This window comes from Netta rufina (assembly GCF_964035555.1).
Source record: "Netta rufina genome assembly, chromosome: 2".
In the NCBI taxonomy this organism is placed as follows: Eukaryota; Metazoa; Chordata; class Aves; order Anseriformes; family Anatidae; genus Netta; species Netta rufina.
Genome location: NC_140124.1, coordinates 89,802,882 through 89,911,193, shown reverse-complemented (window position 1 = coordinate 89,911,193; position 108,312 = coordinate 89,802,882). Strand labels below are relative to the sequence as shown.

Sequence of the window (108,312 nt, the reverse complement as noted above, 5' to 3'; positions counted from 1 at the left end):
GGAGAATGTTGTTTTTTTTAATTAAATCCCTGGAATGTAAGCCTGTACTGCACACATCTTTGTGTAATCGAACATGTCTGTCAAAATTGTGATTAGGATTTGTGTGCAAGTTTGCACAGGGTGGTTTCTCTGGTGCTGCATAACCTCCTCTGACGCGTGTGTGTTTCGGTGTCGCGCTGAAGGTCACCCACTATTTTCTTCAAACTGCATGTGGTCAGGCCATAATTTTAATTATTTTCAAAGCAATAGTACATTAGCATTACAGAAGTGAGTAGCGAAGGACAAAGTACTGGAAAATGAAGTGCAAATAAATGACATTGCAATGTGTGCATGTCTTCTGATTTGGCAGAATGAATGCTGGCAAGGCTTTGCTGTAGCTCAAAGTATATGTTTATTGCTTAATTATCTCAGTTACTGAATATGCTCATTGCATAATCTGGGGAAGCAGTAATTGAGTCCATTACTGTAGATAAACAATTGCCAATTTATAGTGCTTCAAATAAAATAATCTTGACTGTAAACAGATGTTACAAAACCTAAAATATTGATGCTATCTTACTTTTACCATGATGAAATCTTAAGTGATTTTCTTAATGTGCACCCTGCCAATATTGAAAATTGCCATTTTTTTTTCTTTTTATTTCTTTGACTAAGGACTCTGCTCCAGTTATATTAAAATATTATTGCTTTTCACACTTGTCTTAAATTTTGTCGAGCTATTTTGTTGTTGTTGTTTTTTGTTTAATGTTGCTATTAGCTAATGTCAAGAAGCCAGTTCTTTTTAATAACTTAAGAAGATTGGCTTTTGATTAAATGAGAGCAATTCGGGATGCAGTTTTAACTGGCGGAGCAATGATGATTTCGTAGGCGTGTAGGCAGTTTTCAATCTCCTACTTAAAAGGTGTAATAGCTCCATCCTCTTTGAGGAATGTTTGCATAAACCTCAGTTTAGTGTTAAAACAACCAAAAACAAACAAACAAAACCCCTACCTGGTAGGAGCTCAATATCAATATCAAAATATAGGTTTGAATACCTAGCCAGAGTGTTAACCCACCTAATCCTGAAGCAGTAGTCAACGTCAGTTTTCCCACTTTCATAAAGCAGTAGCGGGTTAACACTGTACATAGGTTAGCAAGAGGGAATTTTGATAGAGATTTTAATGTGGATTTATTTAACTGGAAGTCACATATATGCACACACAAACATACATGTATTTAAAAAAAGAAAGATAAAAGTCCTATATACATTTTTATAGGTGCGTGTGAGTGAGTGTAAATGAAAAGTAACCCAGAGGGCTCTCCTGCTACCGTTAAAGTTTTGCTGTTGCCCACAGTAAGGCTGGGTACGTGCCTCCTGTTAGGCGGTATTATTCTCCCAGTCTCCAGGGGCAATTTTGTGTCTTGTGTCTGCAAAATGAACTTGATCTCGCAAATACTTAGCCCAGAAGTGTTCATTTAATCTTGGATGTAGTCCCACTGAATTTAATGATCCCTTAGATGGTAAATTCTTTGGGGCTTTTATTTTCCTTTCTGCCTTATTCAGTGGTAAGCGCAACCTCCATTAGCTTTTACATTAACATCTACTGTTACTTACAGTGAAATGCTTTCAGGTTTTGGCTTGAAAATGATAATTCAAACACATAGGCTCAAAATCCACGTGGCAAAAGACAACAGTTAAATTAGAATTATTCCAAAATTACTTTTGAATAATCAGAGTTGCCTCTGTGAAATTTTGAGAGGTACTTTTTTGTGTTGCTGCAGGGCTCGTCTGATTTGGAAAAAAAGTCTTAAAGCCATGGGGAGTTAAGAGAGGGGAAGGATTGTGGACCGTGGATAGTAAGTACTCCAACCTGCTGATGAACACCGATAGTCAAGGTAACTCTGGCTTGTGTTGAGAGTAAATGCAGAGAAATGCAGCTTTTGCTAGCTCCAGTGGCGATGACCAAAGGTATCTGACCTTTTCCCACCGGGGTCCCCTGAAATCCGTCCAAGTCAATGGTGTTCTTCCAACTAACTTCACCAGCTGTGGATTGGCCTTGTCTTCTGCATGCTTCCCAAATCACACTCCTACAATGAGCTTCCTGCAGGCTGGATTTGGTCGGTAGACCTGGTGAAGCCTGACTGTATATTTATTAACGTATGTATACTTGAAGCGAAATCTCATTTCCAGATAACTGAGACATCATTTTTTCTTCCCAGATGGTTTCAATGTTTAGTTTTAGGTCAGAGGACAGTTTAACCTTGCCAGAAGAGAGTTTGTAAACTCTGTAAGTACAGCGATTTAGTCAGAACTGCATTTCTATTCTGGTGCTGTAAAACGATGACCCGCACGGCCCAGAGCTCAGCGTGGGGCCGACACCGTGCGACCGTATCGCTTTAGCAGCACGCTTGGGAAGAATCCCTGGGAAATGGTGCATGCTTTTTTAGGTATTTTTATCCTGAGGGTTGCTCTGCTAGCATCTCACCCTCTGATTATTTTCTCTTCTTAGAAAACAAAAAAAAAGAGAGGGGTAGGAGATAGGAGGAAGAGACAGTAGTAATAAATATGAACGTAGCCAATAAACCCAAGCTGGTCTATTATTGCAACGAGAAAATAAGGTGAGATGAGTTGATTTGTGCATTGGTTTTCACTTTAAAACAGTGTTTGAAAGGCACGTTACCTACTGCATTGGTTTTCATGTTAAAAAAATCGTATTCTGGCTCAGCAGTGCTGTCAAGAAGTACAGTATGTCCCACCTCATTAAGTACCATCTTTTTCCTCTCCATCTGTCTAGAACAGCAGGAAAACTAGTTTTCAAATGGAAAAATAATCAGTTTTGTACGTTTCCTTTCTTCACCTCTGTATCTGTATTCATCTAAAAATATAACCACATTTCCAGGGAAGTGCCCCTGGAACAACAACCCTAACCAATGTGCAGTTCAGGACATCAGGAGCTGTTGTTTGGGATGAGCAAGGTGAGCAACCATGAGAAGTGAGAGCCCAAGCAAAAATATATATTGGCCCCATTAGGGAAGGAAAAGCTGCTTATTTAGTAAAAATACAAGCTGTGGTTGATTGACAGCAGAAACTTAGAAAGGGAGGCATTTCCTCCTTTGTTTGCATATGTGGGCAGGAACTCGCTGCTCTTTGCGCGTTAGAAGTGCTGTGCTTTATGCCTTAAAAAGCACGGTCTGTATGGAAGTAAATAACTGTGAAAGAGAAATGCCCTGGAGGTTATTTGATTCATTACAGGCAGCCCTATTCAGATTAAGGGCCTTGTCCACCATAACCAAAGCGTAATATTTGCTTAGCTGAGTAGACAGCACCAAGCTACAGGTGCTCGCTTTTCTGTCGGAACAGAGAACTCCAAAACCCAAGGAAAAAAAGAAAAAAAAAAAAAGCAGCAATGCACTGCCTGTGTTTTCAGGTAATAGCTTTCATGACCGCTCAGCTTCAGGGAACTCCAACGTCCTTCAGGTTAACGTGGTTCTCCTCGTGGGACACGGAGCGATGCCCTCTCCTTATCCTTTACAGCAGCCACCCAGGGGTCCTGCAAGAAATCAATTTTAAGCCTGCATTGTCTTTCTGGTGAATACTCCCGAAGACTGAATGGGGGGCTCTGATTAAACCTTCCGCTTTCAGAGACCTCAGATCGCACTGATAGGCTTCAGCTAGATGGGGTGGCGATGATAGCGAATGAATAAAACCAGGCAACTTGAAAAGGTCACCCCTCTGCAAAGGCAGAGAGGGTGGCCGTTTGCAGAAGTTGGCTGCACACGAGGCTGAAGTCCCACATCAAAGGTTGAGTGGAAAATTGTATTTTGCAGCTGAGGTAATACCAGAGGATGTGTAACAGTGTGTGAATAAATATTGTTTGCAATATAAAAGAAGCAGCTCTTTTTAAGAGTAAATAAATACAGATTTAGAAAAAAAGAAAAAAGCAAATAGGCTGGCAGGATTTACTGTCTGCATCCTAAAATATTTACACCTTTAGTAGCATTGCAGACACTAAAGGTAAGAGATCTCAGCGTGTGACGAAAGAAATCAGCATGCAAATCAGTTTGACAACAAGCATCAGTTATCAATCTGCCATTAGGTGAAGTTTAACCATCTGAGAGTAATGAAAGCAATGTTCAGGGGGCACAATTTACTGTATTCTGGGCTGAGCGTGTGCGGGGATGATGTCAGGCGCTGCAAGGGTAACCGAGCAGACCATGGGCAGTCCTGCAGCCAGGGAGATTTAACACTTTGGAAGGCAGGAGTGTATGTTAGAAGAAATAGGGTTTCACAGAGCCTTCTCTTTGTCCAAAGAAGGGTATCTCTCACTATTTTGGAAATGCTGCCGCTGTGCTTACCCTTCGACCCTGAGGGAAGCGATGAGCAGAGAGGCAACGCCTGGCTTGGTCAGACCCATGGGTCCCTTCCTCATCCCACGCTGCTGACGTCCCCCGATTTTATCCTCACCATAGCTTCAAGGCCCCAGTGGGGCTCGTGGCATTTGGGTGCTGCATTAAGCACTTTAAGCTCCCTGGAAATACCGACTTTGCCCAGCTCTTTGCTCACACACATCTGCTGCTCGTGCACGCCGAGAAGCTCGTAGGCTTTTCCCTTTTGCATGATGGGAAACCATCTCCGAAATGGCACTCTGGAGAGTTAAGCCTTTTTTTAGAGCGGGCTGGAGGAAAAGAAAGGTATGAAAATAGATTCATATCAAATTAAATACATGCATTTACTTTAAATGCTGCCGTGCTTGTCCTAGAGCATACACTCCAGCTTTTTCTTCTCTGCTCCTAAGGGTATAGCTCCCTGCTTGCACAGTCTCTTTGCTTGCTACGTTTGATGAAATAATCTCTCTGTACTGTCCACCTGTGCTGGGTCCTCTGAGCAAGTACCTAAAAAAGATCGTGGCTTAGTCTTAATTTAGCATCAAAGGGAGCTGGGGGAAAGGGAGGGGACGTTGCTGTGGCTGTGTAAGAGGGAAGAAAGGTTTTCTCCTGGGTCCACAGCGTTACCACCCAGGCAGAACTATTTGCACGGCATAAAGGAAGGGTTAAAAAAAAAAAAAAAAAAGTGCAGGCAAGTCACAAGGTGGCAAAGGAGAAGCAGCTCGACAGCCCAAGCAGCCCTTGCTTGTTTTGTCCCTTCCAAGCGGTGCTGCTCAGGCTGCAGCAGCTGCTGTAGCTCCAGGGCTGAAGCGGCAGCTGCCGAGCGCTGCCTCGAGGTGCTGGATTTTGTGCCTCTGATCCCTCCGTGTTGGCCTCGTGCTCTGCCCTGGTGCAGTCGGCTCCGGTGTGGGATTTAGGAATCGGACAGCGAGCGTTAAAACTGTTCCAGATGGAGCGGTTTTTATCCACTTTGTCTAAAACCAGCGCATCCCTGGAAGGGAAGCAGTGAATGTGCGAGCAGCAGAGATCCTGGCGGCACAGCAAGGCGAGCGAAGACTTGTCCGACTCCCCTTATTACCCAAATATCTGGTGGGTGGGTGGGTGAAGGATTTTATGCTTGCCTATGCTTTGAGACTGGGGTGTAGAAGGGTTTAAGAGCAAGAGCAGAGCTGTAAGAACGTTAGGTGATCTCATAGTACTTGAAAATTGTGAACAAGAAGCCTGCCCGGTGGATTACTCCTCGGTTTTACAGAAAAGCCTCTGTATACTTCAGATAAATTATTAGACCCCGCACACGTCATCCAGCTGGTTCCAGAAATCAAAACCCTGGGGAAAGTCTACAAATCCATATAGTCTGGACGGGACCATAAGGGAGGAACTGAATTAAGACATAGCGGTGACGCTTGCCTTTTGCTTTTGCCAGCAGCCTGTGTGCCTACAGAGCTCATCTGCAGCAATTATGGCCAGTGCATTCCTATTAAACACGTGCCTACCTGGAGACACAGCTGAGAATAGCCTACGGGATTACTGCCCCTGCAGACCTCACAGAAGAGAAGTGAACTGCAAATTACCTCTGCACTGGAAAGAGAAACCAACCCGAAGTTCAGCTGGAAGCAGGGGAGGTGCCACCCTGTGTTTGTCCTGGCCCCTGTAATCTCTCCCTGGGCACCCACTGGTGGGGCTGTGGATAGGATACGAGGCTAGAAGGACCTTTGCTCTGACCCGGGCCAGCCAGTCATGCAGGCGAAACTCATTTGTAATGTCCTTTAGGTACGTGGTAAATATGAATAAGTCGTTGAGTTGCAGAGGGCGTTGACCATTTTAAAACCTTAATTGGGCAATAAAACTGGAATCTGGCTTATGGGTGCAGTCCTCTGGCTGGCAGTAATATGTGGAAATGCTAAGTGATGCATGCTTTGCTGCAGGAATGCCAGCCTAATGGGAAAACCTACCGGGTACTTATTAAGGGCTTGTTCCACCTGAGAAGTAAGTGGGTAAGTAGTGCGTTTTTACCACATCAATCCACTTCCTTTATCTGCCAGCAATTTCTTCTGAAGCTTGTAACTGAAAAAAGAAATGTTGCTGCTCTCTTCTGCTGCTTGTGCTTCACAAGCCATATATATAATAAATAGTGCTTTTTTTTTTTTAACACAACTGTTTATTAAGTTCCAATCGCTGCCTCCGATAGGAACTCGCTGAAGGCAAATGGTCTATTCAGTTGTCACCGAAGGCATAACTCAGTGATGCAGTGTGTCTCTGCGCTGATGAATTCAGCCTTTTTTATTGTGGTTAATCTACGGTGTGCGGAGAAGACAGCGCCTTCGTTTTGCAGACCTGTCTGTGGGAAGCTCACTTCCCCTCCTTTGCTCTTCTGCATATGGGTCTATTTATTGCAGACACCAACCGGATACAAGGTTGGAGCCTGTCAGTGACACTTTTGCAGTCCTTTTTCACAACGTCCCCATCTCTATCAAGCAACTGCTTTCAAAGTGGCCTTCGGCACCCCCCACAAATTTGCCCTGTTTCACGTTTAGCAAAAACCAAGCTCGCTGACCCACTGTGTTAGCAGTGCTGGAAAATAATGAGAGCTAGATGGAACCAGCTGGGAGATAAACCTGTGACGGGCTCTGATGTGAAAACATTTAGTATCTGCTCTCGCTTTAATCACTTACTGTTTTTCAAGCCAGTGACAAAAACATCCTGCTGAAATAGGAACTCTGGGATCCCATCTGCAGGAAGAACGAATGTTATTAGACAGGCCTTACTATCGTGTAGACTCAACAGAGTACCAAGCAAACATATTATTTGCTGGTTTTACTGTTGTTTTTAAGACTGCTTGAGAAAAGTTGCTTTAACTGGGCTTATAAACTTTCTAATGGCTACATAAAATTATATCTTGTCTTTGTTTATCCATAGCATAAAGCTACCCTGATAAAAATAAAATAGGGACTTCATCTTTTAGAGGTTTACTGTACCTTTATGTTGCCCTCAGGCCGCTTCTATTTTTCTTGGAAGAAAGCTCATTCATATTTCTTCCAGCATAAGACCAATCCTTTTCTCTTTGTAAAGGCTGGAGCTGTTTGTGATAAATCCCCAGACCTTCGGGTCACATGTACGTTTGACTGAAATGTAATAGTTGTTTTGTGGTCTAAATGCCCACATTTTGTAGCTGTGGATATTCACATTGGATTAAATATTTTGTAATTTGTTGAAACATTTCATTGTTGTGCCAGAAATATCCTAGAAACACAGCACTCTTCTTTTTTTCTCCTGTAATACAATCTTAGAGGTATCAAAACAAATTATGACATATGGAATAACAGCAGGCTGTGTAAGAACCTGTAAGAATATGCTCCAGATTTAACATAGATGGAGATGGAAGCACTTTTAAAATTTTTTTTTCAGGTATAAAACATTTTGAATATTGCTGTTTAGTCTGTGAAATGTTTCTATTTGGAAGCAACCTTGTTTGTTGGCAAACTTGGTTTAAGTCCTCCTGGATCCCTGATGACCAAACTGACAAATTCACCAATGCTCTGATGTTGTCCTAAAGCTTGTTTTCGGTAGAAGAATGAACAAAAGTAAAGGCTGAGGACTGGGATTTGAGAAGCTAACTCACGATGAGGAACTAACACACTGAAAATGGTGGGCTCCAGTGCTTTGCCTCAGTAGGTCAAATAGGGAAAGAATAGTATCAGTCAAGATGGATTTTAGGAATATTAAAAAGAAAAAAGTAAAGTTCAAGAGTCAACAACAGCATCCTCTTTTACCAGACGCTTTCCTTAATGGTTCATGGTCTGGTGCAACTCCCAACCCTTCTTCTCTGGTACAATAGAGAGCTTGGATGGCAGTAGCACGGTGTGACTGGTGTTCTGTTCGGACATAGTACCAAATTCAGTAATTACTAGGTTGTCACACTGGTGGGATATCCATAGGGCTAGGCTTACCCAGTCCAGTCTCACTGTTTTTCTCTCCTTAGCTTTCTCCCCACGTATTTAACGGTGTCCTAGTTCCAGTCTGATACTGGGAAAGGAACAGGGCAAAGGAGAGCAGTTCTCCCTCTCTCTTTTCCAAAGAAATTGAGCAAAGCAGAAAAGAGCAGTGCACTCTTGGGCTTCGGGAGAATCTATGGGGAGTGAGTGTGCTGGGATCCTTGTACCCTGAGAAATGACAAGGTGCTCTACCTTCTTCTCTGGGGAACCAGAACAGATCCCAACTATTCCTACCTCCCACCCTTACAAGTGAAGTGAGATCAGAGCAGCCTTGAGGATAAAATCTGGTTCTCGAAAGTCAGGTTCTTGTGTTTTTCTTTCCTTCTTACTTGCCATTCATCCAAAAGAGTATTTTCATCACTGTCAAGAAAAATTCACCCAGTACAGCCGCAGCTCTGTTGGAGCAAATCGGTGGTATAGGTGAGGAGTAGAGAGATTACCTGCTCATGTTTGCCAGGTTTGAGCACATGACCTTTACCCATTTTTACTCGTTTCATGTCATTGGAAGAAATGGAGGACATAAAACACTTTCTTCTTGTCTTGGCTGGAGGAGAAAAAAAAAAAGGAGTTTAATAGTCTTGGATTCTGGAGTGGAAGTCATGTATGACTACCTCTGAGATGGCACTTCAGTTCAGGAAAGGTAGTGAAAGTACTTGTGTTGGCAATTGTTTTTTGGGTTATTGAGAGCAGCAAGTTGAAAAAATAGAAGCGAAGAGGATACGGGGGATCCCAGCTGACCATGAGAAATCAAATTGCTTTAAAAGAAAACTGATTACCAGACATATTAAGCTTTAATCTTATTTGCAGTTGGTAGCCCCAAAGAGAATGCTTTGTTGGAGACCTTCCAAGAACAGCTATTGCAGACAGCTTGTAAAACAAAGACAATCTGATGGAAATAATGCAAATACAGTACAATGTTTGCTATAATAAAGTTAGTTTATGACCCTCTTTGTAACAAACTCAACAATAAACACCAGTTTCTTCATTGGCAATTAGTTCTAGAGGGACAAACACTTCCCCAATGTTGACATGAAGGCCATGTTTACATTCTTCTTTTTCCAGAGGTGATTGTATCTGGTATGTAAATACACTTTTTATTTCTAAGGTTGTCTTTTAAGAGCACCACTTAAACGCCGAATAAGTGCAAAATGACCTCCATTATGGCAATTTTGGTCACTTGCTTGCATTCAGCTGAAATGGGATGCTGCTTCAGGTTCTGAGGCAGCAAATTGCCAGACCCTGACACAGTTACCCGCTTCAGCTGAAGCACAACTTAATGCCAGTCCTGTCACGATGGCAGCTTCCAGGAGCTGTCATCGTGACACTCGACCACTCTTTCGGCGTGATTTCCAGTTACACGTACCCTGTCGGGGGTACCCTGGCCCCAGCTGCCTCCGTTTTCCTTGCAGGTAGCCAGAACTCGAGTTCCTCATCTGCCCTCAACCTGGAAGCTCTGGGACTTTCCTAGGAAAGCTCATGGGCCATTTTGTCCCCTTCAGTTCACCTTCCTGCAGCTGCCTGCGGGTTTCCCTCTGCAGCATACAAGCTGTTTGTCCCTGGTCTTTTGCGGTCTTCTGGGCACACAAGAGGAGTGGCACAGCTCGGCCTTAAGCTGACTCAACAAACACGAAAACAAAGCGAGAAAAATCTAATTTATTTTTTTTCCTCCCCAGGCATTGTGCAGTATGTATGTTACCCAGAATAATTTGCGTCTCATGAAATCAGGAGGATAGCACTGACTATAATTACAAAACAGCACAAAGATTTTAAAAATCTGTTTATTCATTCTTGTGACTTGAATTTGTACATGTATGAAAAGATCCCTCCAATAATAATTTTACAGAGTTGATTTACTAGTGCTGCACAATCCATAAACCTGAATCTCAATGCACTTCTCTTAATACAAAAGCCATAAACCTAGTCCTTAAATTATAGACTGCATTTTTGAATGTACGCTTACTCCAAAATTACATCTTTTCATCTGCATGGTTTAGTGAATTCATTTCACTTCTCAAAGTGTCTTTGGCTGTATCTAGAGGTTTTGCATCGACTTTTCTTTTTCATGAAACTGATAACATTTTTGCTGAGGGAGTTTCCCAGACTTGGTCGCAGTGCAATAGCACAGATAATCAGGGTGGCATAAAGACATTCCACCAGAGGGATTTGGGCTACATCCTACGGCATCAGCAGCCATCAAGGAACAAGTGTTAAGCTGCTTGCATATGGTAAACTGCTTGCATACAATAAATCATTCTTGCTAAAACTGTGAGCGTAAATTGGAAACACGCAGTTTTGGCACAGGAAAGCCTGATACTTCTTATATTATCTGGCTGTGTATAAACACACGCAGGCTCATCCCTCAGCCTATAAATGCTAAATGAAGGCAGCTCTATGGCTCTTGCACGGGTGTGCATTCCCTCTGCGGGGGAAGCGGCCTGTCGTAACGCATGGTCCCCAGTGGATGTGTGTGCCTCTTCGTCCCGCTTGGTATTTTCTACATGCGTGTTGCCTCTGTCACCTGACTGCAGTTTTAAGCATTTGTCGAAACACACTTTATCTTACCACAAATGGGCAACTGTTTCAAACAACGTTCAGCAAAGCCGCTCCTGGTGTAATGCCCGGCTTATCTGGGCAAGACATTTCCCCCATTTCCCCTCCCCAGGAACCCTCCGTCTGTGTCTGTCTCTGAAGAATTGTGTCACTGGTTTTGTCTTGGAGAAAGAGTATCCTAGATGGGTGCCTGGGAAGTCTGAGTGTCTTTATAAAGGCTCAAGCTAGGGGAGTTTTAGGTCTGGATGTTAGGAAGAACTTCTTCACTGAAAGGGTTGTGAGGCATTGGAACAGGCTGCCCAGGGAAGTGGTGGCGTCACCATCCCTGGAGGTCTTTAAAAGATGTTTAGATATAGAGCTTAGGGATATGGTTTAGGGGAGGACTTGTTAGTGTTAGGTCAGAGGTTGGACTCGATGATCCTGAGGTCTCTTCCAACCCAGATGATTCTGTCATTCCGTGAAGGTGTTTTCAGGGGTGGCGAGAGCAAGTAGCATGTATGCAAGGAGAGTTGGTAATAAATCTTATGGTTAGATATAAAAAATCCTGTATGCACGGTGGCTGCTGTAAATGCTTGTTGGGTGAAGGACGAGAACCGGTCAGTAGCTGAAGAGAAGGATCCCAAAGGGAAGCAATCGGTGAGGGCATCAGCCCCGTTCCCTGCAGGGCCGTGGCAGCAGCGCGACAGTGCTCAGCTCTCAGCTGTGTGTTTGCCTGCACACCTTCGCTTTTTGCCTTTCTAGGTTTAAATTGTGCCTAAAACACAGGGTCGGGTTTGTTTGTGAGGAGCACAGCGTGGCTCCTGGGCTCTGTGAGCAAGTCTTTAAGGATGTGACAGTGACACCTCAGAGATGGAGCTCTGCTTGTGGAGGAGACCCAGCGGAGAAACTCTGCCGGCCAGCGCACACCAACTTTGACCTCCAAACCTTACGATTCGCGACAGCACACCCCACACAACTCCAGCCTCAAAATATTTTATTACTGCCGTTCCCAAAACCAGCGGCATTACACAGCCCGGGGGGGGGGGGGGGAGGGTGTGCTTCCCCCCACACGGGGCTCGGCGCCTCATGGCCCCGCGGGGCTCCTGCCTCCCTCCCTCCCTCTCCCTCCGCCACATCCGGGCCCGGCGGCGGGGCGGAGCGGGGCCGGGCGGGCTCCTCCTGCCGGCCGCCCCCTTCCCTGCCGCCGGTGATGGAGGCGCGGCGCTGAGCGGGGCTCGGCCACGGGCACCGCCGCCGCCGCCGCTGCTGCTTCTGCTGCGCGCAGGGCTTGGGGGATGCGGAGCGGGCGCCGCCGGGGCACCGCAGCTGCCGGCTCCGGGGTGCTGAGGGAGGACGAGGAGGAGGCGGCGGCTGCTGCTGCTGCTGCTGCTTCTCCTTCTCCTTCTCCTCCTGCTGCTGCTGCTCCTCCGCCGGGCTCCGTCTGACCGCGCCGCAGGAAGAGCGGGGCCGAGGCGGCCCCAGCCCCAGCTCCAGCCCCAGCCCCGGCTGCGCCACGGCGGCGGCGGCGCCTCCCCCACGCCGCCGCCGCCGCCGCCGCCGCCGCTGCTGCTGCTGCTGCTGGCCGCAGGCAGGGCAGCGCCGGGCAACCCGCGTCCCTCCCGCCTCGCCGAGGTGAGTTCCTGCCCCAAAAACACCCTAAAAGCCGTCCGCTGTCCCCTCCGCGTCCCGCATCCCCCGGGGTATGCCCCCGTCCCCCTCCCTTCCTCCTTCCCTGCCTGGGGTCGTGCCCCAGGAGCTGTCAGGCTGTGGGCTTGTGGAGTGCGGGTGTGGAGGCACAAAGCGGGTTTGGGGCGGCAGCTGCCGGGAGAAATAACTTTTATGGCGAGCGAGCCGGCACCTGGTGCCTGTGGGAGCGGTGCTGGCAGCGCAGGAGCTGTGCAAAACCCAAGCCGTGCCGCCCGCTGCAGCGGCGGAGGGGACCGTGCACGCCTGGAGCACCTCAGGACTCGTCTTTCTCCCAGATACAAGGGGCTGCTTATGCTGGAGAAAGCGTTGAGCTTTGCTGGTGCCAGCCTCGTCGCTTTCCGTGGCTTGGGATTGGGTTCCTGTCCTCCCCGGAGCGGTGCGGGTAGCGCCGAGCTCGCTGCGTCTCCTCCGGCTTCCCACCGTGTTGGTGGGAGCACGTCGGGGAGAAATCTCCCTGAGGTGAGTGTCGGTGGGGAGCTGGTGCGCTGTGATCGTCTCCAGGAGGTGACACAGCTGGCACCTGGCAAGGACGCCGCAGACGAGCCACCCTTCAGATCAAGGTGATAACACCCGGGCTGTTATAGGACGCTGCCTGGCTTTTCCCAACTGTGGCTCTGTGAAGGAAGACGCCTTCTTCCTTCATTTGGAGCGTGCCGGTTCAAAAACTGGCGTGGAAATGTTTTACAAGCAGCATGTGACAGCCATTGCCTGCCTGGTGCTGCTCTCGGACAAACATCTAGCTCCCTTCTTCCCCCTGCCCTCAGTCATCGCGGGCTGGGTTTGTTAGCTGATTCCTGAACGAGCTCTATCAGCTATATATCAGCTATACGGGGGAAGAACGGAGGTGCTTCAGCATGAATTTGGGTGCCAAGCTGCTGCCTGGGTAAAATAGTACCCTGCTGTCTTCTTGCTGGAAGAACTTCCTTCCTTGCCTCTGCTGCCGTCCTTTCTTTGTTGCATGCGTGCTGGTCAAGCTGCACGCTGGCTGTAAACTCGTGAAATATTTTTCTTTCTTCTGTCACAGAAATAGCGTGGTGTTTATCTTTGGGTTGAGAACAAAAAGTAGCTCCAGGGACACTCACCTAAAAATAGGATCCTTCCAAACACTTAACGCGGTTGAATGTAATTTGAATTAAGTGTAGCTCGAGAGACAAGAGATTCTTGCAAGATCTTGCATTTTGTATTTTTAGAGATCTCAAGTGCATGTGGTAAGTCCCAGAATATCCACCTGGGACAGAAGTTTGATTCACCGGACTGAAATGTTATGGTCTTGGTGCTGCTGCCATCCTCAGCCTGTTTCTTTCAGTGTGGCCTACAAACTGAAGGCACTTTTTGGGGGGTGCAGGTTACATGAAAACACCTTTTAGCACCTGGAGTGTTGCTGCTGAGCATGGGGCTCTTTCATGCTTATAGGCCATTTGCTTTGAACAAGAATTCCTGAGTGTTTTTTTATTATTTTATTTTATTTTATTTTTGTTTTATTTGTGTTAAACTATGAACTGAAATCTGGAGCAGTGCTGAGCACTTCTGTTGTGGTAGGGCCTTACACCGATACCTGACAGCAGCAGAGATGAATCCTTACTTGGTGCTCCCCACACCTTACTGCCCTTTCCCTGCTGGCAGATTCTGGGTTACAAAGGCACGCTGTGGAAATCACTTCGGAAACGTACGCATTGTCTATCCCAGAATCGTAGCTCTGACCTGCCTCTTAGTCTTTCAGGTGTAAATTTCCAGTCTGTTTGTTGCTTAGTCTGCTAATAACTGCTTATATTTTCACGTCTTGCTTCGTTATTCTTTATATTACCAGTACTAATTTCTAATCTCTTCATAAAAGTTTTCTTCAGCCACACAATCTAAAACTAGAGCAGCCTTTCTGAGACACTGAGGCTGACCCACTACTTTTATGAAGATATCCCAGTTTTGCTAGCACTTGCTAGCTCCTCTGGAGTCCTGACGTTTTTCATTTCCAACAGCTCCACTCTCATATCTAGCACAGGTCTTTCTCGCTTTCCACAGGGATGCTCATAATCCTCTTGTTTATGCTAGGTCTACTTAATTTGTAAGTTGCTGACCATACTGGTTATTCCGTCTTCAATTTTCAGGGCCACTTCTTCTGCGTTTATTACCACCGAGTTTTATCTGCTGCCGTGTTGCTTGTACATTGTGGTTGATTAGCTCCCAGTTAGTTACGTTTTCGTTCTTTTGTGCTTGCCTGAGCTCCCATCACTGTGAACGTTTTTAACTTCTCAGGTCATTAATAACTGCCTTTACGTGCAGCTTGCTTTATGGATCCTTGAGGCATCCTGTTAACCTTTTGCTGTGCTGAGCTTTGATGATGTGCTTGTAGTCCAAGCTTTCTGCTTCGTAGCTAGGAATAAAAGAATAAAGATAAAACTTAAGTTCCAGATTTTCATGATATTTTGCTTTATCTCCACAGAGTTGTGATCGTGGCTTTTACTCGACTTGAGCACCAAACCTGTTCTTGACAGTAGTATTCTAAATTTAACATCCCCAAATAAAATGTTTTAACTGTATGCGTGTCTTAAAAGCATTTTGACGCCACCTCCCACTAATTCTAGCAAAGCATTTTTCCCCTTTTACAGTCTTTCTAGCCAGCTTAGTCCATTATGTGAAATCAGCCCATCATAAAAATCAATGCAATTGATATACTTTTAGCTAATGTATTAAAGAGCTGGCTAACTGCTCTATTATTCACTTTTTGATCGCTTAAATACGTTTTTGCGCCATGAAATACGGATACTCTTAAGGGGCATTTACTTTCAGTTGAATTAGAGGCTTGTGACTTTGAGCACTGCATAAATACCTCGCGTGTGTGTTGTGCTAACTCCCCCCCAGCTCCTCGAGGCGTGATCCGCCAGGGAGAAGGAACTTGAATTGTTAAAGCTCTGCAGATCACCCAGCGCTGGTTCCTACTTTCTTGTGGGAAATGTGACTCGGGTTTCTTGTGCCTTTGTCTGAAGGGCCCATGGAGCCAGTGTAAGAAGTTGCATTTAGCTGATAAAACCTCAGGTGTCACTGAAAGCAAGCGTGCAGGGAGGTTTGACCTGGCTGGTTAAGAAAAGGCACCCTAGGCAAGGCCATCTCCACAGGGGGTCTCCTGGTGTCACCTGTCACCATTGCTCCTGTTACCCAGAGCTTTATTTTGAAGCATTAAAAGAATATATTTGTTCTCTTTTCTGCCTTTAAACGGTAGGTATGGAACTATGTTAATCCAACAGGACTGTGAAGTGGCTTCAAAACTTTTTTTTGCCAAGGTATTTGATTTTGGTAGTAGAGTGTTTCACTTTATTTCTGGGGAAATGAAAGTTATCCTGAATAGTCAGAGCTCTATAATGGTGCTTTCTCACTGAAATTTGAGTTTAATGACCGCTGCAACTCTCATTGATGGTTTCAGCTTGTGTATTCTTCCTTTGCTATCAGCTCTCTTCCAGCACTTTGAAGATATACGCAGGTAGGGGTTTTGAGCGCTATCTGTGTTGCAGGCTGCTGTCCTGCCTAATCTGATGCTCCTCGAGCCTGTGCTTATTCCTCCGTGAGAAGTTAAGGTCAGTGAAGAGCAGATAAAGCAGCAGCAGCAGACAGTGTGCTGCTGTGGAAGTTCAGGCTGTAGGATCAGCTGATGGGAAACTCATCCCTAGGTAAGGGGAGAAGTGTTTTCCCATGTTTTCCTCTGCCATGCTGGCATCAACTCTCAGAAACCTCGCTGAGTTAGAAAACTTACTCAGCATTCCCCTGTAACAGGATGCAGTGCTGTTTTCACGCTAAGTTCTAGCAGCTCCTGAATTGCCGCTGAAGTCACGCGACAAAGTTTGTCATCGCAGTTTTGTGGAACAACTGAATCGGGATGATACACAGCATCCGAGTTCCCCGTGGAAAACTTGTTGCAGGCAAGCGAGAGGCTGTGTCCCGGTCTTTGATTCTTCTTGTGCTGCATCAGAAAAGGCTCCGGAGCTTCAGCTGGTGCCTCCCATCAGCCGCGGGAGTTATGGGAATATCACAGCGCATAAATACCTCGTGTTAAGGACTGCCACAAGAGACGGCAATGCTAGCCTCATTTTACAGGCACAGCATGGTTGAGGCCAGCAGAGCCTGCAGAATTTGAATCCGAGTCTGTTTACTTTTCCACAGCCACAGGTCTTCATTATCTTATCTTTCTTCATGCCATCTGAGATTGCACGCATGCTAGCAATACCGTGGTGCAGGCTGTAAATGACAACCAGAATTACATGGAGAATTAGAAAGGGTGTGTTAATACCAGTCTTCTCGCAGGGAGAGGGAAGCAAGGCTTAGTTTTTTTGGAAGGTCCTGTGAGGAGCAAACTGGGGAGGAGAGTGTTGGCAACAGGTTGGAATTGACTGCCAGCAGGTAAGGAGAGGTTTAGAAGCGCTCATGAGTGAAGGGGCTGACTGAAAAACAGAATGAAAAATTAATCAAATGTCTACGGACCTATATGAAGAGAAAGAGGTATCTATTACTGGTCTTAATCAGGTGTCTCCACAAAGGATTCTGAAATGAGTATACCCGTAGTGGCCAGGATGAGCAATGACTAAGACTGACCAGAAAGCCATCTCCCACCCCTGCCAAAAGTGGATGACAAGCTGATGCAATCTCATCTGGTCATTTCTTAGCTTTGCTAGCTAATGGTGCATGCATTTTGTTTTTCTTTTTTCTTTTTACAAGTACGATAGACTTCTGAGTCTTGCGAGGGTTCAAGTGCAAATTAGTTGTGATTGGTCAGAGTTGTGCTTTCACTCTGATGTTCAAGGGTTTGATTGCCATGATGAATAATTTAGCATTCAGAACAACCTGGGATCTTATGCCCATATCCTGCTCGTGACACTTCTGGATTAAATACATCAAAGAGCGAGCATTCAGTATAGAGGCAATTTTTAAGCATCTTTAAGGACTCATTTAGGTTAAGATTAAGCTAATGGATTTATTTAATTTTCTGTTCATTATGTACTCAGAGTAATTGGGATTGATACACTTCTCAAACGCAGAAGCTGAATCCTAATTCGAAGCGCAAAGCTCAGCTTTGACTCCTGTCTCCAGACAGTACTTCTGCAAGAAATTACTGCAATTTGTGCTGACTGGAATGCTGCTTTGTGTGTCCAGTTTGTGAGGTAGTGACTGGTGTTAAGGTATTAAGGGCATGCATCCACAGAACTTTTTTAAAAAAAAGGCCATTTAGTGGTTTTAAACTCTAATGTTGTGTGAGTGAAGTGAATGTCTGCTATCTTAATATCTTAAAAATGGTTGAAGGCTGCATACCGCAACAGCCCTGTACCAAAGAAGTGTTTGGAATAATAGATACATGTAGAATAGCCAAAAAACCTGATGGAAACCGTTGTCTTTGTTCATGCCTTTTCCAATACACTCTTACACTTTTTTCTTAAAGAGCTCCCAGATCTTAAGTTTACTAATTGAAGTACCTGCATTTTTTAATAGCTTAGTAAACCTCTTTTATTTTCAGTTTTTAAATTCTGGAGATAGCACGATGTACACATGTCCACGCTAGAAGATATTAAGCTCCTGAAAGTGCAGCAGAGGTACTACAGTTTAAGTACATTTATTTGAAACAAACATTTTGAGGAAAAATGGATCTGCCACTGAAAGCTCTTTGCCCGCAAAGAAAGGCTCTGAAGTTGAAGCCCTTTGTCAGACTGACATTGCTGAGCGTTTGATTTTGTGGAAAATTTCCTGAAGTGAAACTCTTGGGAACAGCGTGCGAAGGGCTGAGTCGTGCAGCTGGGTAACGTTAGGGAGTGGGAAGGGACAGTGCTACCTTCAGGAGCCTTAATGCGGGCCGAAATAGTATGTGCTTTGTATCTTTCTCCAAACTTTAGCAAACCTTTAGGTTCTTATCACAACTTGCTCCAGTGCTAAGCACTTTCTACGTTATCATTTCATGTGTAAAAAGGGTTACAGATGGGATAGAGAAGTACACTACGTAAAGCTTGCATTTGCTTGGGATTCGGCTTCATTCTGCCTGTTTGTGGCCTCTTTAAAGAACAGGCTGAGGAAAACAGCTCCAAGCTGCTCCATGGTCTCTTCTTCAACTTCTGCTGCGGTGTATTTGGGCACTGGAGTGAACAGGGAGAGCAACGTGGTAGGAAGGATGCTCAGGACTTCTTGATTTATTGTAAGAGCTCAGGCTCCATGCTAAAGCACCACGAAATGGAATAGCTGCTGACACATTAGACAACATACTCATCAGAAATGCTTTTTTTTTTTTTTTTTTTTTTCCCACCTTCAATTTAATTTGAACATGACATCAGTGATTTTATGAATGTTGGGCTAAAATATTTTGAAAGAGTATAGGTCCACTTCAGGGCTCCTGTGACTGAGCAGAGTCCCAAAGCGAATGGCTGCTAATCTAGCCTTTGGAGTAATTCTGATGGGCTCAGGGCTGAAGGAGCATTGGTCATATGGCGTTAGAAAAACTAGTGTTCATTAGGGGTTTTACATGCTCTAAAATCTGTGTTTGATGTTCAGCTGTGAATAGATTCATTGAATTGCTGGGAACTGCATTAATATTTTATCAATTCTAAAACCATTTGTATGTTTCTAGTTGAAGTACTTGCAGAAAAATGTTAGCTTAAAGAGTGAGACCGAATTTGTACTGAGACTGTCCAGCAGCGCCAGCAGACTACCACAGAAAATTTGTGAAGTCTTTTTAGAAAGCAACCCCATAATGTTTCTTTCTTTTAGTTGCTTTTGAATTTTGCAGAGTTGTCAAATCACATCCTCTATTTTGTCTTCCCATGTCCAGGAAAACTAATCACTTTGCTGCAACCAGTTGATGCTTGAAATCTGCTGTGTGAGAGAAACCAATTGTCCCAGTCTCAGCTGTGATCTGATTCACAGAAGTACAATAATGTGTAATTTTCTTGCTCTGGATTATATCAAAGCTTTCTTACACAGCGTTAGACTTTCATGACTATTCCTTTTTTCCCCCAAATTGTGCTTTTCCAAACACAGTAAGAACTCAGGGCTGAAACAATGGTTTCTCTACATTTCATGAGTGTTATGTATATTTGAAAGACATCTAGAGACTTTTGTTTTAACCACATTTTCCTCTTTGTTGGAAATGTCATAAAACATCTCAGCTTCTGCCAGGAAAACAATGCCTTTTATTTTTTTTTTTTGCAGCATACCTCATGTTATTGGAGTTAATGAATAGCACTGAGCTGCAGTCACTAGTCTTCGCTAATCCACTAGTTTGGATTACTAGTGTTTTTAAACAAAGAAACCACGATGGGATGTTTATTTAAACGAACAAGCTTTCTGTATTGCCACTTCCACGCAGAAGAGCCCAGACTTCAATAGCATGCAAGTCAGGCACTGATTTCTAAATCAAATGTTTGACCTTGGGATCTTCCGAGCCGAATTTGCAACATGGAGGCTGTAAATATGTTTGATGCCTAATTTCTTATAATCAAACCATCTTTTGTTGTGGAGGCTAATGAAATTATGATTCACCACCACTTGTGTTTGCAGGGATGAGCTGTGCAATCTATTTCTGTGGAGCAGAAACGAGAACAATTTCTTGTTATTCTAAGAGACTGCTTGCTGCTGCGTCCAACACTTATAACCCATGCTGGTTAATTGGTAGTTTAAAACAGCTCTTATCAATTACTGTTGTGGCATGCCAGCTTAACAGTTTTAGATTCCCATAAGTTGTTATTTCTCCACTTCTTCCGTTTGTATGGGTCTGTAATGTGTGGTTGGATGTGTCACTAGTTTTTATTCAGAAAGATGTGGATTCAAGATTGGCAGCGGGGAAATGCATCTGAAAGAAGTCAAAATAATAAAAATGGTGTTTTTTTTTTTTTTTTTTTTTTTTAAATATATCTAGTTTTATGCATCGTAGACCTGGCTATCTGAAACTGAGCTCATCCATTTTTTGGAAAAACCATCACTTTTTTAAAATGACTTGAGGTTTTCACTGGGGAGAAAGAAAGGAAATTACCTTAAAGTCAAGTTAGGGAGAATGTCCATCTTACTATACTGGTTGTCCTTGGAGAGTATTCAGAAAATGCCTTACATTTTCCTTTGTATACGAGTTCTTGACATGATTTAATTTACTGGAGATATTTCAGTGTATTTTGAATGACTTAATGAGTTCTTTTGTGTCTTAACAATGTATTAAGCCATTACATAAAAGATAAACAAAGATATGCCAGGGGAGGAAGCCAATACTCACTTAAGGGAGAAGTGATGACCAGTATCACTTGAAGTAAATTGAAATCAACTGCGACTGCTGCTTTGGCATCATGAAACTTGTTGTGGGCTGAGCAGTCTCTTTCAGGCACAAGAAGGAGAAAGTTTAGCCAGTCTTATGCAAATAGTTGTTGAATAATGATCTTGCTTTTCCAAAAGGCATATTTGTTCCAAGGGAGAGGGGGAGTGAAGTGTTTATAAATAAAAGCTTGAATGCTTATAGAAGAACACTACTGAAAAAACTCAAAATTTAGGGAGTCAAATGCGTATAGGTTAGGAAAATAAATCTGAAGGGGCTTCTGACTGTGTTAAAACTCTGTGTCTGAAAATCTTTATCTGCTGTAAATGAAGCTTTCTGGAGAAAGTACATTGGTACTTTCAGGAGAGAGCAGAATTTCAGAAGAAGAACTTTATACACAGAGTTTTAAAGGATGTTTGGGAAAACGTGAAGGCATTAAAATGGCAGCTCTTCTTGTGCCAAAGCCATTTGATACAGTGCGATCTGCTCTGTTCACCTTTGGTCCCCCATCGCTCTTTCCCCATGGGCTGTCCCCTCACCCCCAGTTTGTTAGGATGCTTTTAGTCATGTTATGTGACAAAAATATTAAGTTGCCAGAGGTCTGGAGAAAATTGGTGCTTCAGCAGAAGAAAACCACATTTCGCACTCTCTACAGAGGCCGTAGGGTGAGCTCAACAGTTGCCTGTTCTCTTCTGGTCTGCAAGTTCACCGATTTTGTTTCATATTGTTTTGTTTTGACTGACCAGATGGCACACGTAAACCTTGGAACAAACCATAGCATGCGGTACCTCCTGCCAAGCTGGTAATTAAGCGACACATGAGAGAGATGACAGCATCACGTGGGGAACGGAGGTCTGGGGAGCTGAGGAGTAGAGGAAGAGCTCACAAGGGGCTGAGGTTATCACTGGAGGCTGCGGTCTGTGGGAGATCAGGTCACTAATTCTGTGTTTCACAAGGCAGGATAGCTTTTTTTTTTTTTTTTTAGCAAGGGCTGCTTGTGGATACACTAATTTATTTCTGAGCATCAGCATTCCACAAGATACTTTTCAGCATGCTGCTGCTCTTTTTGCAGCTGGTCCTTTTAAATTATTTTTTTTTAAAAAAGGGCCAGCCAGCTGTTGCTACAGGGAACTTTTTTAGAAGATCACAGTGCTACAAGTTAACGCACTGCTTGGTTTAATGAATAGTTGGTCCTGTTTCTTCTCCCCAACACAAAGCTTCCATAGTTTGCTTATGAACCTTTAAACCTGAATTTACTGCAGACATACATGTTTAAATGGGAATAGTTTGCTCTTTGAAGAGGTAATTGGTGTATAACCTGGCTATTTGGTGGGTACACTATCTCCTGTTCTGCTTTTGAGAGGAAAAAAAAAAGGCAGGAAAGCAGACTGTAGCAAGATGTAGACAAGACTAATGTACTGTTCATACCTGAACATAAGGTGATGCAGTTAGGGATCATGATAACCTAGATTATTTACTTTCTGAATACCACGAGGAAAAGAAATGTTTGAAGCTCAATTCACCATCTCTGTACTAGTATTTCCTTCATTAAGAGTAAACGGGGTACCTTACAGCATTAGGAGAACTGAAGCTGACTTTTTAACTGGGGGAGCTACTTGCACAGAAAGGAGGCATGAGAAAATGAATAAAGAAACTGCTTGGACTTTCTTTAAATTCAATTATTAGATATTTAATTATGAACAAGTTTCTCTGGTGGGTGAATGTTCTGCACATCGGTGTCCCAGAAACTATTAGGGAACACTTTTACATCCCATATCACAAATAAGTTTAACTGTTTATAATGTTCTCTCACTTTCCTGAAAGAGTGTGGCTAGATGATGTGATTTTTTAGGGGCTTCTTTGGTATTGAGAAACCCAATGTTAACATAAGAGTGGGCATATTTTTAAGTGTTCTTACCCTTACTTCCTGTTTTTACCTGAATTCTCTGCTATTTCTACATATACTACATAACATAACTTCCTTGTCATCAAAAAGCTTATCACCAAAGGAGTTGGTAGTTTCAAGCCATGAAATAAGCAAATCATAAGGAAAAGCATAGGTTGTCCTAAGGTGTTCATGCATTCTGTTACGTTCAAACTTCCCTTCATTCTGGTAGTGTTTGTGGGTTGTTAACACGCTTTTCGGGGCCTTGTAAAGTATATGACAGGGTCACAGGATACTGAAATACTGGTCTGTTGGCTCCTCAAGCTGTAAATGGTCAAATGCTGGAACTCCGGTCAAAAAAATAAAATAAAAAGGAAGATTGCACTGATGAGACTAAAACCATGATCTCCAGGCTTCCTTGGATGACTGCAGTGAGCAATGTGAAAGGAGCAATGACATCTCGCTTCTCGTCATCTGAAGTTGCAGGCTCCAAATGCAACTGAACAGGAGGAAGGCAGCAGAAAACCAGGCAGAGGAGGAAACAGAAGAACTGAAAGGAAATAAAATGTAAATCTCCTGCTCTAGAGGATACCACAAGTACTTAAATGGATAAATAGGATGTCAATAGCTGTTTTGTCAAAGAGCAACAGCTATCGTTGTATAGCAAACTAATTAGTAAAAGAGAATTTGCAAATCCCCAAACTATTAAGAGACTGTAGGCAGTGGGGAGAATCTCCCTGTTGGCAGATGAAAGTTTTGCCTGGTATAATTAACCTGTCTGGACAATGTCAGGGAGAAAAAAATCACTTTGACCTCCTTTCTCACCCCTCCTGACTCTCTGACAAAAGTCCAAAATTTACTAGCTGGAGGACTTGGTTTCCTTTTAGCACTTGCTCGTGCTTTCTGGAAATGCAACAAAAAGTAGAGGTAATTACTCTAAATGCTAGAGAATTTGATATAATTCCAGCCCAAGATGGTGAGCTGTGATGTTGAGGAAAGTATCAGTGGGATCTTTGCAAAAGATGGGAGGAACTTGTACACTCCAGTGAAATGTGGTACAGGGATCATACCATCTGCCTTCATTTACAGCACGGGGCACGTTGTTACAGCCCTGGGGTAGGTTGGAGTAGTCTTTGAGGAGATGGGTGAGAGAGGTGATCTGTTTGGATAAGAGATGATGTCTCCTTAGCAAAAAATTACACGTTAGTCCCAACCAGACAGACAAGGTAATTATGTAAGAAGTGAAACGTTCATGCTCTCTAAATAATTGGAGTTTTCTGTCTCATACACGTGCTGAAGATATCACTGAATTTCAGCCTTTTGCAATCTTACTTGCTGTGTTCCTTCTTGATAAGCAGAATATTGTTGAAATAGTATGAAAAACAGAATGAAAATTTCTAGTCTGTATGCCATTTTCCCATGAGTATGAAAGGTGCTCAAGGGTATTACTGAAAGGATTATATTTAATTCATCTTTTTATTTAGAGTTTGTTTATAATTCAGTTTCTGGAAGCTGAAGTGTTGTGTAGCAGAAATACCTACTTATAAAATAAAATGTTCAGATTTTATTTTTGTGGTAGTTCTCACTGTCCTTGTCTCTCCTTACAAAATAGCAGGTACCTATCCTAGCTGAGACGCTGGTTCTTTTAGCTTTAGGATCTTTATTTTTTAGGGGTTGATTTGAAACTTAAACGTTCTGCATCCACATTACAACTTAACTTTTGCTGTACCTTAGGGCAGGTTTCTGTACGGAAGGATCCTGTTTAATCCCTTTCTAGAGCATTCAAACCCAAATCATTCCTTACCCTTGAACAAGCCCAGGTGTTTTGGTGAAGTGGGCGTTGATAAAACTGGCGTCTTTCCAGCTGTGGAAAATGCTAAATGGTTGGAGTTGTCAGAATAGTTGATGAGGATTGCCAACAGGGGAAGTTTCTCAGAGCCTGAAGCAGCCTACCAGGTATCAGATTAATGGTGCTTCCCTCTCGCTGTTAGGGTCTAATTCACAGCCTGCCTCGCCCACAGCAGCTGCTGAAGAGCATCTGAAAGAAGATGAGCTCAGATAAGGAATAACTGAAGAAAGAAACGTTTAGAGAAGACAGAATCACCAAGCAACAAGTGTGTTGAAATTTAATGAAAGAAACAGTGGGAGATCACACAATTGAAGATGTTGCTTCATGAGCATGTCACTTGGGCACTGCTGCTGAATCACAGAATCAGTCAGGTTGGAAGAGACCTCCAGGATCACCTGGTCCAACCATCCCTACCACCAGTGTCACCCACTAAGCCATGTCCCCAAGCACCACGTCCAACCTCTCCTTGAGCACCCCAGGGACAGTGACTCCACCACCTCCCTGGGCAACCCGTCCCAAGTGAACAGAGAAGTGAACGTGGCCACTCTCGTTCTCTTCCTTAAGCCTGTATGGTGATAGAGATGGTGGGGGTTTCTGGATTACAGGTCATTTCCACATTAAACTACCTTTAACCTGTATCCAGAGGGGGAGTTTCCAGAAAGGAGGAAGCATTGTGGGGACAATAAACAAATGCTGAGGGGCTGTGGGACATTACAGTGCTTTCCTTGAGCCGCACTGCTGATTTTCTTTTTTCTTTTTTTTTTTTAAACTTAATTTTAGGCATGATGTGTATATAAACTGCACGCCTTCCTTCCTGGATACTGAAATATCTTTCGGGTTTGTGTGTGTGAAACAGAAATGCACTGCGAACAGCTGGCTGCCTGGCTCAGCAACTAGTAAGCTAAGTGAAAATAGGGTATTTCTAGGAAGAAACCTTAAGATTTGAAGCATGATTTGGGAAACTATAGCCTGCATTGCTGCGTTGCCAAAGGCTACGTTAAAACAGCAGGGCTTTTTTTTTTCTTCCTTCTTTTTTGTAGGAGAGCTAATTCACTGCTTTGTTGTTACAGTTCCCTCATCCTTGTTATGACAGCGCTAATAGCTCCAAGTCTTCTGTTTCAACTGCCTGCTCCTGATTTTATAGAACAGGGCGAGAAAGGAGCTGGGATGGGTATTACCGAGTGAATCCATTGTTTCTGGGACTTGATAACGTAACGCTTCCTGTGTTCCTTTGCAGCAAACACAGCTTCCTGACATAGGGACCATTATCTCACCTGAAGCCAGAAAACGTTTGCCTGCCTGCCTGCCTGCACTTAGAGGAACGGAGGAGCGTTTTTAAAGTGATCTCCCTGCTCTCAGAAATGAGAAATGATAGCCATTTGTCAGCTCAGCCAAATTTCCGATCCCGTCGCAGGCAGCAGGGCTTTGCCGGGAGACAGATGAAGATATCCCAAACTAGAGTTTCTGTGGGAGGGTTAGTATTTATGTGTCTGAAGACATATGCTCGCTTAAGCAGTTTGTTGTTTTAGGGCATGCAGACTGCTGTTGACACTGACAGACGGCCCTACTGAAATTTTTAAAATCCGACAGAAGGCAGCAAACCATTCCTTCCTCCACTCCCATGGATTTCCCTCCCACAAAATGTTCCGCTGAAGCATCAATCTTTTCAAAGAGCTGGATCCACAGCCCAGACTTTTTTTTGGTATTGGAGATTCTAGATATTATTTTCGTGTTCTGTGCCAAGTTTTATTTTTTTTTGAGGTTTACTTTCATGTTCTGTAAGCTTACCATTCCCTGAGTTAAAGTCCTTCTAACAACCAGTAAGTTATTTTGGACTTCGGAGTTATGATCTTCTTGTTCACCTCTTCAACAGCTGACTCCAGTCCCCCAGTAATGGAAATATTAATGCTCCAACGTGTGATAATTTAGGGCTTCATAAAAGCTTGTGGACAAGAATACTATTTTCTCCTTTTCCTCTTGATTAACAACTGCTAATTATACCTTCCAAGAGAATACTTCCTATTTTATATACGAGTCTTTTATGGTTAGATTTAGTTCCTAAGTTAGTAAATATGTAAGCAGCCTTTCTTAGCTCTGTACACAGCCATAAATTATATAGTTTGGAATGAGCACTCTCTGCTATTAATATTTCTTTTGCAATTAAGGTAGAGAGCTGGATAGAAAGTAGTGACTTTTATGCCCATGTGCTGGGGGAAATGATTTCTCAGCATCTAAGCAGACAATTAGATGTGTGGAGCAGTGGCTTTACATTGGGGACTTTATACCACTTAGCGCTCCGTTTATGATCTTCATGAGAAAATATTATGTTGTTGAGATCCTTTGTAAATGTTGAGAAGCGTTGTGTAAATCTGACATTTGCTTGTACGAGATTAGCAGTCGATTTATCTCAAGTGCTGATTGTTGTGAGTGCTAAGTCTTAGGGTCTCGCTTAGGTATCCCCCCTTCCCACTCTTTTTTGCTTTCATTAGTGTGCTATAGTCTACACTAAAATTGGATTGGGGGGGATTTTGGAAAAATAAGCTTTTGGTTAGAAGTAGAACAGCTCAGTTGTTCCCTTTCCCTACTGATAAGATAGAGTTGATACCATTTTATTATCCCATTATTGCCTGTTGCTAATGCAAGATGACTTCTTGGTCTGTGGAAGGCCGAGGCTGTGATCTTCCAGGCAGCATGTTGTGACATAGTTGGTTCAACTTCTGTAATTTTGCATCCCCCCGGTCATCCCTGACGTAACAGGAAATGTTTGTAATTACCTCATTCTCTCTAGTTCAATTTAAAAAAACAAATCATCAGTGGGAATGGAGACCTTGGGTATGACAACAACTAGAGTACATTTTTTTTTTTCCCAAAGCTCTTCTCCCACATCATTCCCCTGTAGGTTTTTATTCTGTTGGTTTTGTTTGTCTGTTTTTCACTTGGATCGGATCGGAATACAAGACGTTACAAATTATTTGGTTGGTTATTCAACCTGAGAATAGAGCACACGGCTTTCCTGAAGCTCTGCTGAGTTGCACAAAGCACTGATCACCACAGGACACGCAATTTTGCCGGTCACTTGCGAGGTCGGCCACGAGTGATTTTAATACAGCTGGCATGCAGGAAGGGGTTGAGGTTCTCCCTGGTTGCTGCTGCTTGGTTTAATGCTGTTGCCATTCTGGCTTTTCTGGCTTTTTTTTTCCCCCCCCTGCTGGAAGGGGACTTCTTGGGTTCTTACATAAATGCTGTTTATCTGGTGCCTCCTAAGCTGCATGTGACTCTTGTGGTGAAAGAGCTGCCAGCGAGGTGCTGTCAGTGGCTGGTATATGAGAAATTTGGTGTCTGCTGCCAGTCCCACCTGAGCTCTCACAAGTAGGAGGACAAGACCAGCGCTGAGGCTGCTGCAGAGTGGCATAAGAAGGCAGAGATTTGGGGAGGTAAGCGCAGTTTAGTTAAGTTTTCAGTAGCCCTTTACAATAGAAATATCACTGAAAAACTGAATTGCTGACTCTTAAAAACAGACAAAACACCACCACCATCACCAAAACAAACCAAGAAGCCAGAAAGTGTGTGGCTGTACTGTAAATCTTATCCCTTCTCTCAGTGGCAGTGCAAATCTTACTTCCTCACTCCTCCGGCCCGTCCTCGCGGCCGCTGTGTCAGCTGGAGGGGCCGAGAGGTGCCGGTTGCGTTTTGCTCTCTGGCTCACGTCCTCCATATGAATCCGGGCTGGTTGTTTTGCCTGCTGGCGGAACAATGCGGGCAGTGTTTCCTGGTGGCTGAAGAAAAGGTGCAGGGGGTGTCTGCCAGCTCCCGGCAGCCAACACACAGCTCTTTGTTGATGGCCCTGCTGAGAGCAGGCAGGCCGGGGCCCTCGATGCTCCAGGCTCGTGCTTCAGGCTCATATACGTTAGTGCTATCAAAACAAACTGGCTATGCTCATTGCTTTGCTCGCCTTTTTGTGTCCTGAAAGTTGAGGAAGCCTTCCATCACCTTCACAGGCTGCAGCGCTTCTCCTGACCTGCAAATAATTTTTTTTTTTTTTTTTTGGAGAGCGGTTGTGGGGTTTGGAAAGATACCTTTTATCGTTTTAATTGTTGTGCAATTCTGCCTGGGTACTGTTGCAGTTAAGAAAAAAGGTATTTCCCAAGAGATTTGCTAGTAATGATGGTGAATGTGATAGCAGATGCCTTAATGCTGAGAACAGTAGATTGTCTGGTGTGTTTTTTTTTTTTTTTCTTGTGCTTTCCAGGAGCATAGTACTCTCAGCAGCGTGAAAATGAGCTTTGCTCTAGTCCTGATTGGGGATGGGGGAGTATTTTACAGTTGACTTCTAAAAAATAATATTTACTTACAGAGGAATCTGTGGGTTGGCTTGTGTTGCTTTGAGTCAGTGTCCCCAGACAACAGGAGAAGGCAGGAGGCCTGTGAGAGGAAGGCGCTGCTGCGCTCTGCGCGGCTCTGCTTGCCCAAATTCTTGCTTTCTTGGTGACCAACCTACTGAGGATGGCCAAGAGAAGTAAGGGCATATGCTTCAGATATCAGCCTGAGTAAAATGACTGTTACCTTGACAATTTTGTACGAGTTTGGAGGAGGTAGCGCGATAGCAGCATGTACTTTACATCTCCTAAAAACACACCAGTATTTATGATTTGTTGATTGTAATTTAAATGATGCCTCTGAATCTTAACTTTTTTTTTTTCCTGACAAACTGCATGCAAAATAAGTGCTTGTGTTGTCTCCCCTAAGAAAGGCTTACTCAGCTGATTATTTTCCTTGCCCTCTTTCTATATAAGATGAAGCCATGGAGAATTATGGAACTAAACCACGCTGTTTGTGCTGTACGTTCTGCTTTTATTTGTATTGTCGGTCACTTCTAGACCAACAGGTGGAAGATGCAATTTTCTCAGCGTTATAAATCTGGTCCCTCTCTGGAGTTTCATGGCAGGCTAATAATTTTTCTCTTTTCGTACTTTCCTTTTCACTCCCTTGCTCTGGTATTTCGGACTGTGTGCAGGGCAGTGCCACTGGCCTGAGCTTGTAGAAAAATAAGTTGACAAAATAGACTTGGTTATGTTCTTCATGGCAGCTGTGTGATTATTTTTTTTTTTGGGGGGGGGGAGAAATGTCATTGAATAAACATAAATTGGCTGTACTGACTGCAAGGATAATGGAGTGCCTGTGTTTTTTAGTGATGCGTATTGTGTTTAGGCAGAGGTGAAAGTGGGATAACGAGTGATGGTTAGGAACAGACATCTCGTTGTGCAGAAGTAGCTCGGCATGATTGTTGCTGTTATTAACTTCCTTCTGGCACGGTTAATGTTTTCTGAATAATAGCAATGCAAATATTGAGGCTGTGTAGTATAGACGCTTGAATGGGAGACAATTATTTCTTGTGGTCTGCAAACACCGTGCCTTCTGCTGTCTGCATCAGGCCAGCGCATTGAAATGTCTGGCTGAAATTTGTTGAGGCTTAAATAAAAGCTCCAAGTACTGGATTCCCTGACACACCAATTCTCGTTGCCCAAAATAACCTTTCTTCAGCGATGGGTGCCCTAGCTGTTCTGCAGAGGGGCTTGTGCATGGGCTGGCAGAAGGTTTAGCTGGTAGTAATGGGGTATAAAACAGGGCAGTAAACAGGACTGGTAAGGGAGATCACTGCCACGAGTCATCCTTATCTAATTTTCATTCTGCCAAGCACTTGGACCTCATGTGGGAACTTCTTACAAGCAGAAGCTGCTCGGGTGCCATCTTTCCAGATTCTAACATCCCAGCTCCAAAAACTTGGTTTTATTCTGTAGACTGCTTTTAAGCACAGTTTGAAGAGCAAGAAGTCTTCACTTTGAATGGTGCAGCAGTGTAACATGGTACAGAGCATTGAAAACTTGTGCTTACGGGTAACCCTAGCGTAAGTACTCGTGACTGCTGTGGCAGCAGGAGCTTTATTCTTTTTGCTCACCTGTATATTCTCGCTTCTAGGTCTCCTAAGACACTTGCCAGCCTACATCAACAGTGGGTATAGGTTGTGACTATTTTCTGGGTTACTTAGGTTTTACATCAAAGAAATGGAAAGTCACAGTGCAGCTTCTTCAGACTGGTTTCTTTTTACCCATTTCGGGCTGAGATTGCTTTTGTTTTAAGCCTGAACCATGAGAAAATCATCAGCTAGTTTTACTGTGCCTTAATTTTTGTTCTTGGCAGAATGTATTGGGAAATCCAGAGAGATAGGGAAGAGGCGTAGTGGCAGGTAAGACAGTCTTCTCTTTGACTGTGCAGTTTGGGGAAGCAGACTTGGAAGCCTTATTGTGAGTCTCAGAGGCACATGATCAAACCAATCTAACTTCCTCCACAGCAGGAAGCTTGTGGACTGGAGAAAGCCACATGTGATGCTCTTACAGAGCAAGCTAAGGAAACATGGCCTAGATAAAAAAAAAAAAAAGGCTATTTTAGGATGTGTGCAAAATCGTTTGGTTAGCAGTAGCCGGGGTTCTTTGTCAGTGGTTCGCTTTCAGAGGGGGAAAGGATTTTCTGTGGGGGGTTGTGTAGCTCTTGCAGTTCATTGTTCTTGTTGGTGAACTGGGTAATGAAACTTGAGAACTGGCCTTTGGGAATAAATTCGGGTACATCTGAAGTCAAGATGACAATTCAGAAGAATCTCGAGTGTTGGAAAGATGGCCTGAGAGAATAGGATGTGGTTTAGAAGAATAAGTGAACTGTTTCAGTTTTAGGTAAAAATAACATAAAAGTAGAAGACGGGAAACGACTGTTGAAGTAGTTCCTGCCACTACATCATCTACACCAGCCTAGGACAACCCATGGATTAAGAATTAATGAGCGTTAACAATGCAGCGTTGCTCAGGAGGAGAGGTGTGTGTGTGTGTATTAGCACGAATATAGGGCGGTATAATCTGTAGGACGCGTGTAGCTGGATCTCCTGCTCTGTCGTTTATTGCAAGGTTAAAGTGCTGTATGGGTTTGGGTCATTGTACTTGAGGAAGGTTGGAGGCACGGTTAATTTGCCTCAGGAGACCAAAGCTAATGACTGGAGATTTAGAAAAGATAGTGTGCGGAGGGAATGATTGAACTGGTATTTTTGTAACTCAAGGAGAAGATCAAGGGAAACTAAGCTTTTAAGCACGTGGAAGTTCGCTGCAAGAAGGCAAACATTTGCCCTGGTAGGTGTGCCGTGCTTGGTAATGCCGACACAACCCATTCTTTGTGTGTTCTGCTCTCCTTGCTAGCTTCTTGTTTGCTTGCTTGTTTTGTAAGAGCTGTTTCTGTCCAGTTATTGATGGGCTGATACTGGACAGCACTGAACAAAGAGCGTGTCATCTCCAGATCCTCTAAAGAAATACATAAATCAGCCATGTCCCTAAAAGATGAATATTGATCTAACCAGATAGACATATAGACAAATACTTAGGTTAAAACTTCTGACCAGAGAGAAAGCTTGATCCCAGCACGGACAGCGGCTTATCCTGTAATGGACAGCAGCTAATATCTCTTCCCAGTTTCCCCATCTCTAAGGATGGATTGTATTCTCCACCTGTGTAAGGCACCTAAGTTTTACTGGGAAAAGTGATATAAAAAAGCTAACTTCTTGTGAATGACACTGATTTTTGTATTGTATGCGTTGTGGTTTAACCTGGCTGGCGGCAAAGCACCACACAGCCGTTCGCTCACCCTCCTCCCTCCCTCTCTGGGATGGGGGAGAGAATCAGGAAAATTAAGCCTGTGGGTTGAGGTAGAGGCAGTTTATTAGGACAGAAAATAAAATAATAATAATAATAGTACTACTACTAATAATGTGCACAAAACAAGTGATGCACAGTGCAATTGCTCACCACCCGCTAACTGATGCCCAGCCTAACCCCGAAAAGTCAGACCCCCACCCCAGCCAGCCCCCCCATATATTGTTTAGGATGACCCCATATGGTTTGGAATATCCCTTTGGCCAGTTGGGGTCACCTGTCCTGGGTCTGTCCCCTCCCAGCTCCTGCTGCACTCCCAGCCTGCCTGTTGGCAGGACAGAGCAAGAAGCTGAAACGTCCTTGGCTTGGTGTAAGCACTGCTCTGTGACAATTAAAACATCAGTGTGATATCAGCACTCTTCTCGTCCTAAATCCCAAACATAGCACCCTACCAGCTACTAGGAAGAAAATTAACTCCAACCTAGCTGAAAGCAGGGTGTAAATTATAGTGATGTATAGAACCTAGTCTTTGTATTTAACCTTCTTGAAGGCTGTGACTAATTTGCTTTAACAAAGATGGTTAAGTCTCTCTGGATTTATGTCATGATCTCTTAAAGCAAATGCTTTCAGAAAGGTACCAGTTGTTATTGATTGTCCTGTTGGGTGTGCCTTGTGCCATCTTGGGAAGCTTATTCTTCTGGCTCTTTGAATTATTATTATTATTTTTTAAAAGGATCGTTGGTATTCTTTTTACTCCCAGAAGATCTGGAATCAGTTCTTTTAAAACTCAGACTGCAAGCTACTTCTGTGAATGCAGATCTGCTTAATGCATGCAGATAGAATAGGAATAGTACCGATATTGTGGTAATTTATTCTGAAATGCAGAAAAAATTTGAGTTGATACATTTGCCTTTTCTTCTTTGATACGCAAAAAAATAGGAAACTGTCAAGTATTATAGTTGTCCCTATACTGAGGCAGGTAAAGTAATAATTTGTTTTGGAATAAGCAGTTGACAAACACCTTTTCTTTCACTGCCAATCTTACCTTTCCTTACCATGTATTTCATCCACGCTGTTATGTTATCATAGTGCTTACAGCATCTTTTTTTTTTTTTTCTGTCGTACCTGTTTTTTTTATCTGGCTGGGAATACAGAAAATTATCAGTTTAAACAGATAGTAAGTTATTCAAGTTTATTTTTTTGTGTTCACATATACAACAAACACAGATAAGCTCATAACACATGGCTAGTATTACCTAAGTGTAGGCGAGTTACGCTTGTATTAAAAATTGAAAAATCTGCTTTCTTGCCTCTGTTAAGATGTTTTGTTTTCTTTTCAGCTGCTTAGAATTTCCTTCAGGTGTTGGCGCATTAACTGAGCCAAGGAAGAGATTAGAAAGAATTGCTCCATGCGATGTTGCTAAATTTTTAACAGCTTACACTTGGAGAGCCTCAGAGATCATTTTTCAGGTGTCACATTTTTAGATTTGAAAAATCATCAGCTCTTAAGCATCACATCGGGGTTAGTTTAATAACGCTTTCCCCCCGAGCTGCCATTATGAATGCTAATGTTTAAACTGTGGGTGAGAGATGAAAGAACGTAGGAAAATACATCTGCAGACCACAATACATATGGAAAAATGTAGCCCAAAAGAATGATCTTCTAGAGAGCTGCTTGTGTGCATGTGTGCCATGAAGAGGCTGTTTTCTAGCCTTATGGGGAACAGTTCCCAGTTTGTTGTGCTAAGTGCTCATGATTGGATAGAGGGCGACATATATAGAACTCAAAAATAGATAACTGCTTATTTAGGAGGACAGGCAGTCCTCCTACTCAAATCATATAATCTGAAAGGCTACAAAATGTTGATGACTTGTTCTACCTCTCTACTCTACCCTGCATATGTTGTTTTCCTCACAGGCTCTTTTTAGCAGCAGTCTTTTGGCTCCTTCTCCCTTGCACAGTATTCAGGATTTTGCAGTCTTAGATAGTTGGGAAACTTTCCCGACCTTCCCCTTTCACCTCAAGCTTTGCCAGAGTTGAATTTGGAACTTATCTGAATTTCTGTTCTTCTTTTAGGACAGCCTTAAGACATTGTGGATGGAAGACCTCTGTGGCTTCTCTGTTGATGGCAGAATGGCCTAGACCAGTCTGTTGCTCTATGGTTCCTACCACGGGTGCTCTACAGCAATGCAGTGGGATTTCACCACCAGTGCTTGTGGACCATCCAGATGGCTGTAAATCTGCAGAGGAGGTTAGTGCAAAACGTAATCCAGGATTTTTTTTTTATACTTTGGTCAGGTTTTTCTGCTTTGGATGAACCTTAGAGTGAAGGAGGCAGTTAGAGAATGCATGTGTGCTGCTAATTTGCCATTCCGTATTCCTTAGTTCTGTTCACTCAGGGTCCTGGTGGACCCGTTCAGTTGTCTGAACCTAGATAATAGATAATTAGATAATTGCACAAACCTAATTCATCGGTTACTGCAGTTGTCTGCTGGTAAAGGAAAATTCCACGTCCAAGTGAGTCCAAGCACCCCATTTTTAGCTCTCCTAAACTCTACTCCCACAGTATGGTATCATCTTGAAAAGCAATCTAGGCCAGTGAGCCAGCATTCAGATCAGTCCTCCAGACAGAGAACTGTGCTGTAGCTTCTAACAGAAACATACTTCTCTGGGAATAGCAACTAAACCTGTGTTTGTTTGTTTGTTGTCGTGTTTTTTTTTTTTTTTTTTTTTTCTACATAAGCACAGTTTTCCTTAAAGCATCCTTGTTGTACAAGAGATGAGTTATTAAAGTACAGCTGTGCAGTTGCTGCCTGCCCGATGCAGCGTTTAACAGCGACGTTCTTGCCAATCCTTCTGTCGGTGTGCATTTCCCTCTTGCTACTGCTTTTTTAATCTCGATTGAAACAAGATGAAGAACCAAAATTTAAAAGAGCAAACAGGCAAAACTGTGATGAGACAGCTCTGTTTTCTTGGCAGAAAAAATGAACTAGTTGACTTGGATTTAGTGCATCAACTGTCTTCCATTGCTGTCCTTGGTATTAACGTTTTGTGCTTATTCGTTTCGCCTTGATTTTTATTTTTTTTCTTCTTACAAACCTGTCAGGGTTTTTCATAAAGGTAATTTTCATTGACTTAGCCTGAAGAATTTATCTGGGCCAACTTTGAAGTTCAGGTTCAGTGGGGGCAAAAAGGAAAAGTCCTGTTTCAGGTCTAAGTGGATCCTTTTCCAGACAACTTCAAAATACCATGATCCAACATTTGCTCCTAATGCTTAAAAAGTATCCCTTGAACAGACATCACGTTAGAAGAGAGGGAAAAATTTGTCCAAAGTTACTTCCTAATACTGTTGAATATTAGTAGCTACATAGAATAAAAATTTAGCATAAAAAATAAAAAAGCAGAGTACGTTTCTTATCTCCGGATTTATTGCTTATTGTGTCTCAAGAGGTGTCTCCACTGCTGTTTCGTTCCCTGTAGCCTAGGCACTTGTTCTGTGGTTGTTGGCTCTAATGGTGTGTTCAGTTGGGTAACAGAAATGCGTGGAAGTTGCTGCTGGGGGGAGATACTTGATCAGTCTGTGTTCTTTGGTCATTCTTCTGCTGTGTCAGTTCCTTGATTGACTTTGTTGCATTGCTGCATGTGTGTTTGTTGGCCGGCATGCTATGATGAGAGAAAAGACGGAGTAGCAACAACTTACTTGAAATAAGTCTTGAAATTTAACATGTGAGTGAATCTGCTCTTTTTATTCTGGACAATTAAGACAAAAAAAAAAATCAGAAATATTAGAAAAATGTTTATTACAGAATGCTGAAGATGTAGTTGTCTTCAAAGCCTCTGAAAATGGCTTTGATTAAATACTTTCCCAGATTTATGTCCAAATTAATGTTTTGCACTAGTAAAAATTTTTCTAGCACTTCCTGTCTCAAAGGAGCTCAAAATATGAGGGTTTTGTTCCTGTTTAAAAACAACAACAAAAAAACATATTTTTGAAGCAGTTAACAAGTCAGATTTGCTATTTTCCTTAAAACTCAACATTTCCATGCTACTGCTTTCAATCAATTGTGACCTTGAATGCTAACTTTTTGTATTTTTTGATGAAATAAAAGTCAGAAAGTCTGCTCAGTGGATCAGTTTAACCTTTGGATTTCCAAACTGGAATTCCCTCCACAAACACGATTGCAATGACTTAATCATGATACCCAAGAGCTTCTTATATATAACATCCATGTGTGATGTAGGCTTCTTTCCTTCTTGTTACATTGTCCCTCATCAACAGTGGTATGCTTTTTATGATGGGGTGTCCAGAGTGCAGAAGAACGTTCATTCTGACAATGAAAAAATGCATTTTTTTGTCATACTTGTCTGATTTTTAAATGCTGCATGCTCTTGTCCTTCATGTTTTTAAATTTCAGCAAATCAAGTTTAACTAGTGGATATTTTTGATTAATTATTTGGAAATACTGCTCTAATGAATATAAAGAGGTTTAAAATATTTACTGTGGTATTGGAGATGTCTAAGAAGAGTCTTCAGTGTAGCCAGCATTTAGCTTGTCTGGTGGAAAGACCAGCAAATGAAATCTTGCTGTCTATTTTTTATTTTTTCCTGAGGTTATCTAATAAATCAGGCTGGTCGGAGGAGGAAAGACAAAGCAGTTCACGATGAAATTAGCAGGCTGGATATCTTGTCCTTCTTAGTCTGAGTTTTTTTCCTATGAAGTCTCTGTATTCCCCAATTAAAAGTGGTTTGATGCTGCTGGCTGGCCATACATCGCCTCTTATTTGCCATCAAGCTTCTGCCAGCCTTCGTGGCTATTCTGTTGGGCTTTTTTTTTTTTTTCTTGTCTATCAATTCTGCTCTTCACATGTTCATATTTGTAGGGACTACTAATGTAAAAACTGGTTGATTTATTAGCATTAGCATATGACCTGGCCTAAAGCAAGTTCTCTCCCTTCCGCTTAAGGGAACATGGAAGCTGTGCCTGCTGGTAATTTATGAGCTTCCATCACTTAAAATTACCTCTTTAAGCCCTTACAGAAAGGCATATTCAGTGGATAGCTGAATACTGCGTGGTTAGGGCTTTTTGAATCACATGGGAAGCTGTATATTTCTTAGATGGGTGGCGTCTAAACTCCTTTCTTCCCATTCCCCCTTCCTCTTTCTCACATTAAACAGTCCTAGTTCTGGCAGCAACAGAAGGGCACTTTTTCATCTGGACTCTACTTTGCCTGTTATCTTCATACTTTTTTTGTATGGTTGCAACCTAGGAGATGTAGGTGGAAGAGCAGAGGGGAAAGGAGAGCGTCAGCTTGCATGAAGTAGCATTGGTCAGAGCTGCTGCCTGCCTGAGAGTTAGGGGTAGATTGCTTGAATGACCAAGGAGAAAATGCTCGGGAATGGAAAGGAAGAGTAGACTTGTTGTGAATGTCCCCAAACTTCAAAGTAGCCTTTGCAACTGTTCAAAATGATGCTGATACTTCTGTAAACTCCTTTGTACTGTTAGGGATCACAAGTGCTTCAGCATGTAATCCTGTTTTGCTCACCTGAAGTCTGAGTTCTGGAGTTTGAGCTCTGGTCCTGTAGAAATGTCAGTCCCTGTGCTGAAGACCAGGGTGCCATGGGGACAAAAAAGTATCCAGGACTCTAGTCCTGAATACAACCTATTGCTATATCAGGCGGTTTGCAAACTATTCTAGCTACTTCTCCCTTTCAGTTTCTTTTTTTTGCTTGTCCAGATTTACAAACGATTCTAAATTTTAAAGGATTTCCAGAGCTCTGCTATATCAATCTGCCTGTTTTGCTTTTCATCTGTCAGTTCTTTCCTTATTTAACTATCAAAGGTAGAACCCCTTGATACAAAGACTGCCTACCTCAGAGACGGACTTTCTGTGGACAATTTCATGAGTCCTTGAAGAAAATCTTGTGGCTGTTCTTTTTATACCACGTGCACATCCTCTTGGGTTGACAGACGAAATGAAGAACTTAATCCAGAGGAATATCATGCTGTGTGTTGCCAGAGATGTCTGGGAAGACAGAATTAGGAGAAATTAAATCTAAAGCCACTATGAATAAGAGGGAAAGAGAAGGGCAGATGAGAAGAACCTTGACCTTAGTGCAATACTGTGCTTGTAAAAAAAAAGTATAAAATTATAAAATAGTTGCTGTCAGCAGAAGTTACCTGCTGAGTGGACAGCTTTATGATGTGAAAATTGATTTCTATGTGTTAATATATGCTTAAAAGCTGTATGGCCTGTCTGCATAAGTGCAGCCATTTGCTTTCCATGTAGAATTTATATTTGCATGTGGATATAGCAAAGGATAACAGGCTTAGTGAGAAACACTGCAAGGATTGCATGAATCTATCATGAAGCTGGAAAATGATAGATTTTTTTTTTTTTTTTTTTTTTTTGCCATGTGTGATCAGGCATTGTCTCTAGAGAGAAAAAAAATCTTTAAAAATTTTTCTTCAGATGTTTTTTTTGGTATGGAGAACTGTTTTCTCTATATTTCAAAAAATGTTCAGCCCTGCAATCCTGCTGAACTACTTTGTTAGAACTCTGGTGTTTTTTCTAGGCATAAATGTGTAGTTTTTGTTTTTTTGTTAGAGTATCTCTGGCATCACTGTTAAAGGGATGGGAAGTAAAATGTTAACAAAACATTTGAATTTTGTACCATTCTTCATTTTATTTAAGATAATCTAATCTACTGTATTTTAAATGATTGTTTTTTGGCAAATTATATCTCCTAATTCTTCAAATCCTGATGCCTAGCCGCTTGCATCATACTATTCATCACTTATGAACTTGTTATTTGCGTGCATGTAATTTGTTAGTAAGTTCTGCAGTTACTCTAAGCAGAATTCAGCTAGCTGCTCTAGGATGAACACTGTTGACCCTATGTGTAACATCAATTTTTCTTTATCTGTATTGTTTTCAAATCTTCATTTATTTTATAATACTTGCATATTTTTGTGTATTTTCCACAAATATTGCGTGCAGAGGGAAAATGTTCAAGTATATTTTGTATTTTTTCAGGTTCCCCTTCGGGGTTATTAGTCTACAACAGAAACTTTTCAGGGTTAAAGGTTTCTACAGTTAGTCACATAAAGGCACTTGGTTCTGTTCTCTGCATTTTACCCTATCTTTCCAGAAATCTCCTTGATAATCTTTTCTTCTAATCAGCTGACTCTGCTTTTCTTTCACTCAAATTCTTGGCCATTAGTGATTCATCCTTAATGACTATTTGCCAATGTAATTTTATGCTATCTTTAAAAGCTTTTGAAGAATTAATGAACAATTTTATTCCACTCTAGCTTTGTTTTCGATACATATCTAAATAATCGTAAGCCTTATAGAGGCTGGATATTTTAAACCATTTGAGACTTGTAAGATTTAACACTTTCTCTTAACATGCGAGGGTGATTTCAAGGTCTTGTAAAAGCTTTGCTCACTTGATTTTTCATAGTCTGCTTAGGTCTTTGACCATCTTTTAAACATGTATAGTTAACTTCGTGACAGTAAGCTCTTCTGACCTGAGAGAAGTCAGATTTCCCCTTGAAATTTGTGATTCTTCACTGCTAACAGCTGAGTTGGGTGTTTTAGTTTTCTTCCCTTACAACTTTTATCTTAATAGCAGAATATAGAGTAAATAACACCCTACTTTGTGTTTGTCAGTGTCAAGAAGAATCTCTGCGTATTTCCTCAAAATACTTCAAAAGCGAATATTACCTGACATTTGTAACTGTTGACATCCGTAGACTGAAGAAAATCATCTGCAGAAAATTGTTGAGTATTTGACACATCTGTACGAAGAGTGATCTATTGAAGAGGAGAGTATTCACTTTAGCTCAGTCTCAGCTGGTAAAAAACTGAATTTTCAGATTGATGGTTTAACGTAGAACTTAAAAAAAATTTTGAATACAATTTGATTTTTCCAGACTGCAGAAACACTGTAAAGGAAAATGGAAGATATGAGCATTGAGAATGCGGAACAGCTTTCTGTGTTTTTTCCTGCTATGTAGTCTAGTCTTGTGCATGTGAGTTCTTAAAGAAGGTTGTTTTCAATAGAAAATCTCATTTTTTAAGCAGGAATTTCAACTTTTAAAAAAAGTCCTGTCAGCTAGCTAGTTCTACTTTATAGCTCATCGTGCACCTGTCAGATGTTTTAAAATAGTTGCTTTGGATTGTGTGACTCGACTTCTGGATTCTTAGAAATCCCTGAGTGCTTGCATACATTTGGTCTTAATGAACATACACTCTGTAAGGCCAAGTGACGCTTCTTTTGGCTAGAAGCCTTCATGCTGTGGTTACATCGTGTCACAAGTCTGAGGATCTAAAATAGGTAGAAGGGTTTACAAACTTCTGTAGCAGACTTCAAACGGTGAATATACTAATGGCCTCATCTCTACCTACTACTGTGAGACTACAGCTTTGTATGATCAATTCTGGATAGTGAAGCTTTTTTCTGCAAAGAACCTTGAAGCCTGCATTTGTCAGAGAATCACAGAATTTCTAGGTTGGAAGAGACCCCCAAGATCATCGAGTCCAACCTCTGACCTAACACTAACCAGTCCTCCACTAAACCATATCACTAAGCTCTACATCTAGACGTCTTTTAAAGACCTTCAGGGACTCAGATAGTGAAACCAAAATTACTTTCTTTTAAGTAATTCTGTCTTCTGACTAATGGTAAACTTGCAAGGTCTGTAGCCCACAGGACAAGATTCATTTTCTTGAGGAAATGGAGGTGGTCACCTGTAACACCTGAGGTGATGGGAACTGGATTTTCCTCTGTTAGTTCTGCAGTTTTGGGGTTGGAGTACCATCCACTGCAGCTCTCTAGGGATTTCTCAAAGGCTGGAGTCAGTTTATAGCTCTGGGATGCTGATCAGGAGGGGTGTTGCTTTAGTGGAAAAGCCAAGTACGAGGTAAAGGGGAGCAGAAGGCTCGGACAGGTAGATAAATCTCACTGATGCATCTTCAGGCACTGACTGGTGTGTGCCAGGGATTTACGAGCTCTGTGCGTTCCTAGCGCTGACGTGGAAATCCTCACTTGCTGCTGCTGCTAACAAAAGCTTTTCACTCGTGAATTACTTATTGTCTTCGTGCTGCCTGCGGTACTCACTGATGAAGACACTGCCTGTATTCTCTGGCTGGTTGTTACTCCAAGTCAAGCGCACTCAGTAGCCCTCCCAGAGCGTGCATGCGAAGTAGCTCCGGCTCTGACGAGGCACGTTGCCTCTCTGTTAGCATCTGAGCTGTCAGTAGCCCAATTTAAGACTGTGGTTGTTGCAGGGAAAGGAAACAACTGTCTGTTGGCTTATAAATCTGCTTTCCTAAAAGGATTGCCTATTCTGTAGCTGTCAGGACAGGCTGTGTTCGACCTAGGAAGGAAAAGCTTTGAATGATGGTGGTTTGAATTTACCTGCCAGTACTGTAATACCTAAGAGCTGAATGCCTGTGCAAAAAGTTACTGTTATGAGCTTCAAGGTATTACAGATCTTTGTATTCAAGTTGTTATGTGTTGTAATTAAATTGGACTAATTATGTGCTCCTGATGCTTGAAGCTGTACTGTAAAAAGATTTATATGTGTAATTTTTTTTGTGTGTAGGATTGGCATGTGAAGTAATGTATACTGATTGTTCACTGGGCATAATAGAAGCACATTTTAAATCACAAAGCAGTTGAGGAGAGAATGGAAATGTCTGAAGGGTTCCTGAATAAATCTGTCTATTTTTAGTTAATTTTCCTTCAACCTGGAGAGCAGACAGAAAAATTAGAGCAATTGTTGGCTCAGTCATTTGAAAGCTACTTTAAAATCATAGGAGTCTAGTGAATCTCAGCTGTTCGAATGACAGCAGTAGTCTTTGTACTTTTATTGCATTCTTGATTTCCAAATTCTAGCAATCCTCTTGAGCTCTTGTAATATTTACAGTGATGTTCTGATAGGGAATGTTTTGTCTCCCCATTGGGTCTATTCTTTTTTTTTCTGGTGTAGCAAAGTTTGTTGTAGAAGAGAATGCAACTCCGAAAGTTGAATAAATTGGTTTTGAACTTTTATCTGATTAAAATATTGTTCATGCAGTCCTTTGAAACCTTGTCTGTTGCACTTTCTTTCTGTAAGCAAGATGGAGCTTTCTTGAAGTCAGTCTAACAAATATCTGTTGGCATGGGGAAAAGAAGTAACTTTAAGAAAGCCTTTCAAAGACTTTAGTTTGAGGAGTTCTGTAAACAACCTTTTATTTTATGCTCAAAAAAAACCATCTATTGGGAGCATCTGGTATTAGGGGAATCCATGAGTGTGGTTATGTGGGAGCGTGCTGGTTTTTTTCCATTTTAAATGACCGAGAAAAAAATAAATGCCCCACAAACAATGATCTGGTATGGAAGAGCCTTATGACAAAGATCCAGCATCTGCTTTGCTACTGGCAGCGATTGATACAGGCCTTTTCATTTCTGTTCATAATTGTTCTATGAATTTCAGGCTGGAAGACTGGGAGGGGAAAGAATTGCCTGGTTCACTGTGTCCAGTCCCTTGCAGCGGTCCCTTATAGAGCCATGGGGCTCTACTTTGCAACATCTATTTCATAATTCTCCTTCCCTTCCCTTTCAAAATACTGGTGCTTATACAGTGGTTTGGTCAAGTTTGGTTTGTTTATTTATTTTTTTTATTGAAAGAGAATAATTTACATGATACATCCAGGAATCTTGTTTCTCTTTTATATGTGGCTGGGTGACAGTGGCAGCTCACAGTGTCCCTCTTGACTCTTACCTTTATTGAAACTCCAGCTGAAAGCAGAGCTACTGTGGTTCATACACAAATACGTGCTATTTTATTACACACGTTTTATTAAATGTCATCTTGATTCATTTACTCCAATTCACAAGATCATCTCTTTCTTCCTACCTTATCACTTGTCATTTTTAACAGTAAAAGTGTCAAGATTGTCCGTCTAGATCTAGGACCAAGGTTACTCAATAGTTTTTCCCCAGATTGTCTGAGCAACATTCTCATCAGCCTAATAAGTCCTTTTATAAACCTTTACAGCTTTTCTTGTGATCACCTTATCTGCATCAGTTCCTTTATTAATCCTCATCATCCTCACCTTAAATAGAATTATCTCTCAGAAAGAAAATTGTTAATGCAGTATTAATATACGCTATATGTTATTAAACTGTATGCCTGGACAACTTGCTGTCCTTTTGAATATTCTTGCGTTTATGCCTGTTTCAGATCATTTGGTTATTACATCTTATATTCATGTACTATGAGACTTTGCTGCTATCACGCTTTAAAATTTCACAAAGTGGTTGTCTCAGAATGCTACAGAAGGGATTACAGAGGCCATCCTGCTTTTATTAGATTAGGTAATCACAGTTGTTCTTATTCCATTTGGCGTTTGATCACTTCTATTTCGCTACCCTTGTTGGAAATTAATTTTCATGTATTTCATCTTTCTTAGATAGGTAAACTATATTTCTTGCATAATTAATATTTAGGCTATACCATATTATTCCTAATCTGCAAATGGTATTTTTGTTTGAATAGCACTGATTAGGAAGAGAATCAGGAGGATCTGTTATAGTGCTGTGAGCTACTTGGAAGTGTTGACCAAATGCTTGCTTGATTTCTCAAATACTGAGCTTTAATCAAGATAATATGTGCTACTTACAAACTTATCTGAGAAACTGTTAAGTGCTCTAATTTGAAAAAACAAACTCTTTTCAGAAGGAAAATAATTGTAAAACATTTCTGAAAAGGATAAGTACCACAATAGTTATGTCTTTCAAATGATTTTTCTTGTAACAGAAAGAGCTTGGTTTTGAAAACTTTCTATTCAATCTAGGAATGTTATTTCCATATATATATTTCTGGAAGCCTTTTGAACTTATCATAAAGGTTTAGAGGTGAGGTAAAGACTCTTTAGATAATTTGGAGAATTAGAGTTCAAGTACACAGTGACTTAGTTGCAAACTTTGACAAAACTGTGGATTGAGTGCATTATCTGTTGCTCCATTTATGACATTGCTTTTCTGTGTGATGAGCTGGATCTTCATCTCTTGAGAGCATCTATTTTTATAAGCATATTAGTACCTTCTAATTTATTTGTAGGAAAGCCTTTTTGAAGTAGTAACTTCTGCCTTTGTGTATTAAGTTCATTCTTGGCAAAAGTGTAATCGCCTACTCCTATGTTTCCTTTTTATTCTTCCTTCAGTCCAAGCACTGCCAGTTTTAGAAACTGTTTTTATGCAAATGGCTAATTTAAAAAAATTGACTTCTGAATTGAAAATTCTTGTCTGAATTAAATGTAATCTTTCTACACAAAGCAAAGACAAATTGATTTTATGCAGACCTACATTTCTCAGACTTTTCTGAAGACTAGGTTTGTTTTTAAAGAATGTTTCTCTTACTGCTCAGACTAGTATGATCTGTTTTCTCTCATCACTTCTTCAAAACTTGCTGTTGCTGAATTGTACAGAACAGATGACTTGAATACTAAAACCTTTCAAAATCCATCAAATGAGTATAGTCCACTGATCAGTAGCTCTTTGTATGAGCAGAAGGGAGTTCTGGCATACACTATCTTTTTTTTTTTTTTTTTTTTTTTCTTTTCTGATTAAATTCACTTATGTTTCTGTGAAGATGACACTTCACGTAAATACACCTGTTTTCCACAGGTGATGGGCTGCCCCTTTGATCTGAATGTTTTTTACCTTTGCTTTTTATAGTATTGCCACTAACACTTTGTGCATGGAACAGTAACAAAGAAAAAAATGTATTGGCACGGGAGATAAAATTCTAAAACTTGAGGCTCTTGTTGGCATCGCTTCTGTTTCCAAATATAGATGCACTCAAGTGGATAGACCTCATTAATAGTTCAGATGCATGGAATTTTAGACAATCATGCTGCCAATTTGCACTTGGTTCATTTTTTTAAATTTTGCTTAAAAACCTGTACATAAACCTACTATATGTTACCTAGAGTATGTCAGTCTTTTCTACCACATTACTAAATATATTTAAAAACTGAGCATTCAGTTTTGTGTAGCTATCAATCTTATAAGGAAAATTATTTCAGTTAATCACTTTCCATGTGATTTCAATCAATACTGATGCCTTATGTGATTTGAAATATCAAATATTGTGTCACAATTTTGACGAGCCCTTACTTTGTGCCAACTTCTGTTTATTCGTATCTGAAAGTTTGGAATACAAACTTTAGATCAGCTTTGTTTTGGCTTAGATGCTGCATCTAGCGCAGAATCCTGACTTGGTTCAATAAAGGCAATGAAGTCCTTTGTCAAGTCTCCGTTACCAAGAATTGTGTTGAAGACTGATCGCTAGTATAAACAAAAATGAAGATGGTCTGAAGCTAAAAATACATGACTATGCAGCAGTCATTATACTGAGAAGAGTAAGCATTTCCTCTCATGCCAACTGTGTTGGAAAAAAATAGGTGGCAATGTGAAACAATGCACTTCATGTGAACATTATCCAGTGTTTCGAAGGGAGGAAAAGTACCTGCTTTTGCAAAATTCTTCCATTTATTGGATCACACGGTAGCAAATGCAGTTATTAAACTAAAACAGTTTGGTATTATTGATGTGGTAATTTGTTTAAATTGTTTAAGCCAGCATTTTTTATTTTTTTTTTTTTGACAAAAAGAACGATTTTGAGTTATTAAGCTTGTAAATCATTTCCCTGTCACTTCTTGACAGAATTGCTGTGTAGAGTGCATAGTGAACTCAACAAAGTAAAAAGTTAAAAACTTCAGGAAACTTAAAACTATTCTGGGGGGGGAGATTATATTTAATCCACTTCAGTTCCTCAATCCGCTTTGTCATATGATAGCACAATTTTTTCCACCAGCTACATCTTAAATCCTGTATCCACCCTCCCCTTCCCCCAGCTATTCTTAACATAAAGGGATTCAGGCAAAGGCCGCTGAGATGGCTGAGGCTTGGACTGAGGGTGTTGAGCAGAGTTTGAGGGAATTGGGCTTTTTTAGTCTGGAGAAGAGCTCATTTCAGGAGGACTTAATCTTCTCTTAGGTATTAGAAGGGTGTTGGGAAGGCACAGCCTAGCACTTCTCTGAGGTGTGTGGCAGGAGAACGAGACAGTAATTATAAACTAAAACAAGGGAGGTTCCACCTTGTCCTAAAGGACCAATGTTTCACCACAAGGTCGGTCAAACACTGGAAAGTTATGCGGAGAAGCTATCGACCCTGCTTCTCTGGGGGTTTTCATGCCTTTATGACCCTGATTAACCTCATTAAAATCATGGAATAATTGGGTTTGGAAGGGATGACTGGAGGTTATCTCGTCCAGCCTTCTGCTTAAAGCAGGTCCAGTGGGATCAGGCATCTTCCCTTTCCCTTGAAAAAGACTTTTTCTGTATTTCCCATGTTCCAGCTTGTGGTCATTGTCTGTAGTTTCACGAAGTCTGCATTCATTTTCTCCGCATCCTCCTGCTGGGTAGCTGTGGACCTTCAGAACCTTTAAATACCTGCTTTAGTCTTCTCCTTTGAAAGTATAAAAAAAGAAAACTCGCTCTATCAACCTTCTACTACATCATTTAACCCCATCTAATAGTCTCCGTGGCTCACTGCCAAACTTGCAAGAGAGGTAAATTACACTGCAGGATTGCCTGGGGAGCCCCAGATGGGCACAGTACTTCGCTTCCAGCTCACACGTGCCAAACAGAGGGGAGGAGGCACTTTTCCCAACCTGCTAGTTTTATTCTTGCTTAAAATAGCCATCGATGCAGTTGGCTACCTTTGCTGTAAGGGTGCAATGCTGATCTGTGTTAAAGTTGCTGTCTGCCGGGGTACCCCTCCAAGGTCCCAGGACACCCTGTTGGGTGTCACCAGCGGCCTTGCTGAGGGGACACTGTCCCACCCCAAAGCCTTGTGGTGAAGGTGTTAACCAGTCTTAGCTCCAGTTCTGATCCTTGAAGGACACCAGGAGTGAGTGTTTGTCATCTGGTCTTCATATTGCTGGTCAAAACCCCCAGGGCCTGGTGGTCCGGCCTGCAGTTCAGCCACCTGACAGTCTGCTTCTTCAGGTCATGCTTCAGCCTGCTCCTTCAGCATTCCCAGATACCGCCCATCTGGTGCCACGTGTCCAAAATGAGGACCCATAAGCACTGTGCTCTTGCCCATTTTATACTTTTCCTTTGTAGCCTAATATCTTTTTATAGTCTGAGACTATAAGAATGTATTTTCTTTAAAGTGCGTTAGTTTAATTAGCATTTTTTTCTTTAGGTGTAAGTAGGGTAATAGTATAACTTGATTCTTCTTCCAGACTATTTCTATGGTGTCCCAAATTAGAGCTGAAGAAGAAACCCGTCCCATGGAGAGTTTAGCTGCAGTCATATCATGTCAGACAGATTTGTCTCTATATACAGTATTTTGTTTCTGACAGTGATTGATAGTGTCTGTCTAGGGAAGAAACAGGGAAACTTGTACTGTTATTTCCTCACTGCAGTCTCCTAGTGTGCAGTGATGTGAAGTCAGGAAGCCCCTCAACTAGGGGTGAAGATTTGGTATTTAATAGTTGATTAATAGACTTGCAGCACTGGCAGGGAACTGCTGCAGGGAGTTCCACTGGATACCTTCTTGGTTTTTAGCCTCTTACTGCTAAACTCACCTGACTCATCCTCCTCCTTGTGCTGAAAGAAATGAGTAACAGATTTCTCTGTGTACCATCTCTATACGGCTTTGGATTTTATAGACTTGTTACCTGTTCAGGTTTACCCCTTTTCCAGCCAGGTCTCTCCACTTACATCTTGTACTGCAACTATTTCTTGTGGTCATTGCCTTTTTGCTCTTGTTTGTCTTTTCTATATTCTTTTTGATATCACGAGACTGGATGTTCATACAGCGCTCAAGATGAGAAGACAGATACTATATAATGGCATGATGGTTTTGGGTTCTGCTTTCTTACTAACTGATAACAGTTTTGATTTCACCTCTGCTAATCACCATGCTGATGATTTTATAGAACTTTATAGTGCAACTCTGTAATCCAGAGTTTAGGCCCATCTTTGCATCTGCAAAAAAGTATATATTTTTTTTCTTAACGTAACCAAAACATTAAATGATATATATTTCATCTACTCTTTATCATCAAGTTATTACTTGCAGATACATTCACGTTAAGTAGCCCTCCCAGTATTACCAAAACTGTGTAGATGTAAATGGAGATTATCCCAAACAATTGAGATTATCCCAAACAAAACCCTTTCTTGGCATTTGCACATCTGTGCGGGAAGAAAAGGGATATATGCCCTTGTACTTGTGCAAAAGACTAGATGCTCCTACATTGCTATGACATTGAAACTTATGCCATTTAAGAGTATAGGGATGGATGTAGACATGGATATGTCTGCAGCAAATACAAGGAGAATATAAATGATTTAGAAAAGAGTTACTACAGCACTGACCCTGAGGAAGAAGAGGGGGTGGGTGGGAACAGGAACCAAATCATGATCATGAAATACTAAAGGAAAGGATACAGATTTTGATACAGATTTTTTGGTGAGGTATTTCCATGATTATGGCTTACATTTAAAGTTCTTTTTTCTGATAAATTATTCAGTTTATGCTGAAAGAATATGAGAAACGATGTGCTTATGTTAATAAGCTTAAATTCTAGTCTATTTCTGGAGAGTTACTTTCAGTTTATTATTCCACAAGTTAAGAATATCTGTAATTCAGGGTTTAACTAGTAAAGTATTCCCAGTGGAAATAACTTTGGGAGTACTTTATATTGAAACATCTCAGCACCGATATGGAACCTCCCGGTTTAACAAACAATAACAATGTTGATTGAAAAAAAAATCATAATAAAAAAAGCCATACTTATTCACTTACATAAATAGAAATCATGTATAAAGTTGTTCTTTATTTTCCTCCCAGAAAAGTCACTTATGAAAATAATCAGTTTTTGTAACAAAATATTGTTGTAATTCAAGTCGGACAAAACAATTTCCAAGGTTGAATTCTAAAATTTTAATATGTAATGAAAAATGCATAGCAGTTTGTTCTATATTTGAGCATTAAAGTAATTTTAATTGTCAAAGCTACCAGCTGAAGTCTTTAGCTTTGAACATCTAGTAAGTGAACACGGCAGCTGGTGGGTACTCTCTTCACTTTGCTTTCTGTTCATTTTACTAAAAAGGAGGTTTATTTTTGACTTGCTGAAAGCAAAGCATTTGTCTTCACAATTAAGGTCCAATGTGCCATGGGGCTGTATGTAAAATGCTGACGTTTGTAGACAAGAATTCCTAGTTATGGGCACAGAAAGTCAGCATGTACTACATTAGGGAAGCACCAGAGATTTTAGCTCAGCCCTGGTTGGTACGTTGCTTCCTCAGGTGTGCCTAGTTTTCATTCATTCATCTTGTTCAGATTTCTGAAGGGTCCAGAGGGTTCATTTTAATTTTCTTTAGATGGTTACTCTCCTTTTCAGTGACTCAGCAGAGCACTTTGTTTTGGATACTCATTTTAATGGTTTGTGCTCTGAGTGTTGCCATAGTAAAAGACTGGAGTATTATTGCCTTTGTTGTCCCAAAGCGTTCATTTTGATACATACAGCATTTGGTAATTAACTTAGGTTACCTCTAAAATGTAGTTTAAATTTCTGCTTTTAGCTTCTGTCCTCAGGTAACGTTTTGTGACTTACTTCTTTTTTTTCTTTTTTTTTCTTTCCAGATATAGAACGTGGTCTCTCAAACTGGATTAAAGCAACCTGTTGATATTTTTATTTATACTTTTTTTTTTTTTAATTTTTGTATTTGACTTAAAGTGCCATGAAAAAATTTGCATATTGCAAGGTGGTCCTTGCCACCTCTTTGGTTTGGGTCCTTCTGGATATGTTCCTATTGCTCTACTTCAGCGAATGCAACAAATGTGATGAGAAAAAAGAACGAGGGCTGCCTGCTGGAGATGGTAAGTTTTCTGCTGAAGTAGTCTTTAAAATATGGTTGTTACGTTCATTTTAAACATTTTATGTTTGTCTCACCAATATAGTATCATAAGCATTTAGGTGTTGCAGAACGTTCAGTGTTTTACTAATGACTGGGGAAACAAGCACATTCTGTCTCAGGTTTAGATTGCAGACTCAAATGCTTACTTAAGATGTAAAATTTTAAGCATAAAGGTATATAAAAAATAATAATGAAATTAAGCAACAAGCAGTTCAGAAATACCAGCTAATGTTAACGTAATAAAAAGCATGTTCCACATTTCTATGAGCAAAACAAAGCTTTGTTAACTGCACTAGACTTGGTGGTAAACCAATAAAACAAATCACCTTCCCCACCTCAAAAGCAAATGAACAAAACAAAAACACACAGAAAAAAATAAAAATATGGTCAGTAAAGGTAGTAATAAAGGACAGTGATCCTCTTACCAAATTATTTTGTAATGAAAAAGAATTTATTACACAACTAAAATAAAAGTGGATATAAAAGTGATAAATATGAGGGGAGCTTGTGTGAGTATATATGCATGTACAAACGCACATTCATCCTTTTTATTTTTTTGGAAGTGAGCTGTGTTACTCACTACTAAAGCTCTTCATATCAGTTTTCTGTTTTGCTCCTGTCATCTTAGTTTTCAGGTACCAGCTGTGTATTTTGTTTTGTTTTGTTTTGTTTTGAATACCAGTGCCATTCATCTTGCCAACTTTGTTTTAGGGATGTCATTGTTGATTATGTAGGGTAAAAGGGTTTGTGCAAGCAGATTTCACCTCTGCAATGTCTTAGCATAGGCGTTTAGAACTGCAGGCAGCTACCACCTCCAGTTTATTTGTGAAACATCTGCATTTGTAGTATGGTCTCTCTTTCACTGGAAAGGCTATGTCTGTATGTCTCACCGCAGCTATAGGAACTGATGCGGTGATGCTGAATGTTTAGTCTAGTCAGCCAAGTGTATTAAAGATTAATTAGTGATTTCTGCCACAAAAGCTTTTTCCACCGGTGACGTCTGGTATGGACAACTTTGACCTCCCTGTGAAATTTTCTGAAATATTTTAAATACAATGTTTCTCTATTACAGAATAACATTAGGGAAATGTTAAGGAAATGTTCTTCATCCCTACTCCCCCATGTTCAAAAGAGGCTGGTAAATGTCCACAGAGAATAGTAATGTATAGGAATGTAGAATTTCCGTGCTTAGTAACGCTGAACTGTTGTTTCCACAACTGCATGCAAACATTTCAGAGGTTTTAGTTCATCCAGCTTTTGCAGAAGGGACTTATTGCTTACGCTGTGTCTTTTGGATTTCTTTTTCAGTAAATGAATTAGGGTTATGTAGAAAGCATGTCCTTTTTCGGAACTCAGTCATTGCTTTGGGAAGTTGGGAAATTTTCTTGAGAACAAGACTGATACTGTGTTTTTAAGGAATTGATCCACATCTTGGATTCACACACAGTTTCTATGTGATGCTAAGCATATAAATTTTAGCAGGGTTCTTTAGAGTTGTCATGCAAATAGGATTTTTTTTTGTCTGTTGACCAACAGCAGTTGAAGTTGATGTATATCATCAGACTTGTTTTTGATATATTGATGATGATGAAAGTTCAGATGAGTTTACCCATTGGGGCTATATGTATATAATATAAATTCAAGTCTTCCAGTAAGTATTCCAACATCAATAGTAAAATTAAAATACCTTGGCTTCAGGTTAAACATCTAGTGAATGCTGAGCTAGGTTTGAGCAGTATGCACCAGATGACACACTGAGAATCTAACAATTCTCTCCAGAGCATATTTTTCTTCCAGTGAATTAAAAGGAATCCATCAGATGAGGGAAAAATCTGCAGTTTTTAAAGCTTATCATTGCGACTTTACCTATGCAATGTTAATTTTACTTAGTTGAGTAAAGCCTTCATTCTGGCCTTTCCCTAACTTTCGTATGTTAGAGTTCTTCATATCTTTGTATTTTCTTAGATTGCCTTGTATAAATTTTTTTTTTTCATGTTTCTTTTTTTTTTTTTTTTTTTTAACAACTAAATTTTACTAAGTTATGTGCAGAAATAAGTCTGCTGGAAATAGTGGTTGCAGTTGATACTGTGACACTTCTATTTTACCTACTTGCATGCTTGATTTTTGATACTCCTATGTTCCAGTAGGTTACTGACTTAGAGTCTAGTGGATTTATTCTTACTCAGTGCCTAGAAGATCCTCGAATAACACTGGAACTACTTCTTCTGTGAAGCTTTTATAAAAATCTACTTTCTCACTATTTTTTTTTTATCCTATTAATTTCCATAGTGGATTTGGTTTTCTTGATTCAGCATAAATTACTGAAGTGTTCTGAATTTGATAGTCTTGTTGTTTATGCCTACGACATAGTTTCTTTTAGCAGTTTGTGGAAGAATTGTATGGCATTTAATGAACCTACAGAACATATGAGTAAGTTCTTCTGAAGAGAGTGTAGGTTTATTTTAAGCTGTGCTTGCTTCGTTGGAAAATTTAATCTTTAGATATTTCAGTAGGAGCAGGGGATTTTGAGGACAATTTTGGCCAGCTCAGGCTTTCAAGAAGTTAGAAGGATGTTTTCCTTTGGTTTCTAATGCAGAAAATGGAAAGAGTTTATTTTCCTGAATAAGGCTTAAAAACGCTCTAAGTTGTCATTGAGGAACAAACTTTCCCCTTGGTACTGATGGCATAAGATATTAGCATCTTAAATTATGAGCTTCACCCGATGTGTCTAATACTGGGTCATATGTATACCACTGCTGTATTTTGCAAACTGCTCAAAATAAGAAGCAGTAAATGAATGTGGGTATTTTTGTCGGTAACTGCAGTTGTTGCTGGTCAGAAGAGCAGATGAATTGAGGTGATTTAGTGAGAGGGCCCTGCCTGCTTTCCTTCTCAGTCTGTCAGAGTCAAAGGGCGACCGAGAACGTGTCTGTAGTGTCGCTGGATATATCGCCTTGGGCTCTGGGGTGCTGACTGGCGGGTCTGTGGAAAGTCAGTGCAGATGGTTACGGGGACCTGCAACGTGACTGTAGACCATGTAGTGGTCTACATGACTGGAGACACAAAGGGCTGGTAGTTGAAATGGTGCAGATGTGGAGATGAGGGCCCAAAAGGTGAAGCCCAACGGGGACGGGCCCTTGCCAGCCTGTAAGAGGAGCGTGTGGAGATGCTGAGGGGAAAGGGAGCTGGGGTGGGTCTGGGGTGTACTGGGAGCTACTTCGCTCATGCAGGAGGGCATCTATGACTGGAATAGCATGGGATGATGTAGTCATAGGTTTAAGCCTTTGCTCATCCCCTCCTGAAATTTGTAACTATAGCTTAATGATCTGTTGGGAGTATGTCATTAATACGTGTCTGTATTCCTTTGAAGGAAAGGCTTTTTTCATAGCTAACTGACAAAAGAGCCCTTCAGTTTGGAATTTTTTTTTAACAACACCTGTTAGTCATTGTGGGAGAATGTTGCTGGCTTGTATTTATATGTACTACATGCTTTTGTAAGAAAACAGGTGACTGTAAATGCAGAAATGTGAAAGAGCCCATGGTGAGCTCTCCTTGGAAAGTCATCTCCATGCTTGCACACCGTGGTGCTGGCTTTTTCTCCAGGGAAAGAAAAGGGAAAAATTTTTAGGTAAAATGTGTCGTTCAGTTGTATGTATTCGCTAATGAAACTTAAGAATTGGACTGAAGAATTTGACAGATTTGTACGCCTGGATCCAGGTCACTGAAGTGTTAAATTAGCATCTGACTGCAAGATCTGCAGATGTGAGAGATCAGAGTTCTCAGTTAAGCTAGCTGCTCAGTTGGGCTGGTTTAGTCAAAGTTAAGAAACAAGTGAAAGGGTAAATGAAACAAGATTTTTTTTTTATTTTTATTTTTCTAATGCGAAATCACAGATGTGCTAAGATAAGGTTCACTCCTGAGAATGCTGAAAGATACTGTTGGTACTTTAAAACATATTTTTATGTAACGATACTTAAAATGATTAAACAAAAGCTAATAGGGTGTGTTAAGCACTCAGTATATAGGTTCATCTGAACAGGAAATAAAGTTCTGTAGAGTTAATAAAAATACAATTATGACAACACAATTGCCTAATATTTACATAATAAAAAAGCTGAGTACATAAACTTAAGCCCAACTAATTGCCTAATTGTGTATTATTTTATCTTAATTGCCACCTAAGAAAGCATAAATTCCAGTTTAAAAGTTTATACAATTGCAAATGAGCAAGTTTAGATGTTTTTGAAGCAATGAAGTTAAACCTGTACTTTCTTAAGAAGTAACAAGACAAAACAAGCTGCTTGTTCAGGTTAGACCATGGTTAAAGCCCATGCCTAAATCCAGTCTTCTCAGGATATACTCGGACATACTGACTCCATCAATATTCAGTGTACAACTGGATGGCTGGCAACTTCCAGCATTGTATAGCTCAACTCACAGTCAAAGGGAGTATGGTAGAAAAAAATCACCATTGTGGTCAGAGGACCTTCTCTGCTAAATGCTACTGCTTCAGTGTAGTTGCTTAAGAGACTTGAAAATTTCTCATATGGAATGCATTATGGCTGTAACTGATTAATGCTAAATGCAAACCAGCAATGTGTTTCACTAGTGTGTGTGCATTTTTTAACTATTGGCATGTTTATATTTCAGTTCTTCAGTGTTTCAGCAAGGATGGAAGCCTTGGGCTTTTACTTTATTTATTTTTTTTATTATTTTTATCCTTTACATGCTTGTTTGCTCTTGGCATAAGATATAATTTTAGTGTGCTGTCCTAGCAACTAATTGAAGATAATTTCAAGCTAGGCCCATTACTGATGGCTTGGGTGACTTAATTTTTAAAATATTTCCTGCTCTTCTGTTTAGGTTTTAACTTACTATTTTTTAAATTAAAGCTTGTGCTGAACTTGTAAGGTAGTAATATATCTCAAATCCAGTATTTGAACATTTAAAGTATTTTAGTTCATGAGAAAAGTGAATGAATACTTAAAAAGAAAAATTAACAAATAGTTGTTTTAAATGTTTGTTGTTGGTTTTTTAATTGGAAGAAAAAAAAAAAGACAAACAAAACAAAAACAATAAAACTTATTTTTTTTAAACAAACTTTTAAAACTTATTTTAAAAGTTTGGTTTCCTTTCCTCCTCCTCCCTTTCTTCCAGCTTGGTCAGATGTTTGATATTAAATTTTCTATGTTTTAAACATGTCAAGTGTTATAGACTCTGAAGATTGAATACTTACTTACATAAATGTCTGTTGTTCCAGAATATGTTGATAGATTGACATAAACCCTTACTTTTTTTTTTTTTTTTAATTAATTGTGGTTTCTGAGTCGCATCTAACTACATCTGTTAAACTCCCATACACAAAGATTTGTTTTCACTTCCAAAACACGGTGTCTTTACAACTCCATTTCAAAACAAGAACAGTCTACAGTGTGGAGAAAAAAAAAAAAAGTAAATAAATATAAAAGTAGCTACCAGTGTTTTATTTGTTTTTAGTTCCAGAACCCATACAAAAACCACATGAAGGACCTGGAGAGATGGGGAAGCCTGTGGTCATTCCAAAAGAGGAGCAAGAAAAAATGAAAGAAATGTTTAAAATAAATCAATTTAACTTAATGGCAAGTGAAATGATTGCACTCAACAGATCTTTACCTGATGTCCGGTTAGAAGGGTAAGTGCTTTATGTTATGTTAAAAATATACTCTGCTGTAATGGAGAAGGTGCAAACAAGTGATCCAAACCAAGATTTCAGTTCTGTAAGATATTAACACTGAAAAGTAGGAGGATTTCCTGTGTGTATGGTACTTAGTTGCAAAATATGTTTGAACAGCAGAGACCAGTTTTTTTTCCAGTGTTATTTAAGTATGAATCTGACTACAAGTATCAACCCCATTCAGGGAGTAGAAACTAACTTTGTTTTCCCTCAACCAGATTAATTTAAGATTTGGTGTTTCAAGGAAAAAATGACTTATTTGAAAAATTCATGCTTTGCTTTTAATGAGGCAGACTAAAATTCTGCATTATATGAAATTGAAAAGATCTGATGATGAGAACTAAATAATTTAAACATTTCTTACCTAATGAAATGTGCAAAGCCTCATTTAGATTGCATTATAATGTTTTCTCATATCCATCTGGTTTATTTTTGATCTTGCATCTGAAATATTGATTCTTTCAAAGCTATTTGAGTAATTAAAAAGAAAATTGTAGCCTTGTTTTAAATAAAGCTAAGATTGCTTTACTCTCCTGGGGATACTCTCTACGGGTAGCTGATGACTTCCCCCCACCTCTAACCTGCTTTAGTTAGGAAAGGAACTCTCAAGGTAAATAGAGCTCATAAATAAGATTTTCCCAATCAATTATCTGTAGTCTTCTGCAAAAATCAGATGTTAGGGAAACTCTTTTTCTGTAGAAGCTCAGCTCTTGCTTCTGTGTGCACAAAACTGAACTGCTGGATTAATTTGTTTATCATTTCCTGCCTTGCAAGGTGATATTGGGAGTGACTTGAAGCTCTAACTGATTCTCATTTTTAATGGGTGATAAATAGCTGTGTTGTATGTACTTTCACCTATAGTAATGAATGTGGTTCTGTGTAGCATACGAGTTATTGGTAGTACAGATCATTTTAATAATTAAGGTATTTTTAAATAAGATTTCCTAAGTTTGAACTTATCTAACTTTTGGATTGATTTTCAATTATATTATTGGTCAGGTTTTATGGTCATCACTTGTCTGTTTCTCAGCATAGTAGAAGAATGCAAAGCATGAACTTGCAGGTTCTCCTTTTGAAACTGGCTTTTTCTTTCTTTATTTACTTGTGGGGGTGATATCCGTTTCTTTTGTCACTTTATTGCTCTAATCATGGTTCGAACTTGCCAGTGGATCTCTCCTGGTGTTCACGCAGTTTCATATGTGGTGTATGAGCCTTATATCACACCTACTATCAGAAAAAAAATTGTCTCTTTGTGAAGCAGTAACTAGCTCTGGTTAAGAACTTCTGGTTAACATTCTAAACTGATTTTAGCTGCAAGGAAAATTATGAGCTTCTCTGGAGATTTTTGTCACAGCTGGAATGCTAGTTTGGTGTGACTTCGGTATGTTTTTGGTTTTATTGTTTTTTTTTTCTGGAAGAACAGAATAGAAGGAATTAACAAAACTTTGGGGAAATAAAAGTTAAAACAGTTGGTTAATTTAGAAGTTAAACATTGGCAATTTTAGCATTATTACCATGGAATTAAGGAGAAAATTCAGCAACATCTTCTGTTATCAGGATTCAAATTGGAAAACTTGCTTATATATATTCTACCATTTTTATAGTGTAAGTACAAAGTGAAGAAAAAAATCCCTTCCATGTGGATCTAAAAAGAATTGACTTGATTGTAAGTTTTGAAGTCTAGACTTCGAATTAACAAAAAATGGAAAGAGAAATTGTGAATAAACTAATATGGTACCTTCTGCTTCTTACATAAGTATCATTCAACCTTTTGCAGAGAAGTAAAATTACAATTTTAAAATCAAGTTCAGCTATAAAAGTGTTTTTTATATGCTTGGCCATGCTCTGTAGTTACAGTGTTTTGCAGTAAGATATTCATTATAAACTTAGTCATGTTGCCTGGTCATTTGTTCACCTTTTACATTTTGATGGTCAAAAAAACCCCACACCCTACTGCAACACTTTGTGTGTGAGAGTGAGATCTTAGTAGGCAAGGTCTCGGAACAGAGCTGTACTTTTCTGTTTTCATAAATTGCTAATGTTCACTTGATGTGTGAGTAGCTTTTGACAGAAAAATGGTCCCTCAAAACTCTTCCTTTTGTGATCTTTTCAGTATGTACTCTATAAGGTCATGCTAGATAAGAAGTTGGGGAGTGTTCAAATTTTTGAGCAAAGTTTGGAACATTGTGTTTGCAGTGCAAGGGCATCTTAATCTGTGTGTGTGTAATACTTCTTTTCAAGAACACTAGCCACTTCCAGAATTGAGAAACCTATAAATATGCACAGATGTTGTATATATGTCTTGTAAAAGTATTTGTTTTATAAAAGTGTTTATCTATTCAATCAGAACATTCGCACGGTTAGGAATTCTTTCTGCTGTGTTGGTGGAGTTGCTTCTGCTGTAACTCGTTCTGTCTATATCCCCGCTATTACGGAGATAGTTTGGGGAGAAGGAAAGAGTGTAATTCCTAACCATGCCTTGCCGCATTTGTGTGCTTACAGAACAGCTGTTAATAATACTTTTAATCAAGGTTTTGAAACTGCGGGATATGTTCAAATTGAGCTGTTCATGTAATTTGCTTATTCACAGGTTTTGTGGGTTGCTTCCTTTAATGTGGTATGTGGGGAAGATGTGACCATTTCAAGTCCTATAATTCTCTGGCCATGTCAGTTCTTCTGAAATACAGAAATCTGTAAAGGATTGCCTAACAGCTAATCATTGAAAAGCTGGTGAGATTAGGTGTGCCGCGACCAATTTACTGTATGAATTTAATGGCATACCCTATCAGCCAGAGCACAGCTTAACCTATCAGCCAGAGAGCAGCTTCTGCACAAATCTACATTAGCATTTACATTAATTTCTAGTTCTGCCAACCCCCCCTGTACTGTGTACAAAGGCAAGCATGGTTTATATATATCTATATATCCATATATCTATACCTGCCCTGTCCCCTGGTGCCTTGAGGCATCTCGTACCCAAATGGGCTCCGTGTTCTGTCTTGCGCTTCTGCGGCTGGGTGTTGATCGTTTCATCTCTGTACAGGACCCACTGGGGGCAACTTGTTTGTGTTTTGGCAAAGACATTTTGAAGAGAGAAAATGTGGGCTCTCTTAATAATGTCTAGGCACTCAGCCAGCTCAGGGGAACTCCTCGGTATCAGATGCCTACAGAAATTAAAATCTGTGTTGTGCTGAGCTGCGCCCCAGTCATATTAATAGGCTGATATTTACTTTTACTACTTGGCCCCAAATTACTGAGGCGCATAGATAAAATCATTAAATTATAAGATAATTAAGATATGCCTGAATCAGTAGTCGTCTTATGTCTGCAAGAGGGAACGTTTTTCTACTTATTCTTCTTGTTGAGCCAACTAAAGGAGATGGTTAAGGGGGCAGGAGGTAAATGAAAAGTCATCATTTTTAACCTGGGTATTTCCATGACTCTGCACTGGAGCACGTTAGTTTGACGAACTGATGTAACCAGCAGGGCCGCAGCCTCTGGAGGGATGTTGTGGGGGAACAAGCAGCTGGGGTGGGCAGATTGGTTTTAAGTTAATAGAATATTTCTTGTAAGCATGTCTTATTCGGGTCTGTGAATCAGTCATCAAAGTGGGAGTTGGTTCACACTTGCCAGGAAATCACGCAGCTGTGGGCTTGACATGACAGCAAAGAGTGAAATGGTGGGTGATGAGGAACACCGGAGCCTTGCCTTGGTTTTGCTGCAGATTAGGGAGGCAACAGCTAAAATAGGTGGCGATGACTAAAGCAGGCGTTCAGCTGTGCCTGCGTGTTTTAGATGGGTGTTCTGGCTGGAAAGCGGTGCGGTTAGATGCATGCAGCGTGTGTCCTGTGACTCGGTTTTGGTCTCAGTTCTGTTTGAGGTGGTTTTGAAGCTGCTTTGTAAACTGAAAAATGAGTACTGTGTTCTAAGGCTGAGGTTTCCAGGCCTGTAGTCGTTTATTTAAAGGTTTGTGGAGCGTATAAAGCTTTTACGGAGACACTTGTGTCCCTGGCTTGAGAGTTTAATCCCAATTCTGACCTCTTTGCTCTAGAAATGAGCATCCATAAAACTCTCTTCTTTTCCAGGTGCAAGTGGTCCAGGCTGGCAGCAGTGGAGGCATAGCTGGACAGAATGATGTTGTGTAGTGTCATTAAGCTCTGGTCCCCCTGGAGATGACATTGCGGTGCTAGAAGGGTGTCATATGGTGCAGCTTGAGGTTTCCTGGAAAGATGGTGGGCTCCCTCAGGCACACCAGCAGCAAGGAGAGGAGTGTGGATAGCCTTGGGCACCTTAGCACCCTTTCATACAAAATTTGTCTTTAGTAATTTATTTTAAAAAATTAAGATGCAGATCTCTTAAGACCTTAATGTTTAATCAGTACACTTCTGTGGTGAGTAAGTTACTATTGAAGGCCATTTTTGCTCAAACTACCCTGTTCAGTTCCTGCTTTCAAACTTTACTTTTACAAACTGGAGGAAGTTGACTCTTTTTTTCCACTGTAGTTAAAAACTGCTCTTCTAAATCTAACTTGCATGAATGTTGTGGAGTTCATAGCCATTATTCTGGGCTCACTTCTGAGCAAGTCACTCTTACAGTTAATTCTCGTCCTTCATCTCTCTGCCTGGAAAGACCTGTATATATCTAGGCTTTCGGGTGCATCAGGTCCTGGTTATTGTGTGATGCAATATAATGCTTTCAGTTATGAGACTGCGGTCTGGTTTTCATACATATGCTTTAAAAATTTGTCGATTTGAAGGCTGAAACAGACATTTGAGAATATACCAGTGTTCAGTTTTTTAACTTCTCAAAACACGAATTGGCCTGACTACAGGGCTTTGCTGTATACTTTAAGTTGCTCTAGTTGACTCATAGCAGGACACAAGTTCTTAAACTTACACAATCATTGTGAGAGGAAAACAGTTTATTTGATTACACCTATTTCTGGTAAAACCAGTAAAGTCATACATGCAATAGTATGCTCTTGGAAGTCACATGTATTAAGTTTTATGTGTTTTTTTAATGGTAGCACTTGAGTATTGACTATGTGAGGCTTGTGAAGGTGTGCTCTCTTTTAATTATTTCAGTTGAGGAGGAGAGCTAAGGGAGTAGCTTTATATTCTATATAATCGGGTATAAACGTGGATTGTGGCCAAAAGAAGTCTTCTCACTGCTTCTCTTGTTACCGATCCAGCAATTGTGTGGCCTAACAATTCACTGACTGAATGGAGGCCTGCACTCCAGCGGGGGTGGTGTGTGTGTGTGTGTGTGTTTGTTGGTCAGCAAACTGCAGCAACACGCCCAGCCCCTGTAGGGTTGCCAGATCCCTTGCAAAGAAGGGGATGGGACAGAGCTGTGATGAAAAAAAGGGGGATTACTGCCTTAGCTGCAGCCTACAGTTCCACCTTTTTTAGGTGGAACACTGAGGGAAAAAAAATAAAAAAATGTGTATTAAAACAGGGATTTAAATAGTCTCATAAATTATATGCTTTGTGAATTTTCGGTATTCGTTTAACTCAGGTAATACTGACATAAAAGGGAATCAAAAAGAGCAAAGTTGTGAAGATAGGTGGTGGAAAACTTCAGAAACTTGCCCTATGTTTTGTTACAAGCTAGAAATCCGGACTGTTAATTAACCTGGCGTCTGCAAAGGAAATCTGCTGATCTGTTGAAAAATTGTGTAAGTTTCAGCAAAGTGATGCTGAAACTCTGAAAGCACATGAGGCATTAAAGACTTAACAGTTGTCTTTCAAAGCAGGGACAATTTTCATGTGGCTCTTGGGTTGCCCTTAGTTTGTTACTGGCCTAGTGCGGAATCAACATTTGGAAATGTTCTTGTTCACACTGATTTAATGAGTTAGCTGGATAAATTACCTATAAATCTTTTTCTTAGATGAAGTTTAAAGAAAAAAAAACACGCTAAAAATGTGCTTGCATTGTGTAAACTGTTGTTTATATCCATAGACATATACATATGCACACACATTTATGCAGGTGCATGCTTATCTACACAAACTTGACAATCTCATTTATAGTTACAGGTGTCTTCTATTTGTGGATTACAATTGTGAGCTTTATGCCAGTAGATAGGTTAAGTACAAAAAATAACTTGGCTAGGGAATTTAAGGTTTAATTTCAGTCTTTGAGGACAGAACTCTTCTTATTTCAAAAAGTACTTTCCTGTGGTCACTTCAAGATCAGAAAAAATAATCACTTGCAGGTAATTCTTTTTGTGAACTTCTGCTTGAATTCTGTAACCACAATGGTTTTAAGGGCCATTTTGGATTTTGTTTCCAGGGTCTAAAGAAGATTTCTACTTGAATCATGAGATAATGCGACCTTTCTTATATCCAAATCTTTGAAATCAGAAGAAAGGAAAATTTCATACTCTTGATGTCAGGTAAATTATGTAATACTATTGAAGGCAGACACTTAAGCAGGCTGGATGGAAATGCTTAAATAAGAGTAAGGGATTTGCCTGCATTCAAGGCACCTATTAAGAGAGACTAATTGGAGTCGTGATATGAATTACAGAAATTACGATCTAATTTTAAAACAAATTGTTCTGATTTAATTGGAAGAAGCAGCTTTCTTCGGGAGAAGTGAGAAGATTTGTTGCAAACCTGTCTGCAGTGCTTTTTCTTTGTGCAGCCACAAGTTAAAGCTGTGGTTGTATGCAAACTCTGTGTTGAAAAGAGGTGTGGTGTCTTCTGATAGTGATTTCTTTTAACCCTTCTAGCTGTGTTGCCTCTGTGTGAAAATTAGACCTTTATCCAACTCAGTTGTCTGTAGTCTGGGGACTTGGGGTATTCGTAAAATTTATGTTGGAAGCAGATTTATTAATGCCCTTGTTTTTGGTGATGTCATGAGGCTGCTGCTTATATTCAGGAAAGACTAAGTCATTGTTTACCAGAAACAGGACTCTCGATCTCTGTAGTGTTTTGGCACTTCTGCTGCTGCCTCTGCTTGCAGGGGTGTTATTCTCTGCTGGAAATGTAGGTCAGTATCAGCAGCTTCAGGGTGAGGCCGAATCTTTTTTCAAACCGGTTTTCACCTGTGATTTAAGCAGGTATTCTTTGCATTGTGCAGAGCTGTGCCTCAGCTTTGTTACCTTAACTTGTTGCAGAGCATAACTTAAGGCAAATGGACCAATAAACAACTGAGCGTTGATATTTTTACAGCACTGCAGCAAGATGGGGTGGATATTAATTAAAGCCTGGGGTTTTATGACAAGAACTCATATTTTCTTCTCTAGTGATCTGTCGTTAACTTTGGTAACCTCAATAGAAAAGAAGTGCATTTTAAAGCCTAAGGATACTGATGTTTACTTCCCAGAGATTCCAGTTGATTTCAGTACTAAAGATTATGCTCTTCATACTGCACCAGTAATATTAAATAGATTTATTCTAGGGGCTGTATTGTGTAGCATTTCCTCAAAAACTCTGCTCTAACGTGATTTTCAGCACAAGATGTTTGCAAATTTTGGCCTTTAGCATAAGGCTTACCATTTGGTCAGGCATTGGAATGGGCTGCCAAGGGAACATAAGGTGGAATCCCCATCCCTGGAGGCATTTAAGGGGCCTGGGGACGTGTGAGTAAGGGATATGGTTTAGTGACGGGATTCAGTAGGCCAGGCTGAAGGGTGGACTTGGTGATCTTGAAGGCATTTTCCAACTCAGATGATTGTGTGATTCTGTTCCTTTGTCAAATTTAAGTTCTGAGAGACAATTGATTTCAAACCGCAGTTTTTATCCATAACTGTTGCTTGTAGTGTGCAAGATAAAAGATTGCACTAAGTCTGTAGGATGACTAAATACATCTCCCCCTAATTCCCTCTTTTGTTTCTAGTGCAACTTGCAAAAATGCTTTGGCACTGCCTTAGCATAGTGCACATGAGAGCTCTGCTCAGAGCTCTAGTAGGGGCTGCTCAGTGTGCAACAGATACTTTTGCTTGCATCCCATCTCTGTCCTTCGTCAGCGTGCTCTGGGTTGTGTGTGCTGGGTTTGGAAAATGAGGATTGCACAAGTGTTCTAACTGCTGTTAATGTTTTTGACCTACTGAAAATTATTTTATTGGTCATGTCTTTTTCTAATGGAAAGATGGTGAAATCTGGGCATAAAATTGATACCAGGTATAGTGAATAGCGGCTTGGGTAACATCTGAGTCTATGACCTTCTTTGCTTTTAGTTAATTTTTGACATTTCCAAATTTTAAAAAATGTATATTCTGTTGTTATTTGCCCTCTCTTTGCTCTTCTGTGGAGAATAGCATATTGGCAGGTCAGAAGAGGTAGAGATCTGACCTATAGTATTTAACATGCATTTCTAATGAGAATAGAGGTATGATATCTGTCTAGAAAATGACCAAAACCTGTAATGTTCTGCCTCTCTGAAGGAGGCTTTCTTCATTGCCTCTTAATCCATCATAGTAGTACATAACTGATTCCATAAAAGACCATGTTTGTAGCTTTTTTTTGGCTGCAATTCTTTAGTCTATGAAACACAAACACATAAGTTCAATTAGGATATTAAATTCCTTTTATTGCATTACTTTCTGAAAAGATTTGGCATGACTTTCAAGGGTATACAAGCAGATCATTGCTAATGTCATAAATATTTGTCTTTTGAGATATGACAGTATAGCACATTTAGAACTCAATCTTGAGGTTTAGGGATAATTTCTAGATAAATTGTCCAATTTTATAGTATTGATAAAATGCCAAGCGTTGTCACATAAGGAGATGGTTGCAGAGTTGCATTGCTAAGATAATATTTAAAGTATTTGTCCAAGTCCCAACAGTAACATGAAAGAGGTGGCATTAGGACAGCACAGGCCTTGTTGATCTTGGGGTCAGGCACTGAGCAGAGCAGGATATAGTTACCAGAAGAATTTCATCTTCCTAGGAATGCGAATGAAGGATTGTTTAAGATCCTCTAGTAGATTTCTTCTGCCCCAGTGGTGAAGTATGTTCTCCTCATTTATTCAGTGGCATCAGAGAAGAGGTAATGATGAGATGCTTCAGTCTGTAGTCTGACAGGCACAGATTGGATACTGTGGAAAACCTGCATTTTATAAGGTCTTGAACTATTCTAAATAGTCCTTTTTACTTTTAATTGAAGGTAGAAATAAGTTGTGTTTGTTGTTGTTGTTGTTTGTTTCTTTTATCTTTTATCCCACAGAAGTGGGCATGGAGCATACAAATACTTCTCTGAGTTGAGAGGATGTTTTTGTTGATGGAGTAGATGTTAGTAAACTGTAGATTTAGTATACTGAATATTTGTTAGTATAGAATGAAAAGCTAAAACAAACAAAAATCTTCCAAAGCTTTGCACCATTGATACTTTTTAACAGATATGTCCTTGTTGGCTGTTATTTTTAACCATCAAGTAGAAGTTTTAATTGTAGTCCTGTGTTATACAGTTTCTCAAAGTGTTGTGGTGGACACTTAGTCCTTGACCAAAGTTGTTTTGGCAGGTGGAACGGGAAATTTATTTCAATTAATAGGACTTGTCTTTTCTTTCCTTGGAAGATTATGCCAAAACAGCCTTTAAGTTCTGAGATTTAACAACTGAAGTAAGGCAATTCTGTCCAAATAAAATTGATGGCACTTTGAGGCTATTTTTGTAATGTCTCCTGCAGACTATTTGTAGCTTGAACTGAAAGCGAAAAGAGGAAAGCGGCGTATTCAGAAGCTCTTCAGATGCATTTGGAATAGTATCAGGTTGTTATCAAGTGGCTACACACAATCTACTAAACAAATATTTTCTAGGATTTTTTTTAGATACATCTCCCTATCTGAAGCGTGTATCTTCTATGTATGACTCAACACCTTCACAAAAAGTTGTGGCAATAGAGAAGAATAACACAACTGATAGTTGTTTTCAGTCTTCCACTATGAAAACTTGCATAATGGGTTTAAAATTTTTGAAATCATGCTACAGGGTGTTAGGGACAACCTTTGTTTCTATGTTATTCTTGCTCTTTAGCAATGTTGTACACACATGCACTATGGTCTGTCTTCCTTCCTTTGCTTTTAGTATGTTAAACTTCAAGTTAATGAGGGATATGGATCTGTTGCACTGCCTTGTGCTCTTGAGGAGATACAGACCTAAGAGTAACCAACTAATTAAAAGGGACCAGACCAAAGAATTCTAATATATGGCACAAAACTGCAAAAAGTTCAATGAACAATGCTTATGTGTATGCATCTTTCAGGGATCAGAGCTGAGTCATGTCTAGTATTGACCTGTGGCTTCTTTGTAAAAACAACTTTCAAAAGTGTAGCTTGTAAGCTTATTATTATTATTATTATTTCAAATCTGATTTTGATGTGGACATTAAAAACCTTGGATAATTCTCATTTTGTTTCCTAATTAATTTTCTCCTTTTTACTAATTACACAAGAGCAACAAACCAAATGTTGGGGAGGAATGTGAGACCTAGAGTAGCTGAAGTTGGGGATTCTAGCTCTGAGGAAGAGCCTAGATGTGGAATAAAGAATATCTTTACTATTTTGAGCGTTGGAATGTGTATGTCAACAAATGAGATTGATCAGGATTTTTGTCTTGATCATGTTGTAGTAGTCTGGCCTACTCTTTTTGTGGTTTTGGGTGATACGGCGGTAAGTCATTGCTTGCATTTAAAATATCTGGCATTTTGAGGGAGTTTCCACAACCTAAATAATGTATGGAGTTGCATTAGCCAGGAGCTTGCACGGTGCATGCCATAGATTAAGGAAAGGAGGATGCGTTTCATATGAAGTAGACATTCTCAGCTGCTGTTTGAATTCTTCATTAAATTGCTGGAGATGGCATGCCTTCCTAACATTATGCACTCAATTTTAAAATCATTTGAGGAATGATCTGACGAAAGGAATGTAATGTATTAGTAGTGAATTAAAATTCAGATTTCCCTTGTTTCATTCCCTATGTGTCACACCCTTGATGGTTAGTAATACTGCTTAACAGTTGGTTGAAACTAACGCTGTGCTTTAAAATCTGTAGTAATCCCTTTCTGGGGTAATTTGTTTTTAAATGAGAGACAAAAGGGATTCTTAATTTAAATGTTAGTAAGGAGAAGATGTGAGTTTTGCATAGAAGGCTAATGCTCTAATCACAGGTGTCAACTGTTCTATTTCTGTCTTATGTTCTGCAGCAAGATGTTCCCGCAGGGAAGCAGTGTATGACAATATTTTCAAAATTAAAAGCAGGCTTTAATTGTTGTGAATACATACAAATACGTACAAATACATAGAAAAAGCATATATATAGGAAAGTGGGCGAAAGAAGTATTAAAAACCAGATGCCACGCTATTTGTTCTTTCCTTTGTCCTGCTCGCATTAATGAATCATCTCAGAATAGCTTTAACCCAAACACAATTTATTTAAACTAGCAAGCAAAAACTTCCAAACCAGTTTTTATGAAACATGCTTGTGTTGCCACCCTGTGCTAGTCTTTCTGACTATTGGTAGACAAAGCAGTCTAGGTCACTCTGAAAGTGTTATTCAGAAAGGGCTGATCTCTGGCTGAGGATAGGGGCAGTGAGGGTGTTCACCTTTTGCACTTCTCAGGCAATGGGGCTGCCTGAGAGGGTGTTCTTGTAAACCTCCTCCACATCTTTCAGGCTTGTTAGTGCTAAAAGGTTTCCCTTCAAGGATGGCTCTTAAATGTGTCAATATATTTATTCTGAAAAAATGATGGAGTGGCTTATTAGCATGGTAATGCCTCATCACTCAGCTAGTTTCTATTATACGAATTCATTGGTGTGGAGCTCAGTAAAATAAAATCTTGTGTAAAAGCAAATTAGGCAAGGCTGAAGATTTGAGATTTAATATTAGTATGGCGATGGCAGAGCCTGTGCCCACCCCAGGAGGGTAGTACTGTTGAATGAGACATTGTTATGCTTTTTCACAGAGAACAGCCAACAGATTTCTCTCAACTTCTCTACAAATATTCTGTCAAAAGCTGCAGGAACAACTGGCAGATTTGCATTTCTACTGAGGCTGAAGGTCTACAATTGGAAACTTAATTTTCTGGTCTAGGGAACAATGCTGCAGAAAGAATAAAATATTGAGAATTTGGTTTTAGAGTCGCAAAATAGTGTGAAGAAGTGAAAAAGACAAAAAAAAAAAAAAAGTCCTATGTATTGAATTTTTCATCTGAAAGTCATAGCATCTTTGCCAAAAGCTATTGTACTTCTCAAGTGATACTAAAGAAATAATACTTTATCTGTCGCAGTACTTCACAAATTTTCTTAATACATGAATTAAATTGAGAATCACAGGGATCTGAGAGCACTTTCTCTAAAGATTTTGACACTCACTTCAGTGTGATGAATAATTAAATTCGGTGGTGATTGTAGACAAGTATAATATTGAGGACAGTGGCTGTTTCAAAGATATTGCTGTTTCAGTTCTCAGAAGGGAAGCGTAATTCCACAGAGGATCTTCCAGATACTTTCAAAATTACACCTGGATTTATTAATCTTTTCTGGGATCTTGGCTTACGTTGGGGTTTTGTCAGTACCTCAGAGCTGAAATGCCTGTGTGTTACGAAAGCTGCTCTTGCTTAGAGCTCTCTGGCTAACGAAGTTATCCAGCAAATAAAATATTAATGCTGGGAGCGTGCTTTTGGCTGACATTCATGGTGTCACCGGTTTTTCCAAAGGGTGGGAATAGATGCTGATACTGTGATCCTGTGTTGACAGGCTGCTCCTTCAGTTTGAGATCTGTATGCGTCTCTAACTTTGAATCTTAAAGGAGTCAGTAGCATCGCATCTTGAGTGTCTGTCTGATTTTGAATAGGCGGGGAGAACAGGTCTGTGCAAGGAACCCACAAATTGGTGTGGTTGTTTTGTAGAGCAGAATCATGCCTCCAGAATTGTTACAAGCACTTTATGTTCAAATTGTTGTTTTTTTTTTTTTCTATGAGATACTGAAAATATCACTTAGAGTAGTGTTGCAGTGTGTAAAATACTGACTGCATGTGAGGTTACTCAATGAGTGTGTATGTTTTGCACGTCCTGTGTATGCTTTTAGGAGAGTTCAACCTGTGGTCTCCCTTGCTAACTTTACAATGTGAATATAATTCTTTAATTTCATCAACTTTTATAGCATTCTTAACATGTATAAGAAGGGGAAGGGAAAAAAAGCACTCTGTGTAATATATATATACCCATTAAATCACATAATATACTTCAGTCACCAGTATTATAGGTAGCATGCATGTACTCTTGGCTTTTCCCAAACATCGAGCATGTCCACAATTCTTTACCTCTTTTAGTTACAAATCATTTGGGTTTTGTTCAATATCTACTCTTTCTTTCATAATTTCTTAAGTTTGCCATTTCTCATCTCGTGTATTTCTCTCCCTTTTCGCTTCTATCCCCGTAATAGTACTAGAGTTTCTCTCTTGCCCTCTAAGGGAATGCAGGCCTAAATTAGTGGCCTGAATTAGCATTTGGACATGCTACTCTTCATAAAATAGAGGTAGTGGAAATAAATAGTAGGAAATAAATACTTTGCTGTCATCTGTGCTTGTTAGTAGTATGGATATCCCTTTCATTTCCAGTATTGGTTATTGTATGAAGGTTCTATTTTCTGAGTGATAAGATGGAATACGTAAATGTACAGACATAAATAAATAAAGGGGGTTTTAATGTGTAAGTATTAATTTGTGTACCACTTCTTCCTTTGTCACACTTTGCATGCATAATGTTATTGTTGTTATTTAGAAGTTAACATCAAACTTGCAGTTCTAACTGAAGGCTTGACCTTTACAAAATACACTTTTTTTTTTTTGGTTTACAGGTGTAAAACAAAGGTGTATGCAGACAACCTTCCCACAACAAGTGTTGTCATTGTTTTTCACAATGAGGCTTGGAGCACACTTCTACGAACTGTTCATAGTGTGATAAACCGGTCACCACGGCACATGCTGGAAGAAATTGTACTCGTCGATGATGCCAGTGAAAGAGGTAAGGACAAATGTTGGTACCTTACAGATATTGGAGCTTGCAGTTCCTTTTACTTGAAAAATGGAAGCTGGCTTTCTATGGGCTTACCTCTGCTCAGCAAAACACTATAGTGAGGTGAGACGGGGTGGAGGGATGGTAAGCAATGCCCATTCTCAGTTGTAGGGGAGCCATTCTGCTCTGAAAACTAATGCAAATTTATCTGTCATCTTTTCTGTTGGCGTTGTAGAGTTTGTGGTTTCCAGTGGGTTTGTCCCATTTACAGCTTCCATGTTTTGCATTTGGACTTTTAACACATTCCTAAGGCTGGAGGGCATTGAAAACTTGAGTCAGCGGATGAATAATAGCATAGACAATTGTATTCTTCACACGTACCCAGATTTCCTATCAGTACCACCATCAAACTTGGTGCTCAGAGTGATCAATCTTGATTTTTCAGTTCGTGGGAAACTGCATTTCAGTTTCTAGGCTATGAGAGATTTCACTTTTCATCTGGAGCACTGGCTATTGAAAACTCCATGCAGAATAGAACTTTACATATGTTAATGAAATTAATGGAGAAAACTTGAAGCTGATTTTCTTACAATAGCTTCATTTAGATTTTGCTTTTCAAATATTTTTGTAAATTCCAGTATAGTAGAAATAAAACGAATGTTCTAGACGTTAGTTGATAGTTCATCTTGTTTTATAGTTGTTTTGTTTCTTGATTGATTTTTCTCGGGGTGGATTATAAAGTGTAACTTGAGGGATATTGTTTTCTTGTGTTTACATATGGGAATGAGAAATGTCTTTCTTATCGAAAGTATTTCTATATTTATATGTTAAAGCCATCGTTTTCAAATAAATTTCCATGTTGAAAGCTGTTAGGCCCCTAGAAAAATCTTGGCGGCCACCAGTTATAGGCTGTTACCTGTAGCAGCAATAATTCCCCTGCCTTCGTTGGAGAACTTAGAGGTGTTTTGCACCCCGTATGCTGACATCTCAGCTTGATGCTTCCAATTCCAATACTGCAAAATCCATGTTCTGCTTATTATGTTAATTCCAACTTTAGAAAAAGATGGGTGACTGTCTGAACACATGTCCAAATGATATGTGTATGAAAAGAGACACTGGATTGCAGGTCATATGGTATAAGAAGCATTATGGTGCATGGATTGCAATAGTTAATGAGGGTTTTAGTGCATGTTTAGCTGAAGAACTTAATAGATGAGAAAGAATTTATGGGCTGGAGTCTGGCACTTCTTACCTCATATACTTTCTACTATGAGTTTCTTCTTCAGGTTGCATGTATTTATGTATGTACGATGCTTTAGCATATTGACTGACCTATTCCAGGCCACATAGCTCTAGAGTCGAACTGGTTGTGGAGCTGAGCAAAGAAAGATCATGGCAGTTAACTGAGCCGTGACCAACCTGTTTACCTAAGGAGCTCATGCACTCAGGTTGTGTTTGCACTTGTATTAGCACATGTTCCTTTCTTCTCACTCACACTCACTCTTGGTCTCTCACCTGATACTAACTTTAACCTCTTTAGCCAATATCAGTGCCATTTGGAAAAAGGAGCAGGGGCCTGAAAAGCAATTGCAATCTGGTGGAAGGAGAGGAATGCCCATGCAAAAGGCAAGGTACCCCATGAATGTGTTCCGAATGAGATGAGGGTTGTGATTAGCTTTTTTTAGAAAGGTCAAATTTCCACTGTTTTCATTTGTGGGAAATTTGCAACCATACCCTTCAATTTCTTGTAGTTAATCAACCCTTATGTAAAAGTTCTAGATTTCTTGGCTTCTAATACATGTGAAACTGCTCACCTCTCTTAGTTGTTCCTGGGGAACAATCCTATTTTTAACACAGACATAACTAGCCTTCAATTTCTTTTTAAAAATAAAATCAAATTGTTTTATGATAGGGCTAGTTATGTCTTCATTATGAAGTAGAGTTATAGTCCACTTAAAAATGTGTGTGGCTTTTTAGAGATATATTTTCTGTTTCTGGTTTGAGGTAGGTAATAAAATTAAGGTAGCTTTATTCTAAACTGAAAGCCATAACGTTTCAGATTTTCTTCTTGTTGGTGTTATTGAATGCTTTCCTATATTTATTTTTGAAGGCTGTGATCACTCAGGCATCTTTTACTTGTAGTTATTTTCATCAGTTACTTGAAAGCTGTTTTTTTATGCTTTGTTTTCCAAAAACTTATGTTTCCAGTAAACATGCTTTTACATTAAACAGAGCTGAAGAGTGTGATGCCTGAAAATATGAAGGCTTTAGCATATGCTACTTAAGTATTCTGTTTGTGTTGAATTAAAACAGCAGACTTTTTTTTTTTTTCTAGAAAAATAAAATGTTCAGCCTGAGTAGTGTATTTTGAATTCCAGCATCAGAGTGGATTTAATTGGAATAAAGTAAGCATTCAGTCTGCCTGAAGCACACTTTGTACCTGCCAGTGTCATGCTCTTAGAAGAGTGAATTTACATAATATCACACACTTATTTACACTGCAAAGAAAAGCTTTGGAGAAACAAGGCATGACTCTAACATTTCTTCTCTAGTTACTGATCAGAATTGCATGTTTTGTTTTCAAATGTTAATCTGTTAGCTACTTCACCAAAAAAAAAGGTTAAAGGAAGAAATCAGAATTAGTCAGGACTTCAAACTAGGTCAAGCATCGAATGGCCAAGTGTGGTAGGCAGATCACTTCAGGACAGAATATACCCAGAGAAGTTAGTTATACAGATGCATGTCAAAACAATATATCTAAAACTAAATTTCTGAAAGTAATGTCTTCCTAAACAATTCACATTTCTTATATATGTGTATGCATGGTTATATATGGTAAATCTGTATTTTATTGCAGCTTAATAAAAGTGCTTTGAAACTTAATGTTTCATTTCTAATAACGCAAGTGCGACTCAGTAATAGAATTGTCCAGTTATTTTTTAACTTACACGCTTACTTGACTTTTACTGGATGTATTTGAAAGTTTATGAGAGGAATAACCAGCAGAAAGAGTTAAATGAAACCTATTTCTCTGAAAATATATGAATTATTGTGGAAGTAGAAGGCTTTTTTCTTTTTCTTTTTTTTTCTAGTTTTATCAGAATTATCAGAATTTTGCTCTCTGAAGTGCGTGAGGCAATGCTAAAAACTTACTTAGACACTCAGCTGGCACTGAAAGGCCACTTTCAAACATCTGACACTGTCATGCATAAAACTTTTCATTTAAGCATTTAACATAGGATTTAGTATAAATATAGCCAGTTGCTTTGCATGGAAAATAAATAATCTCTAAAGCTTAATTCTGGCATTTCTAGTAGGCCAAACTGTTATATGCATTAAAAGACTTTAAATACTTTTTTGATAAGCAAAAAAAAAAAAAAAAGAAAAACAAACAAAAACAAGTCTTCCCTTAAAAGAAACTTACCAGTTTAAATGAGTAATCTTATTAACAGAACTTTTTTGAACAAGGTGCTAGTTCATAATCTTTCTATGGACATGGGTAAAAATTGGGCATGGACTGTTCTTAAACCTATTTCCACCATAGTTAGTACGCTTCACACATTTTCCTGATTGCTTTTAAAAGAAAATTTTCTGAAAAGTACTTGAAAGGATTAATAAAAGCATTAAATACTTCTGCTCTACAGAAAATGTAGGTAGGACTGAAGACTTTTATATGCATTGTGTTGAGCATGACTTCCAGTGGTGTAATTAAAACATTTTTTTTTCATGCTTGTTCTTGATTGACAGCAGTTGTATTGCTGAAATCTCTCTCTTCCTCCTGGCAGAATGTTACCATTGTTCCGTTAATGTAAGACCAATGTCACAGCTCATACTCATTCATCTTCAAGCCGAGACTGTTTTAAAATATTCAGTACTACACCTGAGATGTGCAGAGGAACATGTAGATCTCCGTGACTTGGTGAGGTTAGCACAGAGAGAAAAGCTTCACCTTTGTATTCAGTGCAATCACGGAGGCCATACACATTAAGCTACAAACATTATCATGATGCTAGTTCTTTTAAACTGGGGACTTTGGATAGCTGTGTAATAAACAGGTGAGACTATATTTGCTGCAGACTCAGTCAACCAAATGAACTCTGCTAAACCCCAGAAGGCCTGCAAAATTTTCAGGCAAGAAAATTGGTTTGTACTACTAACCATTTGTTTGCGACTGTGCTAATATGCACAACAAAAATTAACTCGTTTTGAGTTTCTCTGGAAACAAACGTTTAAGATCTATCAAACTGTTAGGCTCTTTCAGCACAGTTCAGCTTCTGAGATGTGTCACAACTTATTTCTATGGGTTTTACTGACAGCCCAAGAATGCAAAGGAAAAAATGAGGGGGGAATTAGCTTGTTCAACCAGAGCAATAGTAAGGAATGGTAATCACCCCCAGGTCAGCTCTGCCTCTTGAGATTTACAAGACAGCCACTAAGAGTTCATGCCATGCTTCTTTCCCTCTGGTGTCATACATTTTCTTGCATGAGGGACTTATTCTTAGATTAAATCCTACTATAGGCTGTGCGCTGTTGTACAACTCTTGTGTGCTTTGAGCATATTGTGTAATACATTCTGTAGCTGTGTTTATAAGAGTATTTATTTTGCCTTTATGATTACTGATTTCAAATCTGTACTATGTTATTACACAAGCTTATGTGACAAGCTTATATAAACATACACAATATCAATTGCGTCAATTGCATTCACTCTCAATTGTTCTTCATTTAGTGTTACTTATCTTTTTCTGTGATGGATAAAGGCTGTACTAAGTGATTGGAAATTTTGTTAATTGTCACCTGTTTGTACTGCAACTAATTATGAGTATAGGCATTTGGTAGTCATTAGTTATGGCTATTGTATTGTGATTAACTTGATCATCAAATAAGCAGGTTTGTTTGTGATACAGGTGTAATTTTACATAAAGCTGATTATGTCTATTTTTGGTTTTGGGTGTTATAGTGATAACTTAATAAGAAAGACCTTAGCCAGACAAATGTAGAGAAATCAGAATTGAAAAATGGATTTGGTCAGGTTTTAAACTCTGCTTGCAAAGAAATTATCTGTAAGTTACATTACTGTAGGAGTTAATTCATTCTGTTCATCTAGTCAGCTCATTATCATTACTTTCATGGTAGATAATTATATGCCCAAGAATGTTTATGCATAGGTTTTTGAAAGTAAGAGTCATATCTACTCCATAATAAAATCTTGTCTTATCTCATCAAGTTTCTATGTAAGCATCCTACACTCTTCATTTGTGTTTCCCTAATGAAGAAATGTAGAGGAGAAGGAAGAACTTCTCCTCTAGCAAGAGAAACACAGAGGTGTAAAAGGGCATAGTATGAAATGAAGAATAAGCAGTAGAGGAAACTAGCTGAGAAAAGAGGAAAGAGTTAGAAAAGCAAGGAATTATCTTTTAATTCAAGTCTCCTCACCAAACACAAAAGCTGTATTTTGTAACTGAGAGTTTCCATGCATTTGATCCTTCTTTGCAGACTTTTTGAAAAGACCACTGGAGAGTTATGTGAAAAAATTAAAAGTTCCTGTTCATGTGATTCGAATGGAACAGCGTTCTGGATTGATCAGAGCCAGATTAAAGGGGGCTGCTGCTTCGAAAGGCCAGGTCATCACCTTCTTAGATGCTCATTGTGAATGTACGGTAGGCTGGCTTGAACCGCTGCTGGCAAGGATCAAAGCTGACAGGTAATTATCTGTTGGTCCGTGTTCTTCTTATTTAAGGTTATTGAGAAGTTTCTAAGTATTACGATGTAGCCTACAAGGAAGGTATCTACTTTCTGAAGGGATAGATAAGTCCCGTACTTCTCATTGGTGTAAGGATAAAAGGCTAAGTCAGTACAGTTTTTAAAAAGTAAATAATTTAAAATTAAACCTATATTAGAATGCACGAGAGATCTGAGTAAGAATGGGGTTAAGAGCAGAGGAATTAGAGCTCTTCTGCCTGATCTCCTTCATGAAATTGGGAAGATAGCCTTAAGAAATAAATGGAGCCCTTATCTCAAAAATAAATAATGTAAACAAGAACGGTCAAATTTTACTGTTTTCAGGTTTTCCATGTGATTTCTTTATTTTGTAATATATTCGTGCTGTGGATTACTTGTCAATGAGTGGATTTCTATGATATGACTTTGGTCCTCAAGGTTGTGTTTTCCAAAGTTAGAAAAAGAGTAGTTACTGGAATCACACTGACGTACACTGCACTAACATAGCTTTGTATTTCTAAAGTCTATACTCACAACACTTACATCCATGTTAGCATGATGGAAACTGCATTCAGAGTTTTGAAAAAAAAATAAAAAGAGAATTGGTTTGCTTTATAAAACATTCGTATATCTGAGCAGTAACTCTGTAGTTGCAGACTAGTCTGTTAATAAGCAGTATATTAAATAGGCTGGCTGCTAAGCACAGTGTTACAGATCTGTTTTGTTCTTGAGGCTATAGGTGAAAATCACTTACATGCTAACATTATGAAATACAACATTATGACAAAGCTGCAGCTAATGGATCTGTACAGAACTGTGCAAAGACACAATGGTAACCTTTAAGTTGTTATCATCAGTAGAAATTTTTGTCAGACACTGTAAATTATTGTTACAATTTCTGCAAATAACCCAACAAAATAAAACCTTTGAATTTAGTTTCAATCCTTGAATCTTTACTGAGCTTTCTGTGAGAGGAAGCCTGCTTGAGGACAGTTATTTAAGTGTCTTTAAGATGATTAGAATTATTATCTCTGAGTATATGCCTTAATGATGTCAGGACAGTGAACAAGGAAACCTCTTCATGTTGACTTTGCTGCAGTAGCTATACTTTGTTCGTGATGGCCATCGTCTCTTAGTCCTGATGGCATGTTGGAGTACTTCCCCTGGGCTAATGTCAGCGTCTTAATTTCAAAATGTTACTTCAAAAATTTACTTTGAGCACTTAAATAGAAAATAAAACCTCTTCTCTTTTACATTCAATTGCTGTGTGACATTGAGATATGCTATGATCACATTTTCCATCTGCATGAGGATGATTATTTATTACTGATAATAGTTCAAATACTGTTAAAAAAAAAAAAAAAAAAGTAGTAGTGCCAAAATTGGGTCAGAAAAAGACATTTTATTATTTCTAATTAGCAAGATAAAGCTTGATATCTTTTGTGGTAACAGTCTGAATGCATGTTGAGTAAGGTTGTTAAAAGATAGCATTTGAAATTTTAAACTCTGTACTTGTTAAAAATGGAAAATAACATTTATTTTTTTTTTCCTAACACTTGAATTAATAAGATTTGGTTCTTTCCTCTTTCTAGGAGAACAGTAGTGTGTCCCATCATCGATGTAATTAGCGATGACACCTTTGAATACATGGCAGGTTCTGATATGACCTATGGTGGGTTCAACTGGAAGTTGAATTTTCGTTGGTATCCAGTTCCTCAGAGAGAGATGGATCGACGGAAAGGAGATCGAACCCTTCCTGTTAGGTAATGATTAAATTGGGTGAAATGTTCACCTGGTGTTTACACGTCTTTTCTAGGTTACTCTTGTCTATAAGTAATTAATGAATTGCATTGTAGCATTATTTTGGTCTGTATGAAGAAATAGCACGAAGATTATTTTACATGGATTAGTTGCTGGTAACTTCTGGAAACAGGGAAGGAAGCTAGCAGTATGTCACTCTGGAAATATTTCTGTGTGTTATGCTAGTTACCAGCTAGCTGCTAGCTCTTTGCTAGTTTTTATATGATGCACAGATTTTTACTGAATCATGCCTCATTTTTATTTTTTGTTCTAAGAAAGTAAACACTATTTTGAATATGAGTCATTTTTTTTTGCGTGTGTATATATATATTTCTGTGTGCATACATAAACTTAATGTCTTCAAAATGCATGGATGGGAGGCAAATTTATTTTAGCATGTCATGTAGATGTTATAATGAATATAATGATAAATGCAGGTAAGTTGTCTGTAATATGTACTTTTTAACAACCCCAAATTTACATTATCTGGCCTTATCTTTCTGAAAAGAAAGATACTAACCAAAAAGGTGAGGATGTGGTTCAGTATTATTATTTAGTTGTTTTTCCATTATGAAGATTTATGAAATTGAGGGCTAAAGAAGTTAAGCACATTCTCAGGATGGTGCTTAAAGGAGTATTATTTTCCAGTATCCATTTTAGGGGAAAAACACACAGGTTTTTAGTTAAAGACTGTTACCACTCTAGCTTATATATTACATTTTTCCAGGAAAAGCTTAAAGTGTTTCAGAAAAATGGTTGGTCATTAAAAAAAAAAAAAAAAAGTTGGAAAAACAGTTTGTAGACATGAAATACAAAATTATATCAACGGATGAATGTGTAGTTCGTTGTTTGTTTTTTTTTTTTTTAAGTGAATTGGGGAGGTGTTGCTGTGAGAAACTAGGTGTTGCTAGTTAGGAGAAACTAGCACAGTCTTACTTTACTTCCTACCAATAAGGAAGTTGTAAAGAAAATCTGGTTGTAACTCCGATTGTACAATTTTCTCATGTTAAGCAATAATAGTGAAAGCAAGCAGGCCACTTCACGGCCTTTTGTAATTTTTCAAGAGTAGTTGACAGAAGTATAAATTTCCTGTAAGAAACTTTTCCCTTTTATGAGAGTTACCATCATTGGAGGCAGAAGTCTCCTTTTCCAGGAACGGTAGCAGCTTACTTGGGGCTGTTTCTCTATACAGAGTCAAACTTAAGTGAGAAAACAAGAACAACTGTCACTAGCTGTTCCTCCTCTGGAAAATTTTGAGCTAGCAAATGCATCAATGGTAACTGAATTTGGACAGAAACCTACTGAGAAGGAACAAATTACCTACTGGAGAAATAAAAAGCCATTTTGTCAGTGTAAGCATGAAATGTATTTAATTATGTCTTCATAGTGACTGATGCTTATTTTTTTTTTTTTTTTTTTTTGTCTTTCTTTCAGGACACCAACAATGGCAGGAGGTCTTTTTTCAATAGATAGAGATTACTTTCAGGAAATTGGAACATATGATGCTGGAATGGATATTTGGGGTGGAGAAAACTTAGAAATTTCTTTCAGGGTAGGTAAAAATTCATCTCTGTTCAGTGTTTTATTACTGTCAGGGCATCTCGAGTTCTGCAAAATACAGGTATGATGCCTGCAACATGGTTCTTTCCTTTTGCTGTTAGTGGTACACTTCTGTCAAGTTCCTCCAGTGGAGATGGGCAAAAACTCTACCCATCAGTGAGGAAAAGTGTATGATGAGCAGCTGAAAGGCTTATGACAGAAATGGAATCAGAGTGTTCATCCTGAATAAATACATGTGCTTTTTTTTCAAGAAGAAATTCACTTAGAAAATCCACTTGGCAAGCATAAGTTAAGAATAATGTTGTCAGTGATGTTTAGCACATCAGTGCAGCAGCTTTGTTATTCTCTTCTTGTTGTGCTCTACCTTAGTGATTTCATGTTTTCATTTGGATGTGGACCTAACCGCTGTTGTTTCACTTTCATTGCTACCAAATAGAACTGTTTCCTTTTGTTTTGCTTGTCATCTCAGAGTATATAGATGGGCGCTTCTGTAAAAGTTTCTGAATCTGCCATTTCTGAATCTGAGGTCCAAAATAAAACTGAAAATACTTTCCGAGTAAAATTTTTCAGAATGTATCTTCTTTTTACATGGAGACTCTATTTTATAGTAGACTGTGTGGACAAATTACTACCTGTTGCTTCTCTGTGATTCATGTGAGCCTTTTCCTTCCTTTGCTGTCAGCTTGCCCAGTCCTCTAAAGTAATTCCATGCTGTGAGGCCTGATAAACTATTTCTTATGCTATCCTACTCACACTTGTGAGCATTCTTACCTGTGGAGCAGGAAACAGACTTATTTTTCCTCTTCCAAGCTGTATGTGTATGTTTTAGACGTTACCTAATATTTCTCCAATTTGAACAAAAGCAAATAATTGCAATTTTAAATATATATCTTTTATCCATTTGCAGCTATGCAGTAACTGTTCTTTCACTTTCAGATTTGGCAGTGTGGTGGCACTTTGGAAATTGTAACTTGTTCACATGTTGGGCATGTGTTCAGAAAAGCAACACCGTACACTTTTCCAGGAGGTACGGGGCAAATAATCAACAAAAATAACAGACGGCTTGCAGAAGTTTGGATGGATGAATTCAAAAACTTTTTTTATATCATTTCCCCAGGTGAGCAAGCCCTTGGTTATGAGAAATAATCTATTAAGAATTTAAGAGAATTACTACTGGGAAAGAACATGAGTATTATGAGCATTTAGATAAAAATGTTATCGCTTTGAAGTTTGTAAGACAAAGCTCATGTAAGATGTACAAAAAGGAAGACCTTAATTAAAAAATAATTTTGTTAGCCTAACCAGAGATGTGCCCTGAAGTCTTTGAAGTATTTTTTTTTTATTATTTTTTAAATATGAACATGACTTATGAATGAGCTTCCTGTGCAAGGGAATTAAAGCTCAGTAGAACGTCAAGGAGTTCAGTTGTGGTGCTGAAAGCTAGCCATCCGAATGCATCTCATAATGTGCTGGTGTTTGGCCTCTGGCTTCTGTGTAGTAGGCATTCGAGGCTGAATCGATCAGAAATGATTTAAGTGAATTGCTGTAGCAGGAGCGGCAAAACTTAACGTCATTTGCTTGGTAGCATTTGTGCTTCGCTATCCAGAGTGTAGGATAGTTGCCAATATATTTGACTGTGGTGTTATTTATGATGTTTCTGGAAAATGGATGTTAACAAAACATGAAAATGGAATATATGAAAGCAGATTTCCCATAAACTCAAACTTTGTGCAAAGAAAGTTTCAGTAAAGGAAAGGAAGGCTGGGAAATACTGAATTATTACCTTCCTCTGCAGGTTATGTTTTGTTGTTTAAAAAGCCAGCAAACGAGAGACAAATTCTGGGGAGCAACAGACACCCATAACTACCTGAGATATGTAGAGACTTTCCACTTCAAACACTATGCAGTAGTTTTATATGCTGAATCTGCTTTTTAAATAAGTACTTTTAAAAACTAGTATTCCCTTATGACTTGCTTATTAAACCTGCATAAGTGTTGAAATTTAAAACCTATAATACAATATAGCATGAGTCTGAACAATGTCAAATTTAGATTACAGGTTTTGAGAATACTTGTGAGAACAAATGACCATGCTTCTCTATACTGTTTTTTTTCTTAAGAGAACGCATTACTTAAGACATGTAAGATTTTTTTTTTTTTAAATAATAAAAAAAAATAATCTTGGTACTACTCAAAGCGTTTGAGGTGAAATCAAAAGCTTAATAGCTTATGGTTTCTGCCCTGTGTTTTTATTAATGAAGCATTATGAGTTCAAACATCACGTGTATAAATATATCGTTGAGGTAAGTTGTATATAAGTAGCTGCAATTATTTTTGGCTAAGATTGCCTTTATAGATCCATGTCAAGCTAGATTTTTGGATGTACTAAGCAGCTAGGAACACCTGACTATAAAAATAAGCTCTTGAAAACAAACCTGAATTACTCAACACAGTGGTAAGGCTGTGTTACTTTATATATATATATAACCTTTGTAGTGCTCCCATTTCATGTGGTAACCATAAGCTACAAAAGGAAGTTAGTGTTTTCGTTTTGTAGAATTACTGTTTTGATAGGGCTTGCTTTCATGGGTTTGCAGCATTGTGGAATATAAATGCATCCTCCTGTTGGAGAAAAGGAGCGTAAGAATTTCACTTAGAAAATCAGTAAAAGTTGAAATGGGGAAAGTAACTTCAGCAATTAGCTGTAATTGCACTGTACCTTCTCTTCCCTTTTGAAAGATGCACGTCTGCATAGGTTGTTGTATGCTAATAGCCTGGACATTTCGTGGATATGGATGTTTTCTTGCCAAGAGCTCTAAGCTGCTCTTAGAGCATCTGCACCTGCCAACTGGTGCACAGTCTCTGGTATACCCATATCCATACTGATGCTGTGCTAAAGTTTGATGCTAGAATTTCCAAGTGTTTTAAGAACCGTAGGATCATACAGAACCTGAATAAGTTGGGTTATTCTGAAACTGGCTGGTTGCTGGGAGATGTGAAAAAAAATGGTTAGTACTGTAGTGGCTCTCTTTTAGCTATAACATTTGTTTAAGAATGAACTTATACTCGGTGCTGCTCATTCTTTCCTCCAAATCCATGTGAACCATTAGAGCCAGTAGGTATTATCTAGAATCAATTATTATTTGGGGAAGTCCCCAGATCCCTTACTGTTATCATTCTGGTATCTCCAGGCTTACGAGGTGTGCAAACTGCTGATTTTTACCTGTTGACAGCAAATATCACTGTAACTTTTCAGTATGTCTTTCTGAGCCAGCTCAGTGAATCTCTGCTGCATTGACTCGCTTAGCCATGTTGTGGTTTTCCAAGCCATCCTTCCAATGTAAAAATTAAATGTTTAGTTCTTGCAGGATGATGGTGTAGCGACCCTCTGGCAGACTACAGCATGCAGCCTGTGAAACTCTTTACTAGTGCAGTGTGTACTTTCAGTATTACTGTGACAGTGTCACAACTTCTTGCAAAGAGCAAGGTGAGGATTTTTAGGCTGATGCTGGTTTGCAAGCCTGGGTGCAGATGAGAAGGGAAAGCAGGCAATCCTCCGTGCATCCATGTTTTTTCTCCTTAGTTGACATGGATGAGGAAATTGGGTTTTGAAGGAGCTAATATACTGACAGGCGTCATTGAGCCAAGCGAACAAGAAATTTGTTTCCTCCTTTATATCCTTTCTCTTCTGCTCCGTTAAGATAGTGAACTACAGAGGGATTGGTCCGGGAAAGCAAACCTAAGATTTTCAGGTAGCTTTTCCCACTTCATATAATCTGAATTGTCTGAAAAAAATGGCTTACTGTTTGACTGATAAGAACTCAGGAGACTTTTTACTATCGATATAATGTAGTTAAATGGAAAGCCGCGCTCTTGAAAAGTAAGCCTGTAATCCTTTTTTCCTCTAATAAGTACAACCTAGTAGGAATTATTTGTCTCTTTTAAGCTTTCATGCGTTTTAGAAGCCGTCGTTCTGCTTAGAAATAGATAGGTACAGCAGGAAGCTGGGCAGGGCAATTTTTGCAGCAGGTTGTGCTCAGCCAAAATCAAACCGATCTCATTGCACACAACAGCTGTTCTCCACGATGGTAATGGCACTAGCTGTCGTCTTTCTGCATTAGTCTACAGTTTTTCTCACAGTTGCGTGTTTCAGCAGGGTGCTGTTTCCCAGACCATTTCCTGCTGGAATCCGGCACAGGCAGGTGAATAGCCTGGCTCCTGTTAGCTTGTTCTGCAGGCTTTGCTGCTGCTTTACGATTTTTAGTGTAGCTCTTTCCTCTCCTTCTGTAGTCTAAAATACTGCGACGGGATTGTCCGAGGTGAGATGGTGTCAATCTAACAGTCTGCTGCAAGGAGAGCACCTTGCCTGTCATGCCAGGGGCTGAGGTCCTCCCCTCGCTTGTTGATTGTCCATTTATCAAGTCAAAGCAGCTGACATAAACTCCTGGGGATGTTTTATTCTCTGGGCTGGCCTTCTACTGGTTAAGCGAGCACCTGTGTCAGCACAGGAAGCGCAGCAGGAATCTGAAGCTGGGCAAGGGAAACTGCCCCTTTCCGCAGCAGCAGCTGCAGAGCATGAGGTCGGCTTACCACAGCTCCCTCCCCCGCACCTTCCTATAACTACTAATTAATGGTAAACTGACCCTAGTGGCATTTTCTGCTATCTCCCATCTAAACGTGAAGCAAAGATGCTTTAAACGCTGTGGTTTCCTCGTGCTGCACGTGAGTCTGGGTTGCAGCTCCTTCGTGCAGCCTCCTGTTCCTGGGCCAGCATGCATGGCCCTCATTCAGCAACCTCTCGTATCCCAGCTGGTACGCTCCAGGCATCCCAAAAAGCAGCTCTAATGAGCTTGGGTAGAGCCTCATCTAGTGTGTATGGAAATTAATTATATTGTTGATCAAAAGTTTTACCCAGAATGTATCTTTGATTGCACTGGAGCTGAACTGAAGAGGTAGAAGGCCTGAAAAGACAGACAGCACTGTAGCGTTATCTAAGCAAAAACCACCGAGGCAGACAGAGGTGTGTTATCCTGAGAACTGGATCAGTAAGCCTAGGTTCTTATCACCGCAGGTGCCCGTCTCTAGCCAAGCATGGTAAGTCTAGGATAACGTTTCTATTTCTGGGTGGTGGGGAGGACAGAGAAGGCACTGAGTCAATGGTAGTTGATCTTGCAATGTAGCTAAACCTATCTTCAAAATATATATGGAGAGATTCCAGACAGTCACGTTTCAGCTAGCACTCCCTGTAAGCATTAACTGGAGATGTAAATACATAACTGCTTGAATTTATTTTAATGATTATTACTTACCAAGTGTCATAATACTGAATAAAAACAAGTTCTATGATTTTTTTTTAACAGAAGACCAGTTTTGGATGAAACAGCTTTCATGCAGCGCTTTTGAAAAATGATTGAGTGGCTTATAATCATGATGAAAACATCATGCTTCTCATTTTTCAAAGCAGTTTAGCATAAATATATTGCCACACTGAACTTGGCAAGCAAATCTTCAGCTCTTTGGAAATTTCGAGGACAGTAAAATTGTTGCAACATGGCCACTGGGAAGCCTAATAAGTAATAATTTAATAATTAAACCCCTGAAGGAGTATTCTACTGATAGACATTATTTGCATGCGAAAGCAGTGGGCTATTTGTACTGTAATAGTGAAAAGAGTGGAGAATTTAGTAATTTTGAAACGGTTCCTTCCCAGTCTAATAGAACTATCTCTCAAAAATAGAGGAATAATTTTTTCAGAAAATAGTGATAGCATTGAATAGCTTCTAAACATTTCTTCTGATGCTTAGTAGCCAAATTGCAGAAATGGCTGCTTGGGTGAGAAGTATGCATTTGTCAAATTAAAGAATTTGATTACTTTTGAGTAAAAGTGTAAGTATAACCGAGAGATCTGATTGATTAGTAATGTGTAGTGGTCTTTTCTGTTCGGAGTAGCCTGGTACTGCATGCCAGATTTCTTTAAGAAAACTAACACTACCAGCAAGTGCTGAGATGAATCTTAGATGAATCTTAAATTTGTACAAAAGATTGGTGATGGTGTGCTGGGTTTATTTGATATGAGTTTGCATTATCAGGATTTTGAGTACTTTTTTTTTTTTCTTTTTAACAAATACACTTAAAAAATGCATGCAATTGTCACACAGCAAACAGCAAGCCAGGTGACAAGAAGAATCATCAGGAAGATGCAGGTGTTTAATGTAATCAAAATAGGGTTTGTATTTTTTGCTGTTTTTGTTTTGGGGAGGAAAAAACTGTGGATAGCAAGTGCTGTTAAAACTGTTTCTGATTTTCATGAACAAAACCCAAGTATTAAAGCAAATAACTGGTGGACATGATTGTCCTCATTGTATACCTACCTGTGCAATCTGGCATAATAGCTACCTGGGAGGAAGACTTAATCTATTTTATTTTATTTTATTTTATTTTATTTTTATCTGAACCTTTAAAACCAAGTATAAAAACACTGGAAGACATATCTAAGACTTCAGTGCGTACATCATTTTTTACTACTGTGTGCAGAAAATGTTTCAGAAATGACGTTAAATGTTTGTATGATTTCTATATTGCAGTTTTCCTAGTTTTGCTTCTACTTCTACCACAAACTGTTACCTATTAGTAACTGTGCCTGCACGGTGTAGTGCAAAAGTATAGGGATACTCAAGCTATTTTTGAGTAATATAGAGAAGGTACCAGAAGCACTGAAGATATTGACTTGCTTACCTGGAAAACAGAGTAACTTAGCCTTGTTAAAGAACACCACTAAGTCAAACTGTACTCTTTCTGCTCTCCAGTCCAGCTGCAAAGCAGATGCTAACTCTAATCTGCGTGCCAGTATATGGTTTGGAGCAGACATGACTTCAGAGGGGTTTTGTTTTTTCAGGTCTGTCACGCTCAAAATGGTTAAGTGGATATAATGTACACCTTTTATTTCAGTGTAATGGAGTGAAAATCAGCTGGCACGTTTCTTGTACGTGGTGACATTTAAAACTACTTTAAGGAATAACACATTTGTACACCATTAAGTGTCACTTGGTATTTAATTCTGTATGGTTGAGACTTCAATTCTTATGCCATTCAGTAAAATGGCAAAGCCTATTTCTTCTTTTTCTGAAAGTCAGTGTAGCAAATTCTGTTGATGAATGAGTTTTGAATGCCATAAGGTTGTTGCAAGGATGGCGTGATAGCTTTTATCCATCAGCTTCATTTTCATGACTCTGTGCTTCAGCTCTGGTTGGCTCAGCAAGGCAGCATGTCTTCTCTTCATCATTTCTTGAGAGAGCATTCTTTTTGATGTACATAAATCTTTGCTCTGGCGAAGAAAAGGTAGTGGTTTTGCTTTTTTTTTTTTTTTTTTGTGTGTGTGTGTTTTGTTGTTGTTGTATATTTATTTTTATTCACATTATTGAAAATGTTATCAAAACAGAAAAGCTTTCGTTTGCTTTTATTCACTTACTAGTATAGTTCTCCAGAATAGCTTTTCAAAAGTCAAAAAAGTATTCTCTAAAGTTTAAAGAAATATAGAAAAATACTAGTTGGATTTGTTTTTGTTCTAGAATATTGAAATTACAAATGATTTTATTGATATTTACAAACAGCTGAAGTAATGCAGTCATCTGTCTTAATTGAGTAGAAATACACCATCTACTGGCAGCTCTATTTAATAACACGGGATACCAACTTCAAAATATCTCAAACTCAATTTCAAAAGGTGAACAATTTTAGAAGTAACTTACCATCCTCTAAGTGCAGGGATTTCTGAAAAATGCATGTAACTGCAGGTCTTTAGTTGTAGTGGCCAGCTGAACTGTCTGTGGAGGGAATTTAAATTGAGTGGTTTTTGGGTTTTGTGTATGTGTGTGTGTGGTAATGTGTTTCTTTGGCCTATGGGATTTGAAGTGTAGTATGGATAGTAAAATGTGATGCCTGAAAACTGGAAATTATCCTACCTTTAATTAATGTTATTGGAATATTAATGAGTGCTTAATTCTAGTGGATTAAAAATACCTGCTGGTCGTGCGTATCTTTCACATCCCATTTCCAGATGGGATTTGAACCATTTAATGTTCGGAAGAAATTAAAACCACCATAAAGGGATGGGAAGATCCAGGAAGAATACAGCACTTCAATAAATAAGGAACAAAAGAGAATAAAAAGGCAGGCAAAATACCACAAAAAATGTAACTGGCCTAATGGTGAACACAGTTCCTGCAACTGCTGCCGTTATATTGAACAAACACTGAATTATTAAATGCTTAGTTCCCTGTGTGATGGCTGCATTTTGTCTGTTTCTTTATGCAGTTAGATGGATGATGAAAGGTTCAGCAGGTGGTATCTGGCTTAGAGAAATAAATTAAAATGCAGTTTTTACTCCACAGAAGGAGATTGCTGTGTTATGCTGCATAGTGTATATACACTCCAGTTGGCATTGGGGATAGAATGGGGTTAGTGAATGTAACAGTTTCAGCCTTTTCCTCCAACTTAGTAAGCAATTGCATTCATATTCTTCCACAAGCCATAGCTCAGAAGTTGTCATGTATACTATAGATGGCCTGATTCAACCTTTTGTATAGTTATCAGGAGAAAATGTCATGGGTACTGATCAACTTGTCCGTGGTAAGTATAAAAAGTATAATGCTAGACTTATTTAAAAAAAAAAAAATAAAAAAAATTTGTGTGTAGGGATGATTGCAAGCAATGTATTATACAGATCACCTTTGTATTAAATGGAATTATATACAAATCCTCTGCTAACAATTAAATAAAACTTTTTATCCTTTATCTCTAGGAGTTACTAAAGTTGATTATGGGGACATATCTTCACGACTTGGACTGAGACGCAAGCTCCAGTGCAAGCCTTTTTCCTGGTACCTGGAGAACGTTTATCCTGATTCCCAAATTCCACGCCATTACTTTTCTCTGGGGGAGGTAAGATTTTACCCTACGTATTTGTCTACTGTTTGTAAAAGTAGGTTGCACAGCAAGTTGTTTGTATTCTGAACGGAATAGTATAAACAAGTTAACCTCCAGCAAAGTTCAAGTAACTTGCACATATATTCCCATCATCTGTAAAATGATACATCTGGCTTCTCAGACAGAAGACCAAAATTTGTTATACAATACTGTAATTGAAAGGTTTTCCCTTCTTTATTACAGTTCTAAATTTCACATAAAAGGCCTTTAGAAGCAGTCCTTCAGAAATTCATAGTTATGGATAACTTTGTGTATAAATTTCTCTACATACAGTTTTGCTTAACAAAACTAGACCAGATCAAGCAAGGACTTTGTTTAAAAAAACAAATCAAACATTACTCTGAACTTTACCCCCAGAATCTTCTTCAGTGACCAGCAAATTCCAGTGATCCCTAAGCTTTGCTGGACATTTGTCTTCCTTTAGTTTCAGTGACTGCAGAGGTAGCACAGATGATGCTGTCCTTAATAAGTAGGCCCTACTCCCTGCTACAAGTCATGCTGAGCCAAACATCTCACCTCTTGTAGGGTGATTTTATACTGTGTTTGTTTGTAAAAGAAAAACATTTTTAACAAAACAGGGCAGGCGTTCAGGCTGCTGCATGGATATCAGCAGACCGATATTCATGCTGTCTACTGTATAGTAATATGGGGATTAAGGCTGTAACTCAAGAAGTGAGGAAATTGAACCCAATCTCCCCTGACTTCAAAGGGAATTAAACCTACTGTGCCTAGGAGAGTGTTCTGAAACTGCTGGTAGTTTGGGGCTGGAGACAGAGTTGTGTCCATTCTGTTGTAGCTGAGTCTTCGTGGAAGTAGGGTCCGCAATATGGGAAGATCCCCAAATGAAAGCAAAGAAACATCTTTAACCTAGTAGCTTGAACAGTTGCCTGGGAATTTGAGCCTCAGATAATGTGTTTTTCATTGTAGTACCATTCATACATTTTACAATTCATTCAAATAACCCCTGCATGTATAAGAGAGAATTGTTGCCAGTGTGGTTTGATATGGGCCTAGTTCTTTTCTAACAATAACAGCTTTTTGTGATGTGCTCTTTTTCAATCCAAGATAAGAAACGTGGAGACAAACCAATGTCTGGATAACATGGCAAGAAAAGAAAATGAGAAAGTTGGAATCTTTAACTGTCATGGAATGGGTGGAAATCAGGTGACTTTTCTTAATGATGTTAATGAATTGAGTTACTTGCAATGCTAATCATCAGGACATCTTTTCAGTTCTTCCAATAGTGATCATTACATTTTACTTGAACAGTAAAGTTTAGGGAAACCTTATTGAAGAAGAAGCCCGTAAAAGGGATTGCATGAGAAGATCTGTTGGTTTCTCATTTGTAAGTTTTTGAGGACTGATTGCAACATGTTTTAGGTAAACTACAAAGTCAAAAATGAAATTAGGAGAGGAGACTGCCGTGAGACACACTTTACCTCCTGTAGATTCTCTGGAACCATCTCCTGTTTAGACCTGCTGGTTGGCATTGTTAGTTAAACAAAAACAAAACAACATTCCTCCTCCTGACATGTTGTTTTTAATGCGCATGGCTATGTGCTAATTCTGGACTCTGTTTACATTTGTTTTTTCATTTTGTTAATTCTTTATTAACTCTGTTAAATACAAAGATTACCTGTGTTGAGGATCATATTGTTCCTGTGCAAGAAACAGTATGCAGGTTTGAAAACATCTCTTTTGTTTGAAGAACTTTTATAGTGTTTGTACCCCTAAAATATAAAAAAGTTCAGTGGTTATTAATGAAGTAATGTGTGCATATATTCCCCTTAACTCTCACTCCTTACTTCTTTTCCCCCTGCCTCCCGACACTACTACTCCCTACACTGTTCCATCCCCAGGAATTCTTTGGTTGAATGCTTTTTCTTTTTTTTCCTCAATTTCTCTCATTCTTTCTCTGTCCAGGTTTTCTCATATACTGCCAACAAAGAAATTCGAACAGATGATTTGTGTTTAGATGTCTCCAAACTTAATGGCCCAGTAACAATGCTCAAGTGCCATCATCTAAAAGGAAATCAGCTTTGGGAATATGACCCAGTGGTAAGTCTTCTAATAACTTGTGACATTAAAGTAAGATAGCTTGTGTTTTTATGTGAGCCTACACAGCAACAAAATCCTTCGTGGGACCACTATTTGACAGTTGAATAAGCAAAGAAATAAGTCACGATTATGTTCCCTCTGTCATTAATTCATGGCCATTTGATGAGCATCTGCATTGATTTAATTACCTAGTAACGTTTTGGGGAACCCTTAAAAAAAAAAGAAGAATATTTTCAGTACACTTCCAGATCCTCTGAAGGACTGCCTATTCTGTTAAGGTGACACTGTAACAAGATCCTTAGCAAGCACTATCTCTTATTTGTCCTGTAGATACCTGAAATAATTTTCTTTCTTCAATTCCAGCATCTGATATATTGTGTCTCAAAAGATTAAAAAGAAATATTGTTGTAACTAAAAAGTCAGCATCATAAAATCATAAGAAAAGTTTTACTTTTCTAATCTGGGTATGTTTAAGGTAGAGATGCTTCAAAGAGCTTTATTTTCATCATCTTTTCCATAACATTCAAACTGATTTTGAAATTCTTATGTTGCACTCCAGATCTAGAAATCATTGGCCATTGATCAATGGTTTGATCTGCAAGCTCTTTATAGTATTGTGATTGGGTAGAAATGTTAATGGGAATGCTTAAATTTGAGTCTTAGAAACCATTCCTTCTTTTTTTATATGGTCAGTTTACCTGACTTAAGTAAATATCATGAGTAGTATTACTTACTATATGCAGTGATCTACGCATACCAAGAGTAAGTGTTTTTTATTGTTTGTTTTTTGAAGGAGAAGATGGTATCTCAATAAAAAAAATCACTAGCATTTCCCAGGAGTTCCAGGTCAGGGTGTGGGGTTTTTTGTTTGGTTGGTTTGTTTGTTTTCCCTCTCCGTGTCTCAAGAGGGGAATGCTTTTTAACACTTATCTATTAGATTATAGATTAGATTTTGATCCAAAGAAAACTAGCAGGGCTTGTCAGGTTCTGCGGAGAATACAGAAGTATGTATCCTTCAGCTGAAGGAACCAAGTAGTCTCTCTTGCAAAGATTGCTGCAGCCCATAAAAGAAACTTCTCCTGTGCCTAACCCTAGCCATAAACGTGACTGTATGTGTTTTCTCTCTTTGTACCTAGGCTTTCCACTGATAAAATAATCTTCAGAACTTTACTGAAAGCTAGCTAATGAAGCACAAAAATAAGTTAGAGAATACTTTGCAAGAACACATGCTCATATAGTTGGGTGATTTGTCTATATTTTTTCCTTCTGCCTCTGTTCAGGAGGTGTTTATACTACAGGGGGGAAAAAAAAAAAGCAAGTTGTGTGTTAGTCATTTGTCTGCTTAAATGTGTTCCAGGTCCCTTCATTCTCCAGCTGCTGCATAAGTGCAGCACACTGAACTGCTCTTTTTTTAAACTTCTTGCTGCTTGTGCACATAGGGCATGTTTTATTATTTTTTTTTGTCAGTGCAGTGTCCTGGCCGTGCTGCTGAGAGAGAAGCAGTACCAATTCTAATGCCAGTCAGTGCCATACACAGGCTGATGGACTAATGAGTATACGGAGTACAGTGGCAGGAGATGCAACTTCCAAAATACCTCCTCTTTCCCATAAGAACAGCACTGAGGTAGATGGGGTCATGTATGGAAGGTTGCATAAGGTAGATCAGGAGATGCTGGAAAAGATATGTATCCATCTTTATATGCATTTTGTACGCAGATGTACACTTGTACACATACATGTTTTTAAAAGGAACATTGTTCTAAAAGAACATAATTTTAGGTTAGTTTTGTCCCTGACTGAGGAAAAAAAAGGTTCAACGTGAGTTGAATTCATTCTGATCTCTTGAATTCTACTTTAGTAACTAGTAATCAAAGTTGTACATCTTACCAGACTTTAATTGCAAACTCCTTGAAAATCCCCAGCAGTACGGTCCTATTTATGGGATAGTGGATATTGCTTAAGAAAGTATGTCATTTAAAAGGTTCAGGCCATTCTGTTTTTTGTGAAGCTTAGTGTGTTTAGTATCCACAGTACAGAACAACATATTTACATACTCTTTAGAATGGGGATCTGGAGCTGATAACCAAGGGGGTCTTGTCTAGTTCCCATTTGCTTACAGAGGAATTGTAACAGCTATTAATAAAAGGTTTATCTTCTGCCTGAAACTCATTTCTTTTTATTTTGCCTTCCAGAAATTAACCCTGTTGCATGTGAACAGTAACCAGTGCCTGGACAAAGCCACCGAAGAGGACAGCCAGGTACCCAGCATCAGAGACTGCAACGGCAGCCGCTCCCAGCAGTGGCTACTTCGCAATGTCACCCTTCCAGAAATATTCTGAGAGGTTCTGAAGAAAAGAAAGGATTGACTGGGCTACCTCGGCTAATATTTTGGCTACACTGTTAAAGTAGCAACAGAAGGAAACTTCTCTGCAGAATCCACAGTTCATCAGCTGTTAGAACTCCTGCAGCTTTTCAGTAGCTGTGAAGCAGCCTTCCTGTATAAGGATGTGAAACTACCACACATAGTAGTGAAACTGCGCCCACTGATGTTTACAGGATTGAACGAGTTTCTTCCAGCAAATAATTTAGAGAACATTGGGACAGTGGAAACATAATCAATGAAATACTCTTTCTGAAGAGCTGCATATCATTGTAGTTTGCTTGCACATCAGTAAGCTCTGCTGAAAGTGCTGTTGAGATGAAGAAAGTTCCAAGACTGGTTTTTTTTTTTCCTGGTTAGTAGTGGTAACCAGGCTACTAAATATAGATCCACAAATAAACAGAGAGCTGGAAAACGGATTCAATAACATGAAATAAGAATTATGTGGTTTAAAAAGGAAAAAGTAAACAGGGTTTAATGGAAACTAAATCAGAACTACGAGAAGTACAATTTGTTATAGTGAAGTATCAAATTTATATGTAGATTTTATACCTCAGTGGGGGAAAAATAACCAAGTCAAAACACAATTGTTTCTCTTTTTCAATTGTGTGATAGTCCATAAATACTATTTTTTTTTTCCTGGTGGGTCTAAAATTATTTTGGGTGCAAATAAAATGAGCGTAAGAATAAACTTAGCTCTTGAATGTCAGATCAACGTTTTTTTATTTTAATTTCTTGGCTGTTGGAATTGTATCTTTTTATTACTGTCTGAAAACTGGAGGTTAACATGCTGTCTAACTGTTTTTGTCCAGACCTGACATTTCAGTTTATACCTGGGTCAGTCAGCTTATGGACTTTCATGGCCAAACAAAAGATTTAAGTACATTTTGAAATTCTTAAGTTAACTTGACAGAATATGCTTAGCACCCAGAACTCATACTACTGTACTATGGTTTTGTTTTCATAGCAATAAATCTTTTGTTCCTTGTTTGATTTCAGTCATCAGAAAGCCAGAAGAAAAGATAGGATGATCTGGGTAGCAGGAGATTGGCAAAACTGAAGGTTTTCTGGAATCCTTTTTCACTCCATATTCAGATGTGCTTCATTGTCAAGTGCATATTTAGATTAGACTCTGAATTGTAATGTTGATCTGCTGCTTTTTTCTAATAAAACCTAAAGAAAGATAGCTAAATTGGCATGTTTTTTAAAGTTAACATAGCCAAAAGCAATATGACTGTGTCATTACATTGGTCTGCATTTTTTTAAGCTGGATTGTTTTGTTTTGTTAAGAAAAATCTGTGTGGGCTGATGTTGAAAATGAGCTACTGAATGCTCAGAGTATATGCTGAATTTTCTTTTGGAAAGAAAAATGAGATTTACTTAATGGAGAGGATATTTTTATGATAAATGTCATTGTTTGGCCAACTGTCCTGTAAAGCAAATTAAATCTAGACTCCTGCAAAAGTTGTGTGGAATTATGTTTGACTGTTACTGCCAGTTTATATTTGCTACTCCAAGCTACTCCAAATTGCTTTAGGCAGTGTTATCTCCATTATTTCTGCAGCAGTACACAGGAGTTTTCATATGCAAAGCAAGGGATTTTTTTTTTTTTAAAGCAGTTTTTTTTTGTTGTATTGATACATCTATCCATAGGGTGAGATGATGTGGAGCTAATCAGGTAATCATCGAGATATATAGGTATTTTTCATAAATTCCTTTTTGGAAAGCTGTGCAAATGTCATGAGCTAGAAGAAGATTTATGAAAGTAATTGCATGGTACGGTTATTAGAAAGATATTGAAGTGCGCCCAGAGGACTAAAACAAAAAAGTCTGTCCTAATGGTTGTATGAGGGGACTTATTCCTTTGGTATGGTTGGTGAAGAGGATGGGATGGGTAGCTGACTTGTAGCTGACCCTTTTTCTTGCTCCTTAAATTCTCTGTGGTCCCTCCTGGTTTTATACTGCTTCTGAAGTACAGTTTGTGTTCGGCTGAGACTGCATGACAGCCCACCAAAATACTGTTTGCAGTCTTCTGCTGTGTTATTAGTGTGTGACGTTGTGGATTTCAGTTTAGTTTATCTTACCAAAGAAGCCTGGGGGGGGTGAGCATGGGAGGGGTGTAAAAACGAGGTTATGTATTTGTTCAGAAACAATTTCCCAAGCTCAAAACACATCCCTTTAAAAAAACGTTGCTAGAAAAGAGGTTCCAAATGACCCTCATTAATTCAACAAGTCATGTGTTGGTTAATAATACTGTGATAAAAAATCATTGCACAACAAAAAGCCCATGTATCAAGCTGTCATGTTTGGAAAGCTGAAAGAGCAATCCTGCTTTCCAGCCTATACCCTACTGATGCTTCCCTGCTGAACACAGGGAGGGAAGCAGCCAGCTGGAGCGCACCTGCAGCCTCTGGGTGCTTGCTTCAAAGCACTTGGCTCTGCCAGGACCATGGTGGGGCTGACTAGTGAGTGGCTGGTTGTGCCTAGGACATGGCCTGTGGGAATTTTTAGAACCTCTGTAAGTATTTAAGGTTGAACTGGGTCATCTTAGAGGCCTTTTCCAACCTGAATGTTTCTGTGATTCTGTTTGTATTTAACCTGTTCTGAAAAGTAGCATTGCGTTCGTTCTTACTGCATTACATACCTGTGTTATTAGGGACATGGATAATTTCTGGCAGATTTTCCACTCTGGTCTCTAGCACCTCTGCAATTGTGACTGCTTTGTTCGGATCAAATATGGAAGGAAGAAAAGACCACTGATGTCTTATATGACATTGACAGCAAATACAAGCAGAGTGAGTGAAAAGATCAGTAGCCAGATGTTGGAGAGAATCAGTAAATTATTATTTTTTGCTTTTTCTGTACTGCCCTTCATGCGTTTAGTGTACGTTTCAATGTAGCTGTAAAGATCATGTTCTGTTCTCCATCTTTTCTCATTTGGCTCTTGGAAGACATTTATTGAGGAACACCAGTGCCTTTTAACTGATTTGAAATGTATTGCATATTACGGTATGACCTTTGGATAGCTGTGCTGTGCCAGATCTTATTAGATTGTATTCAATATGTTCAGATACTGGAAGTCACAAAATAGTTATCTGCATGTACATACGGCTGTGAATGTTTTTGTCAGCCAAAGTTGCCTCATTCTGCCAGTTTTTCCAGGATGAAATTAAGTTGTATTTCAGTGGCTTTATTTTTATGGTCGTACTGTACAAAAGGGCTTAACAGTCACTTTTCATATCATCACAGCAGGGGACAAAATCTGAGACATACATCGTTAACAAAAGAAAGACTCTCTGTTACAAGCTAGCTGCAAAAGCAAGATAATCATTCAAATTCTCTCTCTGAAGAATGCTTCTTTGTTCCTGTATTTGTTCAAGTAATGTAATTCATTCACAGGGATGAGCAAACCCTTGGCAGCGTTCTTCGGATGTATTTCCCCTTCCAGGTAAGGAGAGGCAAGTATCCTTCATAACTTTTACTGGGAAATAGTTACTCAACTTTCCTAATTTGAAAGCATGGAAGAATTGTTAATGTGGTGGGAAAAAATGCTGGAAATTTTTAACAGCGACCGAATATTTTTGTTTTTAATAACTTTGGCTACCTCATATCTCATTTAACTTCAATTGTAATACTAGAGACTTAGGGTCCGACAGGAATATGTGAGGTTAAAATGGTCAGCCTCAGAGTGCTGTTGGTTTTCAGGCCTATAACAATATTACTTATAAGTATCTTCAGGCAAATAGGTTGCTAGGTTTATGTCTGACCCTTAAATACCCTGATAATTGAGAACTGTTTGGCCAAACATAACTGTGGCATTCTGTGAAGGTTATACATGTGTTGTGCAGTCCTTTTGAATAATAAAATAGCATTTATAAATGTTTAAAAAATAATAATACAGGAAACAAAAAGGGAACAAGAGCTAGTAAGTTATCTTGAGACTCAAAATGCAGACATAGAGATGAAAATCTAACTCGCTACACTGTTGCATTCTGCCTACATTTCATGCCAAGTCAACTGATCCTTACCATGCTGAGCCATTCAGCAAGGCGGTGCTAGTCCATGTCAAAAGCAACCTTTGAGATGAAAGCAAGCTGCTACTTCTGACAATAAACCAAATAATTGCCATAGCATCATTTCAGGATATAGATGGTAACCTGCCCCTGAAATAATTGTGACTGGTTTCCTTGTCTTTGCCTCTAAAGCATCTCATAAAAGACAAGTACTTCCTTTCATTCTGACTTAAATGCATCATCTCCCCCTCAGTGGATGGTTGTCTTTTGGAGTTTCAAATAACCTTGATGATATTCATGTTTTCTATTTCTTCGTATTCTCTTCATTCTCTGTTTTCTATTTCTTCATATTTTCTTCAAGCAAAATTTCTTGATTTCACCTCATGGAGTTCTGTCTCCTTATTAACACCCTTCTCCAAGTGTTTTGTGTGTTTTTTAAGAGATTAGGTGATGGTATTGAAGGTGCTATATATATTGCCATTAAAGATGTACACTATTTCTGTTATCCATTACACCCTCTGACAGTGCATTAAGTAAATGTTTTCATGAAGTGATAGTGGTATTTTAGGCTTCTGAATATTCCACTTATAACACTAGACTGTAGAGTTAATTCGTTGTCCCATTTTGCATTAAGGTGAATTTATAGATTTTTACTTTTTTTCCTTGCAATGCTGTCTAATCACCTAGCTTTGGTACCTTAAATAATGTTGACTTCTTCAGTACTAAACGATACTGGATTTCTGATGAGCCCACTGTTACTTGTCTCTGAAACTCATACGTGTGGTTGGAGTGGGCCTCTGCAGGTCATCTGGTCCAAACACCTGTGTAAAATTGGCTTCAAAGTTGGAGCAGGTTGCTTCTGGCCCACCTGTTTATATTCGACATCGCTAATGGTGAAGATTTTTCCCTGATACCTGATGGGAATCTCCTGTCCTGCAACTTCTGTTGCTTCTCCTCCTTACACTGTTCATTTCTGAGAAGAGTTTTGCTCAGTCAGCCTCCTCCGTAGCCACCTGTTGGTTAGTAGACATTCCCTCATTATCCTTCTGAATACTGAATAAATGAACCTTTCCTCACGCCACATGCTCTGACTCCCAAACCATCCTCTGCTGGTATCACTTCAGTTTGTCTTTGTTTTTCACCCTTGCACCCTCAGGTGCTTCTCTGAAGAACGACTTTGTAGCCAGCCTCTGAAGCTGCATGGCATTTATTATGGATACAGGACATTGCACATGCTTTTGTTAAATTTCAGGAAGTTTATCAGGGCATTTTTCAAACTTGTTGAGATCTCTGAGTGACAACTTTGGCCTTGAGCATATTTTTTCTACTCTTTCCCCAAGTTTGTTGTTATCTACAAATTTATTGGAGGTGTATTCCATGCCACTGCCTTGGTCACTAGTGAAGCTGTGACCCTGAAGAGTGCTGCTTTTAACAAAACAGAGGGACTTCAAACTAGTCTTCTCTACGTCTTTAAACCTGGAAGACCAGCTAGTTGTCCTACCCAACCAGTTAGTGTGGCTCCATTTCTTCTATGAAATGACTTCATCTTTTCACACACAATATTTTTCATTGCAGGCTAATTTCTCAAATAACTTCTAACGAAAATGAGTACCTACTTCCTTTTCTTTACTCACTAATTCATGGACCCACTTCAGGGACAGTTTTTTGTTTTTTGTTTTTTGTTTTTCCCCCATAAGAGCTCAGGGAAGGAGAGGGTGAAGAAAAAACAACCCATTTTTTTTTCTATAAGAATCCAACTTTAACTTCAGATCTAGCCCAAATTCATGACTCAAATTATTCATGAATCTGTACCATTCAGATACAGTGTGCTATGTCACTTCCCTGGTTCTGGGCAAGAACCACTTGGCCATGGATGGTTTGCATACTGGAAGTGAACTACTGATAGAAATGAGATTAAACCACTGTTTTTCTTTTAAGAAACTCCACCACTGCTTCCTCTAAACTCTAGAAATAAGTTTTTCCTCTAGAAATAAACCTTAATTTTGGCAAAGAAAGGCACCTATGCTGTTAAGTGGTCCAAGAAAAACTGTTGGGTTTGCATCCAGTCCACGGGAAGTGGGAAGGAAGCCCAGTCCTCGCTGGTGTGGCGACTTCAGAATTGGAAATATTCAGACCAAGGAATTTGAGAACAAGCTTTGTAGTTGCCTTGGCTGCATAATGGGGAGATCTGGATTGTTTCAAAACAGAAATCGTGTTTCAAATTCTGCGAAAATGGGAGGAATTTTCTAGCTGCTGTTTTCTGTCATGGTCTTGATGTACGTGAATTGATTAATTGGGGCATCTGGGTCTCTAATGGATCTTTTTGGTCGTCTTAGCTTTCAAGAAGCTAACCATGTGATAGACTAGCAAAGTGCTCTATGCCAGTTAGATGGACACAGCTCAAATGACCATTTTGGTGGTAAATATTCTAGGATCTAGGATCTCAGGATATAACAGTTGTCACAACAGGTTTACTGCTGCGATATGGTAATTGATGACCTGTTGAATGCTGATAAACTCATCACAACTCCTGTAGCCTTTCAAGTCAGGGAAGTGGTGGGAATGGAAAGTGTCATTTCCATTACCAGAGCAGAGAATCTCTCCCTATGTGAAATGAAATTAAATCAATGAAAGAAATGTATCCTTGAGACAGTGAGATCAAGTTGCACAAGTAATTCCATTCAGATGTGGCCGTATTAATATGGTGAATGAACAAGAGATGAATCTTAAAACCCCAAATTTTCTCTCTCCTTCCCAGATGCTGAAAACCACAGGAACCAATTCTGTACTAACCATATTTATGGCTTGCTTGAATGGAGCAGCTCTCAAAAATTACCCTTTGTAGTCAAAGCCAATCATTCTTCTGATCTGGTCTAGGCTTTTTTTTTGTGATCTTGAATGTGAATTACTAAAAGAAAAAGCAAAGAATTATTTAATTGCAGACTGGTGCATATTTATGTGAAGTAGTTTAGAGAAAGCACACCAAACCAGCTCAGCTATTTAACACCGAAGTTCAGTCCCAAAGCAGGAGAGTGGGCTCCCTATCACTCGAGAGGCTGGTTTACTTCTGCATTATCTGTTGCAGGCATGCTTGGCCCTGCCTGTCATGCTTGGTGCCTACGATGGAGTCAGTGCCATCTCAAGCCTGCTCAGCCAAGTCCCTGTTGAGTTGAAATGCTTCATTGTTCTAGCTCCTTTTCATGGTTTTGGGCTGCTAGGAGTCATTGTATGACATTTCCACTTTTCTGTGTGGGTTTCTTGCCTTGAAAAATGCATTTTGGCCATGTGCCACTGTGCTGAAACACCTCTTGAAGGAAATTGTAATATTTTAGTTTGATTCATGGGTTTTGTAAAACACCAGGCCCCCAAAGTCTGTTTTGTTTCTGGCTAAGGGCTTGCCCACTGCATGTCTTGAATGTATCAAGATCTGTCCCCTAAAATAAGCTGTGGTTCTCTGGAGCTTCATTCCAACTGGATCTGTGATCTTCCAGTCTCATGGACGTGTAAATGCTATTTGGATGTAATCTATGTAATCCAATTCACTCATTTGGTTCACACAGGTTTGTGAAAAATGTTAGGGTTGATCTTAAGTAATCCCTGATATCACTTAAAAAAAATAATAAAAAATAAATAAAATCCATTATTTTCCTTAGGGTCCCCAAAATCTACCCACTACCCTTTGTCAATAAAGAAGGGATTTTTATTTTTTTTCTTTCTCGGGACTGTAATGAGAGAACTCAGAGTGGCTCAGAGTGGATCGCAGAGCTGCCAGATCACTCCAGCACTCCCGGTCTCCTCTGTTGGAAGCTGCCTGCCTACAAGTGCCTCTCTGCTGCTGCCACCACTGTGCTGCCACCATGCAACAATTCGTGGGCATGTGGCAGTGCCCACCTTTGCCTCATCCCAGGACAGAGGCCTGAGGTTTGCAGACCTGGCTTGCAATAGCTTGGCTGGAAGATTTCATTTTGAAGGTCACAAACAGATGACCAGATGTTACCTTCCGTGGTTGAACTGGTTTAGTACTTGGTAAAGTGAGAGCCTCTGTCCCATGTTTGCCTGGGTAGCTAGTTAAAGATGCTCCCACATGAAGTGTTTGCTTAGAGGACAACCAGTTCATAGATCAATGAAGGCAGAGGAGAGTCTGCATTATTCTGAACGGTGAACAGGTGATGGCTTTTGCACAGTTCTTCATCAGTATCTTCTGGGATGTTACAGGCAGCTGACTGCAATCTACCCAGCTGGTATAACAGCCAAAAGACAGGAAAATGCTCTGTGTGCAGAAGCAATTGACCAATGATACTGACACATGGAGCCTTAAATTTGTTTGTGGTTCATTTACTTCATGCTCTGAATATCCTGGTGTGTGGGCTGATTGGGTTCAAGTTCCTATATATCGTGTAAGAAGAATGGGCTTTCTCCCAGAAATAGGGGCATGCTTGTTAATTGTTTGAGTTGGACATCAACAAGACACATTAGTTTTAATCCTGTTGGTGATGTGTGGGAAATTTATAAGAGGTTCATTAGATGTGATTCTGGTTGTAGGACCAGGAAGAATGATGTCCAACTTCCCTGCGTTTGTTGAAGAGGTGACAGAACTAGACTCACAGGAATGCTGGTGCCACTAAAAATCAATGTGATTTGGTGGAGAGTGTACTGATAGCTCTTACAGCTCTCTCAAAGCTGTTCAGTGATGTCCCTTCTCCCAGACCTCTTAGTGGAAAACCATGGTGCACTGTGCCTAGCAATTCTCCTGGGCTTGATCTTGGGCACAGGTGCAAGACAGCTCTTTTAGCGGTGTACATCTCTTCCTCCTGCAGGATGCTCTCATCAATGGGGAAAAAAGGACGATACAGTGTGCATCTCTGTATGATTTTCAGACTGTTGCTGCTACAGTCCTTAATGTTGCTTGTTAAAGCTGTAGGAACTGCTTTGTCCTTCAGTTTCATGAACATCGGTGCTATAAGGGGGTTTGTTTGCTTGCTTTGATTCTCTATCCTTTGCTATATTCACATTCCATAATACTAAAGCTTCATAAGGAATTTAGGTGAATCCTACCCATTCCTTGATGTGACTTGTCTGTGAAGTTGTTTATAAAAATGACAAATTCTGCCAGAAAGGTAGAGAAGATAAAAATACAGCTTACATTTCTTACTGTAATAATTTGAGTAATATAATTTTGAGATAAAGGTGCCTGGGTTTTTCATTAAACTGCCCACCTTGGAAGTTGTGCTTCAGTGTTACCACTTTGGTTTTGTCTTTGACAATGGTATAAGACTCTTTAAACGAGCCCATCCAAGGTAGTAATACCAACTGAAAAGGCTAAGGGAACGATCACCTCTGGTTGTTTTGAGAGTGAGAAGTATCCCCCTCCTCTGCAGAGTTTTCACTACAGTTGAAGCCTTCCTGTCACTTCCCATGCAGATGAAGTGAGCACCCAGGGCTACTATAGCACCGGTAAGGAATTTGTGAAGTTGCTGTTTGTGAGAAGAAACCCTCCTACAAGTAATTTATTGGCGTGGAGCGCTTTGTGTTAACACGGTCACTAGATGATTCCGTACATCTCTCTTTTGATAACAGAGCAGTTAGAAACCCAGAACTGGAATTACTCCAGATGTGTGCGCTGGTGTTCCTTGCGTCCTTCCATTTCCATAAGAGTCCTTACATTTTGTGATTTATCAGCAAAGTGGCTCAGAGGGATCTTTGATGGTGCTACAAAGACAGTGAGGTCTTCAGCCCAAAGACAGAAAAGGTGTTTGAGGAGCAGCTGAGGTCTCGGCTTGTTCAGCCCCGAGCAGAGCAGGCTGAGGGGAAGCCTCATGGCGGCCTGCAGCTCGCTCACGAGGGGAGCGGAGGGGCAGGCGCTGAGCTCTGCTCTCTGGGGACAGCGACAGGACCCGAGGGGACGGCATGGAGCTGGGACAGGGGAGGGTCAGTCTGGGGGATAGGGAAAGGGTCTGCACCCCGAGGTGGTCGGGCGCTGGGACAGGCCTCACAGGACAGTGGTTATGGCACCAGGTCTACCAGAGTTCAGGAAGTGGTTGGGCAACGCTCTCAGATGTCGGATTTGGTTTTTGGGTATTCCTGTGTGAAACCAGGAACTGGGCTCGATGATCGTTGTCCCTGCCTTCCAACTCAGGATATTCTGTGATTCTATGATTCTAGTCACATCTGCACCACAAATACAAAGAGTGAAAGTTATTTTCCCCACTATGGATACTAGAAATAAAGAACTGGTGTATGTACAAACAAGATGTAAATCTAACATAGGCAATGCCACTTGGGTAACTCCAGTTAGAGGTAATCTCACTTTAATGCAAACTTGTGTATGATTTTCTTTTTTTTTTTTTTTAGACTGATGAAGTGAGCCTTGACTTCTGAGCATTTTGATTATTCAGAGCATGAAGCTTATTGAAAATGAAGCTGTTGCAAAAGGCTAATGAAGTGATTGTTCCTGCATCCTGTGATGTAGCTTGATGATTGTAAATTTCTGCTCAGTTTCTTTTAGGATGTGCCTGGACTTGGAATGTTAACTAGCTAAAATGGATTTAAGACAGCTGTGTATAATCAAGGAGAGAAGGAACAGGAGCTCATGTTCTACCTGATGGGGCTTGGATCGAAAGGTAATAGGGTAAATATGACTTAGAACAGACTTGTTCCTTGCTGGCACACCAAGAAAAAAAAAAAAAAAAAGACCAGCCAAAAAAAGCCAGCCCTGTTAGTGACCAGATCATGTTTTAAAAACTTGTCACAGTTAGGGGAGAGGAAAATACTTGATGAACAATAAAATATGTTGCTTCTCTGGATTTCTCAAAGACTAGTTTTTAATGTTTCTCTTTTTACTGAAAGCAGGATTTTTTCTTTTAAAGCCCAAGACAGAATATCTTCTTAACCAATTCTTGTATATGCTACTACCCTAAATTGGAAATATTTAGGCTCAGCACAGGGGCAAGTTACACTTCCCTAGGATTCATTCTGTTGGTTACTTACAATAGATATATCCAAGTCCTAGGAAAGACAAATTATTTTTCCTTTAAGGTAAGAGAGCCAAAAAAGGCATATGTGAATCACTACTGGAAGAAGGTATGTCTTTACAGGTTTAATCTAAACTTAAACCTATTGCTTTTGAACACTTCCTCTGAAACAGGATACTGAGCTCACATGCTGCTTACAGGCAAGTAAAGTCTGTCAACCCTGTGAGCAATAATCTGCTCAGTGAAAAAGACCAGCTCTGTGTTGTTGCCACACACACAGGACACTTTTGCTTTGGGCTGCTGCTGAGCCCAGCCCAGGCATCTGGGCTCCAGAGTGCTCCTGCAGGCACCAGGGCAGGTGATTGTCCTGAGAGGACACGATGACAACTGGAAAAGAGCAGGAAACACTGTGAACTGAAGAGACATCCCGCTGAAGATTTGCTCCTTGTGACTCCTTGTCACTCCCATGGCATCATTTGTGTGTGTGGGCTATCCTCATAGAGGTGGACACACCAATGCTGGGAGTGTGTACCACTAGGGTCAAAGCACACAAGCTCCAGAACTGAAGTTATGGTATTTCATTTATTTCCTAAAGAGATTTGCTCCAGAACAGCTATGGTCGTTGCTCATTCCTAGTCGATTTTCATCGGCAGAAGGGAAAATGTCCCCCAAAGCCATCTTTCTCTAGTGCTCTTCTTTCTCTTGATGGAGTTTACCAATATAAAATCCCTTTTCCCCTCATGCATAGAGTGGGTTAGTAGGTTTGCCTAACAGTCAAAGGAAAAACATTGTGTAGGAAGGGAAGGTACAGGTATGGGAAGAAGAGAGTCTGAGACACTGTTTAGTCTTAAATGTCTCCACTGATCTGGACAGAAATCCTAGCTAGTCAGGATTCTGCAGCTGTCAGCATGAATATCTAGCATGGGAAGAAAAAAAATACATAGAGCAGCCTTTTAAAAGAAAGAAAAAAAAAAAGGCCTTTATGGCTGAGTATTTAGAAATGATTACCCTTAAAGAAGAATATATAACACTTCATCTTGTAAAGAATCAGCAAAGCATTTTGAAGACGATGACAACTGAACTTTTTCCTTTTTGGGTCCAGCCCAGTTTTGTGGGCATTGCAACATGTCTTTTCTTCCCACTCCTCCCTTCCCCCCTTGTCTTGAATGCCAAAAATGTAGCTCTGTGGTTACATCAGAGGATTAATCCCAGGGCAGAGCAGGAGGTAAGCAGGTGTGGTGTCCTGCTGCTCTTCCACTGCTCTGCGCTTTCCTCACTTGTAATTACTCCGGCAGTTCTGCCTCCCGCTGTTTGCGCCATTACAGACGGTTGCTTCATGTGGTTTGCACTCAGCAAATCGGAGCAGCCGCCCACCCTCTCCTTCTGACTTCCAGCCAGGAACCAACGGCACCATTGCATTTCTAAACCTCCCCAGCGCTGGCCGTGCATCCCCGACGTGGGCTCCCCACCTTCCCTCCTTGCTGCAGCGACAAGCGTCGTGTATCCACCACAGGAGTCCTGTACATGCCACGTGTCTGCTCCTTCTTGGTGTGAGCTGGCTCTGCTGTGCCTGCCTGTGGCACACGTTGCTTCCCAAAGCAACAGCTTGGAGCAAAGTGGCGGTGTAGGTCAAGGCCAGCACTGGATACAGACGGGTTGTTATGTGCCTTGAGAGAGTTTCAAGTGAAAAAAAAAAAAAAAAAAGTGCCTTTTGGTTTGGTGCTTGTAAGGGTGATAGTGATCTCACTGATGACCAGCAGCATATTTTTTGTCCAGCTAGTAGTGCCTGTCAAGAGCAAACTCAAAAACTGGCCAACATGGACCAGTCAAACCTCTGTCTCTAGCAATTTCCTAATAGTAACGTGGTTCTCTCCCAAGATGCGTGGTCTATTTTTCTCTGTGTAATGAAAACCTTTCTGAAAACTGGGCACTGCAAGCAAAACCTTCTGCATAGCAACAAGTGGTCCCATCTCAGAGAAAACTATTTTATAGTTTTAAACAGGTTGGAAGGGGTTGTGTTGGAGAGATTTTTGGCTTCTCCCCCCTCTTTTATTTATTTATTTTTTTTGTCGTTATAGCCAGGTGCATCTGTTACTGTGAGTACAACCATGTGAGGCCAGAGGCAGCTGTAAAATATACGCAAGAAATTACAGCCTCTTTCCTGTGCCTAATAACACTGTAAGTTCTGTGATATGAAATTTTAGGATCTTGTTGGCTTGGAAGCAACTACCAGTTGTCCTGTCAACGTTGTCATAGCTGCCTTAAAGTGCTGGGGTGAGTACAGGACCGGCGTCGTCCAAAGAACTCAGCTCCATTCCCTGTCCAAAAAGCAGAGGAATACAAACAACGAGGAAGCAGGTCTTTCAAGCTTGTATCAAGCAGCTGTCCAGGTGACACCAAAACCTTTGCATCTGGCTACACAAAACCAGCCTGCAACTGGCCCCATGTTTTGATTGAGAACACAAAACTTTCAAGATGGCAATTTTGGCTTTTAGCTAGTTTGCAGATTTTGCCTGGCAAGTGCCCTAATTTAAAGAGCAGAGCTGGTTCCAGGTTTAATTTGTGCTGTGGACGAGCAGTCAAGCAGTCTCTCCTCTGCTTGTGTGGATAAGTAAATTAGAAGCATCACTGTTGGTCTTCTGTACATCAGGAACTGGCCTAAAATTGACGTGACCTTTTGTATCTCTGAGCTGAAGGCAAGTACATTTCCAGTTATTTCTGATGAACCAAGAATGCTGAATATATTTTGAGAGAGAGGGAGAAGGATTTGAATAAAATAGCACGGTTCACTGCTAACCCAGAAGTAATAATACTGCTACGAAGTCGTAAGCTAAGACTAAATGGCTGTAAATGCTATCGTTTGTCAGTGGTGCATTTGTGCCAAGGAGCTGAGACAGGAGGCTGTTCCAGATCATGACTTGGACTTTTTAAGTTCAATATGGCTTTTGTTGCAAGAAGTTCCTGACCTATGTTTGTATGATGCCAAAGTTCACACGGGAGAGGTGAGGAGCAGAGCACGTGCCCCCAGTGCATTGGATGTGGCAGTGTGACCACCGCACTAAGGAGTGTGAGTGTTCAGCCTTCATCCTTCCCTTTCTTAAGCTCACATGTGTGGATTTAGTAGGCTAGCTGTTATTTAAGTGGGTTGTTTAAAATAATTAGATTTCAGAGTCCATTACTCAGGATTTTTACCCTTGTTTGCTTCACATAACGACCATCATCTGTTTGAAATTAAGCTTTCATATGGAAATAATCTGGAGTGTAATGGCTGGATTTTTTTTTAAGCAAGACTGGATGTCTAATATTTTAAAAAGAGAGAGAAAGAGAGAGAAGACTTATGGGAGTGCTTGGGGTATTTGGTCGCAAGCCACTCAGAGTAGCTAACTTCCCAGAAGAGGTCTTAGCACTGGCTACCACATGAACTTGCATTTTTGTTCCTCTGTTTACGAGCAGTGCTTTCGCTTAGCTTCTTCATCTGTTGGTGTTATGCTGATACCAGCAGTGTGCTCCCCGTGAGCCTCCCACTGTCAGGCAGTGCTGTCATCGGGCTATCGATGGTTTTGCATGAGGGATTTGGTGAGGGAGTTGTCTTTTTCTAACAGGCAGGATGCGCTTGCTGACTCTTTTCTCCTCCCTTGCCCTATTTCCCATAATTCATTACAGGGGAGACAGCAGTGTATGATGCAGAGGTGAAATGCACGCAGTGCTGTTATCTCAGGGCCCTGAAGCAGGTGCCCAGGCTCCCCAGGACAGTGTTCCCATAGCACACCCATCTCTTCCCAGCTAAACCCAGCCCTGCAGGCTGCTGTGGTATGACACAAGCTCCTGACCACAAATTTAAATCTACCATCTGTGTTCAAATAAGCTGGGGATGGCTCCCTCTCACTGCCTCTCTGGGGTGGCAAGCTCACGTGCTGACCGCTGTCTGAAGCCACCGATACCTCCAGTGCTGGAAACCGGAGGCAGGACCCGGAGCCAAAAATCAGAGAGCTTTCCATGCGGTTTTATCTACCTCTCACATATCCATAAAACCTCATTTCCTCTCGTATCAGCTTCCAGCATCACGGCCACCACAGACCTTCATCTGAAAGTGCTCTGTTTACCAGAAACCAGAGTTATATCGTAGATCCACTCCAAATTTAGCTGTACCAAACACGGTTTAGCCTAACACACATTATCAGTTGCTGCCTCGTTATTTAATGCAGTTCCTGTCATATGAAACTTGCCTTGGTTTTTGTGTGTTCTGGCTCTTTCTGGAGGTGCTGATTGTCACTCCTTGTGCTTTCCAACGTCTTTAACTGAGTCAAGTGGTCATCCTAGTAGGGAAATACTTGGAGGGTTAAGCTTTGCAAGATGTAATTTTGTAGCCATCGTTTTGTAACTCGATCAGGTATTTGGGGCCTCTATCTTCAAGCACTTGGCGTTTGGCTTCCTTTTTGCCTTGATGAGCAAGCATTCCTATCCTTACTTTAAGCCAGTAAAGATAAGGTACTGTTTTCCCAAGCACGGTTACAGATATTTTCTGCTTTGTTAATGTTCACGGTGGTTCACTCAGCACCGTGTCAAGTTTCCTTTCTCCTTTTACAGGACAGACTCCTGACAATAAACCCTGGTCTCCCTGATAAATTTTCAGTGCTTGAAACTTCCCCCTGCAACTTACTAGTGTTGTTTCTGGCATCCAACTCGTAATTGTGTAACAGTGTCCAACTGAAAGTTAATATTATTTGCTTTTCATATTTCTCTGCAGCAGGCTACGGACAGATTGTCAATTCCCCTTAGCTAGCAGGGCTTGAGACGATCATTTCTGTCCACTCTGCATTTGCCAAAAAATGAAGTAAGCCTTTGCATGCACTTTTTTTTTTTTTTTTTAATTCTTC

The 108,312-nt window shown here is 39.8% G+C and overlaps 1 protein-coding gene across 1 annotated transcript; it reads left to right on the top strand.

The window, feature by feature from the left end:
- Positions 1-12,089: 12,089 nt before the first annotated feature.
- On the top strand, positions 12,090-93,160 carry GALNT1 (polypeptide N-acetylgalactosaminyltransferase 1). The gene is made up of 13 exons (XM_084282251.1): positions 12,090-12,518; positions 34,356-34,530; positions 49,996-50,232; positions 55,767-55,941; positions 69,790-69,956; positions 75,444-75,651; positions 77,261-77,431; positions 78,903-79,020; positions 79,965-80,145; positions 87,829-87,968; positions 89,079-89,177; positions 89,937-90,071; positions 92,264-93,160. The coding sequence occupies exons 3-13, from the start codon at positions 50,094-50,096 to the stop codon at positions 92,408-92,410; spliced, it is 1,680 nt and encodes a 559-aa protein (XP_084138377.1). The 5' UTR covers positions 12,090-12,518; positions 34,356-34,530; positions 49,996-50,093; the 3' UTR covers positions 92,411-93,160.
- Positions 93,161-108,312: the final 15,152 nt, after the last annotated feature.

Coding starts and splice junctions, on each gene's coding strand:
- GALNT1 (XM_084282251.1), top strand. CDS start 50,094: ATGAAAAAATTTGCATATTGCAAGGTGGTCCTTGCCACCTCTTTGGTT. Junction 50,233..55,766: donor AGGGCTGCCTGCTGGAGATG/GTAAGTTTTCTG, acceptor ATTTGTTTTTAG/TTCCAGAACCCATACAAAAA. Junction 90,072..92,263: donor TTTGGGAATATGACCCAGTG/GTAAGTCTTCTA, acceptor TTTGCCTTCCAG/AAATTAACCCTGTTGCATGT.